Raw genomic sequence first — 142,983 nt, 5'->3', positions numbered from 1 at the left:
ACATACATAGTGTGTAAACTTGTATTACTATAGTTTCAGAAAGATGTTATCATGTTATGTTACAGGAACCATGATAATACTATGGTACTTAGCAGTAAAAGCAACAGGTGGATGTTTTCTAGAAGATTTCCTATTTAAAGCAGGTTTGGTTCAGTAAAACAGCTCAGGTTGTGAAAATTTAACCCATTTTATTCAAGTAGCATGATGTTTTTATTAGAGGACTAGTGGTTTAACTGACTAAAAAGTATTATTTAAAGGGTTAGTTCACCCAAAAATGAGAATTTGTCATTTATTATTTCACCCTCATGCCGTTCCACACCCGTAAGACCTTCGTTAATCTTCAGAACACAAATTAAGATATTTTTGATGAAATCCGATGGCTCAGTGAGGCCTGAGCAATGACACTTCCTCTCTCAAGATCCATTAATGTACTAAAAACATATTTAAATCAGTTCATGTGAGTACAGTGGTTCAATATTAATATTATAAAGCCACAAGAATATTTTTGGTGCGCCAAAAAAACAAAATAACGACTTATTTAGTGATGGACGATTTCAAAACACTGCTTCAGGAAGCTTTGGAGCGTTATAAATCTTTTGTGTCGAATCATGATTCGGATCGCGTGTCAAACTACTGAAATCACGTGACTTTGGCGCTCCGAACCGCTGATTCAACACAGATTCATAACGCTCCGAAGCCTCCTGAAGCAGTATTTTGTAATCGCTATATCACTATATAAGTCACTATATTTTGTTTTTTTGGTGCACCAAAAATATTCTCATGGCTTTATAATATTAATATTGAACCACTGTACTCACATGAACTGATTTAAATATGTTTTTAGTACATTAATGGATCTTGAGAGAGGAAATGTCATTGCTCAGGCCTCACTGAGCCATCGGGTTTTAATCAAAAATATCTTAATTTGTGTTCTGAAGATGAATGAAGGTCGTAAAGGGTGTGGAAGACATGAGGGTGAGTAATTAATGACAGAATTTTCATTTTTGGGTGAACTAAACCTTTAAATGGTTGGATTTTCTCCTGAAGCGTTATCCAATAGGAACAAAGGGACTGATGATGTCAGCTGAAAAGGAAACTCATTGGCAGAAATGGTTTAAAAAATAACAACAAAACAGCATTTTTTTTTTTTTTTTTCTGATGATAATACACTGGTTTTCCTGGCGTATCAAGTGAATTCCTCAGTATATAGTAATCGTTCAGTACCATGGTATTACCAGAATGGGTTGTGGTTGTGTTAATGGTTTAGAGACGTTCAGCTGGTGACCTCTCACACACACACTCATCTGTTAAGTGTGTATCCTGTGTCACAATATCACATCACCTCCTTGTGTAACTATATACACTCTTCACACACGCACAGAAACGGACCTCAGAGGAGTGTGTGTGCTGAAATGAGTTCCTCCTGCTCTGATATATATTGGCGTGTGTGTGTGTGTGTGTGTGTGTGTGTGTGTGTGTGTGTATGTCTGTGTGGTTTGAGGATGTGGGCAGGAAACCATTCCCACACCTGTATGGAGAGCGTGTGGTTTGGTTCTCCTCACTTTCAGCCTCAGAATATCTCGTCTTTTATCACTTCACAGCATTATTCGGCCGGATCCGATCAGTGCTGAAGATCTGGATCATTTGTTTATGAAGGGGTGTTTTGTGTTATTAATGTGGTTGTGTTATGTTTAGCGCAGTGGTTTACCTCAGTTCACACCTACAGCTGGTTCACACGATGCTCAGTGTTTTCAGACTGAAGCAATAACGCTCGTGTTTCATTGTGAAGAGGGTCACGGATCAGGCTGTTGGTTTTTAGATGCAGCACATTATTAAGGGCACAAATGTTTATTAAAGTTATTAAGTCATAGTGAGTGCAGAAGTGTCAAGCTCTGCTCCTGAAACACCAAATATTGAGGCATCAAAACACAAAACAAGTGATTTGATTAGAATTTTTTTTTTTTTTTTTTTTTTTTTAAAGAAATAAACACAGACTAATAGATGATTTTATAGATTAAATAACCTTGTGTTTTTCTATATTGGGAAAATCCAGTAAATGAAACACTCCAAAAACAGCTTCACATTATGAAACACTTGAGTTCAAACAAAAGACTATATTATTAAAATAATGTTTATACTGATATATTGCATTATATAAGTGATAATTATATAATTATATTTATAAGTTATATAATGTATATTAACAATCATAATTAAATATTTAATAGTAAATATTTTTATTATTAAATAATAAACTATTAAAAAATATTGAATAATATTAAATATTATTGTGTAAAATGATTGAATTATCCTAATATTTTTTATTTTATTTTTTATTTATTAATTTATTGCTATGCTCATATAATATAATAATAATATGTATTATATAATGTGATAATTATATAATTATATTTGTCATAATTATTAAAATTATAATTATTATTAAATGTAATATGATTTAATAATAATATTATAATAATAACAAACCATGAAAAATAATTATTGAATATCATATTTAATATTAAATACTATTATATGTATAATAATTAATATATTTATGATAATTCTCCAATTATATTTGTTATATAATTTATATTAAAATCATACTAAACATAATATGATTTAATAATTAAATATTTAATATCAATAATAATAAAGTAATAAATATATATATTGAATAATATAATATTTAATATTAAATTATATTTATAATGATTAAAGTATCCTAATATTTAATATTATATTAGTATTGTTATGCTCAATAATAATTATAATAATAATATTCCTAAGGTATATAATTTATATTTTATAATTAAATATTTGATTAATAATAATATCAAACTATTAAAAATATATTGAATTATATTTAATATTAAATATTATATTCATAATATATCCTATTTTATTATTTTTAATATGTATTATATAATATATAATAATTATATTTGTTATATAATTTATAGTAAAATCATATTAAACGTAGTGTGATTTAATAATTAAATATTTATTTAATAATAATAACAACAACAAACTATTAAAATATATATTGAATAATATAATACTTAATATTAAATATTATATGCATAATGAATAAAGTGTCCTAAATCATATGATTAAAAATATATAATATTACATAATTATTATTTATAACCAGTAATCTGTGGTGTTGTGTGTAGGCGGAGGATGTGAACCGGACTCTGGAGGGAGGCAGGAAGCCGCTTCACTACGCTGCAGACTGCGGTCACGCCGACATGCTGGAGTTTCTGCTGTCTAAAGGAGCTGATGTGAACGTAACTGTCCTTCTGTCATTCTCCAGCACACACACACACACACACACACACACACACACACACACACACACACACACACACACACACACACACACACCTCAGCTCTGTGTGTTTAGATGAATATCTGCTCCACTATGTAAATGTTTAACGTGTGGAGTCACAGGGGCAGATATTAGTCTGATACCATCAAACACAGCCAGGATTAGCACGTTGACTTCTGCTAAATTACAGTATTCAAATAGAAATCCGTTATTGTAATTTGTAGTAAAATTTCAGAGTGTTCCTGTTTTTACTGTATTTTTGTTCAAATAAATGCAGCCTTAGTGAGCAGAAGAAACTAAATTAAATTAAAAAGCCCCCAGATTTTTATACGGTAGTTCATAAATTTGTATGTTATAAAATGTCACTATTGCTGCACCGTTTGATCACATTTCAATATCATAATACTTTGATTTTATTCTGTATATATCATTATTCTGCATGATTACCATATTGACTAATCATAACAATTGTGTTGCGTTGTAAATTACGCTCTGACAAACTTTTTGTACTTAGAAAGAACGTAGTAAGAGATTTGAGCCAGTTATTTTAATATTATAATTTTTATGATCATTTTGAATTAGATTTAGGATTATCATTTTAACTAAAACTATTAAAAACCTTTTAAATTGAAATAAAGCTGAAAAAAAAAAAAGTATTAAATATTAAATTTATAATATAATAATTTATAATAAAAATATTAGTTTATAAATGTAAACTAAATTAAAATCATTGGAAATAAACTGAAATAAGTTTAAGTTGAAGCACTAAAATTATTAATTGGAAATTAATAAAAACTGAAACTGAAATAAAAATAAATTAAAAGTAAATAGCAATATTTAAAAAATAATAATAATAATTATAATATTATAAATATAAATAATAATAATAAAATGAGTGTTTTCTATTTTATTTCAGTTAACATTTTAGTTGTAGCTCACTGTAATAGCCGTGATTTGAAGAAAAGCAGCACTGGCACCTCCTTCAGAAAGTGTCCAGATCTCTATCGATTCATCTCTGTCCCATCATGACCACTCATGCGTCTATCAGCGCTGCTCTCAGTACAGATAGAGACAGGTTTCCCTGCGAACAGGGGAAGATAAGAGACTTCTGAAGCCGGCTGATAACCCAGCATGCATCTCTCTCTCTCTCTGTCTAATTCATAGTGCACTTCAGAGATGGTGATTTTAACGATAATTACACCCATGTTGCTCTTCGGTCGCAGCATGTGTGAATTCTGGTGTTTTTTTTCCTGACAGGCTCCAGATAAACACGGCATCACCCCGCTGCTGTCCGCCACTTATGAGGGTCACATGAGCTGCGTCAAGATTCTTCTAGAAAAGGTACTTATGCGTTCGCACATCCTCCTGCTTTTGGTGTGTTTTAGCATGACCAAAATCTTATACCACAGCGTGATATAATATATAACAATAACACTGTATATCATAATGTCGTTTTTTTTTTTTTGCTCTTTTTTTCACTGGAAAATCATTATATCTATTTTGTTTGGAAGCTTGTTTCTGCCACTAAAAAAAGGTGATTGCAACTTTTTTTCTCGCAACTCTGAATTTGTTTCAATTGTGAGATATAAATTCGCAATTCTGAATTTTTCTCGCATTTCTGAATTTTTTTTGCAATTCTGACTTTTTCTCAAAAACTCGCAATTCTGACCTTTTTCCTCGCGATTCTGAGATATAAACTCGCAATGGCGAGTTACAAAGTCAAATTCTAAGGGGAAAAAAGTTGCAAGTTTATATCTCACAATTGTGAGAAAAAAGTCAGAATTGCAAGTTTATATCTCACAATTGTGAGAAAAAAGTCAGAATTGCACATTTATATCTCACAATTGTGAGAAAAAAGTCAGAATTGCACGTTTATATCTCACAATTGTGAGAAAAAAGTCAGAATTGCACGTTTATATCTCACAATTGTGAGAAAAAAGTCAGAATTGCAAGTTTATATCTCACAGTTGTGAGAAAAAAGTCCGAATTGCAAGTTTATATCTCACAATTATGAGAAAAAAGTCAGAATTGTGAAATAAAAAGTCGCAATTAGACAATTTTATTTATTTTAAATTTTTTCAGTGGCGGAGACAAGCTTCCATAATTTTGGGATAATCCAATGAACAAAAACAGCCTCGCATTATGAAACGCTTGAGTTCAAAACAAAAGACTCCTGAATTATATAATTAAAAGGATTAAAATCGAATAATATTATATAATATGGTAATTGTAAGATATAAACTTGCAATTCTGAATTTTTTTTGCAATTCTGATTTTGTCCCCCCTCACAATTCTGACTTTTTTCTTGCAATTGTGAGATATAAACTTGCAATTCTGACCAATTATAACTTAGTAATTAACATATAAAGAGGTAAGTCCAAACTCAAGTCTGATTGGATGAGAGATATTTGAAAAATAGCTGATCTAGAAACAAGTTGAAATTCATTTTAATGCAAAAATTTGTTTAATGTTGAGCATCTGTAATTTAACTAAATTGCAGTAATGGTATGTGCCGTATGATATATCATGATAATGAGAATGCATGCACTTCAAAATATCGTGAATAATTAAGTATACTTTTCCCATCAACCGGTTAAAAAGTACAAAACCGCTGCGTCAAAGAGGCATGCGCTCTCTGATGTAAACAAGCCCAATAAAGTCAACTTTTTAATTATATCTTACTTACTTGGAATTCTAATTGAATAATATAAAATAAAACAACAGCCGTTGACGCACATCTGTGTTATTGTGACAAGTTGTTTAATTGCTCAGCATCTCTAAACTCCTCGTCTTGACGTCTTCAGAACACGCTCTGCTCTGTATGTTCACTTTACACGTGTTTTCATGTGTCAAGCTGCTCATGATCTCTGCTGGCTGGCACATTTCTACTGTTGTGTCATGTATACTGTGGCAGCGTCCAGCTCTAGTCAGAGAAAGAGCTTTTTGTTTGTGGGTTTTAAAGCTGAAAGCGTCTGAACGGGGCTGTAAACAGTGACATCCGCAGGGTCAGACGGGGTTATATAATGCAGTTATGTCAGGCTGCACTGGCCCTCTGCACAGCACTGCACATTCTTTAGTGAGAGATCCCTTCTGAGATTACACAACACACACACACACACGTGCGCTGATGTCCCACAGGAGCCCGTCTGAGGGCCCTTCATCTCCTCACACTCGCTCTCGGTGCGTTTCCTTCGGGCCGCTCGGATGGCTGTTGCACAGGAACATTCCAGGTTGTTATTGACCTCGATTAAATCCCCATCGGATCACTTCCAAGAAGTTGGGGTGTAACAATGTTTGTCCTATTGTTTATAGAGGACCTGTTATGCCCTTTTACAAAGTCTTGATGTTGTTTTTGTGCTCTACTAGATTGAATGTTGATTATTTTCCTCATATTCAACATTGTTGCAGCTCCTCTCTTCGCAGTCTGTCAGTAACACTCTGTTTAGTTCCTGTCTCTGTGAAGCCCCTCCTTCTGAAAAGCACAATGTGCTCTGATTGGTCGGCTGGAGCAGTGTTGTGATTGGTCAAGCGCTTTGAGCGTGTTTGGAAATGTCCCACAAATGCTCATCTTGCACTGCTCTGTGATGCGCCACGCATTACAGAATCACGTTGGAAAGGCCACGCGTGACGTAGGCAGGAATAAATGTATTTTTTCAGAAAATGGCCGATTGTTTCTCTAGATAAGACTCTTATTCCTCGTCTGGGATCATGTAGAGCTCTTTGAAGCTGCACTGAAACTGACATTTGGACCTTCAAACCCCAAAGTTTTCTTTCATATTATTAATTTTTGAGACATATTTTAGTTATCATTAATGTTTTTGATTGTGACAGCAGCTTTCTGGATTGTCCATTTCTGTTTCCCTTTGAATTTTTCCTCTCAAAGGATTGTGGGTGTTTGGTTCACAGCACAGAATGATGCAATTCACACCCAAGACTACAGTATGAATCTGAATAACTTCTCAGTTGCTCTTGAATAAACGAATAACAAACACACACACTTTCCCTCAATAACACGTCTCTTATTTGTATTTGTATCTCAGTCCATCTCTGTATTCTGCCACTTTCCGTATACTGATGGATTGTGGATTAAATGTGTGTGAATGTTGGATTTGGCGGGATCGGTGCTAATGTGAGATCTGTAAAAAAATGTTCTGGATCTCGTCTCATATTTTATTAGATTGTGGTATTTCCTACTAAAGCAAGGCAGTATTTGACTCTGTAAGCGCATCCATAGCAGACTGGTAGCCGTGTCCTTGGACGGCAACATGCCCAGTGCATTATGGGTGTTGAAGTTTTCCTACTTGTTTGGCAAAACGGAAGACAACGTCTTCTCTAGTCAGGTAGTGCCGATTTCAAAAAGAAAAAAAAAAAGTTTTATTGAAAGCCAGTGGTGAAGTAACCCTTTAAATATCTTATTTAGTTTCTATTTTAATAATTCAAGTATGGTTTTCCAGAGAAGCTGGCAAATCTGCATTGAATCCAATGATGAATGTTTTTCTTGCTTATCTCTGTATTCACCTCCATTTCGTTCCCACACTGATGGTGATGAATATGGCAGACGAGAGGAAACGTCACACGGCTGAAGCAGAATGAGTGACAGAAGAGCACTTCCTCTTTTTCTGTCGTCAAATGCTCTAAATGGGAAGTAAAACTTCCATAATTACTGGTTAACTTCAGATATTTACATTTTAAACATTATTTTAAACCTTTTATCTAGCTCTCGTCTTTATCTAGATCACGTCTTCATTTTAATTCTAATATTCTTCACATTTCTTGCATTTTGTTTTATTTTCTCCACTTAAAACATCCATCAAGTCATAATCAGTGTTATTTTAGTTTTTATTTTAGTTTAATATTTTAAATTAGCTTTTATTTTTTGTACCTTTTAGTTTTCATGTTAATTTTAGTTTAATTTTTAGTAATTTCATTATGTGCTTTTGTCATTTTATTGTATAACTTTTTTTTTTGTGTAAATATTGCTATTTGGGTTTAACATTTTTATTTCAGTTTTAATTTATTTATTTATTTACAGTTTATTGTCAATGCAAAATTTTTATTTAGTTTAAGTTTTTCAGCTAATATTTACATTTGATTTTATTTCAGCTTTATTTCAGTTAACAGAAATGTTTTTAATAGTTGTAGTTTTAGTTAACGATAATAGCCCTGGTCATAATTTAATAGTAATAATTTAGTTTTTTTATGATCACCTCTAAAATTAAACTACCAGTAAATGAGCTCTGTGATTGGCTAACCTCTTTGCATGTGAAATGAGTAACAACCCACCAAGTTGCTGAACACCCATCAGGTGTCAGTATGTAAATTGTATGCTAATGAGCTCATGATTTTGATGTCTACATGCAACAACAAACTTAAATTATTATTAATGCTGAGGTATTAATTGTTGTAATTTCTTTTTATTCAGTTATTTGTACAACACAGGGTCAGTGTCTGGATTTGTGCGCTTTTCCCAACATGCAGCAGCGCTGACCACAGCACAAGGGAACAAACACTGAAATGAACAGGCATTTATTATGTGTAGAGAGATGTGAAACTGAAGAATGAACACGGGAGGTGTGTGTGTGTGTGTGTGTGTGTGTGTGTGTGTGTGTGTGTGTGTTTGAGAGGCCCACTGGTGTTTTTCTGCGTCTTTTGAGGGAGTGAATAAATAAATCAATCCTTCAGATGTTTGTTGGAGCGTTGATCCTCAGGCCGCTCTCAGGTGTTCGTGTGCAAACGGGTCACGAGAACGACCTTCAGTTTTCATACATTTGCCCTCTGAACTTCAGTGCAGAGTAAAGTCCACGCTCAGACTCTGACCTGTGAGTAAAGAGGAATAATTCTGTCCACATCCACAGTGACGATCAATAAACTGCATCGATCCATGTAGAGGATAATATTTCTGTAAAGGGCGGCGGGCCGCTCGATTACCCTCGTGTTAAAGGGCCCCGCGGGTCCGGCTCCCTGTAGATTATGCATGAGATTCTCTGTTACTCAATAACGCCGTAATCAGCTCTTATTGGTCAGGTGATGCACTGGAGGTGGAAGAGTAATCTAGTGTAAATTGCCCTTTTATTTCTTGAATAATGTTGGGTTGTGTGTAATCTAGGAGAACTTTGACTAGCGGTGTAAAGTCCGATTCACCCCGCGGCTTGTTCAGATTAGTGTTTCTGCGCTCCAGTGTGCCGCTCTGTTTATTTATCGAAGGGTGATCAAGCGCCAGAATATCAATATTGTAGCTCTCTTTGACTGTAAAACTTTGAAGGACTTTTAAACTAAATATTAACATTTTTTATTTTATTTCAGCTTTATTTTAATTAATTAACACACATGTTTTAAATAGTTTTAGTTAATGATAATAATCCTGCTGTAAGTGTCTCAATTTCATCTCTGACACACTAATGTGAATGTTTTATTGATCAGCAAAAATTGTTTGATCCTGTGTGTTCCTCCAGGGTGCTGATAAGGAACGAAAGGGTCCAGATGGTCTCAGTGCGTTCGAGGCGGCCGAGAGCGAGGCCATCAAAGCTCTACTGAAGTGAGTCGGACGCTGCCGGCAGCGGAGAGGTTCTGAACACAACCACTGGATCCCGCAAACACACACACACACACACACACACACACCTCTCTGTCTCTGCCCGCTGGCTGCATCAGCTCCTCTAGGTTTCCTTTTGTTTTGTTTTTCTTCATGACCTGTTTTATTTTATTTTAGGGGAGGTGCCTGATTTTCCCCTTTAGTTTATCAGCGTCAGCCATTGGCTGATGGACCTGTCACTCATGCCTATGGACCAATGGGAACGCCTGTCTAACACCACTAAACACGGACTTTAGAGTTCAGACTACAGCGCACAGACTCTGCGAGCGAGTGTATGATGATGATGATGATGTGTACATTAATTTTTCAGACTGTTGCGTTTTGCAATTAGAAACAAATGGTTTGTATAGTTAATAGGGCTCTGAAAACGCTGGAAAAATACTAGCTGATGAATTTACCTGCACTCCAGCCCCACGTTTCCCCTCCTTCAGCTCAACGACATTCCCGCGGCTGTCGCATTAGCTGTTTAAAGAACAAATATTACACTTCAGATGCTTGAATCGTTCTGCTGACGCACACATTTTGCTTTTGTGCCCCTTTGAATTTGTGTTGTTGTGGCAAAAATAAATGAATTCTCAGCTGCTGTGTGCTTGTAGTGTTAAACAGGATTGTTCAGACGAGGGACGCCTGTCTCTCTCTCTTTCTGTCTCCAGCAGGACGTGTCTCACTCCGCTCTCTTGCCGAGATGTCGCCCTCTCCAGATTATCTCACTCTTTTAGGCCGTCTCTCTCTCTCTCTCTCTCTCTCTCTCTCTCTCTCTGCATGATGGTGTTTTAGCTTTTGAAGACAGTCTTAAACAAAAATGCACATTGATAAGCAAATGAACACTTCAAAGATCCATATCTGGCATTGTTGTGAAAAAGTCCGTTTGAAAACAAAAAACAAATAAAACTATTTCAAATGATTAGTTTGATTTTTGTGACATTTGTAAGTATTGACTGATGGAGAATAATTATATATAATAAAAATGCTGGGTTAAAAACAACCCAAGTTGGGTTGAAAATGGACAAACCCAGCATTTGGGTTGAATGTTTGACCAACTCAACTATTGTTTAAAAATGACTATACGGCTGGATTAAAATGAACCCAAAATAGGTTGGAAGTTAAACATCACACACATAATTACTAGAGGCAACAATAATAATCAAAACATTTAATAAGCAGTTTAATAAATGTTTATTGTTTAATTGTTATTCATTAAACATATTAATAAATGTTCATTTCCAACATACTTCAGGTTCATTTCAAGCAAGCATTACAGTCATTTTTAAGCAATAGTTGGGTTAAATAAAACTACCCAGCTGGTTGGTCAAACAAATGGTTTGTCCATTTTCTACCCAACTTGGGTTGTTTTTAACCCAGCATTTGTTAGTGTACGTTAACATGAACTAACAATGAACAATAATTCTATTGCATCCCTTAGTTTGTTCATTTTAAAGTTTATTAAATTTTTTTTTACATTTAAACTGTTAACATTATATAATGCTCTGTAAATAAACAATTGTATTTAACTAAAGTTAACAAAGATTGATAAACGCTGTGGAAAATATATGGATTATATTGTTAGTTCATGTTAGCTAATAACTAATGCACTTCAAAAATGCCCTCATTAAAGGGTTTGTTCACCCAAAAATGAAAATAATGTCATTTATTACTCACCCTCATGTCGTTCCACACCTGTAAGACCTTCGTTCATCTTCTGAACACAAATGAAGATATTTTTGATGAAATCTGCATAGCCAGCAATGACATTTCCTCTCTCAAGATCCATTAATGTACTAAAAACATATTTAAATCAGTTCATGTGAGTACAGTGGCTCAATATTAATATTATAAAGCCACGAGAATATTTTTGGTGCGCCAAAAAAAACAAAATAACGACTTATTAAGTGATGGCCGATTTCAAAACACTGCTTCAGGAAGCTTCGGAGCGTTATGAATCTTTTGTGTCGAATCATGATCACTAAATAAGTCGTTTTTTTTTTTTTTTTTGGCGCACCAAAAATATTCTCGTGGCTTTATAATATTAATATTGAGCCACTGTACTCACATGAACTGATTTAAATATGTTTTTAGTACATTAATGGATCTTGAGAGAGGAAATGTCATTGCTCAGGCCTCACTGAGCCATCGGATGTCATCAAAAATATCTTAATTTTTGTTCTGAAGATTAGCGAAGGTCTTACGGGTGTGGAACGACATGAGGGTGAGTAATAAATGACAGAATTTTCATTTTTGGGTGAACTAACCCTATTAGTGAAACCTGTTGAAAACTGACTTGTTATTAATCTGTCAAATCATGATTAAATCTTATATTCTAATAATCTAATATATGTTTAGGGGTCAGTGTAAAAAAGGCTATAGAAAATATTATTAACCTGATAAAAACAATGGAAGTCTGTGAGAGAGCCTCACTATAGTGAAGCAAAGGTTTGTGTGTGTTGGCAGGGATTTTATCACGAACACACTCGTGGTCACAATGCTTTTTTCTTCTTTTCTTTTAATTAAGTGCTTTTGTTAATTACTGATCCACCCAGCGAGTCTCAGACCTTTGTCACTGTCACAACACAAAGAAATCAATTATTCAGGTGCTGCACAACTTACTGATAAAGTTTAATGGCGCCGTCCGCCGCGCGCTCACTCTCTGAGCTTTTCACTGACGTCCTGTGAATATAAAACAGCTCGTTTTGTTTTATCTTTGTTAAGACGGTGAGCGTGCTCGATATGACGGGAGGAACCCGGGACTGAAGAATCGCGATAAACAAGTCAACATGAAATCTGAAGTGTTTACTGTCTTAATACATGTTCACGATTGTGAGCGATTCACTCTAAAGTAACGTCTACATAATCTTTCATCAAAATGAAGGTTGTGTGTGGGCTGTATAACCAGATGTTTAGACGTCGTGCGTGATTCCTCGTCGAATATTTCACTTGAAAATGCCTCATATTTTGGCAGTAAAATGGGTTGCGGATCCCATTTTATGTTGATGCTTAAAGGGTTAGTTCACCCAAAAAATAAAATTTGTGTCATCATTTACCGGGTGTGCCTCTTATGTGCTGAAAAGTGAAGCTGTGGGCTTTTTGATCGCCCCCTGTTGGCTGGATGCAGTACAGGTCATAAACCTCGCCCTCTCCATTCAAACAAACGGGATTTGAGTCAAAACAAAAAAATAAATTATACTTCAAATAAAATTTTCCAAAAGATGGTTTTGGTCATTTAAGGTAGTTGTTATGACTCTGATATATATTCAATTGTTCGTTTTTGTGATAAGTTTGATTTTAGCTAGCAATTTGATGCTATAGAAACGGGGCGTGTCGTCATGATTGACAGTTGTGATTGACAGCTTCTCTGAGGACTGTCGGAGCTTCGAGGGGAGATTGAAGATATATAACTAACTATTAATTTTCAATTTCTGTGTTATTTTACACCGACCAAATGACTTGTTCAGCAATAAACTGTACTAACCAACCTACAGGATCTTTTTCGGTAACGTTAAATGTGGGCTTCATAAGCTAATTAATAAACGTTATTAGTTAAGATAACACGCCTACCATTAGCCATGACGGGAAAAAACAGGTGATCGTAATCTGGCAGTTACTAATTATTTTTATGGGTATAAAATTATAATTAGCAGGACAAAACTAATGATAGCCTACTCTAATTACAGCATTCGACCTCCTGTAACGTTAGTTTAACTTTATTTAAAATGGCAGGACCGTTTCTGATATTTTAGAGTTGTTTCTAGTGGCATATTATATTGAGTTTATCTACTGAATTTGCTGTTTCAAAAATATTATTGCTCTAGAAACAGAATAGCCTATTATTTTATAGGTAGAATTTTAAATTGTGTATAATTTATATAGTCTTTTTAAAGGTGCCCTAGAATTAAAAATTGATTTTATCTTGGCATAGTTGAATGACAAGAGTTCAGTACATGGAAATGACATACAGTGAGTCTCAAACTCCATTGTTTCCTCCTTCTTATATAAATCTCATTTGTTTAAAAGACCTCCAACGAACAGGCGAATCTCAACATAACACCGACTGTTACGTAACAGTCGGGATCATTAATATGTATGACCCCAATATTTGCATATGCCAGCCCATGTTCAAAGCATTACACAAGGGCAGCCAGTATTAACGTCTGGATCTGTGCACAGCTGAATCATCAGACTAGGTAAGCAAGCAAGAACAATAGTGAAAAATGGCAGATGGAGCAATAATAACTGACATGATCCATGATATCATGATATTTTTAGTGATATTTGTAAATTGTCTTTCTAAATGTTTCGTTAGCATGTTGCTAATGTACTGTTAAATGTGGTTAAAGTTACCATCGTTTCTTACTGTATTCACGGAGACAAGACTGTCGTTATTTTCATTTTTTAAACACTCGCAGTCTGTATAATTCATAAACACAACTTCATTCTTTATAAATCTCTCCAACAGTGTGTAATGTTAGCTTTAGCCACGGAGCACTAACAAACTCATTCAGAATCGAATGTAAACATCCAAATAAATACCATACTTACGCGATTAGACATGTTGCATGAAGAACACTTTGTGAAGATCCATTTTGAGGGTTATATTAGCTGTGTGAACTTTGTTTATGCTGTTTAAGGCAAGTGCGAGCTCCGGGGGCGGGGAGCACGAGATTTAAAGGGGCCGCAGCCTGAATTGGCGCATATTTAATGATGCCCCAAAATAGGCAGTTAAAAAAATGAATAAAAAAAAATCTATGGGCTATTTTGAGCTGAAACTTCACAGACACATTCAGGGGACACCTTAGACTTATATTACATCTTTTGAAAACATGTTCTACGGCACCTTTAAAATACATCAATGATGACGCAGTCGTCTGGGCGGAAGTTTGATACCGTGACTCCGCCTCCGGCTCCACTGATGATTCCTTCTGCGCATGCCCAGGCTCCAAACTGAGGTTTTTGCGTAACATGTCAATGCCCATCGTCGTACATTTTACATTCAGTTCATTACAGTGGAATGAAGCGTCGTCGTGTCGTCCATCCTTTTTTACCCACTATGCACTATGCACTTATGCACTATGTACTCATCCATGTAGTGTGTGAATTGTATAAGGTTATTTTGTCATTTAACATCACAGTCTGACAGCCCCTTCCCCTCCATTACGTAATTAAAGCTGCGACAGTCGAGTGCACGAAGTGTCCAACATTCCACACTTCGTTTTTTCCGTTAATTTATTGCATCATCCGGGTATTTAAAGTGTACTTTTTATTTTTGGAATTTTCAGTGTGAACAAACTATTTATACTTAAAAACATCAGAGAATAGTGAGTAAGTACACGATTTGGGACGCACCTTATGTCATTTACTCACCCTCAAGTTGTTCCAAACCTGTATGAATTTATTTCTTCTGCCGGACACAAAAGAAGATATTTTGGAGAATGTGGGTAACCAATCAGTTATAGGGCACCATTGACTTCCATGATTATTTTTAGGGCTGAACTATCCCTTGAAGTTTTCCATCAAACTCCCTAAATAAATCGAATATAGAATGAGTAGCCTTCTAGTGCCTGTCTGTCTGCTATATTTAGTGGACTTTTATATGAGGTTCATTGTGCACAGGTGGCCGTCTGAACTCTTCTTTCTTCGATCTCCTCCTACACCGTGATGTTATGTAACCGTCTCAGAGAGCATCTCTCTCTCTTTTGTCTGATTTATTAGTCAACTCTGCCTTTTCTTTCAAGAAGACTCTCAGAACTGGAGCCCTATATGTGTGATTTCAGACACAAATCTGCTGTGATCGTTGAGCTGCAGCGCCACCTGATGGCTGCTTCTGCTGTTGCGTTCATACTAATCATACTGTGTATATGTAAGGGGTTTATTTTTGTAATAACAACCGGCTGGATGTACATTATCCTGCTTGTTACACGGTTACAAGCCACGTAAGGAATTCCACAGCTGACAAATATATATTCTGAGAACGTTCCCCTTTGAAAGCGTTATTTCTGAACATTCACAACATCCAGTTTTTTTAAATGTTTAATGTTTTTGTGCTAACATTTGGAGAACCCTGATAACCCTGACCAAGCGTTCCATTAATGTTTGCTCGTAACTCTGAGGGAATGTTAGCCAAAGTTCTGAGAACGTTCCCTGGGTCCAGACCGATCATTCTTGTAAAACTCGATCAAAGTGTTTGATTAATGAGTCGTATGTGTTTCGCCACTGAGAGTCCATGTTACTGACTGAATCACCAGCTGTGTTAATTAGCACATGAACATATACTTCCTGTCTGTCTTACAGTTGCCACGGCGACTCCATGCAGAGCGACGGCTCATGATCAACAACCCCGAAATTGTGCTTAATGAAGTATCAAATCCAAATTACCTTGATAATTGTTATTTGTCTTTGTATTCACAGTTGTGACTAACAGGCCTTCCATCTTCATTCTGTACCGCGGTAGAGTGACGGTAATAACATGGTACTGAATGATCATGGTGTTTAGTATGATACCGTGGTATTTTTTTAGTAGTAAAAACAACAGGTAGACTTTATTTATCTGCTGTTATTCTGAGTGTGAAGCTCACAAAAAATACTGTGGTATTATTGTGGTGTTTGGTATTGGTACCATGTTTTTTGGACATATACTTCGGTAATACCATGTTATTATGTGAATATGAATATGGTAATCATTGAGTATCGCGGTATTACTAGCTGAAACTATACCAAGTTACAGTCAAAAATGGTGTTTTGAAGTTGTAAATAAAGGTTTTAGGAGTACGTCTGAACAAGAAAACTATTTCAGTCTTTATTATTCAAAAGTTCATGTTTAATTCAGTGTTTCTTTGAAATTATTTGTGAAATTTACTAGTAATTTCTGAGTGAAATCTCTGTTCTCAGCAACAGGTTTATTAGTTATAGGTAACTAAAACTAATTAAAACAAATATATAAAAAGCTTAAACTTATTTTATTTCAGAAACATTTCTTATTTTAATTTAACTTGAAAATAACTAAAACCAAAATAAAATTAATAAACAAACTATGGGCTAGAAAAAAACTAATAAAGATGACAAATGCACTACACAAATTACTAAAACTTTAAAAATGAAAGGGGAAAAAATAAAAATATATGTACTAATAAAAACTATAATAGTATCTTAATGATATAAAATAACTGGACAACCTCTCTTTCAAATCCTTCACCAACTTTTACATTGTATTAAAATTTTTGGAATTGAGAATTTTCTTGATGGGAAATAAACTTAATCTCTCTCTTTCTCTTTCTCTGTGTCTCTTTTTATGTGTGTGTGTTTGTTATTTTTGTGCCCTCTTTAACCAAGATTTATGAAAACAGTCAAGAAAACAGCCAAGCAAATATGAGATGTTTGTAGTGGTTTTAGTGTGTATGGCTTAAACACAGAGAACATCCAAAGCCGACTTTAATTATGCTTCAGTCCAGAGCGTGTGTGTGTGTGTGTGAGAGAGAGCGAGAGAGAGCGTATGTGTATGTGTGTGAGAGAGAGAGAGAGAGAGAGATAGTGAGTGAGTGTGTGTGTGTGTACATGTTTTTCTATCCCAGTGGGGTCTTGTGGAATTGATGAGGAAACCACGAAAAAACAAGTTTATAAATCATACAGAATGTGTTTTTTTGAAAATATAAAAATGCAGAAAGTTTTCTGTGAGGGTTAGGTTAGGGTTATTGGAGAGAATATACAGTTTGAACAGTATAAAAATCATTAGGTCTATGGAAAGTCCCCATAAAACATGAAAACCCAACATGTGGGAGTGTGTTAATGTGTTTCTGAAGTGGATCTGAAGGAAGCGTTCTGTGAAATTTCCCTGTTTCCTCCGTTCACAGAGTCCGGCGCTGCAGAAGGAGCGTTCGCTGGGAAATCAATGCTGCTCGACTGCTATTAGGAGGAGTTTAATTGCAAATAAAAGAGGATTTATCACTGCTGCTGCCGGTATGTAGACGAGCACTGGTGCATTCTGGGTAATGAGCTGAGGGGACGGCGCTCTCCGCTTCACACAGATCATCTTACCCACAAACACAGACGTGGCTCTGTTCCAAAACCTAGATAGCTGACTAGGTAGGCAGCATTTTAAGGGAACACAGATGCTGTTTTAAATAGTAGGGAGTTTAATACTCACTTATTTAGTGGCATAAAAATAATTAACCCTAGAAAGCCTGCTATATTATATTGATGCATGAATTCTTAAGGCCTCTAAATGATCAACATGATCAGTAGAGTACAAGACTTTTAGCTTCACGTGTGAAATGTAAGAATAACTTTGATATTGTTAGTAATATGTCAGGATGAACACTTACTCTCTTATTGGCTTCCATGTCAGTTAGTGTGCTGCCTTAGAAGTGTGCTACCTGTGTAAACTCATTAGGTTTTGGAGCAGAACTACAGATTGGGAAGACTTTTGGAGCTGTGATTGGAGCAAGAGGCCTTGAATAGGAACCGAAGTCTTGGATCTTTCTTTGTTTTCGCTAGAATCGAGAGCTTCACTAAATAGTTTGGCGGCAGTAGAGGAAGTGGGCCTGCTGAAGCATTTCTCATCTTTATTTTGTTCTCAGAGACGCCAAGTTCTGCTACATCTGCACATCTGAGATAGAAATAACAATCAGTCTGCTGTCAGAGCGATGAATGTTCAGGCAAACACAGAAGAAAGGGCATATATTGAGTTTGAGACAATTAATGTGAATGATCCATAGGTCCAGAGAGAAAAGGTCCCTCAGCTGTCAGATCCCGCGCTGGGATAGAGATACATGCAATATCCTGCCTTTATTTCAGTCTTATCAGACCTGTTAGATGCACCGTATCGAAGGAAGTGAGAACGATATTAGAAAAGTTAGCTTTCTTTTTGATGGAAGCTTGTTTCAGCCACGGAATTAAAAAATAAAAAAGACATTTGCAACTTTTTATCTTACAGTTCTGACTTTTTCAATTCTGATTTTTGAGTTTTCATCTCGCACTTCTGACTTTCTCCTTGGAATTCTGAGTTTACATTTCACAGTTCTGACTTTTTCCTTGGAATTCTGAGGTTACTTCTCGTACTTCTGACTGTTTTCCTCAGAATTCTTAGTTTATATTTTGCCGTTCTGACTTTTTCCTCGGAATTCTAAGTTTACATTTCACAGTTCTGACTTTTTCCTTGGAATTCTGAGGTTACTTCTCGTACTTCTGACTTTTTCCTCGGAATTCTAAGTTTACATTTCGCAGTTCTGACTTTTTCCTCGGAATTCTAAGTTTACATTTCGCAGTTCTGACTTTTTCCTTGGAATTCTGAGTTTACATCTCGTACTTCTGACTTTTTCCTCTGATTTTTGTTTACATCTCACAGTTCTGACTTTTTCCTCGGAATTCTGAGTTTACTTCTCGTACTTCTGACTTTTTCCTCATAATTCTAAGTTTACATTTCGCAGTTCTGACTTTTTCCTCGGAATTCTGAGTTTACATTTCGCAGTTCTGACTTTTTCCTTGGAATTCTGAGTTTACATCTCGTACTTCTGACTTTTTCCTCTGATTTTTGTTTACATCTCACAGTTCTGACTTTTTCCTCGGAATTCTGAGTTTACTTCTCGTACTTCTGACTTTTTCCTCATAATTCTAAGTTTACATTTCGCAGTTCTGACTTTTTCCTCGGAATTCTGAGTTTACTTCTCGTACTTCTGACTTTTTCCTCATAATTCTAAGTTTACATTTCGCAGTTCTGACTTTTTCCTCTGAATTCTGAGTTTACTTCTCGTACTTCTGACTTTTTCCTCATAATTCTAAGTTTACATTTCGCAGTTCTGACTTTTTCCTCGGAATTCTGAGTTTACTTCTCGTACTTCTAACTTTTTCCTCATAATTCTAAGTTTACATTTCGCAGTTCTGACTTTTTCCTCGGAATTCTAAGTTTACATTTCACAGTTCTGACTTTTTCCTCGGAATTCTGAGTTTACTTCTCGTACTTCTGACTTTTTCCTTATAATTCTAAGTTTACATTTCGCAGTTCTGACTTTTTCCTCGGAATTCTAAGTTTACATTTCGCAGTTCTGACTTTTTCCTCGGAATTCTAAGTTTACATTTCGCAGTTCTGACTTTTTCCTCGGAATTCTGAGTTTACTTCTCGTACTTCTGACTTTTTCCTTATAATTCTAAGTTTACATTTCGCAGTTCTGACTTTTTCCTCGGAATTCTAAGTTTACATTTCGCAGTTTTGACTTTTTCCTCGGAATTCTAAGTTTACATTTCACAGTTCTGACTTTTTCCTCGGAATTCTGGGTTTACTTCTCACAATTCTAACTTTTTTCTCGGAATTGTGAGTTCTGACTTTTTCCTTGGAATTCTGAGTTTACATCTCACAGTTCTCAGAGTTTTTCTTTCCACCACATAACAAAAAGATTTTAAAAAAGGTAATAGTGAAAATTAATCTTGAAATTTTGAGTTTATATCTTGTAATTCTGACTTTTTCTCAGAATTGCGAGGGGGGAAAAAAATTGTGAGATAAAAAGTTGCAACCTTTTTATTTATTTTTTTTATTTTGTGGAGAAAACAAGCCTCCATACATTTATCCAACTGTTTTAACCCAGAATATAATTACTTGAAGCTTTTCTCTAGCAGGCATTCTCCTCTGTAATCAAAGTATCACTGAGCTTCTGGGTCCATCTGAAGTTTGAGTGCTGAGAAGTGAAGTTAGTAATCAGAGAGCATCGCTCGGGCGTACGAGAGCTGCTGCTTTAAAAGCCTTCTGGGTAAAACGTATCTGACAGCCATGAGCCACGTCACCCTCACCGCCGGCCCAGGCAGAACATTACAGAGGGAATGATAAATTAACAGATTTCCAGTGCAGGAGTGAATATTACCCCCTCGCTTTCCAGCGGCGGGAAGGTAGCCGAGAATTGATTTTTGTTTGTACGTGCGACCGGGGTCGAGCGCATATAAAGGAGCTTCTGCATTGTGCTATTGATTCCTCCCTGCAGAGCCGCATTTTATTTGCCCGGACGTTTTTAATGCACTCGTCTTTGTTGTGTGCTGTTACGGCATCTTGTTTGTCGTTGTGATGAGGAGAAACCACTGAGTACTTCATCATTTCCCAATTGGCTTCCTTAAAATATAGCACAAGGCCATGCTGTCTGTTTGTTTGCTCCAGGTCGTGTTGATGTCCGGATCACTCTCGGCTAATGAGACCCTCCGGCTACAGGAACACAGCAAAAAAAGAGACACGAGGAACCTTTCTCCAAACCTAACCTTAGTGAGCTGTTTTGATACGACTGTCAAAAACCAAAACATATTTTAGGACGGCACTTGAATTAAAGATACAACATAGTGAGGTCATGTGAAAATATCACATGCTATTTGAATAATACTATTCCAATTTCCAAGGAAGTGATGATTTTGTTGTCTTGAACACATGGGATGGAAACCCTGCTTTATTCGCAAGATTATTTCATAAACCGACTTTAGCGAACTAGTCCTTATTTCATTTTTGGCTCAGATGGGGTCTGTTTGTTACGGGCGGCGCGAGTCGTGGAGAAATGACATCTCTGCAGCTCTCTGCGTTCTCTGGCTGCAGGATGAGTTTAGTGTTGCATGGCTGCCAGGTGCGTTTTCACTCTGATATCAGATACAGCGGCGCAAGGAGATCTCGGGAGCTCTGCTAATAAACCTGAGAAACACACACACACTCTCACACACACTCTCACACTCGGCTTATCTGAGCGGATATGACAGGAAAATACTCAAGAGTGGGACAGCAGTTTAATGGAAGAAGTAAAGTTTTGTTATTCGGGGCAAAGATAGGCTTTGTGATTAATTAAATCTCTCTCTATCTGAAGTGACTGTGACTAATATTGATGAGTCTCGGCCACATTTTTCATCTGTTAGAAGTCGTTCTGCGATATTTTCGGGTATTTTGGATTTTTTTGAAAAACCTACTTTTGCGAACTAGTCCTAAGTTTTTCACCTGATCGGAACCAATCCAGTGCTGCAAGATTCTCTAGAGGCTGATTGTCAATAATTATCAAAAAAAGGTTGTAATTTCGATTCACGGTCCCTAGGGGGTCACCAAAACGTTTGAAGTAGGCGGAGCCAATTTGACTAAAATGGCTGTAACTTGTGAACGGTATGAGATATTTTCACCAAACTTGGTGTACTTATGTAAGAGCTCATTCTGTGGGCGCTTGAAAAAGGACGCAGCAACTGGCCACTTGGTGGCGCTTTAACGCGGAAAAAAACATGAAAATGGCTATTTCACCATTAAATATTTCACCGGCTATTTTCTGATTGACTTGAAAATTGGCATAGGTGCCATAATTGATGCATCTCAAAAATTGACCGATATAATCGGCCAATGAAGTTTAAGCAGCTGTCAGACAAGAACTCGCGGTCCCAGAGGCCTGTTAGAAATTCAAAAGAAATTGGCTTTCGTGTTTTTCATGTGCGTAAAGGACGTGATTTTTCACACATGCCCACAACATTTGTACCACATGGCAGAACTCCTCATTCTGAGCAACTTTGCCTCTAGGACCGCTGCTGTCCATCCAATTGTTCATTAAATATTGGAGATTATTTCAAAATCCAACTTTAGCGAACTAGTCCTAGGTTTTTGGCTTGACCTCGGTAACTGTTGAAAAGCTTTTAAAACTATGTATTTCCTGTGTTAAATTGCCTGTATTGGCTGTAAATGGTCTTTTCCATCTATGATCGAGATGGTTACAGTCTTGCTAATTAAAAACATATTACCTTTTTAAAGTGCTTGAACCCCCATAATTGTTTCTCGCAGCTATATTTAGATATTTTGCACCAATTTCAAAGGAAGTGATGATTTTGTTTTCTTGAACACATGGGATGGAAACCCTGCTTTATTCGCAAATGTTTTATGTGGTTTCATAACTTTGAATGGAAGCAGCTGTTGACACAAATCTGACAGAGCCGGTCGTCTCATGAGCTGTGTGTTTTTAGGGCGTTCATTAGTAAGGATCTGCTTTACAGAAGGAATAACAGGTTATCATCTGCATATGAACACACTGTAAATGTCCCACCTGATTAAAATCCTTTTGATCCCAGAACGGGAGCCAAACGCTCCGTAAACACCGACGGAAAGAGAGACGACACGTTCTTGCTATGCTAATAATCTGGAAACTCTTTCCTCTGAACGGTAATATGAAGTTATAAAGCGTTGGTACATTCCTTCAGGCCCGATCTGTCACAAACTCCACAAATGCTCTGGGTTTTCACTATTGAATTAAGAGTCCTTGGGCTGCTTTCCTGGAAACGGTCTGATTCCAGATTAAATCAGTGTTTTTCCGTTCAAAATGCTTTGGAAGCCTGAAGCAAAACTCCATGTTCTTTTCATTTAGTTTAACCTCATGTATATTTTCATTTTCATGTGTCTGCTGATGCTTGAAAGTTGTATTAAAAGTTCAGTTGTATTATTACTATTGTGCTTTTCTAAGCGATTGGATTTTCACCAGATAGATGATAAAATGGGCCAAAAAAAATCTCATAAAACTCTGAAGGAGCCACAAAAACACAGGAGCTCGACGAAAGTCACTACAAGCGTTCTGTCTTCACTTCATAAACCTGTCTGGCCTTCAGATCCGTCATTTCAGCTCAATTTCTGTAAAGTCTGAGGGTCAGAGCTGCTCGTTTGCTTCTGTTATGCGAGACATTTTCATGCTTCACATGATTCCCTGAAGCTCCGACGAGAGAAGAAAAGAGCGATTATACGATATATATTAAATTTTCAAGATACATTGCACTTTTATTACAGATGAGTGCATTTAAAAGGGTCCTATGCTGTAGTGTTTTACTTTTTTCCTCTTATAATGTTTATACGAGTGAGTCTTAAAGAACCAGTTCATCCACAAAATGAGCACAGCGATGTCACTTTTAGAATGATGGAGCGAGTTGCTAAGTTACAGGCTGTCAATCATGAAGTCCCTCATTAAATATTCATGTCCTGTGTCGAGTCGTTGAGAATACAGTATGAAGACAGAGGACAGGAGTCGCGCCGCAGGTTTCTTTCACTTCTGCTGCTGTTTATCTGGGTTTGGAGCTCTTTGTCTGAATTAGTAATGAAACGCAGTTTAATGCTCCGCTGACTTTCTATTAGTTGTGCTGTTTTCCGCCTCTCCGCTAATAAAGCCTTGTGTTTGATCAGATAAACATCCTCTCCGAGTGCAGTCAATTCGTTTTCTGGGAACATCTTTATTCGCCGCTGTAGAGCATCTGTTACTGGAAGAACAGCGGGAGACTCTGAGTGTCGAATCAACTTTAATCTGATCTGTAACTCAAGGAAAGAGGATAAACAGCAGCAGTCCAAGAACTCTACCGGCTTAACTTTAGACCTTTACAACTTTACACACTGACTTACTGTTGATGTACTGTAGTATGCTGTATGTACTGTGCACAGAATGTTAATTTAATGTATGCACTACCTGCTATATTTGCATACATGATGCATACAAATGTCCAGAGGACACCGTGAATGTCCAAAATTGAAATAAAACCCACAAAATTCAACATGCATAGGCTAACTCAATGAAGAAATATATATTTATAAATGTTTTTTTTAATATAAACTATACATGTATAGTTTGTGCAGTATATGCAATATGCTTTGATTTTGTTCTGTACATGGAAGTGAATTTCATGAAGTCAATTTCATTTCATAATTACACATATTTCCACCACTAAATAAAAAATAAAAAAGGTATTTTTATCTCACAATTCTTCTTTTCTCAGAACTGCAAGAAATAAAGTCAGAATTTCAAGATATAAACTCACAATTACAAGTCACAAAAGTCACAATTTTGTGTTAAAAAGTCAGAATTACAAGATATAAACTCACAATTCTGAGAAAAAAGTCAGAATTGTGAATTACAAACATTTTGTTAAAATGTCAGAATTGCGATTTATAAACTTGCAATTTTGAGAAAAGTCACAATTTTGTGTTAAAAAGTCAGAATTACAAGATATAAACTCACAATTCTGAGAAAAAAGTCAGAATTATGAATTATAAACTCGAAATTTTGAGAAAAGTCACAATTTTGAGAAAAAAGCTGCAATTTTGTGTTAAAAAGTCAGAATTACAATATATAAATTCACAATTACGAGAAAAATGTTGAAATTACGTGTTAAAAACAATTGCGAATTATAAACTTGCAATTTTGAGAAGTCACAATTTTGTGTTAAAAAGTCAGAATTACAAGATATAAACTCACAATTCTGAGAAAAAAGTCAGAATTGCGAATTATAAACTCAAAATTTTAAGAAAAAAGTCACAATTTTGAGAAAAAAAGTCACAATTTTGTGTTAAAAAGTCAGAATTACAAGATGTAAACTTACAATTCTGAGAAAAAAGTCAGTTGTGAATTATAAACTCGTAATTTTGAGAAAAAAAAGTCACAATTTTGAGAAAAAAGTTGCAATTTTGTGTTAAAAAGTCAGAATTACAAGATATAAACTCACAATTCTGAGAAAAAAAGTCAGAGTTGTGAATTATAAACAATTTTATAAGCAATTATAAGCAATTTTGAGACAAAAGTCACAATTTTGTGTTAAAAAGTCAGAATTGCAAGTTTATATCTCGCAATTCTGATTTTTTTAACACGCAATTGCGAGTTTATATAGGCTATCACACAATTGACTATAACTCACAAGTTTATTTCACACAGTTCTAAGTTTATAACTCCTAATTGTGAGTTTATATCACGCAATTATGAGAAGAAAAAAAGTCAGAATTGCTGATATGTTTTCATGAGGTTCTTCCACTCGCTCTCTTTCTCTCTGACTGTGTTTTTCTTGAAGCCTTCAGGTCTGTGACTGTGTGGGTGATCATCTGAATCTGTGTTTTTTCTCGGGTCTATGTTGGGTGACTAGTTTAGACAGGTCTGAACCGCCCCGTCTGAGAGCTGCGCACGCTTGATTAAACGCCACCAGCGGGAGTTTGAGCGACGCGCCGCCGCCACCGCGCGCGCATCCGACGGCCAATCACTCCGACGAGCTGCGTTTTATCAGAGAGACTGCCGACAGCAGGAATAATCAGCATTCAGCTCGTGTTTGCCTTAATGTTTCAGGGAATTTGATGATGTTTCGTCAGCAGTGCTGAATTGAGTCTTAACCACGACCGCGTCCCATTTCGCGCGCTTTCTGTCTGTTTCTCTCAGAGTTTAATTGCCTTTGAGCGCGCGTACCTGCAATTATGCTGTCAGACGCTCGCGGCCCCCACGGACTGTCTCTCTCTCTCTCTCTCTTTCGACGATTGTCACCTCACTGAAATCACACTGAATGCACTTATTTTAAGCGTGGCTGTCCAAAACATTTTGCCATTAGTGCGATTATCTCAAGAAGCGTCCGTCTAGATGCAGGTAATTCCTGTAACGTAAATGTGCTGTCAGTCAGTTCAGCGTTTACTGTATTAGCACACATCAGCGTTTTGATGACAGATAGAGTCAGTTATGTACAGTTAAAGGGCTCATATCATACAGCTTTCTATCATTATTTTCCTGAGGTTCACTCGTCAAGGTTTCTTATTATGAGCAAGAAACATCAGTTTTTTTTGCTCGGTGTTTAAGACTTTCTGTGTGAATTCCAACGCTATCTCACAACCAATTTTAGGGGGTGGCAAAATTAAAATTCGTACGAATTCATACGATTTGTCTAAACCCCAGTGACGGGTAGGTTTAGGGGCGGGGTTAAGGGTAGGTCATTGATATGAATTTCATTTATATGAATTTGGCAACTTGTGGAATACGTACAATTTAGCAAAAAATGTATGGATACATACGAGTGAAGTCCTATGAATTCGTACGAATTAGCCACCTACATACGGATTGCTGTGAGATTGGGTTCCAACGCTATCTCACGACCAATTCGTACATATTTTATGAGGTGGCTAATTTGTACGACGTCACTCATACGAATTCATACGATTTGTCTAAACCCCAGTGAGGGGTAGGTTTAGGGGCGGGGTTAGGGGTAGGTCATTCGAATTAATTCATATGAATTTGGCAACTCGTGAAATATGTACATTTTAGCAAAAAATATATGGATTCATACAAATTATCGGGTTCCAGCGCTATCTCACGACCAATTCGTACGTATTTTACAAGGTGGCTAATTCATAAAAATTCATATGATTTGTCTAAACGCCAGTGACGGGTAGGTTAAGGGGTGGGGTCAATTTTAATTGTTGAATTGTCGAATTTGGCAACTCTTAAAATACGTACAATTTAGCAAAAAACGTACAAATTTGTATGAGTGAGGTTGTGCAAATACATACGAATTAGCCACCTTATGTGAAATACGTACGAATTGCTGTGAAATCGGGTTGGTAAATTCCCAGCTAACAAAAAATGTGTTCCGAGAAAGTTTTGCTAACATTCCTGTTAAGTTATCAAAACATTCAAAAGTTTTTAAAGAATTTAAAAATGTTTTTTCTTGTTTATGCGTACGTTAAGGGAACATTAAATTTTATAATTTTACAAACATTATGGGAACGTTACTTTTGAGTGTTCTCTAAACGTTCTGAAACAAGTAGGCCTAAAAACATTAGACGAACGTCCAACTAATTTTTTTCAGAAAAAATGTTCCATAAATAATGTATAAATAACTTTTTGAGAACATTATTAAAGACCAGATAACTTTGAATGAACATTCTAACTGAAGAACGTTTGTTCACAACTTTGAGAGAACCTTGCAAGAACTTTCTGAGAACCAGAGAGGACGATTTGAGTTCTGAAAGTTACAGTGCAATTAATTATTTAATTTCCAAAAACTTCTCATCAGATTACTATTACTTCACTTTGTGAAGGGGTTCTTCTCTTGACGAGGAGCACAGAGGAGAGAGACGCTTGGGTTTTCATTAGAGCAGCTCTGTTTCGACACACACTCATTGTTATATCTCAGTGTTTTCATTGCTGTGATTCAGGGCCGTTCAGTCTCTGGGAAAAACCAGAGTACAGAACATCAGAAAGCCTTCATCACCATCATCATCACGTATCTGTGACCCCAAGTGATCCAGTCTCTCTGCTCCCGCTGTTGAGTTTGTGTTAATCGACTCATCTGGGTCCTCGCTGGTGTGTGTGTGTGTGTGTGTGTGTGTGTGTGTGTGTGTGTGTGCTGATCTTTGACTCTACTCCACTGAGAAACACCATTCACAAGCCTCATAGCTGCTGCTGTTTCTCAGTCTGTGTCCCAGATCGCATGCTTAAACTTCACTGCTTGCTTATTTTTGAGTATATACCTCTATGGCATATGCTATTGGTACATACTAGTTCACATTTCAGAAAGCAGAAAATAAGGGAAAAATAACAATGGTAATAAAAATACAAACTGAGTAAAAATGGAATAAAATAAAAACAACAAGTCATAAATTTGCATCTGAATACCATACCATACCGTGTTTGACATTTGCATCAACTAAATTCCCAATTCGTTACCTTAAAACTATTATTTATTTATTGTACTCCAGTTTTAGGTTTATATGTTTAAAAACAGTTTTTTTGTGCTATTTATTAAAATATTTTCCTCACATGCCTCACCTTTTTTAACTGAGGAAATCTATAGAGAAAAAAAACAAACTTCTGTAGCTAAAAAGACATCACACTCTAAGAAAAGTTTGTGAAAATATGGCGCAATGTGCCATGTTATTATGAAGAAATTTTCTCTTTGTGTTTTAGGGATGAACTGAAAAGGTACTTGTCATTTTTAAATGCTTTAAAAACGTTTTTTTCCTTGGTTATGCGAACGTTAAGGGAACATTCCATATGATCGTTCTTCAAACATTATGGGAACGTTACTTTTGAATGTTCTCTGAACGTTCTGAAACTAGTAGTAACATTTAAAAACATCCAACTAAAATGTTTTAGAAAAAAATGTTCCGTAAACGATGTACAGTACAGTCCAAAAGTTTGGAACCACTAAGATTTTTAATGTTTTTAAAAGAAGTTTCGTCTGCTCACCAAGGCTACATTTATTTAATTAAAAATACAGTAAAAACAGTAATATTGTGAAATATTATTACAATTTAAAATAACTGTTTTCTATTTGAATATATTTCACAAAGTAATTTATTCCTGTGATGCAAAGCTGAATTTTCAGCATCATTACTCCAGTCTTCAGTGTCACATGATCCTTCAGAAATCATTCTAATATGCTGATCTGCTGCTCAAGAAACATTTAATGTGTACAATTGTACAAAATATTTGTGTACAATATTTTTTTCAGGATTATTTGATGAATAGAAAGTTCAAAAGAACAGTGTTTATCTGAAATCGAATCTTTTGTAACATTATAAATGTCTTTACTGCCACTTTTGATTGATTTAATGCATCCTTGCTGAATAAAAGTATTCATTTCTTTCATTTCTTTTCAAAAAAATAAAAATAAAAATTCTTACTGACCGCAAACTTTTGAACGGTAGTGTATAATGCTACAGAAGCTTTGTATTTCAGATAAATGCTGTTCTTTTGAACTTTCTATTCATCAAGGAATCCTGAAAAAAAAAAGTACACAACTGTTTTCAACATTGAAAATAATCATAAATGTTTATTGAGCAGCAAATCAGCATATTAGAATGATTTCTGAAGGATCATGTGACACTGAAGACTGGAGTAACGATGCTGAAAATTCAGCTTTGCATCACAGGAATAAATTACTTTGTCAAATATATTTAAATAGTACACAGTTATTTTAAATTGTAATAATATTTCACAATATTACTGTTTTTTACTGTATTTTTAATTAAATAAATGTAGCCTTGGTGAGCAGACGAAACTTCTTTTAAAAACATTAAAAATCTTAGTGGTTCCAAACTTTTGGACTGTACTGTATATAAATAGTCTGGAAGCTTGTTTCTGCCATAAAAAAATAATAATAAAAAAGGTAATTGCGATATTTTTTCTCGTTTTTGATATAAAGTCAGAACTGCGCGATATAAATCGTGAGAATAAAAGTCAGAAATTAAGTTTATATTTTGCAATTCTGACTTTTTTTTATAGATTAGATATCAGATTATTTAGTGGCGGAAACAAGCTTTTATAAAACAGCGTTTTTGTGCTGAAGTTTTGAGAACATTATTACAGACCAGATAACTTTGAACGAATGTTCTATTAACGTTACTGGAAGAACGTTTGTTCATAACTTTGAGAGAAAAAGGTTCTGAGAACATTCCTGTTAGCTGCATTGACTCTTTTTAGTGTACGATGATTTGGGACGCACTAATCTTGCGTGCTAATAAAGATCAGATAGTTGCAGATTGTATTAATGTTGTCGCTCTTCATCTGTCCAGACATCCAGCATGAGAAACACCATCGCTGCATCCGAAATCAAATAGCTACTTCCTTACTATCTGGTAGGTGAAAAGTCCCCGGATGACCTTCTACTTCTGGTGAGATTCTGACGTGTACATTTGACGGACACTTTAATATCCTATGAGGCCACAGGAGAGGATTTGCAACGCAACTGACGCTGGTAGGTCACATGACAATGACAACATGGGGAATGTATATTGCATTCATACTATATAAAACATACTTTTTTTAATGGCTGTGAATTAAGTTCAAATTCAAATGTAGCACCTACTCAGACAGGACGTGATTTCGGACGCACCGCATGTGTCTGTAGGTCAGATTATATGTCACGCAGGCGTCTTCACACGGTGACTCGAGGGTGATTTACCGTATGCAGGGCTGGTGTCTTAGATGTTGTTCTCCATCGCACTCTTTCATTCGGTTTAAAAGCAGATAAACCGGTGCTTTTATACGCGACATCACGGTGCAGCAATTACAGCTATTCAGAGACACAAAGCCAACAATCGCAGGACATTTACATATCTGAGGTTCACAGCGGCAATTACTTCAAGGGGCTCACAAGGGCGCCCACCTGGATTCAATCCCAAACAACACCTTAAAGTGTTCTCCAAAGAAGAGAGACAGAAACATGCTCCCGTAGCGCCACCAACGGGTGAGAGGAGCGTCTCAAAACACACGTCAGGCACTTGAGAAGAGATGAGAACAATTGCTGAAAAGCCTCCTGTTTCTCAGCCCAGAAATCTCACACGTGTCTCCTCTGCAATCAAAAGTCAGAACTCAAACGTTTCTCATCAAATGATGATTCATTTTATAGCTCTGCTCTTACTGTATGACAACTATTTGTTTCATAATTGATGAACTTCAGAACATTGACACCGTTATTGATCTGAATAATGACACTATTGCTGCTTATTGCTGAAATTGAAATTGTGTCATAATTGATGAATTTTGAAACATTAACATGTTATTCTGTATTGTATAACCCAGTTAACAGGAAACGTTCTGGCAAGGTTCTCTCAAAGTTATGAACAAACATTCTTTCAGTAACATTATTGGATTGTTCATTCAAAGTTATAATAATGTTCTCAAAATGTTAGCACAAAAACATTACTTAGACATAATACCTGAAACATTCAAAAGTAACGTTCCCATAATGTTTTCAAAATTATAAAATGAAATATTCCCTTAACGTTCATGTAACCCCTCCTGTTCGAACCGCCCACTCCAAGAGGGACTCGCACCCGGGTCCGCCGGCATGGGAGTCGGGCTCTCTAACAAGGAGGCTAAAGACGTTACATAACCAAGAAAAAGTTTTAAAACATTTTGAATGTTTGGCAAACGTTTAGAAATAACATTTTCAGAACATTAGCAAAACACTCTTAGAACGTATTTTTGTTAGCTGGGAAAGCACTAGCTATATAAATACATTTCATTTTGGCAACACTTTACTTAAAGCTTTTATGTATAATGTACATCTTTTTATAAATAATTGTAACCAAAGTCAAAGTGCATTACAATATTTGCAGATTCCTTGTTGCGTCTGAAATTTTTAGTTATAATGCATTATACCTTATTCAAAAGTGTGTTAATAATATTACATTATGTATTATAACTGTGGTTACAATTATTCATGAGATCATACAGTGCATTACAAGTCATAATTAATGCACTAAAATATGATAATAATGCATTATATATAAAGACTTTAAGTATAGTGTAATTTTTAGCAGAAATGTCTTTGATAGCTGAGGAGAGCGATAATAATATCTTGCTGTCGTGTTTGTATTCTGTAGCGATAGTACGCATGGCTGTTCTGGGATCAGCGCTCACGGGCAGGTTCTTCTGTGTTTCCCTCGAAGCGACCCATCGCTCAACTGATCTCAGAGCAGCTGGGAAGCGTCTTCAGCGGCTCTCATCCTCCCGGGGTGTCCGTGTGAGATCTGAGCCATCTGTGTGCCGCAGGACATCTCTCAGCATCTGCCGGCTCTCAGTACAAACACCGGCGTGTGATGTGTTTTAATAAGCCGGCGATGTGGGCCAGCGCTCGGTTAAAATCACACCAGCTGCTCTGGTTCTGCTGCTGTTCAGATTCACCTGCTGCAGCGGCCCAGAGCTAACGTGACTTTTCTTCTTCATCTCAGCTAACAGGGAACGTTCTCAGAACAGTCTCTCAAAGTTATGAACAGTAACATTAATAGAACGTTTGTATAGTTATCTGGTCTTTAATAATGTTCTCAAAACGTTAGCCCAAAAACATTATTTATACATCGTTCATGGAACGTTTTTTTCATGAAACTGTTTAGTTTGTCTAATGTTTTTAAATGTTACTTGTTTCTGAATGTCCAGAGAACATAGTGACAAAGTAACATTCCCATATTCTAAATTCTAAAATGTCTGCAGACATTATGTGAACGTTACTTTTGAATGTTCTCCGAACATTCTGAAACAAGTGGCAACATTTAAAACATTCCATGAGTGATGTATAAATAATGTTTTTTGTGCTAATGTTCTGAGAACATTATTAAAGGCCAGACAACTACACTTGAATTTGACCTTTTTTTAGGTGAACCCAAAAAGCATTCTGAGGTCCTTTTGCTGGACTGTTGTTTTAACTGTAGCACTGAACTTCACATTCTCCTGCCGTCTGACGCCAACGAAAACAGCGCGATTGCTGGAACGACAGTCTCTGAATTCCTGAGACTGTTTTCATGCTGCACTAATCTTAAAAACAGCACGGATCTCATCTAAATTCACTCATATGAGTCACACTGTCTGAGTGTATTCAATTTTAGTTAATGATAATAACCATGATGTAGGGCTGAGCCGGACGAAAAAGCTGGTGCTGATGAACTTGTGAGAATGAAACCAAACAGATGAAGTAGACAGACACACAGATTGTCTTTGAGTTTTAATGACTTCCAGATGAAACACACACAGTCCGGCCTCAAAGAGGGAGGAGAAATAGGTAGTATGTTGAAGGAAGAGGGACAATAGGATGGGGTCCGTCTCTCTCTCTCTCTCTCTGTGAGCTTGTGTGTATTTACTGTTTATCGCAGCGGTCAGAAGAGGAGAAACAGAATGACGGTCCTCCGGATTCTGTCCGTGTCTGCGCTGATGTGTCAGATGTCCATCACTGCATCCCTGCACTGGAGGAAAGGTACGAAACGCGTCCGTCAGACACTTACACCACATGAGCGCACTTGTTATCTACACTAGATCACGTCACTCACTGTTCAGTGAGAGCATGAGCACAAAAACTTCTGCTTAAATGCTTGAATTAGATTTGTGGACACATATGTTGTGAAAGTTGAGAAACATCTGAGTTAAATAAAAAAAGAGCTGTGAAAGATCAACACGTAGAGCTGAATATGTGCTGCGACTACATTTCTCTCCGATATGGTAGGGAATTAAAATTAAATTGAATGTGGAGGATTTTAACTGTGACAAGATTGACAGGGCAGTTAAGCTAACTAAGCGACAGAATGATCCGTTTAAGACACATTTATGACGTAGTATGTCACAAAGCTTGCCTACTGTTCTGCTACACACTCAAAAGTATGTCCTTTTTCTTCACAAAAACTACATATTTTTAGGGCGTAGGACGCAGCAAGTGTGTTGAAACCGGCGGTTATGGTAAGGGGCGGGACATTTCCCAACAATCACAACACACTGCTCCAGCCGACCAATCGGAGCACATTGTGGTTTTCAGAAGGAGGGGCTGATTCATAATAATAATAATAATAATAATAAGTTTTATTTATATAGCGCCTTTCCAGAGCTCAAGGACGCTTTACAGTGAACAATATTCAAGATATTAAAGTCCCCCTGTGGTGTTTTTAATATGCTTTAAGACAAGCCAACAACACCATTGCTGAGGATTTTCTCTTTAAAACTGCAGTGAACCAAAGACAGTCTAAAAAACACGGTTTGAAATCGCTGGTGTTTCTGATGTCACAAACTAATCAATCACGTCAGCGAGTGGATCTCTGAACTGGTGTGAGTGAGTGGAGGCGGGGCTAATTTGCATATTCATAGAACTGCGTATAGTAAATGAGGCAAGGGTGTCGAGTTACATTCAAGCAATTTTTAAGGCATGAAGACATTTTTTCAAGGAAAAAACATTTAAATATGTAATTTTGGTGGTCAAATATGAGTTTTAAGGGATGAAATGATTGACTACAGGGGGACGTGAATGATTGTGTCTGTTGTTTGTGGGATGTGAAGTGCTAATCAAGTGAGATTGGCGACCTTGCGCTTTTTCAGTTAGATCTGTGGAAACGAGCACTCGGCGTCCTCCGCAGGCCCAGATGACGGGAGCCGATAACGTCGCGCCGGTGGCTCCGTGTCTCCATATATCTGCTCTGACATTTCATTAGATTCCTCCGAACGCTGCTGAGATCCGTCCAAGGGCACCGAGCCGAGCCTCCGGTGTTTGTGTTTGGACTGAAAGTCAAGCGTTTAGAGAAGCGCTGGAGGTTTTGGTGGGATTATATGAGCCGTAACGGCCTGTAAGAACTAACAGAGATGTTCAATTACTCCAACGCTTGTTCGTTCTCCTCCGAGGGGAATTTGGCCAATGAGTTTCCACCTCACGAGTCCTTTAATCAAAACTTTACTGGGTGTTACTGTGATAAACATTCAAATAAAGGATGTTCATTGGCTCTTTGCAGTTTCACAGCTAACAAAAATATGTTCTAAGAACGTTTTGCTAACATTCTGGTTAAGTTGTGAAAACGTTATTTTTGGAATGTTCTGTGAACATTTAAAACAGTTTTTCTTGGTTATGCAAACCTTAAAGGAACATTACATTGTATCATTCTTCAGACATTATGTGAATGTTACTTTTGAATGTTCTCTGAACAGTAACATTTAAAAAATGTTAGACGAAAGTCCAACTGAAACGTTTCAGAATGTTCCATGAACAGTGTATAAAAACGTTTTTGTGCTAACGTTTTGAGAACATTACGACTGAACGACCGTTCTAATAATGTTACCGTAAGAACGTTTGTTCATAACTTTAAAAGAACCTTGCCAGAACATTTTCTGTTTGCTGGGTTAGGTTCACGTTGCTTGAAGTTCTTTCTAGGTTTTTAAAGGAATAATTCACCCAAAAATTAAAATCATTTGAATGAAAAATCAGATGACTTGAATGAGTGATATTAATGACTTTTATAATAATTTTATGGTTCCCTTTATATATAAAATGACACCAATAAGTATTTTAAAGTCACACTTTAACATGCCTTTAAAATATCAAACCCAGATGATGCTCCATAATACTTTGTGTATTAGTATCTTTGAAGATGCTACTTTGCCTTTAATTTCTGAATAACTAACAGAGGCACATATAAAGTCCTCATCAGAAAAACGGCGAGATGTATATTTTTATGGAGTGACATCATCACACACGTCTGCATCTCATTTCCATGGTAATGCAGCGGAGAAGGTTGGCGACGGCTGCAGGCTTCGAACACACAGTGTGTTGATGAGGCTTTAAAGGGCAGTTTAGATCAGGAGGATCAAGTTTGAGAAGGTGAAAGTCTGAGAATGACCGACACACATCTGCAGCTGATCGGTCCAAACAGATGTGGAATGCCTGTGATGTTGGCGACATCCTGAGCGAATCAAACACATGAACCTTCAGCTTCCAACTTGTTTTTGGTCTAAGTTGTTTCTGTTCCCTTGCCTAGATTTAACTTCAATAATTGGTTGTTGAATATCTAATAACACATCCCTACTTCACATAGGCTATATCATCATGCTGCATTACTCGTCCGTGACTCGTGTCCTGCAGCAGTGCGTCACACATGCGGCTCCATCAGATCCGTGTCTTTCGGCTGCAGGCCTGTAGTGCAGATGTTAAACACAGCCGTCATGTTGGAACGAGACCAATATTTTCCAGCAACAGGCTCTTTGCTGTCAGTCATCAGCTGACATGCAACAGCCAATCAGGCGCAGACGTGCAGCTGCTGAACACATGTGCTGCCAAAACATGACAGTGCCATAGACTATAAAAAAAGATGGATGACACACCTCCACTCTCTTATATTGTAGAAAAATGAAGCCGCCAATGTCTCAAAAAGTAGTGAGCATGAAGTGGAGCCGCGTAATATCAAGGCCCCGCCCACACTCCCGCAGAATCAGTTAATACTGCAGAACAACTCATTATGTCAGTGTGAAATAAACTTTTATGGAAATGTATAAGTTAATGTTAAAGCTCCAATCTCCTCCCCAAAATCCTAACTACTTCGCTCAGAGAAGCTGTTGATCACAGCTGTCAATCATGATGTCACACCCCCATTTTTATAGCATCAAATAACTAAAACCAAACTTATTTAAAGAACGAACAGTGTGATTAAAAACTACATAAAATCACTGAAACCGTCTTTAGAAAAACAAATTTGAAGTGTAATTTAATTGTTTAGTTTGTCTCACGTCTATAAGATTACATGGAGAGGGCGGGGTTTATGACCTATACTGGGACCAGCCACCTGGGGCAGTGCTGTCAATTTAGCAATTTTGTCGCTGGATTTAGCGAATTCCCCGCCCCTTTTCAGACTTTTTTCGAAAGCCTATTGACAAATCTAGCAACTTCTTGGACAAACCTTATCTAGATTCTGTGACTCTCCCACTGATTTATATTTATATTAATATAGATCAGTGGACTCGCCAGTATGACGTCATCTAGCGACCAGTTTTAGCTACTTTCAGCTGAGAGCAATTGGCAACACTGACCTGGGGGCGATCGAGACGCTTTGGCTTCACTTTTCAGGACTTTGCGCCACGCTTGGTCAGTGCGCGTTCACAGGCTGCCCGTTTTTGGATATTAAACAACACTGTAAAATCAACATAATTTTTAACGGTAAAAGACTGTAAAAATCCTACGGTAAAAACCTGTTAATTGGTCGCCGCCAATAGCCTAGTGGGCAGCACGCCGACAGAGCAGTTGCACTTCGGGCGTCCCGAGTTCAAGTCCCGGCTCATGGACCTTTCCCGATCCCGTCCCCCCTCTCCCTTCAACTTACTGTGCTATCATAATAAAGGCAAAAATGGCAAAAAAAAAACACAACTGTTAATTGACTAACGGTAAGTTCCTTAACTATATTCGGTGGGAAACTGTAATAGACATAATTTTACAATAAAATACGGTTAAATTTAGCCTACAGTTTTTGGAAGTGAAAATCTGGCAGTGAAAGTTCTTAGAACTTTGGCAAACATTCTTCAAGTGACGTTAATAGAACGTTTGTTCAAAGTTATCTGGTCTTTAATAATGTTGTCAAAACGTTAGCACAAAAACATAATATATATAGGCCTACAACATCGTTCATGGAGTATTTCTTCCTAAAACATTTGGTCTAATGTGTTTTTTTTTATGTTACTACTTGTTTCAGAATGATCAGATAACAAATGTAACGTTACCATAATGTTCCCGTAACATTCGCACAACCAAGAATTTTGTATTTATTTATGTATAACCTAATGGGAATGTCAGCAAAACATTTTTAGATCAAATTTTTGTTTGCTGATAAAGACGATATTCCCAGAATCACGTTTCTTCCTAGTTTTTTCCTAGTTTTTTCTTATGTACATTAGAGTTTTATGTTGTTAAATGTTTATAGCGTTATTTAGTGTTATCATGATGGTGTTTTGTATTGGTGTATGACTCTATGCACCTTCTCTGTATTAGTATTTACCTCAACTTGTGGAAAAGCTACTTGTGATGAACTTTGTAAAGGTTACCCATGATTCTCTGTCTCTCAGCTTTGTACCCATCAGCCTTCAGAGTGAAGCGAGGGACGCCAGCCCTGCTCAACCCCTCCTTTCAGAAATCTGTGGAAGACGCCAACCTTCTCTATGAGGTGTCGTGAGATTCACCCATATGAAAGAAAAATCACACATTTGATATCTATACAATTCAAGTTTATTTGTATAGTGTTTTTCACAATACATGTTGTTTCAAAGCAGCTTTCGCAACCCAGTGAAAGAGAATCCCAGCTAACAAAAATATAATAAGTTATGAAAACTGTTCCCTGTTAAGGGAACATTCTATTTCGGCAACATTATGGGAACGTTACTTTTGAATGTTCTCTGAACGTTCTGAAACAAGTAGTAACATTTAAAAAATGTTAGACGAACATTAAACAAATGAAACTTTTTAAATTAACCACATCTCACATGCATCTTCTAAAGATCTCAACAATGTTTCAAACTATTTCCAGATACCAATATGTGCAATCCAAAGCTCATCATATTCAAAACAGCTCTGTGTTTACTCAATCGAGACAAGAAATTTTAGGAGAATGTAAAGTTCTGAGCAATGAAACTTTCCTCTGTGTTGTTTATCTGCAGTGTTTAATGTGGTTTTCGGCATCGTCCACTGAATGAAGGAAGCGATCAATAGCTCTTATTATCTCTTCATATACTTGAGTTTATTCAGTTATTGAGTTGTGCTGAGCTCTGCAATCTCTCCAGCTGTCAGATCCATCAGCCGCTCCATACCGAGATAAACAAGATCTCCATTTAGATTCAATCCAAAAAACAAAAAGACATGTTAATATTCCAGCGGTGTGGCGCTGAATGAGTCTGCATGACTCCAGCTGAAATCAGACGCCAGACTAAAGACTGATGATCGCCTCGTCACACGCTAAAGACAGATTGAACAAGACATCAGACTGAACTCTCATCAGATAGCAGGTATTCATCATCCATAACAGCTGTTTTATTGAGCACTTAGTCTGTTGAACGTCACTGAATCAATGTGAATGCGAATCAGGAGTTATTTTGTATTCATCATGTGCTTCTGTTCAGTTTGACTGCACTGACGATATCAGATGAGTACAAAACTTGATCTGACTTGATCTCAATAATGACAGAGCTGCTTTATAACTGAATCAGATTTGCTTCATAATTGATGAACTTTGACAGTTTTGAACTGAACTGAATCAACATTGAAATGAATTGAGCTGAAGAATGACGCTTTTGTCTTCTGTAGAGCTGCCTTATAGCCAACAGGGAACGTTATCAGAACTTTAGTTACTGTTGTGGCAAGGTTCTCTCTAAGTTATGAACAAACGTTCTTCCAGTAACGTTAATAGAACGTTCGTTCAAAGCTATCTGGTCTTTAATAATGTTCTCAAAACATTATTTTGTTTATACATCGTTCATGGAACGTTTTAGATGGACTTTTTTAGATGGACAAAAATATGTTCTAAGAACGTTTTACTAACATTACCATTAAGTTCCATTCCGTTAAGTTATAAAAATGTTATTTCCGACATTCTCTGAATATTTTTCTTGGTTATGCGAACATTAAGTGAACATTTCATTTTATCATTATTCAAACATTATGTGAACGTTACTTTAATGTTCTCTGAACGTTCTGAAACAAGTAGAAACATTTAAAAAACGTTACTGAATCTAAAACATTTCTGAAAAACTTTCAATGCATGATGTGTAAATAACATTTTTATGTGAACATTAATAAAGACCAGATAACTTTGAACAAACGTTCTATTAACATTACTGGGATTATGGTTATTTACTTCTGAACTGTTTCTTTCTGAAATGTTCCCATAATATTTGCAAAATGATAAGATGGAATGTTTCCTTAAAGGTGCAATATGTAATATTTTTGCAGTAAAATCCATAAATATGATTTCTTCCCGAGTCTTATCCCTATTCTATTCCACCGTCCGTTGAGATGAAGACCACATGTCCCAAGATTCTGCCCTAAAACTTAGTGTCATCAAGCTACGCCTTTGTTTTGAATAGGCCTCTAGTGACCTCTAGCGGACAAAATTATTACATATTGTACCTTTAACATTTGAATAACCACGTTTTTAAAACATTAAAAAAATGTTTGTTAAGAGAACATTCAAAAGTAACTTTTTTTATAACTTAATGGAAATGCAACCAAAACATTCTTAGAAATGAAGCTGCTTTGAAACTTCTGTTTATTTCTTCAGTGTTTTCCACTGTCTTGTTTTGCAGGTGTTGTTGTCGGGCGCATACATGGACGCGGCACGCGGGACGCTCCACATATCCGATCAGGAGCTTGCATCCATGCGGAAGCTGGAGGTTCTGGAGGTCCTGTGTGAGGACGTGCTTCCCAGAAGCCTCTCTGAGATCCAGCGGCTCGGTGCCCAGCTGGCGCTCCGCCGTGGCTCTCTGCGGATGGAGGACTTTGAGCGCACCGTCCTCACTATGGTGTTTACGGCACAACAACTCCAACATACCAACCCCGGCCACCAGAGGGAGCTGTGGGCAAACTCACTCGTACCACTATATAAAGCCATTAAAGAAGACCTGCGGCCGGTGTCATGACAAATCAGGTCCTCCCAGGTCTCCCTATACTGTCAGTTAATGATTATCCTAAGTATATACAAATGATATTCATTTAAAATACCCATAGCTTAATGCGTAAGAAAAAAAATGAGTGCATAATAAAACCAACTGAATGTAATTTCCTACACTTTATTACCTGTTAATTAATAAATAATGATTATAACAATAATTACATTAAAGCTGATTGTGAATACATGTAGGGTAAGTGCAAATGCGTGTATAAACTAAGCTATCACGCTATACAGACATAAATGGTCATTATAACGAGGTTTAAACAGCATTTCTCATAACATGATTTTGTAGGAATTGTGTACAGGCACTACAAGTACCTATGGGATCTCGTGGGATGTCCCGATTTCTGGGGGGACCCAATTTGTCACTACACAGAGTGAGAATAAAACTACAAATGAAATCACAGATATCAGGGTTAAAACAATGCTAAATGTGAATAATAAAATGCATATAATAACAAAGCCCCTTTAAATCAAGTCATTTCACTCGGCGGCCATCTTTGAAACGTCTATCTCTTTGAACATCAAATTCTCCAAAGCTGTTCACCAAGCTTTCGATTCAATTTCATCTGTCTCATAAATTTTGTTTCTAAACGCTCGAATCATGACAAAAAAGGCATTTTTCAGGCTGGATCAAGCTGTTCAGTGCGCGCGTCTGACTGTTTCTATAGGAACCGGAGCTTCTAACGGTAGCTGCAGTGACGCAATGACTACCAATCGGCAATTGGCTCTAATTTAGAAGGCGGGACTTATTCCATAGACTATAAAAAGACTATAGAATGACACAAGACATGTCACTCGTATTGTTTTGAACATAGACTGTAAAAAAAGATGGACGATGTGACGCTGCTTCCTTCCATTGTAATGAACTGAACGTAAAACATTCGACGATGGGTGTTGACGTTACGCAAAAACGTCAGTTTGGATCCTGGGCATGCGCAGAAGAAATCGTCAGTGGAGCCGGAGGTGGCGTCGCGGTATCAAACTTATCTTTAATCTCCCCTCGAAGCTCCGACAGTCCTCAGAGAAGCTGTCAATCACGACTGTCAATCATGACGACACGCCCCGTTTCTATAGCATCAAATTGCTAGCTAAAATTAGACTTATCACAAAAACGAACAATTGAATATATATCAGCGTCATAACAACTACCTTAAATGACCAAAACCATCTTTTGGAAAATTTTATTTGAAGCGTAATTTATTTTTTTGTTTTGTACGGAGAAGGCGAGGTTTATGACCTGTACTGCATCCAGCCAACAGGGGGCGATCAAAGAGCCCACAGCTTCACTTTTCAGGACGTATGAGGCACACCCGGTTTTGAATGGGAGAAAGTGCAATGCGCAATATGGCCTTCTAAATAAGAGCCAATCGCCGATTGATAAAGTCATCGCGTCACTGCAGCGGCCGTGAGAAGCTCCGGTTTCTATAGAAACAATCAGACGCGCGCCTCCGAAATGAGGCACAAGAGACGCGCATTTAGGACTGCGCATGCGCATAAGCTTGATCCAGCCTGAAGAATACCGTTTTTTTGGTCATGATTCAAGCGTTTAGAAACAAATATGAAATTTAATCGAAAGCTTGGCTAACAGCTTTAGAGAATTTGATGTTTCCCCATTCAAAGAGATAGGAGCTGCACTTGGATGCCCGAGAGGCGTTTCAAAGATGGCCACCGAGTGAAATGACTTGTCTTAAAGGGACTTTGCGGGTATGCAAATGCCATCTCTTTGAAATGGAAAACATCAAATTCTCCAAAGCTGTTTGCCAAGCTTTCGATTAAATTTCATATTTGAAATCACCAATGAAATCTGACAACAACTGATTCATAAATTTTGTTTCTAAACGCTCGAATCATGACAAAAAATTTTCACAGATAAAAACCTTGTATCTTTAAGAGAATAATTAAGGTTTTGATTTTGATCCAGTGCAATTAAGCAAACCCGGTTGAGAACCATTGACTCTACTGGGCGTCTCCAATTACAGTCTGCTTCCCTGTGGTCAGATGAATATGACATGCATCTTAAGGACTGTGTTTGCATAAGTTCACCTTCACAATGACAGATCATATTCTTTGCATAAATGTTTTGTTGGTCTAGCTCACAGTTAAATTTGATGGCAGAATGAGCTGTGGTGTCCTTGCGAGGCTTGTCGTTATTTCTGAGATAATGCATCATGTCCTGATACAATCATTATCACGTCCTTGACCGTGTTTCCCTGGCATTTTCACCTGGAAATATTCCCAGCGGCGCATCAAAACCTGCTCCTCTGAAAAGTTTGACTTTACGACGCTGTTCAAGAGGAAATATTGCTTTGAATGACTGATATTAAAGTTTCACAGCTTCTTGACTGCATTAAAAGAACCCCCTACATGTGACAAAATAAAGGGACTGGGGTTTTCATTTCACCTGTGTTTTATTGAACACCTCAGGCAGTATTTCAGCATCTGCCGCCTGAGAAACAGCATTAAGACTGAATGAGTCACTGATGAGATGATGATGAACAAATGATCAAAACCCACTGTGAGTGTGTGTGTGTGTGTGTGTGTGTGAGAAAGAGAGATGCGCCAATAGCTCCATCTACAGGCCACAGATATAACAACAGCTACAGATAAGTTTTGTGGCAGTAAAATAGGTACACATATGTTTTAATATTTTTTGTAAGCTTAATATCAGTTTTATTTTACGTCTTCATACGAGATGTTTCTCAGGTTTATGACACTTTATGTTTTTTTTTTGTTTTTTTTTGTTTAAAATACAAATAAAAGTTTTTGAATAAAGCGTATGCACAACTATTTTTTTTATAGTTTATTTGTACCTTTTCTACAAAATAAATAAAATATACGTATATCGTTCTGGTGATTAATGACATAGATAGATAGATAGATAGATAGATAGATAGATAGATAGATAGATAGATAGATAGATAGAGGGCTAGAGTAACACTATGAAATAAACTTGGCATCCATTTGACATTAATAACATGAGTTTAAGTTAAACACTGGAATTTATATGGTTTCGTAATTTTTATTTTACCACATTTATTTTTCTTTGGGGATGAATATTTTTTTTTTTTGATCAGGCACGTTTGGAGCGCCACATTCAGGGGTCCTAATATTGAAAACTATCGAGCGCCGTGTCATTTACAGACAAACTTATGAATATTAACACAAGCACATGAGGTAAGACTGACATTTCATTCTAAATACAGTTGTGTTTACGTCAGTGATAGAAAATCTCTTTGTTTCTGTCATTTCCGTCTGTCTGCGGAATAAACGTGTAATGTTTGACATACGAGCGGCCTCACGGAAGCTAACGGCTAATGCTAATTCATAAACACGCAGTCAAACATTCAATCGCTTCATTAAAATGATTCAGTTTTTGTTATAAACGAACTGCGTATGAAAAAGCGACAATATATTGGGATGACCGTGACGCATATCATTTATTGGGTTTATTTAGTCGGATTTTTATAATTGCAGCTGTTGTTTGTGGATTTGTTTGTTTTTTAGTTGTTTTTCTTTGTTTGTTTGTTATTGAGAGACTTTATTAGGTCATTAAACGACAGTCAGCTGCTGAACTTATGATGTGTGTGTGAATTAGTTTTGGGTGTTTGTGTGTGTTTCCGGGTGAGTATCGGTTCTGCTGAATACGAACCACACGTGCATCTGAACAACAGTAACCCGATCAACTTTAGATCAGACATGTTCAGTTCTGCTTCTGAACAAAACTGCAGAGTTTAGAGTTAATTAATCACTACCTAATCAAACACACCTGTACCAGCTGATCACCTGAGCATGACCGACAGGTGTGTTTGAGGAGGCGTGGCACTGAACCTGACCATGGCTGCGTCAGTATTTCTGCATTATATGCAGATTTTCTGTGTATGAAATACCTGCATAGCCATGGCACTGGACAGCACGTGCAGTATGCAACCAGAGCAGACTGGGTTAACATATCCCATAATGCAGTAGTAACCATACAGGTTATTCAGAGTGACTGACATTCTCAATGACTCCTAATGAATTGGATTAAAATATATAAATAAACAGTATGCTATATATTGTATTTTTCAATGCAACTATTGGATTAAAAGTGCAAAATATTTTTTTCAAAAACAGTATGCCATATACAATATACATTTCAATGCAAAAAAAAAAAAAAGATTAAAAGTGCAATGTATTTTCTTAAAAAAACAGTATACTCTATGCATAATTTGATTTCAAGTTTTATAATTAGATTAAAAGTGCAAAATATTTTTCTTTAAAGAAAACAGTATGCCATATACATATTTTTCAATGCAAAAATTGGATTAAATGCGCAAAATATATATATATAAAATAGTATGCAATATACAGTATAAGTGCAAAATAATTTTAAAAAAAAACAACAGAGAAAAATTTTTAAGCGTGCAAAAAAAAACAACAAATGCACAAAGTTTTTGCTGTATGCAACATTTGATTAAATGTGCAAAATATTTTTAAAAACAGTATGCTGTATGCAAAATCGTTTTTTAAAAATATATATATTTTGCACTTTTAATTTAACTATAAAACTTTTTTAAAAAATGTGTCATACAGCATATTTTTTAATGCAAAATTTGTTTAAAAGTGCAAAATACTTTTTAAAACATTATGCAATTTAAAGTGCAGTATCCTAGTGCTTGAATTTTTACTTTTACAATTATTATCAGATATTGTTTAATTTGAAGTATTGTCATGTTTTGCAGTAGCAGCATGCCTGCTGAACGCAAGAAGTCCGTCAACATGGAGGAGAGAGAGACGGGCTCCTTCAGCAACAAGGACAGAGACGCCGACAGACCGGCCGCCGCGTCCCGCGAGAAGAGCAAAGACGAGAGCAAGATGAGCGGGAAGAAGGACGGAGGCAAGACGGCCGATGATAAGAAGAGACGGGCTGAGGAGGAGAAGAGGAAGAAGGAGGAGAAGGAGCGAAAGAAGAAGGAGGAGGAGAAGCAGAAAGCGGAGGAGGAGCAGAGGAAGAAAGAGGAGGAGGAGAAGAGACAGCAGGAGGAGCAGGAGAAGAAGCTGCTGGAGGAGGAAGCCAAACGACAGAAAGAGGAAGAGGCTGCGCAGCTGAAGTAAGAGCGCTTGCATCTTCATTGTCAAATTCTTACATTTATTCATTAAACTCACTGAGACTAATAAGACACTAAAGGCTGTTATCAATCAAGTGAAATCAGTGTCAGTAAAATCCATTTGTGCACTGCAGAAGTGACAGAAGCTGCTCTTACACTGCATTTACAATTGCGTAAATGATGCTCTAAGATAATATTTTGAATATTGAAATTGAAAAAAATTAATTGGTACTTTAATTTTGCAACTAAATCGCCAAGTAGGTAGCAGAAAATCACTGTCTTAACGAGTGAGTCATTGAATTGTTCATTCAACCGATTCATTCAGGAACTATTACCATTACTAAAAAGATATGGTAAACGTAGTACGAATACTAGTATAATAGTATGTGGTTCTGAATTCAGCAAGTCTTTATGAACGGATCATTGAATCACTGATTCGTTCAAAAGCGCTGATTCATTCAGGAATGAAAACCACTGTGTGTTGCTTGGAGACGCACAACCGTGGCTTTGTTTGGAACTATTTTTTGTTGATTAAAAAAAACAAAAACAGACAATGTGTAAAATGAAATCAATCAATATCATGTTTGCAATTGTGCCGATATTTGGGAAAAAGACCACACTTGCTTTTATAGAAATATAAGACAAAAACACATTTTTGCACCGGATATTGAATTTCAGGGTCATTCTAGCTGCATTCTGCTAGAATACATCATGCCGTGAAAGCATGACATTAACACTTGTCCGGGACAGTTGTTTTTTTTTTGAATGAGCTAGTTAAGTTAAAGACAGTTTTACTTGCCCAACCAGATAATTAGACTGCTTAAAACATCAATGACAAAAAAATAATTAGGGAATCACCAAAACACAAGAATGACTTTTATTTCATTAGTGTAAGTGGTGATCGATAGTGGATGATAATATATAATGTATAATGTACTAACGTAACAAGGTTGCATTGTTGAAGCTTGCGCAGCCTCAACTCATCTTCCTGAATACCATCACGATTGAAAATGACTTCATATGACAGTTCAATAAAGAAATAATTAATATTAAGTCACTTACATTTTAGGTGCAATATTGACTTTTTGTTGTATTTCAGCAGTGGAAATAATACCAAACAGAGATCACAGCAGAATCATAGCGCATCTCACAGCAACACTTTCATTACTCAATGATTCAGCGTTTTGAATGAATCGGTTGAGTCAAAGATTCAATGACCCATTCATAAACAACTGCATCCCAATGTGCATACTATCCACCCTAAATAGTATTGAATATTACTAGTCACATAATATTTAGGATGGATAGTATGCACATTGAGACGCAGGCCCTCATACTTGAATGAATCAGCCTTTTGAACGAATCATTTGAATGAATGACTCAATGACTCACTCATTAAGATGATCACTTGCTGCCACCTACTGGCGGTTTAGTTTCATGTTTAAAAGTATAACCCCCCCCCCCCCCCAACATTTCTTATTTGTATTTTCAAAAAATATTTAAAAGTTTTAAATTTTGATTTAATTTGATGGGTAACAGCCCTATAGTGTCTTATTATTATAATTGAATTTATTGATCAAATTTAATTTAAACTGAAAGATCAAGCATACATTTAATAAGATTATGGGGAAAAAGCCCTTTATAAAGGTAAAAAAAAATGCCCTCAGGGTAAATATCACCTATTGGAGATATGATTGCTTCAGAATAAATTCTATTTGCACCACAAAGAAATGCTATTTTTTCCAGACAAGCAACTTTTTTACAAGGCTTAATGTCGAGCCCTGCATGTGCTTTTTTCAGCTTCCAACATCGTTAAAACATCTCAATGATAGTAAAATAAGATACTTTGTAATTACAGTTTGTTCTTTGTGTCTTATCAGGGAAAAGGAGGAGGCGGATCAGCTCCAGCAGGAGGCGTGGGAGCGACACCACGGCAGGAAGGAGCTGCGAGCGAAAAACCAGCATGTGCAGGAGACGCGTCCGGAGGAGGCCTTCTTCAGCCGCCTGGACTCCAGCCTGAAGAAGAACACGGCCTTCGTCAAGAAGCTCCGCACTCTCACGGAGCAGCAGCGCAGCTCGCTGTCGCAAGACTTCGACTCGCTCAACCTCAGCAAGTACATCGGCGAGGCCGTGAGCTCCATGGTGGAGGCCAAGCTGAAGATCTCAGACGTGGGCTGTGCCGTGCATCTCTGCTCCCTGTTCCACCAGCGCTACGCCGAATTCGCACCGCTGCTGCTGGCCGCGTGGAAGAGACACTTCGAGGCCAGGAAGGAGGAGAAGGCGCCCAACGTGAGCAAGCTGCGGACCGACCTGCGCTTCATCGCCGAGCTCACCATCGTGGGCCTGTTCACCGATAAGGAGGGGCTGTCGCTCATCTACGAGCAGCTGAAGAACATCATCGGCGCCGACCGAGAGACGCACACGCACGTTTCCGTCATCATCAGCTTCTGCAAGCACTGCGGTGATGATATCGCCGGGCTGGTGCCGCGGAAGGTCAAGAACGCGGCGGAGAAGTTCGGCTTGTCGTTCCCTCCCAGCCAGATCATCAATGCAGAGAAACAGCAGCCGTTCCAGAATCTGCTGAGAGAATATTTCACCTCCCTCACCAAACACCTGAAGAAAGACCACCGAGAGCTGCAGAACATCGAGAGACAGAACAGGTGGGTTTGTCTGTGGACGCTCATCACATTTCCGGGTTTCTCAGAAGTCGTCATAGTCATAACTCCTGTTTTGTGTCTCTCTGTAGGCGTATCCTTCACTCTAAAGGAGAGCTCAGCGAGGACAGACATAAGCAGTACGAGGAGTTCGCCACCTCTTATCAGAAGCTGCTGGCAAACACTCAAACTCTGGCCGATCTGCTGGACGAGAACATGCCCGAACTTCCTCAGGACAAAACCGTCCAGGAAGGTATGACTTCTGGCACAACTTCTTCTGTGCAGAGATGTTGTCTTGGCATGCACATGATTTGTTGTTTTGTGTGGCAGAACACGGTCCGGGCATCGATATCTTCACACCGGGAAAACCAGGAGAGTATGATCTGGAAGGTGGCATCTGGGAGGACGAGGACGCTCGTAACTTCTACGAGAACATGGTGGATCTGAAGGCATTTGTACCTGCCATTCTCTTCAAGGACAATGAGAAGAGCAGCCAGAGCAGCAAAGGTATGGAATGGTTTAGAAAAGTCAGTGTGATACTTGATTGAGTTAGTTACTGGTGAGGGGCGGGGCATTTCCAAAACACACTCAAAGTGCTTGACCAATTTCAACACACTGCTCCAGCCGACCAATCAGAGCACTTTTCAGAAGGAGGGGCTTCATAGAGACAGGAACTAAACAGAGCGTTACTGACAGACTGGAAAGAGAGGAGCTGCAACAATGGAGAATATGAGGAAAATAATCAACATTCAATCTAGTAGAGCACAAAAACAACATCAAGACTTTGTAAAAGAGTCCTCTTTAAAGTAGCATGTGAAACAGTATGTAATAGTGTATGTTGTGTGTGTGTAGAGGGGCGAGAGGGAAACAGCACTGAGGAGTTGGAGATGGAGCTGGAAGCGCTGGACATCACGGACGACCCGATAGATCTGGATGCAACCGACGAGACCGAAAATGAAGAACTGGCCAAAAAGTTACTGGATGAGCAAGGTACTCGCACACATACTACGGAGCCCCTAAAGGGACATGGTGATGGAAAGGGACAAAAATATTGCATTCTCTTGCAAAAGTTTTGCTTTCCTCCGAGAAACGAACAAGAAAGGTTTGCAAACAAACGCAAAGAAAGCAAACATTTTGCGAGAGAATTTTTCCTCTCATCTCATATTTTTTTCCATAAACATTCACTTGCTCTCTCAATAAAACACACTGCATAATGCACCTCCAAAACCTCCAGAGGGCAGTAAAGGGAACGTTTCAGTATTAGTCCAACTTTATCTGTGTTGAATATTTGTCTATTGCATTATTTTGAAATTATTTATCTGTGCAGCTCATTGTCACTCACGTCTCCCAGTGAAATGTCTTTGAATCGTCATGCCATTTCTGTCTAGAGCATGGCGCTTGCAACGCCAAGGTCATGGGTTTGATTCCCAGTAAATGCATGTATACCTTGAATGCAATGCGATTCGATGTGCGTAAAAGCCTCGGCCAAATAAATAATGTGATGTCATGTGATCATGTTGATGTTTGTGTGTGCGTACAGAGCAGGAGGATGAGGAGGCCAGCACCGGCTCTCATCTCAAGCTCATCGTGGACGCTTTTATCCAGCAGCTGCCAAACTGCATCAACAGAGACCTGATTGACAAGGTAAAGAGTACAAACACACACAGAATAGACCTGATGGAGGACACACACACACACACACACACACAATCGTCACTGGTCTCATGATTCAATTCGAGTGTGATCATCATGTTAATGATTCGATTAAATTCCACAATGCGTTGCATCCTCAATTTTCAACATTACTGCACATGGCTACAATTTATCAATGAATACAAGCAGAAATATGAAATCTCTTTTTATTTTATCTGCTCCAAGAAAGTACACTTCCTGAATGTAGCAAACATCAAACAAAACTGAAGTCTGAACAACACAGGAGCATTTAGAACTAATAAACACTAGTAAATACTAAATCGCATGAAACTGTCAAGTTACAATAATACTCACTCAAACACACATTCTCGCACACACACTCGCAAAAAATAAATTAAAATCTCGTTCTCGCCATTAATATAGTTGAGGTAGCTCGCATGGCATTAAATCATAAACAAACACACACACTTGCCTGCACGCTCTCACACACATGCACTCGTACGCACACTCTCGCTCGCACACACACACGCGTGCATGTGCTCTCACACGTGTTCCTGCACGCACTTGCGCACACACAGGCTCACACGTACGCGCTCGCTTGCACAAACTTGCATACGCGCGCACATACACACACTCACGCACACATTTTAACATTTTTTATTACTCGTTTTGTTTCACCTCCCTCAGCCATTTTAGTGTGAGAGAAGCGATTCATTTCAACACCCCTAACACACACACACACACACATGTCTAAACAGCTCAGTACACACACATATACAGTGCTTGATCATAGCCAGTATTATTTTGCTTTCATTTGTTTTAAAGGTCCCGTTCTTCGTGATCCCATGTTTCAAACTTTAGTTAGTGTGTAATGTTGTTGTTAGAGTATAAATAAAATCTGTAAAATTTTAAAGCTCAAAGTTCAATGCCAAGCGCGATATTTTATTTAACAGAAGTCGCCTACATCGAACAGCCAGTTTGGACTACATCCCTCTACTTCCTTCTTTAATGACGTCACTAAAACAGTTTTTTGACTAACCTCCGCCCACAGGAATACACAAGAGTTGCGTTTGTAGAGTGTGTTTGTCGCCATGTCGTCGAAACGCTGTTATTTTCATCCCGCGGTCCAATCAACTTTGTTTGGCCTTCCCAGGGACGCTGTACTTAGAGATCAATGGTTACAATTTATGTTTAACTCGGTTCCCGAAAATTATAATTGTGGTATCCTTACTGCAATAGTTAATGTTGGACTGCAGTGCACATAATGGCCACAAGAGGGGACTATGTTTATGTATATGGCTGTTTTCCGTATGAGGTACTCTTCTGAGTGAGTGCTAACGTTGTACATTTTCTGTTGCTGCTTGCGGAGATTAAAGAGTTCAGTCTCTCGGGAATTATTGTCTTTTGTGTTCATTCGGCACGACACCACAATAATCCACATGTAAAACTATGTGCAGCACACGTTATGGTAAGAGGCGTGACCTTTCCGGGCAAGGTGCGCTCTCTATGGCTCTGGGTGCGCTCAGCTGCTGTCGAATCACAACACAGGAACCGCTGGCACAATCAGAACTCGTTACGTATTTCTGAAGGAGGGACTTCATAGAACAAGGAAGTCATCAGCCCGTTTTTATGACAGTGGAAACAGCGGTATACAGATAAGTAAATTATGTGAAAAATACTGTTTTTTTTACACGCGAAACATGAACACATGTTATATTGCACACTATAAACACAATCAAAGCTTCAAAAGACCATGAAAAACAGGACCTTTAAAGTTTCAGTAATTTTATTACGGTTTAGTTCTAATTTTCATTTAAGTTTTTTATGTAATACTTTTATTTCAGCTTTATTTCAATTGCCAAAATGATTTGTAGTAGTGTTTGTTAACAATAACAGCGCTTGATCAGGGCTGATGGGTTGTTTCTCTCATTGCTGTGCCTGTTCTGTGTTCAAACATGTTTTCAGGCTGCTATGGACTTCTGTATGAACATGAACACCAAGTCCAATCGCAGGAAGCTGGTTCGCGCTCTCTTCACAGTGCCCAGACAGAGGTGTGTTTCTCTGCTCATCTGTAGCTGTGGACACTAGATGGAGCTGAAGCGTTCAGTGACGTGATCTTATCAAGTGTTTTTATGTCTCTGTGACTCAGGCTGGATCTGTTGCCGTTCTACGCCCGTCTAGTGGCCACGCTGCACCCGTGCATGTCTGACGTGGCGGAGGACCTCTGCTCAATGCTCAAAGGAGATTTCAGATTTCATGTGAGTGTGTTTCTCAGAAGCTCCTCGCTCACTATAGCCTACATAGGCAGCATGCTGAAATAGACCTTGTCACAATGCATCACGTGATTGCCTTCTCCACTAGCAGTGCGCACTCGAATTCTTCTATTTTAGAAGCAGGATGCGTTAAAATGCATCAAAGTGAGTGTTTGTGTGTGTCTTATAGATCAGAAAGAAGGACCAAATCAACATCGAGACCAAGAATAAGACGGTGAGGTTCATCGGGGAGTTGGCCAAGTTCAAGATGTTTTCTAAAACGGACACGCTGCACTGTCTCAAGGTGAGCGCGATGATCTGATGACGCCTACGGTGTGTACTCACTAGGTAGTGCTTCACTACTAAGATGAACAATGTAATGGCGAAATTTATTTGATTGGTTTTCATTTAATGTTTACTTTGTGTTTAATACAGTGTTATTGTTAACTGAAACTACTTCTAAAATGTTTTGAATTTGTTTTCATTTTTATATATTCCTTTTTAATTTTAAAGTTTTAGTAATTTTTTGTGTTTTTGAAAAAAATATGTCTATATAATTTTTATTAATTTTTATTTCAGTTTTAGTTATTTTAGTACATCAAGTTAAACTAAATGAAAATGAGAAATGTCGCTCGGAAACTAGCTGAAATAAAATAAGTTTTTGTATATTTTATTTTATTCAGTTAATGTTTTAACTATAATAACCCTGCTTAGAAATGTGCAAAATTAGAAATGTTAATTAAATAAATAAGAAAACTGAAGTAATTAAGTTTAAGCTGATGTATTAAAATGACTAAAACTGGAATTTAAATAAATTAAAGCTATATAGAAATAAAAATAAAAAAAAACTAATAAAAATGACAAAAACACAACAAAATTACTAAAATTAAAATGAACTGAAAATAAAAATATTAATGAATAAAATAGTATATAAATAATACTAAAATAGCATCGGTTCAAAATCATTTTACTTGGTTTTGATACTGAAGTTCATGCGATGAAAATGGCACTGACAGATGATTTTTATTTTTTATTTTTTGTATCATTCTGTGTGTGTGTGTGTGTGCAGATGCTGCTGTCTGATTTCTCTCATCATCATATCGAGATGGCCTGCACACTGCTGGAGACCTGTGGACGCTTCCTCTTCCGTTCACCGGACTCTCACCTGCGCACAAGCGTCTTACTGGTCCGTCCTCACGTCTTTTCAAACACACAGTATCGTTGTTTCTGTCTTACAATAGTTCAGATGAACACAGAAGTACTGGGATAAAAGTTTATAGTTCAGATATAAACACTGATGTCTACAGTAGCAATCAAAATAGAGCAAATCACGTTTTGAAAGACGCTTGATGTATCAATTACATCGTTACGCCAGTAGGTGGAGACAAGTTACTGTTAAAAAATGTGTTTGCCAATGAGTCAATCAGAGATTTGTTCAAAAAAGCTGATTTATCCAGTAATGAAGTCTTTACGAGTGAGTCATTGAATCATTCATTCACACCAATTTATTATTTTTTTAAATAATTCATTCAAATGAATTGAATAATTTAAATATAACTTCTAGTAAATTACATGTTATTCTGTTTAGACTCTTGATCTCTATTTTAAACCACAAAATTGTGATTCTCAATTTATCAGTGCAGCTCTAACTGACACTGTTGCACATGTCTGTGTTTTCAGGAGCAAATGATGCGCAAGAAACAGGCTCAGCATCTGGATGTGCGTTACGTGACCATGGTGGAGAACGCCTATTACTACTGTAACCCTCCGCCGATGGAGAAGACGGTGCGCAGGAAGAGACCCCCGCTGCAGGAGTACATCCGCAAACTCCTCTACAAAGACCTGTCCAAGGTCACCACTGAGAAGGTGCGTCACGTATGTGGTGGATTGCACTATGGGTATCACATCCGTGGTGTGTGTGTATTCTAGATGCTTCTTGACTTATGAAGTTTGGTAACTCTGCATTACACAAAATAGGCCTTTACATGTTACAGAATAAAGTCACGTGTGTTGTCATACGATCAGCTCCCGGTGGGTCACGCTCTCATATCTGTGTGTCTGTAGGTGTTGAGGCAGATGAGAAAGTTGCCCTGGCATGATGCTGATGTTAAGAGTTACCTGATCTGCTGTATGGTCAACATCTGGAACGTCAAGTACAACAGCATCCACTGCGTGGCCAACCTGCTGGCCGGACTGGTGGCGTATCAGGAGGACGTGGGCATTCATGTGGTGGACGGAGTGCTGGAAGACATCCGTCTAGGCATGGAGGTGTGTGTGTGTGTGTGTGTGTGAGAGAGATATTAACAGATACAACTTTTGATTTTAAAGGGATAATTCACCCAAAAATGACAATTATTCCCATTCACTACCATTATAAAGCTGATTATTTATGTCTAAAAAAACACTAGAGTTTGTAAGCCACTTTACATAGAACTATACAAGTAAGTTTTCTTTTTTTCCCCACCAGATGGCACTAATCTACCTTCAAAAAATGTGATTTTAAATGCCTCATCTCTATTTTAACATTGAATACTGCTTTAATTGAACAATAATTAAAAAATGTATTAGAAAAAAAAATGTGTATCATTTTCAATGGGGAAAAATAGCTAATAAAAAGTGTATAAATATTGCATAGTTTCATAAAATACTCTCAAAATTTAAAATAATAATCAAAAAATATCATTGAATGAAAATGAAAAATTTTCTCAAAAAAAAAAAGAAGAAAAAAAAAAAAGAAGTCGCATATCAAGGCTTCGGTCACTTTTGACCATGAAGAAGCCAAGTGTGACCCCTAAATGAAGAGGACCAGAGGGTTTTAAAGGGGTACGTCACCACTGGCTTTCAATAAAACTCGGCTGCCTATACAATAGAAAGGCAAATTTCATTTTATTGATTTTAAATTGGTGCTACCTGCCTAGAGAAAACTGAGAATAAAGTGTGTTAGTTAATGTTAGTGAATGCATGAACTAATGGGAGCTTATGGTAAAGTGTTACCCGCACTCATGATGTCACTGCTGACTCTGCTCAGATGAGACACGCTCTGCTTCAGATGTGTGTGTTGATGTGTTTCGCTGTCAGGTGAACCAGCCCAAGTTTAACCAGCGGCGGATCAGCAGCGCTAAGTTTCTGGGTGAGCTGTATAACTACCGTATGGTGGAGTCCGCCGTCATCTTCCGCACTCTCTTCTCCTTCATCTCGTTCGGCGTGAACACGGACGGTTCTCCGAGCCCGCTGGACCCGCCCGAGCACCTGTTCCGCATCCGTATGGTCTGCACCCTGCTGGACACCTGCGGGCAGTACTTCGACCGCGGCTCCAGCAAGAAGAAACTCGACTGCTTCCTCATTTACTTCCAGGTTAGCTTTTCTCTCTCAGCCAGCCAATCACAGCCTCAGAAGAGACGTCTTTCAGAAATATTAAAAAATTGTTATTCAGTGCAGTGAATCATGTTCTTGTGTGTTTCAGAGGTACATCTGGTGGAAGAAGAGTGTTGATGTGTGGACTAAAGATCAGCCGTTCCCCATCGATATCGAGTACATGATCACAGACACGCTGGAGCTGCTGCGGCCCAAGATGAAGCTGTGCTCGTCTCTGGAGGACGCCTGTGCGCACGTCACGCAGCTGGAGAGAGAGTTCCTCGTCAAACTGGGTAAAACACTCATCTGAGACTGAGCGTGAGTGTGTGTGCGCGCGTGATTGTGTGTCTGTTTGTGTTTCCATCTGTGAGTGTGTGTGTGTGTGTGTGTGTCTGTGTATGTGTGTGTGTGTGTGTGTGCGTGCTTGAGTGTGTGTCTGTGTGCGTTTCCATCTGTGTGTGTGAGTCTGTGTGTGCGTGAGTGAGTGTGAGTGCGTGATTGTGTGTCTGTGTGTGTTTCCATCTGTGAGTGTGTGTGTCTGTGTGTGTGAGTGTGTGTGTGTGTGTGTGTGCGTGCTTGAGTGTGTGTCTGTGTGTGTTTCCATCTGTGAGTGTGTGTGTCTGTGTGTGTGTGTGAGTGTGCGTGCTTGAGTGTGTGTCTGTGTGTGTTTCCATCTGTGAGTGTGTGTGTGTGTGTCTGTGTCTGTGTGTGTGTGTGTGTGTGCGTGCTTGAGTGTGTGTCTGTGTGCGTTTCCATCTGTGTGTGTGAGTCTGTGTGTGCGTGAGTGAGTGTGAGTGCGTGATTGTGTGTCTGTGTGTGTTTCCATCTGTGAGTGTGTGTGCGTGAGTGTGTGTGTGTGCGTGAGTGTGTGTGTGCGCATGAGTTTGTGTGTGTGTGTGCGTGCGTGCTTGAGTGTGTCTGTGTGTTTCCATCTGTGAGTGTGTGTGTCTGTGTGTGTGAGTGTGTGTGTGTGTGTGTGTGTGTGCGTGCTTGAGTGTGTGTCTGTGTGTGTTTCCATCTGTGAGTGTGTGTGTCTGTGTGTGTGTGTGAGTGTGTGTGTGTGTGTGTGTGTGTGCGTGCTTGAGTGTGTGTCTGTGTGTGTTTCCATCTGTGAGTGTGTGTGTGTGTGTCTGTGTCTGTGTGTGTGTGTGTGTGTGCGTGCTTGAGTGTGTGTCTGTGTGCGTTTCCATCTGTGTGTGTGAGTCTGTGTGTGCGTGAGTGAGTGTGAGTGCGTGATTGTGTGTCTGTGTGTGTTTCCATCTGTGAGTGTGTGTGTCTGTGTGTGTGTGTGAGTGTGTGTGTGTGTGTGTGTGTGCGTGCTTGAGTGTGTGTCTGTGTGTGTTTCCATCTGTGAGTGTGTGTGTCTGTGTGTGTGTCTGTGTGTGTGAGTTTGTGTGTGAGTGTGTGTGTGTGTGTGTGCTTGAGTGTGTGTCTGTGTGTGTTTCCATCTGTGAGTGTGTGTGTCTGTGTGTGTGTGAGTGTGTGTGTCTGTGTGTGTTTCCATCTGTGAGTGTGTGTGCGTGAGTTTGTGTGTGTGAGTGTGAATGAGTGTGTGTCTGTGTGCTTGAGTGTGTGTTTTCATGTGTGAGTGTGTGTGTGTGTGCTTGAGTGTGTGTTTTCATGTGTGAGTGTGTGTCTGTGTGCTTGAGTGTGTGTTTTCATGTGTGAGTGTGTGTGTGTGTGCTTGAGTGTGTGTTTTCATGTGTGAGTGTGTGTGTGTTTCCATCTGTGAGTGTGTGTGTGTGTGTGTGCTTGAGTGTGTGTTTCCATCTGTGAGTGTGTGTGCGTGAGTTTGTGTGTGTGAGTGTGAATGAGTGTGTGTCTGTGTGCTTGAGTGTGTGTTTCCATCTGTGAGTGTGTGTGCGTCTGTGTATGTGTGTGTATTAGTGTGTGTGTTAACACATTTTAGTTAACGATATTAACCCTGATGTGATGTGTGCAAAAACAGACAGTAGATTGTGATCAGATGACACACATTAGAAGACACGATGAAATTAGTGTTAGCCAGAAAATCTGCCCTTTTATTCACATTGGTGAACTGCAGGAGACCAATGAAATATCCAGTGATAGTGTGTGTTTTATGGAGGGTATTTCCTGAAGTCTCCAAGGCCAAAAGTGCCCGTAGTTGAAGAAACACCCACACATGGTCAGACCGCCCAGCCCTGGTGTGTGTGTGTGTGTGTGTGTGTGTGTGCAGTAGTTTTTCTAGTTGTTCCGCTCACGTTTCCGCTCTCCTCGTCGAGCAGCATTCCTCTCACTGACACACTGGTTTGTTTCATTCCTTCATGCCTGACGTGTGCCGAGAGAAAAACACACACATTCCTGCAGCGAGTGTAAGAGTATCAGTGTTAAAGCAGCAGACCCGGAATAGCTCTTCAGGAATGCTGTCGTGTGTGTGTGTTGTCCGTCTGGTTTTAATCCAGAGCTTCTGTAGTGCCGGTTTATTTTTATCTCTTGGCCGAGCCGGATGCTGCTGTTTTGGTCTGGTTTGGTCAGTAGCAACATTCCTGTGTGTGCAGGCCTGGAGAAAGACGGCCGCTCCTCCAGCGCCATGGATGAGAACGAGCCTCTGGATGAGGAAGACGATGATGATGAAGACGAGGGCGGAGCTGAGACCGAGGAGCAGTCTGGAAACGAGAGCGAGATGAATGAACCCGAGGAGGAGGTGACTGTTCTCACATGTGTGATTGACAGCTGTAAACTCCGCCTCCTCTGTTATTTGATCATTCATAAAAAAAAAAAGAAACAAAAGAGAAAAGATATATATATATATATGTAAACAATATATATAATGTATAATACATATATATAATGTGTGTGTATATTATTTATATTTTTTATACATATTAATATTAATTCTTGGTAATGAGGTTTTGTTTATATATACACTTCATCCTGTTGCAGTGTTTGGAGACAAATGAAAATGCATATTAAACAGCAGGACGTTGCGTGTGTGTGTTGTGCAGGAGGGCTCAGAGAATGAGGAAGAGGAGCGTGAGGAGGAAGAGGAGAACACAGACTATCTGACCGACTCCAACAAAGAGAACGAAACGGACGAAGAGAACAATGTGAGTGCGCTGGAGCCGCAGTGTGTTTCTGGAGGTTTGGGTTCGATCTAACGCTGCTGTTCTCGTCGTTCAGGAGGTCACGATCCGCGGCGGAGGACTCAAACACGTGGCGTGTGCGGAGGACGAGGACTTCATCCAGGCGCTGGACAAAATGATGCTGGAGAACCTGCAGGTGCACAAACGCTCTCTGAACCATCAGGGTTCTGCTCCTGTACTTCCTGCTGAGAGCAAAACTGACCCTCTTTACTTTCCTGAATTGTCTTTTAAGTCTATAGTCTCGCTTCTGCTTGAATATCTTCATTTGTGAGTTGCATCTGTGAAGTCCAAACACAGAAGTGGAATGCAGAAAATGAAGTATACCCAGCCTTTAAGTGAATGAATGTGTGTGTGTGTGTGTGTGTGTGTGTGTGAGCAGCAGCGCAGTGGAGAGGCGGTGAAGGTCCACCAGCTGGACGTGGCCATTCCTCTGCAGTTAAAGAGCCAGCTGAAGAAGAGCCCCGCCCCCTCCTGCACCGCAGACGCAGACATCAGCGACACCATGCAGTTTGTCATGCTCACACGGAAGGGCAACAAGCAGCAGGTACCAGTGTGTGTGTGTGTGTGTGTGTGTGTGTTGGAATGGTTTGGGTCTGCAGGGTGTGTTCAGGATGTGGCTTTGGGAGTGTAAACTACAGCACACAAACGCACACTGTTAGATCAACACACACACACACACACACACACACACACACAGCATCTTTGTTTTCATTCTGCCGGTGTCTCAGTGACCCACTTTACCCATCACTGTCTTTCAGAAGTACAATTAATAAGTCAAATAAACAATTAATGAATCAAATAAAGAATTAATAAATCAAATAAGTCAAATAAACAACCAATAAATCAAATTAATTAGTCAAATAAACAATTTCAAATAAATGTAATTAATTCTGTACTAATTAAATTTACAGTTAAATAGTTTGACTTTAGTTTTTCGACTTATTTGACTTAGGCAGTACTAATTAAATTTATAATTAAATTACATTTACTTGACTTGTTTATTCACCTTAAGTTGACATCATTTCTGTACTAAGTTTACAATTAAATAATGTCAAGTTAATAAGTTGAATAAAGTCAAATAAATGTAATTATTTAATTATAAATTTAATTAGTACTGAGTAAGTCAAACAATTAATAAGTAAAATAATGTATTTAATTATAAATTTAATTAATAATTAGTACATTTTTTCTACTTCAAAATACCACGTTTAATTCAGTGTTATACCTGCCATTTCTTTGTAATTATGAAATTTACTAGTAATTTCTAAGTTTTTTCAGTGTAGTAATATCAACAGTAAGTCAAATAAAATATAGAATTATAAACCTAATAGCATTTTAAATAAATGAGTGCAAAATAGAATTAAAGTAGCATAATATATTGTTTAAACAGAATAAATGTGATATTTGTCATTAATTTACGTTTAAACTCTTTCTCATGTGTATCTCAGTTCATCCACAGAAACGATATCATTGATATTTGACGTTTTTCCGTCTCTGTCAGTTTAAGATCCTGAACGTGCCGCTGTCGTCTCATCTGGCGGCGAATCACTTCAACCAGCAGCAGGCGGAGCAGGAGGAGCGCATGCGCATGAAGAAGCTGACGCTGGACATCAACGAGCGACAGGAACAGGAAGACTATCAGGGTGAGCGGGCCGCTGGAGCTCACGCTGCTCTGTGTGTTTGTGTATCTGCTGGTGTTGACCGATCCTTGTTGTCGTTTCAGAGATGATGCAATCTCTCGCTCAGAGACCTGCACCCGCCAACACCAACCGAGAGCGCCGCCCGCGCTACCAGCACCCCAAAGGAGCCCCGAACGCTGACCTCATATTCAAGACCGGCGGCAGGTCAGACTCACACACTCGTGATGTAAAAACACTCCAATATTCACTGATTAAGTAGTAGATTGAACTTTTTACAGAACAGATAGTTCCAACTTGACATTCAAAATCGATTTGACTTAAAATATTTCAGTTGCAAAGCATTCTGGGATAATAACCATAATGCCCTAGCAACAACTCTGCACGATTAATGAAAATAAACTGAAATCGCGATATGGCTCAGTGCGATTAATTGGCTGCATTTTATTTTACAGTGAAACATTGCAGTAGTAATTTCTTATTTTGTTTCATATTTTTATTTAGTAATAATAATATTTAATAAATTAAATGTAAATAAAAATTTTATTAAATTTAATTACTATATTTATTACTACATACTGGATTTATTATTATCTTTTATATATAACAGTAATATTACAGTAATATTATATTTTTTAGAAATAACATTTAATAATTAAATGTAAATAAAAATTGTATTTAATTAACTACTATATTACTACATACTGTATTATTATCATTTATGAATATTATAGTAGTAATATTTCTTTGTTTCATATTTTTTGTAATAATATTTAATAAATGTAAATAAAAATTTATTAAATGTATTATTATATTATATTAATGTATATTAACTTTTATATTGTGCTATTTTTATTATTATAAAATTATAATTACTATAGTTGTTATTTATTACATGCTTGTTTTATTATAATTTAAATTATTATTTGTTACTGTATTATTTTATATTGTTATATTATATTATTATTATTAAAATAAATAGTAATAACTTATTATTTAAATAAAATTTAAATATTTTAATACAATTTAATAAATTATGATTATACTTTACCATTGCTAGAATTATTATTATTATTATTATTATTATTATTATATTTATTACTATATATTGTATTTTTACTATTATTATATTTGATATAGTTATATAGTATTTTTTAAAAATAAATAATAATATTGTATATTAATAATATTATTTCATAGTCATTGATATATCACATTTCTGGGGCAAAATTGTTCAACCAATCACAGCAAACCTTCAAATAAAAAATGTTTTAAAGTAAGTAAAAGGATTTTGCATAGTAACAAGTTCTCCTGAAACAGTCGTCACACTCACATCCTGCTCACTCACTGACCCTTGACCCTGTGCACGCAGGAGACGCTGATGATGTCAGACTGAGCAAATGACGAGTCAAAGACGGACAGAGATGGACAGCGGTGCTTTGGACTCACCTGCTCTGAGACGGAGACACACCTGACTGCAGCCTCACCACGGCAACCAGAGAGGAGCTCCATCAGCACACACACACACACACACACACACACACACGTACACACACGGAGACGCCGGACTGAAGTGTCACACACACACACACACACACACACACACACACACAGATCGGAGGTGATTTTACTTTGGCTGATAGAGTTTGATGGTTCGATAGCGTCCAGTGACGAAGAGACTCTAACAGAGGAAAACTCAGTGTTTTGTTCTTCAGACAAACGTTCCGCTCTGTTCTTTCTCCTGATGTTTATTCTCTCCAGCCTCAGCGATCGTACCTGAGCGAGACGTGCATGGGCTGAACGCAGCTGTTAACATGTTGCAGTAAAGTGACTTCCTGTGACCGTGAGAATGTCTCTTTTTGTCTCAAACACTCTCATCAGCTTGTTTTCTGCCCATCACAGTCGTCGTGAGTCAGTGAACTAGTGAATGCAGTCGAACCAGACGCAAACACTCGCCTGCGGGCGGAACAGGTAAGATCTGACCGAGAGACAAGGCCTTAAGCGGCAAAACTTCATTTCTGGGTCATAATTCGCCCCCAAATCAACACGAAAACAGCCTTCCAGACATATTAAGATTCATAAAACATGATTAAATTCAAAACAAGTACCTACAATTGTTTTCAAATGTACTTTAATATTTAAATGTTTTTCTTCATTACTTCAATGAGATATTAGGGGTTTAATTGTCATTAAAAATAATTTCTCAATGCAAAAATGTCCATTTTTTCAGGGTTTGATTCTGCGGTTTTTGATTTGTTTGTATTGTGCTTTGAATTTGTGGTTTAAAACAACTTTTTCTAGTCTTTGCATTGACTTAACTGATTTAACGTCTCTGTCAACGGTGTTTCAGTGAGTTATTCAACTTGGTGCACGTTTGTGAATCCCTATTCTGCATTTAATATGATCCCATAATGCAGTGGTTGTCGCTCAGTCATTGCTGGTTCACTAACCTCACACACCTGAAGCTGATGAGTTCATCAGGACCAGCTAAAGATAATGATCATCGACACAAAATCAACTGTAACTGATGGGTTTCACTGTATTTATTCAGAAACAATCCTACAGAGATCCTGAAAATTAAAGATCTTAATAACCAATGCAAGAAAATATACATTTTTACTTCCAGCAATGTTCTCATTTATACAAAGAGGTGGTAATAAACAATGTTGTTTTGTGTGTGTGTAGTGGTGTCACATGTTCACAATCATGCATTCAATGTCCTTCAAAAACTGCTTCGTTGGAAGCAAAAAACCGGAGTCGAAATAAAAACAAACAAGTCAAAAACACACATCCTACATGCATTATTATTACATAAACTAACACTCTCACTCATTCATGCCGACATTCACATCGCACACTATACAGGTAAAAACAACAACGTGATTAATGGTTGGTGGTGATTTTAGTCTCATGTGACTCTTAACATCAGGCTCTTGATTTGGATGTTTGTGGTTTAGCGTGGGAGGAACTAAACTTGCATTTACGAGAGCTTCTGTAGAGGCACGCTGGGAGAGAAATAAGGGAAGAGAGAAGGTCATATACAACAGAGGTTCCCAACCACAATCTTAAACCCTGCGTCTCAATCAGCTCCCTAAGTCGTCAATCAGTATATCGTGAAAATGAATGTGGCCGATCAGCACTGATCAGTGCCCCAAATACTGAACTAGGGAGCTGATTGAGACGCACCCAAACTCTGCAGGACATTGGTCCTCCAGGATCAACATTCCCCAGCAGTGCTCCAAGACCTGAAATGGGTGTGTCAGACAAAGGAGACACGCAAAATGTGCGGTGTTGGGGACCACTGATCTAGAAAACCCCACCTAACAGCCAACGTCCAACCCACAAGTCAACATCAAGAGAATATAAAACACAACATTATAACAGAAACTACCTGCTGAACATCGTAAAATGAGCCTGGAAAGAGCTGTAATAAAGAAAAGAATTTCTTGCATAAAGGTCTGGGTTCTTTCCATCAGTTGATCCTTGTACACAGACATAATTATAAACTAGACATGCAAATTTTATAAAGCGGACTTCTATTTACCAGTTTAAAAACTCTACTAACAGCATCATGTCTACTAAACATGACTAAAGGAGCCGCATCTGCTCAGCAGGTAGAGTTTTTGGTGCCAGATCATGAACTAACTTACATAAGATGAAAACTACATAGTTTTGTGTAAATAGGTTTAGTTTTAACTAGTTAGTACTACTAAATTGCGAATAAACATTTATCTAGTTAAATAGTGTGAGTTAAGTCATTTTTAATTAGTTAAAAAGAAAATTGAATACCTAATAAACATTTATTAGTTAACTAACTTAACTAGTGTGAGTTAACCTGACTAGTGACTATTTTAACTTAACTAGGTTAGGTTAACTACTTATATCAAATAAACGAATGTATCTAATTTTACTGAACTAGTTAACTAGACTAGTTGACTATTTTAAATAGTTACTAGTTCTTTTTAACTAGTTAAAAAAATTGAAGTGAAATAAGAAAAAAATGAAAAAAGTTGATGTAAATGAACTAGAAAATGTAAATGTAATATAAAAATGTGATTTTGATTGAAAAAAAAAAGTAGAAAAAATTAAAGTGAAAGTAAAAAAAGTAAAGGTGAAACTAAAATAGCTAGAAAGTAAAAAAGGCAAGTAAAAAAAAGCAAAAAAAAGCAAAAAAAAAAAAAAGCAAGAAATCGAAAGTAAAATGAAAGCAAAAGTAAAAAAAAAAATTGAAAAAGTAAATAAAGAATATGATATCTTTCGAAATTGAGATTGAAATCATAGCGTATAAAACCGCAATAACAAAACTGGACTAGAACCAGGAACCTTTCGTTTCAGTGACTTTTCCGCCATCACTGAGCCAATGAAGATGGCGCACGAAAGCCGGTTCTCCTGGCACACTTATTTTTTTTCTTGGCACACTGAGCCATTTCATGAAATAACAATTGATGTCAATTAATAAACATAGTTATAACAGTTCAGTGGCTGCTTGGGCAGATGTTTTCTCAAGCAGAACAGAGGGATGGCTGTCTAGTTATATGATGGAAGTTGGTCTAGTGGGAGATCTCAAACTAATTATCATGTGGGAAAAAACATGTTTCTCCATTCAAGGCCAATTAAGCGTAGCTAAGCACTCTTTTTTTTTTGCAAGCCTCATATGATCAACTAAAATTTCATGACATTATAGTAATGTTTTACAAGCAATTTTGGAGTGTTTTAGGAGTACAAATATGGAGTGATTAGTCACATGATAATTAGGACTCAGGCGATTGGCTCAAACAATGTTCTGGAACCATGTGACCATGAAGCAAAGATGGCCGAAACCAGGTCAAGCACTTCCAAGGCAGCGTGTAGAACTTGAGATGAATGTGAATGCTGAAAAGATCTCAGAACTGACTGGATGATTTTTGCTCAGAAAGAAAGATGAGCTTGATCTGCAACTCCAGAGCAGACAAAACAAGTGGTAGTTGTGCCTTTCAAAAAGTCTTGCTGTTGTCCAACAGATGGTCATAAATCTTGACCTTCTGAACATCTTGCAAACAAGGTAATGCTAATATTGTTTGTTTGTGTGTATATAATAATATATATGATTAGTTGAATTCAGTGCTGGGAAGTAACTAATTACATGTAATCTAAAATGACCTAAAAATACGAGTTTTGAGAAATTATGAGTTTTAAAATACTCCTAATCAGAGTACAGTTACTTTTTTAATTCTCAGAATTTGATTTACAGAAAAAAATTCACTTTTGAGGAGTATTTTCTCAACATTGCATCAACTAACATTTTTATTTTTAGTCTTTGACGTAATATATTTACTTGAAGTTTATAAGTAGTTAATAATTAGGTAAATTTACCATGTTTGCATGTTCATGGTTCTCTGTTGTCGTTTAATGGTCACATGACATGCAAGTAAAGAAAGTATTTTAAGTTTGATTGTATGTGTTTTAAAATGTAACTATTTTTCATGAGCTTAAACTCCCTGAAACTCCTTCACGAACCCTGGTTTGGGAAACCCTAACATAATTTCCTTTCTCTTCGTTTTTATACATCAAAATTTAAGTGTTTAATGAGTTAGGTCAACAGTAATCTGAAAAATATTCAAAAAGCAGTCATATTATATGACCTAAAATGTGTAATAGGTTATGTTACCAACTACAATTTCGTCATGTGACATGTATTCAGTATTCGATTAGTAAGTGATCTACCCAGCACTGGCTGAATTGTTGCTAATCAAATGTTTTTGTACTGGACTCTACAGCAGAGCCACAACATTATTATTATTAGCATGTGAGCGTTTAAGACGTGTCCCTCAGCAGTCCTAGTTTGCGTAGTGCATCACGTCTGGCCTCATCTGTGGCTCCTTTCCCAGAAAACTGGACGGTTATTCCCTGAGTACGGAAGGATGGCTTTGGCTGAGACTTGCGTCGTATCTCCAGGGACCGCGGCTCGGTGGGACTCAGTGGACTCGGGTGACGCAGCGGTCTCGGAGCCGGAGTGGGCGGCTGAGCGTTGGACCTGCTTGCAAGTGCTTCAGAGTGTGGCGCTTTCCTCTTGGGTAAGTCTTGATTTGCAGTCCTGTTCGAACTCGAGTTGTCCGGGAAGTTTTTGGATCGGGCTCCGTACGTTGGCTCAGGCGTAGTCATGGATCTTGATCTGCCGCCATAGTTGTTGAGATGTGCATCCGAAGCCTCTGTTTTGGGTAATGAAGCTGGGACGTACTCAGCCCTAAAGGACAGTGTGGGGTTCAACGTTATGCTCTTACCGCCATAGCTGTTAAAATCACTATGTGTGATTTCAGCACTCGTCAAAATTGGTGCAGGGCTAGATTTAGCTTGGTAGTGATCCGTGGTGTCCGTAGTGCGGACGTCAGCACTCGCTTTTGCTGGTAAGGTAGATTTGAAAGTGGTGGTTTTAGTGATTTCGGCGTCCCTCGGAGAAGCGTGCGTGACGGGTTGCGATCGCCTGGTTTGGCAGTGGTCCGTGGTGTCCGTAGCGCGGATGTCGGCACTCGCGTTTGCTGGTAAGGCAGATTTAAAAGTGGTGTTTTTAACATTTCCCACGTCTTTCGGAGAAGTGTGCATGACGGGTTGCGATCGCCTGGTTTGGCAGTGGTCCGTAGTGTCTGTAGCGCGCACGTCAGCACTAGCTTTTGCTGGCAAGTTAGATTTGAATATGGTGGTTTTAGCACTTTCGGCGTCACTTGAAGCGCGCATGACGGATTGGCATCGCTTCTGAGCAAGTCCAAGTTTGGAAAGCGCCTCCATCCTAGATTTGTCCGGCGTCGGATCTCGAAACGATATGCTTCGCATGGGAAGATTGCGAACGCACGACGGCTCTCCGCCATCCAGAGGGTGCGCCGAGCCGGAGAGGTTGGAGAGCATTTTCGCCCGGCGCTCCTGCACGCTCACGGCTTCTGTGGCGATCGAATGGGGAATGTGTTCGCGGCTTCCCAGCAAAAAGCTGATGCTGTCGGGAAGACGCGTGGGCTTGGCGTGGATGGGAGGGCCGTGTTTGACCGAGGGGTTTTGTGGCAACTCCAGACTGCATCTGCGCTGGAGCAGCTGCGATGGAGGCGTGACGCTCTCACGCTCGGCGATCTTATTGGCACTTGTTGCGGTAGCGGGAACTGAACTTGTGGGCGGATGGCGTCCAAACTCCTCTGGTGGCGTGTGTGAGACATGCAGCATCGCCGGCGGTTCATGTTTGGCCTTCACCTCATAATGTGTCTCCGGGGCTGCGATCAGCTCTTGGAAATCTGATGAAGCAAACACATTCACAGTTGAGTTATGGATCTCCAATAGTACAAGAACAAATGAGTTTATTCAGACAATATATTTAATTTAAGAGCCAATTGCTTAATTACTGGCAAAGACAGTGGGTTTCTTTCACTAACTGTGCATAAATGTTTCCATTAACAAATCATGATTCATCAATAACTTTAGTATTAAAATTTATTCTAAATTTACAAAAAGAGGGAACAACCAAAAAAACACACACAGAAATCACATACTCTGGGTTGCCTTATGACTGTGTTAAGATCACATTGTATACATAGATGTTTCATCTTATATATTACAGTCAAACCAAAAATTATTCAGACATTTTTGATGTATTTTTACTAGTGGGTGCAGGACACTATAGTTCATTTATGTAAGTGAGGATAGCAAAATAAAGCAAACTGTGACATATTATACCCAAATATTCTTCATACAGTGGACTAGCAGCCAAACTGATAAAAATTTGGAACCAAAAATTATTCAGACACTTTGGCCTGACCATGTTATGCTTAAGTGTTATCTGACATAATTAAGATTATTTTTTTCTGACACAGTTTAACTCTGAGATCTTGTCATATTTTATTACCAATTTTTTGGTAACTATAGTGAATAAACTATATTAATGAATTAAAGGTGTCTGAATAAATTTTGGTTTGACTGTATATATAATTTGAATTATTATTCTCACAATATTACTGTTTTTAAATGCAGTCAAAGAGACTCATTTAGAAAAAGTTAAGAACCAATTTGTGTATGTATATGTTGTGCATATAAATATGAAATAATCTATGCAATTATTAGTGAATGAGACCCATTGTCTGGTGTTTTTGCTGTAGAACGTGCATGAACATTAGCTTGTACGCTATATAACAAAGTTTCATGTATGTCGGACAATTTTGAAGATGAAAGAGAAAATGAGATGGAGTTTTTCGCCCTTCTGCGGTACTTCCGTCTACGTCACGCGTGGCCTTTCCAACATGATTACATAATGCACGGTGCATCACAGAGCAGTGTAAGACGAGCATTTGTGGTTAAAAAGTATATAATTTTTATTTTTTTTTAGAAAATGGCTGATGGTTTCTCTAGATAAGACTCTTATTCCTCGGCTGGGATCATGTAGAGCTCTTTGAAGCTGCACTGAAACTGACATTTGGACCTTCAACCCGTTGAACCCCAGTGAAGTCCACTATATGGAGAAAAATCCTGGAATGTTTTCCTCAAAAACCTTCATTTCTTTTCCATTGAAGACATGAACATCTTGGATGACATGGGGGTGAGTAAATGATCAGGAAACTTTAATTCTGAAATGAACTAATCCTTTAACCATTGAAAGAATGCTATGACAAAGATATCGCTTTCCTCATTCAATATCATTTTTTCCCTCCATGAATATATGATTAACTTGAATGAAAGCTGTATCACATACTTGGAAATAGACATGCAAAGTGGCTCAATATCTATATCAGACGGACTGCAGTGATAATATTGTGTGAAAAGGTTGTTGAAAACATTAAACGCTAATGTTTTTCAATAATTCAAGCACTTTTCAATTCAATTTCAATAATATGGCTGTTTTCCAGAACTTAAATTTCAAGTCACCTTGAAATCATCGTGTACAAACCCTGTATTTAGGTTTAATTGATTTTTATTTGATCTATTTCCAGTTAACAACTTAAACTTATTTCAGTTTATTGCAAAGGCAACACTTCTAAACTTTGTTAGTTTTCAACTAATAGTTATATTTTATTTTAGCTTTGTATCAATTATCAAGTGTTTTTAATAGTTTAACAATAATAACTGTGATTTAAAATGAAGAAAATGTCACTGATTAACACCAGAATTTAAATGTTTTCTGTGGTTCACATCGAGTTACTGTTTCATTTCTAAGCAAGTTTGTAAGTTGTTTCTTCAGTAAGACGGGGGACTTGTTGTTTTCGGGTACCTGGCGTGATGATGGGCGGCGTGATGATGGGCGGCGTGATGATGGGCGACGTGATGATGGGCGGCGTGTCTTTTAGTCTGTTGGGATCAGGTGTAGGGTGGACCAGGTCAATGATGTCATGATCGACAGGGCTGTGATGTCGTGCTGTTTGTGTGTGTGAGGCTGGACGCTCCACCGCAAGCCTGTGGCCGCCCGCGGACATTCCCGTCCTCTCATCGTCCTCCTCCAGGGAGCCGATGGTCTCCTCAAAGAACAAAATACACTCCCTTTCCTCAAGACTGAGGAACTCCAGATCATCTTCCTAGAGAGAGAGACAGAGAGAGAAAGTTAAAACTCTTCCGAGCAATTACTCTAATGAGTGCTAGTTGACATATAGTTACTTATTTCTAAAGGTGACCAACGAAAGAAAGCGTAACCAAAGGCTTTATGACCTCCAGAGATCAATCCAGTGTCAGTGTGAGCAGTTTTGAGGTGGAGGAGCCTCTCCCTGCTCAAACAGCAGAACACAGACTCTACTCATGTAGAAAACAGCTCCTCTCACAGGTGTGTGTGTGTGTGAACAGTGGGCTACTTGTTCACCGGCCGGCGTACACACCCTTCACCCTGAACAGCCCCACTGTAAGCGATGTCCAGGCAGCTCACACACATATTGCATCACCTCTGTGGGCTGGCTTCAGTTTATTTTTTTTAGAAAACAACAAGCAGACAGAAGCAGGACCGGCTTTTCTACTCTACTTCTACAGCTGATGGTTTGAGTGTGTCAATCCTTTATCTCAAACAGACGGGTTTGGATCACATTACAGACAGCACATTAATGTCATGAGGAAATGATTGTGTGTGTGTGAGAGAGGAGAAAGAGTGCGTCAGCCTTATGAACTGTTTATGGCGCATAAATATAGGATGTTATGATTTTAAATATCTGAGTTGAAATAAAACAGCCTACTAGCATTCTAATGTTACACTAGTGTAAACTGATTTTTTGATGTTTTTGTCTCTTCTGCTCACCAAGATGGCATTATTTTAATCAAAAATATAGTAAAAATAGTGAAATATTTTTACAATTTAAAATAGCTGTTTTCTATAGTAAAGTGTAATTTATTCCAGTGATCAAAGCTGAATTTTCAGCATCATTACTCCAGTCTTCAGTGTCACATGATCCTTCAGAAATCATTCTGATATTATGATTTGCTACTCAAAAAACATTTATGATTATTATCAATGTCATATTTTTGTGTAAACTGTGACGCATCATATTTTTAATGATTCTTTGATGAATAGAAAGTTCAAAAGGACGGCATTTACTTACATTTTAAACATTTTAAATGTCTTTACTATCACTTTTGATCAAATTAGTGCATCCTTACAAAATAAAAATTCATTTCTAAAAAAAAAAACATACACTACGATTGGATAAAAATACTGTACGATGAAAAAACACAAAAGATTCATAACGCTCCGAAGCTTCCTGAAGCAGTGTTTTGAAATCGGCCATCACTAAACAAGTCGTTATTTTGTTTTTTTGGCGCTCCAAAAATATTCTCGTGGCTTTATAATATTAATATTGAACCACTGTACTCACATGAACTGATTTAAATATGTTTTTAGTACATTAATGGATCTTGAGAGAGGAAATGTCATTGCTCAGGCCTCACTGAGCCATCGGATTTCATCAAAAATATCTTAATTTGTGTTCTGAAGATGAATGAAGGTCTTACGGGTGTGGAACGACACGAGGGTGAGTAATTAATGACAGAATTTTAATTTTTGGGTGAACTAACCCTTTAAATAATAGTGATACTTATCCGAAAAGCTTCTGAATGACTGTGTTGAAGTGTCATCCAGAACCTGCTGGTTTTGTACAGATCGTGTCGTGTTAATGTTTCACATGCTGCTCGACTACATTCTTGTCTTTACTACAGAATCGCATTCCTCTGTGGGATTCGGCGCAGTCTCTCTCTAACACACACCACACCTGAGGAGTCTGAGGAGCGCAACACAATGACTGTCCTGTCATGCTCTGAGCCGAAGGAACTGGTTTCTCTGCATAAATCGGTGTGTGGGTTTATTTCCTTTTGCGGACAAAAAAAAATGCATCATAAATAAGGTTGGGTTTGGCTTGGCTGTAATCATCATAATTGGCCTTACACAAAACAATACAAGTTTATGTATGAAGAGCGTGTTTTCATACTCACAGAGAAGCGGTTCGCACCGTTGTTCAGCCCGTAGTGATGCGTCCGACTGTTGTGCATGTGAACATCCATGCTTACAGCATCCAGGGCACGGCGTATTGCCAAAAGGTCGAGCGGAAAAGGTCGAGGGTCGTGTGAAATGATCTGAACATTTCCACGGACCCAAATTACCTGTTTCACATGATACACGTGCACCTGAAACACACAATATATGTCAACAAATTAAAGATCTGCTGGTCTCAGATCACTGAGGAATATTGTGTTTGCTCACACTGATCTCCTGAGGTCTGATACAGCACTTCTGATCCGCAATTAGACCGCTTTACTAGTGTTATGTGTGAATATTTAACATTCACTGCTAAATAATAATATACTCTGGATATATTTACTTATACATGCTAAAAGGATTAGTTCACTTCAGAATTTAAATTTCCTGATAATTTACTCTCCCCCATGTCATCCAAGATGTTCATGTCTTTCTCTATTCAGTCGAAAAGAAATTAAGTTTTTTGATGAAAACATTCCTGGATTTTTCTCCATATAGTGGACTTCAATGGAGCCCAAACGGATGAAGGTCAAAATTACAGCTTCAGTGCAGCTTCAAAACGTTCTACATGATCCCAGACGAGGAATAAGAGTCTTTACTAGAGAAACCATCACTCATTTTCTAAAAAAATAAATAAATAAATACAAATTATATACGTTTTAACCATAAATGCTCATCTTGAACTGCCGGAATTCTAATAGAGAAGAAGAAGAGAGCTAGTTCAAGATGAGCATTTATGGTTAAAACGTATATAATTAAAAAAAATTTTTTTAGAAACTAACTGATGGTTTCTCTAGATCAGACTCTTATTCCTCGTTTAAAGCTCTTTGAAGCTGCACTGAAACTGTAATTTTGACCTTCAACCATTTGGAGTCCATTGAAGTCCACTATAAGGAGAATAATCCGGGAATGTTTTCCTTCATTTGTTTTCGACTGAAGAAAGAAAGACATGAACATCTTGGATGACATGGAGGAGAGTAAATTATCAGGAAATTTTAATTTGAAAGTGAACTAATCCTTTAACAATAGTGATGCAAACAAATAAACAAACCCAGTTCTATCAAAGTTATGAACAAACGTAACGTTAACAAAACATTTATCTGGTCTGTAATTATTTGTTTCAGAACCTTCAAAAGCAACAATTTTTGTAAAGTAATAACTTTAAACAACTGGATAAATAACGTTTTCATAGCTTAATGGGAATGTTAGCAAAACATTTTGTTGTTAAACTACTTACTTGAGATAATAATAGCTTATAAATAAATAGAAACGAATAAATAACAACATATTTGTGAATCTCATGAAGTAAAAACATTGAAATCAACAAAAAATAAGGAATTCTGTTACATAAATGAATTAACAATAATTAATAAACATTTCTATGTCGTTCTCATTACACTAATCAATATCTCAAGTTAAACGGTACAATAGATACTACTGTGAGACACATAGTTTTTCAAATTTACTTCACTGTCATGAAAATTAATGACGAAATCATATTTATATATTAAAATATATTTCTTCGCGGGGAAATAATGACCTGACTACGTTACCTATTGAATGAGATTCGCTCAAACACTCAAGAGTTTGAAACGAATTTTTGAGTGGGAAAAAACGTTTATCTTACCCAAACATCCTGAAACGGCTGAGCAGAGCAAGTTAAAGGAATAAACCGAGTGTCACTCCAGTTCTGTGTGTGTCGGAGTGAGTGAATGTGTTTAAATCTGACTCCGTGTTGAGGAGGCTGCGCGCGTGAACTGGCTCTTCAGGTTCCACGGGAGCGCGTAAGCGCGCGGATCCGCCTACAGCGCGCTCGTAATGACGAACACTCGGGGTTCCTCCTAATTTAAGCAAACGTGTCCGAGTCTTTCATATTTAATAAACACTGACAGGCGGGGTTTGGGCAGAGGAATGCAGGAAGGCGTTTGTGTTTTTATAAGAGTAAATCTCTGTGCTATCAGTCAGTAATGTTTGTATTCTCTGATGTGAATGTGGCGCCCTCTTGTGGCAGGAGCCTTAAAATAACATTTTGAGTGTACAAATCAAGTATACTACAAATAATAATAATAATTAATGTTGATATGATGGCTAATATAAATGTGAATCTCATATCGAGGTCATTTTACACCAGAATAATAAATTGAGCTGTATTTTGCACTATGCCAAATTAAAAATTAAACCAGTGTTACTGATAACGGTTTATTATTTTTATCCATTTATTTTGATGATGATACCTCCCTGAAATGACTTTTTGCAGGTTGGGATGTCTGCTTGTAGGATGAATGTGGACACATGTTCAAACATCACCTGTCCATCATTGAAGCCAGTGTCAGTCCATGTGACCCAGAACACTTCCTCTGTTGCTCCAAAGAAGCCCAGATCTACAAAACAACAGAATCAAACCAGTCAATCCCAGCGTCCATCACTGCCTGCTGTGGTTCAGGCCAGAAATCTACTGATTTTTATGAAGCATAATAACTTTCATATCGTCAGTAATGTTTCCAGACGAACAAGCAACTCTGGTTTACATGATTATACACATGCATCATTTTTTCCCCATACATTCCTGTCCAGGATCAGGTATGAATCCATCATGATTGTGTCAATATACAGTGATTAAAAAAATATAAAATTAAAAATGTTATTTTTGATATTGACAGCTGTTTGGGGGATTATTTTATGGCACCAAAATATACATATATTTTTACTGTATTGAAATAGCCTAATGTCTACTTTACTTTATTACTTTAACAGTTGAACTGATCAAGAGTGTGTGTATATATTACATGATACAAATGTTGTATTTTCTGACCAGTTTTACAGTTTTATTACGTTTTTGTTGTTCCTGAAGTCCACCCTTCTGCTGATTTTTATATGCATTTTATGTATTTAATGTGCATTTTAAGTATACTGTTATAAAGATCTCCTCGATTTACGTTACAAGCATCAGAATTATATCTTATTTATTTTAACATAATATTATAAACAATATTTTGCACTAAATTGCTAAGTTTTGGTCAAAGTTGAGCTGTTTTCCCCTCCATATTCTCACTATATTATACAATATGAGCCATAATGTGTCAAATATGATACTAAACATAAACACATATGCAGATTTTCTTCTATATTTGGTCTAAATGTTCGATAAACTGCTCCATGTAAAAAAAAAAAAAGAAAAGAAAAAAGGGTTTACAGAGTTAATTGAATCATTGCATGAATCTGAATGAACTGACAGAAGTTACTTACATGTGAGTCGCGTGACACTCGATTCTGTGTCGGTTTTATGTGCTGTAATATGACTGTAAGGCTGTAATATGACTGTAAATAAAACAATCTGCACGTGTTTGTGGCGACTGTCCTCATCAAGCGTCCGCAGGTTAAACCCGGTAATGCCGCCTAGTGGAGCGGATGAAAAATTGCAGTTTATTTTCGATGGTATTATAAAGCAAATATCAGATTTCTGACTCAGATACTTCATACATGCACATGAGAGATGCCGTGGTGTCGATATTCACGTACCTTTTTTCACCACAAAGATTTTTAAAACTTCTTGTCTTGGGATTCGATATGTGATTTTCCTGACAGGGAGCTCGTGCTCCGAGTCCCTCGGAGTTTTATGGGGTTTTTTTTAGTTTAAAACCAATAAATATATAGTATCACGGTCTGTATTTGTCCTCATGAAGAAGCGACGCTCTTAATAATTCAAAATAAATAAAATATAAGTATTCTTCCACCGCTGAAGTGAGACTCGATCCCATGATTGTCTGTTTGACATTTAACGTTAGTCGAACTGACCGTTGGACACACGTGACTTCACACTAAAAGCCTAGCATTAATTTATTATGCATTGTTTACTACCGTGTGAAACAGCAAAATAAAAAAATAAATAAAAATAAATACATAATTATCAAACGATCAATTTTAAGTTTATCAGAACTTTCCTTTGGGCGCCATCTTGTGGTGTACTGTGTGAGTTACGCTGCTGTCATTTTACATCTTTTTAACGACAACTTATTTACAGCTGTTACTGCAGTCAGAAGAAAACCTTGAATTAAAATATTCTGTAATATTTAATAAATTGTTAATTACCGTGTGAAGCAGTAAAACATCTGGCAATATATTACTCGCCCTCCTGTGGTTAATTGTGTGAATTAGACCGCTGCAACTTATTCAGAGCCAGTTTTTGCACTAAATTACTTTTCTTTACCTTTTATTTTAATTAATTTTGATTTCATATTATTGAATAAATTATTGATTACCATGTGAGGCAATAAAACATCTGATAAAGTTCGTTTTTGTTCATTAGAAATATATTCTTATATCTGTAACAGTCAAATATCCGAGTCTGAACGCCCTCCTGTGGTGAATTGTGTGAATTACACTGCTGTTAATTATTTCTACCATTTACCTGTGATTTCTATTCTGTTCGGTACCATATAAAACAGTTTACCCCCTTTATTTTAGTAGAAATGTAATTTTACATCTGTAATATTCGTTTAAATTTCGAATGTAAATGCCCTCCTGTGGTGAATTGTGTGAATTACACTGCTGTAATTATTTCTACAGCTGTAACTGCAGTCAGAGGAAAACCTTGAATTAAATGATCTGAATTAAAAAATTAAATTATTGATGTAATATTTAATAAATTGTTCGTTATCATGTGAGGCAGTAAACATCTGGCAAAATATATTTTACATCCGCAATATAGGCCTACTTTTAGAATTCAAGCTTAATCGCCCTCCTGTGGTGCATTATGTGAATTACACCACTGCAACTTATTCAGAGCCAGTTTGCACTAAATTACTTTTCTTTACCTTTTAATTTAATTACTTTTGATTTCATATTATTTAATAAATTATTGATTACAATGTGAGACAATAAATCATCAGATAAAGTTCGTTTTTGTTTAGTAGATATATATTCTTACATCTGTACTCGACAAATATTCGAGTCTGAACGCCCTCCTGTGGTGAATTGTGTGAATTACACCGCTGTTAATTATTTCGACCATTTACCTGTGATTTCTGTTCTAGTTATAACTCAAGTCAGAGGAAAACCTTGCATTAAATTATTTTGCATTGATTTCATATTAAATAATGTATGCGTTACCATATGAAACACATTACCCTTTTACTGAGTAGTATAAATGTATTTTTACGCCTGTAATATACGTTTATATTTCGAAGTTTAATCGCCCTCCTGTGGTGAATTGTGTGAATTACACCACTGCATCTTGTTCAGAGCCAGTTTTTGCACTAAATTACTTTTCTTTACCTTTTATTTTAATTACTTTTGATTTCATGTTATTTAATAAATTATTGATTACCTTGTGAGGCAATAAAACATATGATAAAGTTCGTTTTTGTTGAGTAGAAATATATTCTTACATCTGTAATAGTCAAATATTCGAGTCTGAACGCCCTCCTGTGGTGAATTCTGTGAATTACACTTTGAATTAAAATATCTCAATTAAATTTATGTAATATTTAATAAATTGTTCGTTACCATGTTAAGCAATAAATATCTGTCAGAATATATTAGAATTCAAATTTAATCGCCCTCCTGTGGTAAATTGTATGAATTACACCACTGCAACTTATCCAGAGCCACTTTGCACTAAATTAGTTTGCATTGATTTCATATTATTTAGTAAATTATTGATTACGCTGTGAGACAATAAAACATATGAAAAGGTCGCTTTTGCTTAGTAGAAATGTATTTTTTCATGTGTATATGCGTTTAAATTTCGAATTTAAGCGCCCTCCTGTGGTGAATTGTGTGAATTATATTGCTGTACCCTATTTCTACATCTGTAACTCCTCCAGAGGAAAACCTTGAATTAAATTATTTTTAATTGATTCATTATTATTTTTATAAATTATTTAATAATTTAATAACAGGATAAAGATAATAAGCTCAGTGATGGGGGAAAAAAGCGAGCAAAACACCGAACATTGTCGACACCTGCTGGTCACAATAGTATAAATTATACAACAAAACATTTTGTATAAACAACAAAACATTTTTTGCAGCTCTTTTGTGTTAAACATATCATATGCACTTTAATTCACGATGTATTTGTCTGTAAACGTTTACTGTTTTGAAATAATAAAAAAAAGACCTTTATTTTGGAGAGCAGGTGAAACGCACTTCCGGTGTTGTCGCTGTCCTCACTGTCCCGTGCTCGTTCAGTTTCTCTGCTGAAACAAAATATGATTTTAAGCGGATTTTACAGCGCATCGAACCTTCTGAAGTCCAGCGGGGCGTTCTGGAGGATCTGGACGAGGAAGATGAGCGCTGATTCTTCATCTCTGACCCTGAGACAGCAGCAGGACGGAATCAGGTGCGAACTTTCGTGACCTCTGACCCGAATCAAGCACACTGGAAACTCATCAGCATCGATATTAAGTTTTTAATTAATGAAAAAACAATAAAGAGTTGGCATGTTTATAATAATTTGTGCGTACACAAAAGTGAAGAACATCAATACACATATTGTCAACAGAAGAGAAAAAATAATCAAGTTAATCAAAGTCGTTCTACTTGCTTTCTTATATACAAAAAAATAATAATAATAATTTAGTGGAGTCAGATTCATAATAAGATAATATAATAATAAAATAATAAGAGTTATGGTTTTGGCAGGATATTATTATTAATAAGGCCCAAAATAAATGCCCGACACTGACTGATATTAATGCAGAAAGCAAAATTGCATTAAAAAAGTAACATTAAAAGTATTTGGTCTGAATGTCATTGTATTAAATGACCAAAAGTCAAATCGAATGCCTTTTATTGAAAGTAAAGTAGCACAAGCAAAACATTTGACAGCTTTATTAGGCTTGAATTTATAAAACAAATATTGTGATTTTATGTTTGTTTGTCATTGAGGTGAATATGCATTATTGTGCACTGTATATTATATTTAATCAGGTAAATATCTTGTATAGATGCTCATGAGAAACTGATCTGTCAATCATTCTTTAGTGTTTAAAAGAATCATTTCAAATGATTCACGAATCATTCGATCGGAATGAACCTGATCTGATTTCAGGAGGATCATTCTGAACGACCCCAGGAAGAGGAACGCTCTGTCTCTGTCCATGCTGGAGTCGCTGAGAGAAGACCTCGTGACGGACGCGCACACGCCAGAGCTGCGCGTCATCATCATATCAGGCAAACGTTCAGAATGAATCTAGAGAAGATCCGTTCAAACACGGCCGTCCGCAGTAACTCTGCGTCTCTCTCTGCAGCGCGGGGGCCCGTGTTTTCCTCGGGTCACGACCTCAAGGAGCTGACCTCCGCCCGGGGCCGCGAGTATCACAGCAAGGTGTTCCAGACCTGCTCAGAGGTCAGAGGTCATTTGCTGTACAGAACGGTGTGTGCCAGCGCAGTCAAATAACTGTACCTTTCTCAAAGGTCATGACCCTGATTCAGGATCTCCCGGTGCCGGTCATCGCGATGGTGAACGGTGTGGCCACGGCGGCGGGTTGCCAGTTAGTCGCCAGCTGTGATATTGCTGTTGCAACAGAGAAATCGACTTTCGCCACTCCTGGCATCAACGTCGGGCTGTTCTGCTCCACCCCGGGAGTGGCGATCGGACGGGCGCTGCCCAGAAAGGTGAAGTTCTTCTCTAGGGTGACGGACGGCATGATTTGGCCGGATTAATAATATGAGAGAAAGAGAGAGAGAGATGGTCATCAGAAAGCCTTCGCTAACATTTTAAATGGGCCTAAAGATGATAATAATAATAATTTAAAGACATAATAATTTAATGACACATTAATAATAATGCTGTAAAATCAATTAATCACATCTAACATAAATGTTCGTAAACATGTGTGTGTGTGTGTGTGTGTGTGTGTGTATATATATATATATATATATATATATATATATATATATATATATACCCAAACTTTTATGTTAGATGCGATTAATCACAATCAATTGATTTGAGAGGACTAATTAATATTAATAATAACAAAATAACAAAAAAGGCATAATAATAATGATTTACTATTTTAACTAATTATAAAAAAGACTTAAATATATTGTTGTAAATTACAATTGTACTGTAAAATAAAAAGTTTATTTGATAATTAATATTTATTTGATAATTAATAATCAAATATAATTAAACCATATAATTATTTATTATTATTTAAACTCTACTTATAAAAAGGCTTAATATATATATTGTTGTAAATTACAATTGTACTGTAAAAAATGAATATTTGATAATTATAATAATTGTTATAATTCCAATTATAAAAATAAATATTTGATAATAATTATTATTAAAGACTGACACTGCACTTCTGTTGTAAATTAAAATTGTATTGTAAAAATAAATAAATAATATTTTATAATTTTAATATGATCAAACCATATAAAAACGTATTATTATTATTATTATTATTATTATTTTAACTCTAATTATAAACAAGAAGATTGAAATATTATGGTTGTGAATTAGTTGTACTGTAAAAAATAATATTTGATCATTACAATATCTAATATTGTTGTCAAACCATATATTAGCAATTAATATAATTATTTTAACCAATTATAAATAAAAACGACTAAAATATATTTCTGTTGTAAATTGCAATTTCACTGTAAAAATAATATTTGATAATTGTTTTTTTGTTTTTTTTGCTTCTAGAAACAGTCTCTGAAACAGAAAATCTAAATGAAGTTTGATTTCACATGTGATTATGTGAAGTGTGAGATTGTGTACCTCTATCTGTCATTTATCTTAATATATATACAGTATATATAAGGCAAAAAATCTGAGAATGAAGGAGGGAGAAAAAGAATAAAAAAGTAAGAAATAAAAAAGAATAAACCAAAAAAAAGAGAAAAAAGTAAATTAATAACTGAAATGACAATAATTAAATAAATGATACCACAAGTTGCAATACTAATATTTTTGGTGATGGAATTATAATTTTTTTTTTATTATTGTTTTGGATTAAGTCCCCTTCATAGCAGTCTTTACCTCGTCTCCAGGTTGCCATGGAGATGTTGTTGACGGGCCGCCCCATCTCCGCTCAGGACGCGCTGCTGCACGGGCTGGTCAGTAAGGTGGTGAGCGAGCAGCAGTTAGAGGACGAGACGCTGGCCATCGCCAGACGCGTGTGTGAGTCCAGTCGCCCCGTGGTGGCTCTCGGGAAGGCCGTGTTTCACAGGCAGATGGCCGAGGGCCGAGACGCGGCGTACGCTTGTGCCTCCGCTGCCATGGTGGAGAACCTGGCGCTGCGGGACGGGCAGGAGGGCGTCAGGGCGTTCCTGGAGAAACGCAAGCCCGTGTGGAGCAACAGTGACGAGGAAGCCCACATGTGACTCTACAAACAAACACACCGAATCAGTCAAGACTGTCTAACTGTGCAAATCTTTATGTAAATATGAGCACTTCCTGAGGTTGTGAGGTACCACCTGATCTCTCCTTTCAAAAGCGTCATTCAGAGTTCATGTTTATTTCTTTATCTCTGTGGAATCATGTGTTAAACAGGAGAAAGTTCTGGAGAAATCAGTGAGTCACCTGTATGTGTTCACAAATTATCACTAATATTTGTGCTCTGTCCATCAAAACAGTGTTATATCGGTCACCTCACTGTTCATCGTGTTTATTTTACAGGATTTGTCTTGCATATCAGTTCTTAATTTTTACATTCTCATTGTTTTTTTTACTAAATTAGCTGCCTGATGATCCATGCCAAATACAGCACTATCACATTTGTCATATCTACACTGATTTGTTGTACTTGTACAGACTGCACTGTAAGTGAATGAGGCAAATTGATGAAAGAGTCTTTATTAAATTATATTAATGCTGTGATACACTTGTTGACCACAAGAGGGAGCCGGTCATCACCTGTTTTTCATCTGCCTTACATTTAATCTAATAAATTGTGATTTTTATTGAAACGAACGAATTTATGAAAAGAACTGAGTCAGTAATGCAACTTGAAGTCATTTTCAGTGTGTTGGCGGTGAAACAACTCGTCTGGTAGAAACTGTGCAGTTTGTCATCCGCTCCTCTAGGGGCGCAAGCGGCTTCACGTTCATGACATCTTTGGATCCTTGACAACAACATGAGGATGACACCAGTTTTTTCATACATCAGAATATGTGAGGAACCAGTCAAATTCAAATACAGGTTTCAAACACAATCGCTCATAATTCTTACATTATCTTCTTTCATAACTAACTTAAAATCATCTCCCAACAGACATGACCAAGAAACACCATGAATGCAACTACAGCACTTAACCTCAGGTGACTCCAGCCTTCTGATGAGCACTTTTCTTCCAGCTAAATGTCACATCATTGTTGTATTTTCTACACAGTGTTATTTTGGTTTTGTCTAAAAGGTCCAGCCTTTCTCTGTTGGTCACACTGTGGTGGCATTTTCTTGAAAACTAACACTCACTTCCTGTTTTGGCAACGCCACCTCACACTTAACCCACATATGGTCTGTTCGTCAAGATCTAAATTTGGCATACATCACACAGCCTAGAGAACAGGAAGAGGACTTTAAAAAATGAACACTTTAAACAACTTTAAACAACAAATTCATATACAGCCGAACCGTTCATTGTTAGTTCATGTAATCTCAAGCCCGTTAAATATGAACAGATACCATAATTTGATTAATTAACATTAACTAAGATTAATAAATGCTGTAGAAGTATTGTTCATTATTAGTTCGTTAACAATTATAGTTAACTAATATTAACAAATAAACCATATTGTAAAGTCTTTTTATTCCATCAGTATTTCAGGATTTGTACTGTAGTTTAACAACATCAGCTGACAAACATCTTTTCAAAAACCTCCAGTAGACAAAAACTTTTTTGCTTTGTTCCAAAACGGACTTAATTTGTTACAATGTTGCATTTTCTTCTTGGTTCGGAGATAACTGACTGATTTTGCACATGATCACAGTCACTGCACAACAGCTCACAATCACAATCACCAACACGATCAGACATAATAATGGACGTCTGTCACTGGAGCTGCAAGAGATGAATCAGTGAGAAATTCATACAAATGTGGGTTTATATTTTTCATGCATTTGTTACTTCTGGTTAATTTGGTAACATATCGGTAACAATTATACTTAATTATTGTACAGTACTGTATTTTATTAGTTTTGTTGATAACTACACAGCAGATTATAATATTTATATTTGTAACATTTTATATTTCTCTGATTCTCTTTAAAGTCACTTTTTTCTGAATCAGGGTTTTATAGTTATTTAAAACTTGGGCTTTTACTAAATAGACAAAATATAGAAATGACAAAAACAACACAATTACTAAAAGCTTCAAATTTCAGTAATTCAAAATATTAAAACTAAAATAATAGTATCTCAATGATACTAAAATAACATGTCATGAGATGAAATAAAAGCTTAAAAGCTATATACTGAAGGTTATTGTATTGTATTAATGTAGCCTAAAACTCTAGAGCAATTTGCAGTAAATTTGGTCCTGATTTAGTGATTTTGAAATAACACTAACCAAAGTTTATTCAACATCTTGAGCATTTTCAGATGTTGGTTGATGGTTGGAAACCACTTTAATGGTCAATCTAATCATAGTAATTTATTAAAAACACATTCCTGACTCAAAACACAAACAAACACAATCTTACCGTGGAGTCTGAGCAGATGTGAAGGTTCCTGTGGATTTCACAGAGCGGGTCGACCTGAGGGATGATTCAGAGTTGAGACGAGGCGAACAGCAGCGAAAACCTTAAGTGTAAATGTGAAGTTACTCACACGGGCTGGTTCGAGGTCGTCTCGAGTGTAGTGGTGGTTTCTATTCTCGCAGATACAGCGATGTGAACAGGCATTTGTAGTTCCTTCACTGAGCACCAGTACCATCCTGTGTTCTCCATCTTCAGTCCGCTCATGCTCACAATCACTACCCCATGATCATTGCTGATCTCCACAGACGCCCCGTCCAAAGTCCCACGTGCTTCTTCCACACACTTTCCTCCAAGCTTACACCATTTTATGCCAAATTTTTTTGGCAAATGATAATGGCAGGAGATGGTAACACTACCGGCTTCAAAACCAGTCAACATCTGATCTTCAACGTACAGACCAGAAATACCTAAAATGACAAGAGCAAGCAGATATGACTTTTACATTGATGTTGAAAAGAATAAGTCATTAATTTAAAATGAAGTTTTAGTTGATTTCACCTGCTGTGACCTTTAAGTTGAAGCTCTTTCTAGGAGATTTAGGTACATCAATCGCACACCAGTACGTGCCGCTCTGTCTCCGCTGAATATCCCTCATGTTAATAGTCAGAACATTAGAGGTTTTGTTATCTGATATGGAGACTGTCTTGTGTTTGTTTCTCCCATCTGAGAACTCAACGTGCGTATTTAAAGCCCAGTTATCTCCAACACTCAGATATTTAACATTATTTGCATAAATATGATTATACCAACAAGGGATGATGATAGATTTTCCTTCTTGGACAGACACGTCACTGACGGTACGAATGTCTTGTGCACCTAAAGTGATGAAGAGAGTCCATTCAAGCAAAAGCTGTCTAAATCTTAAAATTAGCAGACAAAGTTGCATTTTAGTCATTCAGGTTCAGACACTAACTAAAACTCAGTTAGATGCAAGAAAAATGACTTTGACTCACCTGAGATGTTGAAGAGCATGCAGATCAGAACAAACAGGATCATTGCTGTTGATGTGCGAGTATACTGAGATCACCGGCAGAAATGATTTTTACCACACGCGTTTCCTTCATCACACAAATGAAAGTTACACCTCCGCTGTCTGGTTAACATTACATTGACATTGACATCTGATGTGACAAAAATGTATCAGTAAATGTTGAGATTATGAAATGCTGTAGAAGTGTTGTTCATTGTTACTTCATGTTGACAAATGTAGTTAACTAATGTTAACAAATTAACCATTATTGCAAGTGGTACCTTAGAACCTTTTATTTACATTTACATTCATTTTTGAAATTTTTTTGCCAATCTTTATGTAAATTTGAGCACTCCATGAGGTTGTGAGGTACCACCTGATCTCTCCTTTCAAAAGCGTCATTCAGAGTTCATGTTTATTTCTTTATCTCTGTGGAATCATGTGTTAAACAGGAGAAAGTTCTGGAGAAATCAGTGAGTCACCTGTATGTGTTCACAAATTATCACTAATATTTGTGCTCTCTCCATCATAACAGTGTTATATACGTCACCTCACTGTTCATTGTGTTTATTTTACAGGTTTTGTCTTGCATATCAGTTCTTAATTTTTACATTCTCATTGTTTTTTTTACTAAATTAGCTGCCTGATGATCCATGCCAAAGACAGCACTATCACATTTGTCATATCTACACTGATTTGTTGTACTTGTACAGACTGCACTGTAAGTGAATGAGGCAAATTGATGAAAGAGTCTTTATTAAATTATATTAATGCTGTGATACACTTGTTGACCACAAGAGGGAGCCGGTCATCACCTGTCTTTCATCTGCCTTACATTTAATCTAATAAATTGTGATTTTTTTTATTGAAACGAACGAATTTATGAAAAGAACTGAGTCAGTAACACAACATGAAGTCATTTTCAGTGTGTTGATGGTGAAACAACTTGTCTGGTAGAAACTGCGCAGTTTGTCATCCGCTCCTCTAGGGGCGCAAGCGGCTTCACGTTCATGACATCTTTGGATCCTTGACAACAACAACAACACCTGATGTCAACTTGACTTGACGTTTTGATCACTTTATAGACATGAAAGTACAGATCCTGCTCAGTGACAGACTCATAAAGTCACTCAACAGCACATATTCCAGCAAAATCAACTGACACACATTGAGAAACTTTAAGAATCGACCATGTCACGCGACTCACTGATGGCTTTTCTGAGGTAAATGTTACATTATATGACATTGTTTACAACTGGTTTTGTCTTGCCGAAGTTGAAACACTGACCAATTACATGCAGCGTTGCCAAGTCTGTGGTTTTCCTGTGGAATCGGGCTACTTTAACACTGTTGCTGTGGGTTGTTTATGTCCGCGGGTTAAAGCGACCCCAAATAACATGATATTTAGCCTCTGAAATGTTAATTTTACCAGGGAACCCCCGCCAAAAATGCAGATTTTACCCCCGGAACGCAATAGGGCTAGTTTTGGACTAGTTTTGAGTAGCAATTGGGCGGGTTTTGTGGTGAAAACCTGGCAACCCTGATTACAAGTTACATGATATGGATTTTGGTAAATACTGTATCTTTCACCATACCTTCTGTTGTTCATTTATGTTTATTTTGTTCTATAAATTATCTAGAGTGTGCAGCTTTATCTACATCTTTATCTACAGCTACAGCGATCTGCCACGCCACATTAAGCACCAAAAAGAGATGGCAACAGCTTGTGTCTATGGTCTCACTTCAGTCTACGTGATTACGTAATGTGTGGAGCATCACAGAGAAGTGCAAGACGAGCATTTGTGGTTAAAAAGTGTTATCATTTTTATTTTTATTTTTTAGAAAATGACCAATGGTTTCTCTAGATAAGACTTTTATTCCTCGTCTGGGATCATGTAGAAGCTGCACTGAAACTGACATTTGGACCTTCATGGGGGTGAGTAAATTATCAGGAAACAGAAAGTGTGAAACTAATATCCATGGAAACTAATAAGCAAAGTAAACAATGAACACAGGCAAACCAGAACTGGAAATAATGAAAACTAAAACAGAACATACATGTTACAGGCGTTTAAAGTCATGAAAGGGAAGATGTGCTTGTCTTTTGTTCTCTGTTGTGACGTATATCCGAGTGAAACGGCTACTGGAATAAGAACAAATGTAGGGCGGGGCTTGATTTCGTCTGTGGGGAATTGATTGGATGGTTGTGGTTTGCTATTGGTGGATCTCATGTGAGTGACAGGTTGCCCCGCCCTCATCATCGGAGAAGAGGGAGGGGAAGTTATTCTGATTCAAGATCACGAGGAACATGAATTCAACACAATAATGATGATGTGCACTGATACATCATTAAGAAAAAACACTGCAATGTTCCATAATTGATTTCATGGTGACTTTAATGGAATAATCTTCATATATCAGAATATGTGAGGAACCAGTCAAATTCAAATACAGGTTTCACACACAATCATTCATAATTCTTACATTATCTTCTTTCATAACTAACTCTAATCTTCTCCAAACAGACATGACCAAGAAACACCATTGTGCATGAATGCAACTACAGCACTTAACCTCAGGTGACTCAAGCCTGTGATTTAGCTGCTTTAAATTGCTTCTGATGAGTATTTTACTTCCAACTAACATCATTGTTGTATTTTCTACACAGTGTTATTTTGGTTTTGTCTAAAAGGTCCAGCCTTTCTCTGTTGGTCACACTGTGGTGGCATTTTCTTGAAAACTAACACTCACTTCCTGTTTTGGCAACATCACCTCACACTAAACCCACATATGGTCTGTTCGTCAAGATCTAAATCTGGCATACATCACACAGCCAAGAGAACAGGAAGAGAACTTTAAAAAACAAACACTTTAAACAACTTTAAACAATTTTAAACAACAAATTCACATGATATACAAGCTGTTCATGTAAGCCCAAGTCCGTTAAATATGAACAAATACCATTTTTGATTGTAATAATGTATTAAATGTTGAAATTAACATTAACTAAGATTAATAAATGCTGTAGTATTGTACAAAAGTATTGTTCATTGTTAGTTCATGTAAATAAATGTAGTTATAATATTAAATAAACCATATTGTAAAGTCTCTAAAGTCCACCAGTATTTCAGGATTTGTACTGAAGTTTAACAACAAACATCTTTTTAAAAACTTCCAGTAGACAAAAACTGTTTACTAAATTATAAATCTATACCTTTATACAGTATCTATCATTATAAAGACTATATGTCTGTCCCTGACAGACTCGTTTTCATCCACATATAATTCGGTACAGCGTCTGATCTATTGACTGAAGAGTCGTCTGCGAGAGCTAATCGTGTGTTCATCTGCTAAAGGTGTCTCGGTGAGACTGTGCTGTAGATCACTTCATCATCTCTGGGAGTCGCCTGTACCAGAATTCAAACACAACCCTGGTCAGATACACCGAACATTCACGTTTCATAATAGAGATGCATATTTCTGGACTATATATTTATTGTATTTTTGAATCTTTGGGCATTTTCAGACCTGATGGATTGACATTTTCACATTGTTTTGGTGCAGATCCAAACACAATTGCTGTGTTCATATATGCCTGAACGAACCAAATTAAATGCACCAGAAACAAACACTCCAAACGAACCAGATGTGAAAATGCCCTAAAACACACTTTTCTTTGTTTAAAAGAGTTTATAAAGTACCTGTGCCTGGTGTCTTTCATATATGTCAACGTCTGTCCTCTCAGTGTCCGACGCCTTTGGAAAAAAACATACTCATCTAAAGCACATAAACATCCCTGGCTGCAAGGTTTCACTCTTTAAGGTGCAGTGTGTAAATTTTAGTTGCATGGTGAAGTTGCAAATTGCAATATATAGAGTAGCTACGGTGGCCAACACAGGACAAAGATGTCATCGTCTGAGACAGAAGAGAGTAGCCAGTCAAGCAAACGCGCTCTGTAGAGCACTAGAGACATTTACTGTAGAAACATGCCGGCGCAAAATGGCGACTTAACATGTAAGGGAAACCGCGGTGTATGTAGATGGCTCATAACATAACGGTTCATTATGTAAGGTCTTTATACACCACTGAAAACATAGTTATGTTGCATTTTATTGCATTTATGTCAATAGATCCTCCTAAAATGTTCACATTGCACCTTTAACACAAATAAATTAAGGCAATAAGTAATTCAAATAACACGCTGTGGTGAAAGATAGTGAAAACTCATTTACTCTGAGCTTCTTTACGCTGGTATTTCCTGGCTGCATTTGCTCTGTTGAACAAAAAAGGCAAGAATGTGAATTGATAATTTCACATTAATTGTATTAAATAAGTACATATGACTGAGATAACTGACTGATTTTGCACAGCAGGATCACAGTCACTGCACAACAGCTCACAATCACAATCGCCAACACGATCAGCCATGATAATGGACGTCCGTCACTGGAGCTGCAAGAGATGAATCAGTGAGAAATTCATACAAATGTGGGTTTAATTTATATTTTTCATACATTTGTTACTTCTGGTTAACATATCAATAACAATTACACTTTTTTTATTGTACAATACTGTATTTTATTAGTTTTGTTAATGATGCAATTATGATTAAATTGATTTTATTGCTTAATAAGACATAATCCGAAAATAAATCATAAACATATTAAATTTGAATGATTAAAATGTAAATTTAATAAATTACAAATATCATAACTGATAATAGAAACAGTTGTCAATCAACTTCCAATATCTCTGAAACATTGGAGTTCAAAATACAAGTATTACCAAAGACAAATGTTAATAATAATCTTCTTCTAATAATCAAAGTTTAGTAAAATCTTAACCCAATCCAAATATAATGTTAATCAAAAGTTTAAGTATAAATCTATAAATCTAAGTCTATAAGTCTGAGTCAAAGGTTCTTGCCTAAGAAGAACAAAGTTTGACAAGATCTCGTTGATGCAAAGAGCAGAAGTGAGTCACTCAGTTGATTAGAAGGGTCTTTTTTATACCCAAAACCAGACATCATTAAACCACAATAGCTATTAAAGCGAATAAAAAATAATACAATTGTTTTGCAGTTTGCAGGTTCAAAGTACAGTCTAACAGTGGACTAGATGGACAAACGAGGTATCCGTTCCTCTTTTCGTGGAAATCAGACACATCTGTGAAGACAAAGACCTATTATAATGTACTTTGGCCTTTGTTCCCGATTATGCACAAGTCTACTTTTGCAGACCCAGTCTATTAAAAATATGTCTACTTTAACACCCTAGCATTTACATATGCCAAAGGAAGCTTTCAGAAAGTGTGTACGTGCGCAGCAGATTTTAGGAAAACATACCAGTCAGGAATGAAGCCCTTAAAAGGCTTTTTCATAAGAAAAACTGTGTACATTTGCCATAAAATCATAAAAACATAAAACAATAAATGATTACAACATAATTTATTAATTATGGGCAAGAAAACCATCTTCATTTCTAATCTTCACTCAAAAATATATTATTTCTATAAAAATATAATTAAGATGTTAAAACATAAACATTAATCTTCTCTTCACCCATCGGTTAATAATAGATAACCACAGCAGATTATAATATTTATATTTGTACAATTTTTTTATTTCTCTGATTCTCTTTAAAGGTGCCCTAGATTGTTTTTTTACAAGATGTAATATAAGTCCTAGGTGTCTCCTGAATGTGTCTGTGAAGTTTCAGCTCAAAATACCCCCACGGCTCCTTTAAGAGATGCGCTCCCTCTGCCCCACGAGCTCTCGACTATATATACATCACATAAACAAAGTTCACACAGCTAATATAACCCTCAAATGGATCTTTACAAGATGTTCGTCATGCATGCTGTATGCATGCTTCGAATTATGTGAGTAAAGTATTTATTTAGATGGTTACGTTTGATTCTGTGTAAGTTTGAGGCTGTGCTCCGTGGCTAAAGCTAACATTACACACTGTTGGAGAGATTTATAAAGAATGAAGTTGTTTATGAATTATACAGACTGCAAGTGTTTAAAAATGAAAATAGCAACGACTCTCGTCTCCGTGAATACAGTAAGAAACGATGGTAACTTTAACCACATTTAACAGTATATTAGCAACATGCTAATGAAACATTTAGAAAGACAATTTACAAATATCACTAAAAATATCATGATATCATGGATCATGTCAGTTATTATTGCTCCATCTGACATTTTTTGCTGTTGTTCTTGCTTGCTTACCTTGTCTGTGCACAGATCCAGCCGTTAATACTGCCTTTCCTTGTCTAATGCATCGAATGGGCTGGCATTATGCAAATATTGGGGTCATACATATTAATGATCCCGACTGTTACGTAACAGTCGGTGTTATGTTAAGATCCAAGTGTTTTCCGGAAGTCTTTTAAACAAATGAGATTTACATAAGAAGGAGGAAACAATGGGGTTTGAAACTCAATGGATGTCTTTTCCATGTACTGAACTCTTGTTATTCAACTATTCAAATAAATAATTACACAAAATAAATAAATTCAAATTCTGATTCTAGGGCACCTTTAATGGTCAGTCTAATCATAGTAATTATTAAAAACACATTCCTGACTCAAAACACAAACAAACACAATCTTACCGTGGAGTCTGAGCAGATGTGAAGGTTCCTGTGGATTTCACAGAGCGGGTCGACCTGAGGGATGATTCAGAATTGAGACGAGGCGAACAGTAGCGAAAACCTTAAGTGTAAATGTGAAGTTACTCACACGGGCTGGTTCGAGGTCGTCTCGAGTGTAGTGGTGGTTTCTATTCTCGCAGATACAGCGATGTGAACAGGCATTTGTAGTTCCTTCACTGAGCACCAGTACCATCCTGTGTTCTCCATCTTCAGTCCGCTCATGCTCACAATCACTACCCCATGATCATTGCTGATCTCCACAGACGCCCCGTCCAAAGTCCCACGTGCTTCTTCCACACACTTTCCTCCAAGCTTACACCATTTTATGCCAAATTTTCTCGGCAAATGATAATGGCAGGAGATGGTAACACTACCGGCTTCAAAACCAGTCAACATCTGATCTTCAACGTACAGACCAGAAATACCTAAAATGACAAGAGCAAGCAGATATGACTTTTACATTGATGTTGAAAAGAATAAGTCATTAATTTAAAATGAAGTTTTAGTTGATTTCACCTGCTGTGACCTTTAAGTTGAAGCTCTTTCTAAGAGATTTAGGTGCATCAATCGCACACCAGTACGTGCCGCTCTGTCTCCGCTGAATATCCCTCATGTTAATAATCAGAACATTAGAGGTTTTGTTATCTGATATGGAGACTGTCTTGTGTTTGTTTCTCCCATCTGAGAACTCAACATACTTACTTAAAGCCCAGTGATCTCCAGTACTCAGATATTTAACATTATTTACATGCATATGATTATACCAACAAGGGATGATGATAGATTTTCCTTCTTGGACAGACACGTCACTGACGGTACGAATGTCTTGTGCACCTAAAGTGATGAAGAGAGTCCATTCAAGCAAAAGCTGTCTAAATCTTAAAATTAGCAGACAAAGTTGCATTTTAGTCATTCAGGTTCAGACACTAACTAAAACTCAGTTAGATGCAAGAAAAATGACTTTGACTCACCTGAGATGTTGAAGAGCATGCAGATCAGAACAAACAGGATCATTGCTGTTGATGTGCGAGTATACTGAGATCACCGGCAGAAATGAGAGATATTTACCACACGCGTTTCCTTCATCACACAAATGAAAGTTACACCTCCGCTGTCTGGTTAACATTACATTTACATTGTCATCTGTTCTGAAAAAATGTATCAGTAAATGTTGAAATTAACATTAAAAACTGAACAGAAAATTCTCAGTTTTTAGATGGGAAAATTAAGAGGTTTGAAATTAGGGTAATTTTAACAATAACACTTGCTAAAGGCTGAGTTTTGGTGTGAAGTAAACTAGTTTAGGTTAGGTGGGAAATCACTACTACTTGTGTTGTGTTCTACTTGTTCTACTTTGTTCTTGCTTGTGTTCACCACAGTTTGCCACTTAATGTTTGAGGTCACTGAAAGCTTCCTTGCACAATGTGTTTTAAACAAATGTATTGTTCCTGCTCATGTTTCACATTTAAGCTTTTTATAATGGACATTTCATTGTGATAATGCTGTTCACTCCTCAATAAACCATTAAAAAATAATATAATAAAAATACTGACAGTGTATGATTAAGTTAGAACCTAGAGAAATGTGAGTTTAAATTATACCCAATATAAAGTTGATTATTATGTCAGCAGAACTCATCAAAATAATGTTTGCATGGTTGTTTAAATAAATCAATTAATTAGAATTTTTAACTTGCAACCATGAAATTTTTCGCTTAAAGTTGTGGTGCCCTGGATTTCTTTTTAAAGTCCACACCAAAAAATACATGATTGGGATTTCAGCATCTGTGCATGTTCCCAAGTGATAGCTGAGGGCGGATGATGAGATGTTCGTGCAATGGATGTAAATTAAAGGTGACAAATGACTGCAGACTTAATGAGATCTTTCAAACTTGTGTCCTGAAGCGCTCAGCCTTGTGTTTAGAGCACTGTGATGGCTTTGAGCAGTCGTCATCTGATGATGTCAGTCACCACTGGGAAACTGGCTTTCACTTCTTGTTTTGGTCAAAGTGGTTTAAACTAACCCACTTTAATATGCTGTATCACGAATCACACTTAGTGTTGCTATAGAAGAAAATGTTAAAAATTGTTGAAGCTATTAAGGTGTGCTGACCCAAAAATCTTTTACAAACCTGGGCCAAGTTTAAACCAGTAACCAGGCATCACAGCTGGCAAAGGGGCATGTCTGACTTTGACATGTAGATATTGCCATTATTATGTAATCAAAATGAAAATTATTATTGCTGGTCTTCAATGATAATGTCAAGTTACTGTAATGTATTTGCACCAAAAAATGATAAGGATTTATGCTGATATCATCCAAAACCACACTTTTCACCAAATTTTTGGACCAAACTATATATATATATATATATATATATATATATATATATATATATATATTTTTTTTTTTTTTTTTTTTTTTTTTTTTTTGCCAAGACATACACACACACACACACACACACAAATTTGTGTACCAGTTTGGTGTTTCTTGCATTAATGCTGCTTATATACTTTTTGACCACAAGAGGGAGCGTATGTCTTATCTTTATAATAAATTATGATTTTTGTTAAAAAGAACGAATGTATGAAAAGAACTGAGTCAGGAACACAACTTGAAGTCATTTTCAGTGTCTTGGTGGTGAAACACTCTCGTCTGGTAGAAACTGTGCAGTTTGTCATCCGCTCCTCTAGGGGCGCAAGCGGCTTCGCGTTCTTGACATCATTGGATTCCTGACAACAACATGATGATGACATCAATTTGACAGTTGCTACACCGAGTTTTGTTCGTTTTACAGTCATAAAGTACAGATTCTGTTCAGTGACAGACTCATAAAGTCACTCAACAGCACATATTCCAGCAAAATCAACTGACACACACTGAGATAAACTGCAAGAATCGACCATGTCACGTGACTCACTGTAAGTAACTTTACGCATAGTCCCGTTTGTGGTAAAAATGAGTCGACTACTTTGTGCTTTGTACTATAAATGTGTCCTTGTCTACAGTCATTGCCTACTTGTTCAGATAAATTAGTACATGTTGATGTGTGTGTTCTCTGTCAGGTGATTTAGGCTTTGTTTACACGCTGAACTCCCTCAAACCTTCAGAAGATCAAATGAATCGCTAGTTGTTGCGTTATTTATAATCTTTGAATGAATCACCATCTTATATTCATTTTATTAAGTAGAATAATTGTGATTTTTGTGTCTGTTGGTGCTGTGGTGTTACTGTGTAGGTAATATACTGGATTGATGTTGGGAGAAAGTGCAATGCGGAATAAGTCCCGCCTTCTAAATAAGAGCCAATCGCTGATGGGTAAAGTAATCGCGTCACTGCAGCTGCCTAGACGAGCGCTTAGGACTGCGCATGCGCACTAGCTTGATCCAGTTAGATTTTACCTATAAATGTATAGTATTTTTCTATACTACTGTAAAGTTTATATGAGTTAGATTTGGTACATTATTATAGTCAAAATTATATTGTACTTTAAAGCTACTATTATCAGTCCATTCAAATGTTTCAAATACACACAATAAACAATATGGTGCAATAAACCATAAATAAATAAACTAACTTAAAACAAAAAGTGCAGCTTGCACAATCTACTCATCATTCAGAGCATGTTTTTTGGGGGGTTAACCAGCGTACAAAATGTGCGACGAAGGCGCCTCCTTGATTGTCTCATTAAGATGACGCAGAAGTGCGCTCCAAAAGAAGAGTTTTTTGACCCCTACATCCTTCATCCCTTCAAAGCTCTTTGAAGGGAACGCAGGGAGGAGCTGCACTAGCATGCCCGAGAGGCGTTTCTAAGATGGCCGCCGAGTGAAATGACTTGTCTTAAAGGGACTTTGTTAAGATGGACAGTGCGTTCCAAACGGGATATATCGCCCTCCGAAGGGCACTTCAGAGTGAAAATAATCATGGCCGTCATGTTGAAGGATCGTTCCAAACTGAAGTGCTCAAAACTGGCCACTTTTAAGGGCCCTTCGGAATGAAGGATTTCGAAGGGTACAACTGATGGACACTTCGGGCCCCCATGATCCTTTGCACAGGGAAGTTCTTTGACATCACAGAATGGGTACAGGAGGTTATAGGAGTTCGATTTTACCTATAAATGTATATATAGTATTTTTCTATACTACTGTAATATTTATACGAGTTAGATTTGGTACATTATTATGGTCAAAACGACATTTTACTTCAACAAAAATACTTTACAGCTCCCTTTATCAGTCCATTCAAATGTTTAAAATACATAGACACAATACATGCGATAAACCTAAAATAAATAAATAAACTAACGCTAAACAAATGGCGCAGCTTGCACAATTTACTCATCTTTGATTGTCTCGTTAAGATGACGCAGTAGTGCGTTCCAAAAGACCCTTCATCCCTTCAAAGCGCTCACTCCGAAGGGTAAACCCTTTGAAGGGATTAGGGCATAAGGATGAGCCCTTCCGAATGGAACGCAGGAGGAGTGTGAAGCTCTGATGTTCCTGCTGCTTCATGCTTTTGTAGAGCTGCAGTGCTTTTAGTGTGGAGGAAAGAGTTTTGCCCTCCTGTGGTGATTTTCGTGAATTACACCGCTGCAAATCGAGTCTAATGAATTTAAAATAGCTTTGCCCTCCTGTGGTGATTTTCGTGAATTACACCGCTGCAAATCGAGTCTAATAAATATAAGTGTTTTGCCCTCCTGTGGTGATTTTCGTGAATTACACCGCTGCAAATCGAGTCTAATAAATATAAGTGTTTTGCCCTCCTGTGGTGATTTTAGTGAATTACACCGCTGCAAATCGAGTCTAATGAATTTAAAATAGCTTTGCCCTCCTGTGGTGATTTTCGTGAATTACACCGCTGCAAATCGAGTCTAATAAATATAAGTGTTTTGCCCTCCTGTGGTGATTTTCGTGAATTACACCGCTGCAAATCGAGTCTAATAAATATAAGTGTTTTGCCCTCCTGTGGTGATTTTAGTGAATTACACCGCTGCAAATCAAGTCTAATGATCTTAAAATAGTCTCGCCCTCCTGTGGTGATTTTAGTGAATTACACCGCTGCAAATCGAGTCTAATAAATATAAGTGTTTTGCCCTCCTGTGGTGATTTTAGTGAATTACACCGCTGCAAATCAAGTCTAATGATCTTAAAATAGTCTCGCCCTCCTGTGGTGATTTTAGTGAATTACACCGCTGCAAATCGAGCCTAATGAATTTAAAATAGCTTTGCCCTCCTGTGGTGATTTTCGTGAATTACACCGCTGCAAATCGAGTCTAATAAATATAAGTGTTTTGCCCTCCTGTGGTGATTTTAGTGAATTACACCGCTGCAAATCGAGTCTAATAAATATAAGTGTTTTGCCCTCCTGTGGTGATTTTAGTGAATTACACCGCTGCAAATCGAGTCTAATGAATTTAAAATAGTCTCGCCCTCCTGTGGTGATTTTCATGAATTACATTGTTGCTGTTTTCTCCTGTCCTCTCTTTTCTTCTGTTAAAATACAATTATATACAAAAGACCAGACTTTCACGTTCAAAGGCATACAATTCTCTTCTGCGCCTGAAATCTACTTAAAATTTCATACATTATCATCATTAAGAAGTGAGCAATTCGTGGAATATTGTCCCAAATTTGATGGGTGAAAATATCAAGAAGCCACAATTTCAGTCATGTGTTTAAGTCATACATTTTATTAATTCTTGACATGTTACAACCTCAATTGCTCTTCATTTATCAGCCTAGACTGTAGCTGATTTAAGCTGGTTTTCCAAGCTGTTTTTAGCTTGTCTCCCAGCTTGACCATGATAAAACAAGTGAGACATTTTGATACAGGTCCATTGTTTTTAACTGTGAACAGAAAGAAATAAAGTAATTTTAAAAAATCTTTACACTTGAACAAACCACCAGAAGGGGGTGTTTTAGAAGATTTTTTTTATCTAATATCGTGTTTGAGTGTCGTCAGATCAACACATCGGCCTTTTTAATGACTCTTACCCCAGTTCAGTTGAGAGCTGGATTGAATCAATTAGGCCTACATGTAGATTCGCTTATCTCCATTTATCTTTGTTTTAAAATATATAAAATACACATTTGTAAACTAGATGTTTAAGAACTGAGTCAGTAAAGCAACTCGAAGTCATTTTCAGTGTGTTGGGGGTGAAACAACTCGTCTGGTAGAAACAGGTGCAGTTTGTCATCCACTCCTCTAGGGGCGCAAGCGGCTTCACGTTCATAACATCATTGGATCCTTGACAACAACACCTGATGTCAACTTGACTTGATGTTCTGATCGTTTTCAAAGCTTGTATCACAAAACGAAACATCTCATAGTGAAGCACTGTACCGGAGCATATTATATATTGTTGTTTGCTTCCTGTGAATAGATTCATGACAGATTACGATTTTAATTTGCTTAATTTCAGATTGTTCTGTCAGCAGTGGGCGGGGCTTACAAGCTGTAATCCAATTGGCTGAAAATGTGATTAATATGCGACACCCTGTTGCCAATTTGCAATCCACCTGAGGACCAGCGTGAGCACAAGGAGAAGTCTTCTTTGAATATCGTAAGTTATTATTTTAAATCTTAAAGATCAGTTGTTATGCTTTTGAATTGAATCCCATTTTATAGTATATCCATTTGATATGTATTATACCTTACAGCTCCTTCTGTCACCTGAAATGTTTAAATTGCAGCATGACTGGTCATTTAATTTCTCCTGATATTAATTAACTTGAAAAGGAGGGTGTCTAGATCACAGATGTGTACTTGCGATAACTTGCCCCATAGACATCCACTGGAATGCAAATGTTAACTTATTGTTTTGGATTTTTCATATAAAGGTGTGACTTTATGATATTGTGGAACTTGACTGATGTCTTACAGATGCTACTGCATTTAACCTGGAATATTCAATTAGTTTGATTGCTCAAATTAGGAAAGCATGAATTTGTTTCCTGTCACAGTATAAAACTCTAACATTTAATCATGCATGTTCATTTCTGTCTGAGACTTCCTACAGGAAGAAGTTATTAGTGAAATGAAGTGTTTCTGACGGTCTCTGTGTGTTTGTAGAGGATCTCTGGGTCAGAACTGCTGGAGGTCATGAGGAGGTGGCAGGAGAAGCAGCCGCAGCTTTCTCTGGGATAAAGGTTACGACGGGCCATTTCTGTTTGAATGCATGTGTTATTTACAAACTGATCAGTTTGTGCACAATAAAAGGCTAAATGTGACATTTGTTTGCTGTTCATGATTTCCAGCTGATCTCAGCTCTCCAAACATCAACACATGCTTTACATACAATCAGTAGTTGAAATGAGGTGTGGGCTCATCTGTCATTCACTGGCCCACATCTTTAGTAGTTTTTGTTTTTTTGGGGGAAGCTGACTAATTTGTAAGTTGATGATTGCCAAGCTAAAATCAATTAAGCATTATAAATCCAGCTTATTAGCAGAGTTCACAGATGAATGTCTGTAATGTGATGCAGCTGTAGTCTGAATTTTTCTGATTTGAGGGTGTTTCTCCCAGAGGAAGGCTGGCAGCATCTGAGATTTCCATTGGCTGATATCAGGGGGTGTGGCAATGCTTGATTGAATCCTGGTGCAGCGCTGGTCACGATTAAGGGGAGTGGCCAAAAAGGCCACACCCAAACTATCGACTTAGCCTCTGTCTGGAATTTTTATAAGTATAAAAGGAAAAATTGAACTTGTGCTCCATAACCACTGCTGGATATTGTCTGAGAAGCCCCAGGGGGAGCGGTCTGGATCTTTACTCCCCCTTCACGTCTAGCCTTCTCTCGTCCTTCCGGTCATGATCTGATCCGCTCTGATCAGCTTGTCACAGCTCACGACCGGACGACCGTCACGCAACCGTGCTTCAGTGACCAGGTGGGGGCTCGAACCCAGGTCCTTCCGTTCAGGGAGGACATGCTCAGACCTCTGAGCTACTGGCACTTCCACTCTAACTACTCTTTTTTTTGGATTCTTGTCTTTTTTTTCATTGAAAAACCAGTGAAACTAAACAAATTTTTACCTCCAGAGAGGGATTCGAACCAGGGTTTCCCACGTCAAAGGCTGACGTGCAGACCGCTGCACCACTGGTCCGTTCTTGTTTGCTATTGTTTTTTTGGGATTTTTGTTCTTTTTTTCATTGGAAATCCAGTGAAGCTAAATAGTTTTTCCAAATCAAGAGCAGGATTCGAACCAGGATCTCCCACGTCAAGGGCTGACATTCAGACCGCTGCACCACTGATCCGTCTTTTCTCTCCCTGTCGCTGTTTTTTTGGATTCTTGTCCTTTTTTTTCAGGGTAAATCCAGTGAAATTAAAGAATTTTTCCATCTCCAGAGAGGGATTCGAACCCGGACTTCAAACCAGGACTTCCCACGTCAAGGGCTGACGTTCAGACCGCTGCACCGCTGGTCTGTTCTCTCTCGCTGTTCTTTTGTTTGGATTTTTGTTCGTTTTTTCTTTGGAAAACCAGTGAAATCTAAAGAATTTTTCCAAATCCAAGAGCGGGATTCGAACCCGGACTCTTCCAACATCAAGGGCTGACGTTCAGACCGCTGCACCACTGGTCTGTTCTTTCTCGCTGTTCTTTTGTTTGGATTTTTGTTCTTTTTTTCTTTGGAAAGTCCAGTGAAGCTAAATCATTTTTCCAAATCAGAGCGGGATTCAAACCCAGGATCTCCCACATCAAGGGCTGAGGATCAGACCGCTGCACCACTGATCCATTCTCGCTCTCTGCATGTTCTTTTGTTTGGATTTTTGTTCCTTTTTTTCTTTGGAAAACCAGTGAAAGAAAATTTTTTCCATCTCCAGAGAGGGATTCGAACCCGGACTTCCCACGTCAAGGGCTGAGGATTCAGACCGCTGCACCGCTGGTCCGTTCTCTCTCGCTGTTCTTTTGTTTGGATTTTTGTTCTTTTTTTCTTTGGAAAACCAGTGAAGCTAAACAATTTTTCCAAATCAAGAGCGGGATTCGAACCCAGGAGCTTCCAACATCAAAAGGGCTGACGTTCAGACCGCTGCACCTTTTGTTTGGATTTTTGCTGGAAACTAAACCTCTTTTCCCACTAGCTGCTTGCTCACTTTCTTTTTTTTTGGATTTTTTATTCTTTTTTTCATTGGAAAACCAGTGAAACTAAACAAACTTGGTATCTCCAGAGAGGGATTCGAAACCAGGATTTCCAATTGTCAATGGCTGACATTCAGACCGCTGCACCACTGGTCTGTTTTTGCTCCCTGAACTGTTTTTTTGGATTCTTTTGTTTGGATTTTTGTCCTGATTTTTTTCAGTGTAAAACCAGTGAAATTAAAGAATTTTATCCATCTCCAGAGAGGGATTCGAACCAGGATTTCCCATATCAAGAGCTGATGTTCAGACCGCTGCACCGCTGATCTGTTCTCATTCTTTACTCTTATTTTAATTGAAAAACACCTCAGAAAATCAAGCCTAATGAACATTAAAGAGTTTAGCCCTCCTGTGGTGATTTTTTATGAATTACAACCATTGCAAATTGAGTCTAACGAATTTAAAGAGTTTCACCCTCCTGTGATAATTTATGTGAATTACAACATTGCAAATTGAGCCTAATGAGCTTAAATGCACTACACTTCTGTAAGAGGGTGAGGGCAGAAAAACATATTTCGCACTGCAACATGAACAGCCAATAAGATGTATTTACACTATCTATGTTCCATCTTGTTTTCTGGAAAAATATATTTGCACATAAATCAAAAGTGCTAAACGGATTACACACTCCTGCAATGATTTTTGTGAATTTCACCAAAACAAGTCAAGCGTAATGAACTTAAATGTTTTGCACCCTCCTGTGGTTGTTTTTGTGAATTACACCAATACAAATCGAGCCTAACGAACATAAAAGTGTTTGGCCCTCCTGTGGTGATTTTCATGAATTACATTGTTGCAAGTCGATTCTAATGAACTTAGTTTCGCCCTCCAGTGGTTATCGAGTCTTAATGAACTTACAAGAGTTTCGCCCTCCAGTGGTGATTTTTGTGAAATACTGAAAATAAACAAGAATCGGCACACTGCCACTGCTGCTCCCAAAGATCAATTTATTAATGAACAACATTTCAACCCAAAGGTCTTTGTCAGTCAAACAACAAGCAGAAAAAGATATGATTTATATCACACCTGATTAACTAATTACCCAATCATCCAATTAAAGGAGGGAAGAAAAAAACAATAATAATTTTAAACTACAAAATAATCAAATGTATATAGAAAAATATATTGAAAATATCAATTAACAAGAAAGTAACCAATATATATTTTTCGATATATAGTTTTCTATGCATTTCTAATGAGTCTAATGAACCTAAAAGAGTTTCGCCCTCCTGTGGTGATTTTCATGAATTACGCCATTGCAAATCGAATCTTATAAACTTAAAATCGTTTCGCCCTCCTGTGGAGATTTTAGTGAATTACACCGTTGCAAATCGAGTCTAATTCATTTAAAATAGTTTCGCCCTCCTGTGGAGATTTTAGTGAATTACACTTCTGCAAATCGAGTCTAATTAATTTAAAGTAGTTTCGCCCTCCTGTGGTGATTTTGTGAATTACAACATTGCAAATTGAGCCTAATGTGCTTAAATGCACTACACTTCTGTAAGAGGGTGAGGGCAGAAAACATATTTCGCATTGCAACATGAACAGCCAATAAGATGTATTTACACTATCTATGTTCCATCTTGTTTTCTGGAAAAATATATTTGCACATAAATCAAAAGTGCTAAACAGGTTATACAATCATGCAATAATTTATGTAAATTTCTCCAAAACAAGTCAAGCGTAATGAACATAAATGTTTTCTACAAAAAAAAATTCTACAAATCAAGTCTAATGAACTTAAAATCATTTATGGTTTCGCCCTCCTGTGGTGATTTGTGTGAATTACACCTCTGCAAATCGAGTCTAATGAACATAAAATTGTTTCGCCCTCCTGTGGTGATTTGAGTGAATTACACCTCTGCAAATCGAGTCTAATGAACATAAAATCGTTTCGCCCTCCTGTGGTGATTTGGGTGAATTACACCTCTGCAAATCGAGTCTAATGAACGTAAAATAGTTTCGCCCTCCTGTGGTGATTTGGGTGAATTATACCGTTGCAAATCAAGTCTAATGAATTTAAAATAGTTTCGCCCTCCTGTGGTGATTTGTGTGAATTACACCTCTGCAAATCGAGTCTAATGAACATAAAATCGTTTCGCCCTCCTGTGGTGATTTGTGTGAATTACACCTCTGCAAATCGAGTCTAATGAACATAAAATCGTTTCGCCCTCCTGTGGTGATTTGAGTGAATTATACCGTTGCAAATCAAGTCTAATGAATTTAAAATAGTTTTGCCCTCCTGTGGTGATTTGAGTGAATTACACCTCTGCAAATCGAGTCTAATGAACATAAAATCGTTTCGCCCTCCTGTGGTGATTTGATTGAATTATACCGTTGCAAATCAAGTCTAATGAATTTAAAATAGTTTCGCCCTCCTGTGGTGATTTGTGTGAATTACACCTCTGCAAATTGAGTCTAATGAACATAAAATCGTTTCGCCCTCCTGTGGTGATTTGTGTGAATTACACCTCTGCAAATCGAGTCTAATGAACATAAAATCGTTTCGCCCTCCTGTGGTGATTTGTGTGAATTACACCTCTGCAAATCGAGTCTAATGAACTTAAATAGTTTCGCCCTCCTGTGGTGATTTGTGTGAATTACACCGTTGCAAATCGAGTCTAATGAACTTAAATAGTTTCGCCCTCCTGTGGTGATTTGTGTGAATTACACCTCTGCAAATCAAGTCTAATGATCTTAAAATAGTTTCGCCCTCCTATGGTGATATGTGTGAATTACACCTCTGCAAATCAAGTCTAATTAATTTAAAGAGTTTTGCTCTCCTGTGGTGGTTTTGTGAATTACAACATTGCAAATTGAGCCTAATGTGCTTAAATGCACTACACTTCTGTAAGAGGGTGAGGGCAGAAAACATATTTCGCATTGCAACATGAACAGCCAATAAGATGTATTTACACTATCTATGTTCCATCTTGTTTTCTGGAAAAATATATTTGCACATAAATCAAAAGTGCTAAACAGGTTATACAATCATGCAATAATTTATGTAAATTTCTCCAAAACAAGTCAAGCGTAATGAACATAAATGTTTTCTACAAAAAAAAATTCTACAAATCAAGTCTAATGAACATAAAATCATTTATGGTTTCGCCCTCCTGTGGTGATTTGTGTGAATTACACCTCTGCAAATCGAGTCTAATGAACATAAAATTGTTTCGCCCTCCTGTGGTGATTTGAGTGAATTACACCTCTGCAAATCGAGTCTAATGAACATAAAATCGTTTCGCCCTCCTGTGGTGATTTGGGTGAATTATACCGTTGCAAATCAAGTCTAATGAATTTAAAATAGTTTCGCCCTCCTGTGGTGATTTGTGTGAATTACACCTCTGCAAATCGAGTCTAATGAACATAAAATCGTTTCGCCCTCCTGTGGTGATTTGTGTGAATTACACCTCTGCAAATCGAGTCTAATGAACATAAAATCGTTTCGCCCTCCTGTGGTGATTTGAGTGAATTATACCGTTGCAAATCAAGTCTAATGAATTTAAAATAGTTTTGCCCTCCTGTGGTGATTTGAGTGAATTACACCTCTGCAAATCGAGTCTAATGAACATAAAATCGTTTCGCCCTCCTGTGGTGATTTGATTGAATTATACCGTTGCAAATCAAGTCTAATGAATTTAAAATAGTTTCGCCCTCCTGTGGTGATTTGTGTGAATTACACCTCTGCAAATTGAGTCTAATGAACATAAAATCGTTTCGCCCTCCTGTGGTGATTTGTGTGAATTACACCTCTGCAAATCGAGTCTAATGAACATAAATCGTTTCGCCCTCCTGTGGTGATTTGTGTGAATTACACCTCTGCAAATCGAGTCTAATGAACTTAAATAGTTTCGCCCTCCTGTGGTGATTTGTGTGAATTACACCGTTGCAAATCGAGTCTAATGAACTTAAATAGTTTCGCCCTCCTGTGGTGATTTGTGTGAATTACACCGTTGCAAATCGAGTCTAATGAACTTAAATAGTTTCGCCCTCCTGTGGTGATTTGTGTGAATTACACCTCTGCAAATCAAGTCTAATGATCTTAAAATAGTTTCGCCCTCCTATGGTGATATGTGTGAATTACACCTCTGCAAATCAAGTCTAATTAATTTAAAGAGTTTTGCTCTCCTGTGGTGGTTTTGTGAATTACAACATTGCAAATTGAGCCTAATGTGCTTAAATGCACTACACTTCTGTAAGAGGGTGAGGGCAGAAAACATATTTCGCATTGCAACATGAACAGCCAATAAGATGTATTTACACTATCTATGTTCCATCTTGTTTTCTGGAAAAATATATTTGCACATAAATCAAAAGTGCTAAACAGGTTATACAATCATGCAATAATTTATGTAAATTTCTCCAAAACAAGTCAAGCGTAATGAACATAAATGTTTTCTACAAAAAAAAATTCTACAAATCAAGTCTAATGAACATAAAATCATTTATGGTTTCGCCCTCCTGTGGTGATTTGTGTGAATTACACCTCTGCAAATCGAGTCTAATGAACATAAAATTGTTTCGCCCTCCTGTGGTGATTTGAGTGAATTACACCTCTGCAAATCGAGTCTAATGAACATAAAATCGTTTCGCCCTCCTGTGGTGATTTGGGTGAATTATACCGTTGCAAATCAAGTCTAATGAATTTAAAATAGTTTCGCCCTCCTGTGGTGATTTGTGTGAATTACACCTCTGCAAATCGAGTCTAATGAACGTAAAATAGTTTCGCCCTCCTGTGGTGATTTGGGTGAATTATACCGTTGCAAATCAAGTCTAATGAATTTAAAATAGTTTCGCCCTCCTGTGGTGATTTGTGTGAATTACACCTCTGCAAATCGAGTCTAATGAACATAAAATCGTTTCGCCCTCCTGTGGTGATTTGTGTGAATTACACCTCTGCAAATCGAGTCTAATGAACATAAAATCGTTTCGCCCTCCTGTGGTGATTTGAGTGAATTATACCGTTGCAAATCAAGTCTAATGAATTTAAAATAGTTTTGCCCTCCTGTGGTGATTTGAGTGAATTACACCTCTGCAAATCGAGTCTAATGAACATAAAATCGTTTCGCCCTCCTGTGGTGATTTGATTGAATTATACCGTTGCAAATCAAGTCTAATGAATTTAAAATAGTTTCGCCCTCCTGTGGTGATTTGTGTGAATTACACCTCTGCAAATTGAGTCTAATGAACATAAAATCGTTTCGCCCTCCTGTGGTGATTTGTGTGAATTACACCTCTGCAAATCGAGTCTAATGAACATAAAATCGTTTCGCCCTCCTGTGGTGATTTGTGTGAATTACACCTCTGCAAATCGAGTCTAATGAACTTAAAATCGTTTCGCCCTCCTGTGGTGATTTGTGTGAATTACACCTCTGCAAATCGAGTCTAATGAACATAAAATTGTTTCGCCCTCCTGTGGTGATTTGTGTGAATTACACCTCTGCAAATCGAGTCTAATGAACATAAAATCGTTTCGCCCTCCTGTGGTGATTTGAGTGAATTACACCGTTGCAAATCAAGTCTAATGAATTTAAAATAGTTTCGCCCTCCTGTGGTGATTTGTGTGAATTACACCTCTGCAAATCGAGTCTAATGAACATAAAATCGTTTCGCCCTCCTGTGGTGATTTGTGTGAATTACACCTCTGCAAATCGAGTCTAATGAACATAAAATCGTTTCGCCCTCCTGTGGTGATTTGTGTGAATTACACCTCTGCAAATCGAGTCTAATGAACATAAAATCGTTTCGCCCTCCTGTGGTGATTTGTGTGAATTACACCTCTGCAAATCGAGTCTAATGAACATAAAATCGTTTCGCCCTCCTGTGGTGATTTGTGTGAATTACACCTCTGCAAATCGAATCTAATGAACATAAAATCGTTTCGCCCTCCTGTGGTGATTTGTGTGAATTACACCTCTGCAAATCGAATCTAATGAACATAAAATAGTTTCGCCCTCCTGTGGTGATTTGTGTGAATTACACCACTGCAAATCGAGTCTAATGAACATAAAATAGTTTCGCCCTCCTGTGGTGATTTGTGTGAATTATACCGTTGCAAATCAAGTCTAATGAACTTAAAATCGTTTCGCCCTCCTGTGGTGATTTGAGTGAATTACACCTCTGCAAATCGAGTCTAATGAACATAAAATAGTTTCGCCCTCCTGTGGTGATTTGTGTGAATTATACCGTTGCAAATCAAGTCTAATGAACTTAAAATCGTTTCGCCCTCCTGTGGTGATTTGAGTGAATTACACCTCTGCAAATCGAGTCTAATGAACATAAAATAGTTTCGCCCTCCTGTGGTGATTTGTGTGAATTATACCGTTGCAAATCAAGTCTAATGAACTTAAAATCGTTTCGCCCTCCTGTGGTGATTTGAGTGAATTACACCTCTGCAAATCGAATCTAATGAACATAAAATCGTTTCGCCCTCCTGTGGTGATTTGTGTGAATTACACCTCTGCAAATCGAATCTAATGAACATAAAATGGTTTCGCCCTCCTGTGGTGATTTGTGTGAATTACACCTCTGCAAATCGAGTCTAATGAACATAAAATCGTTTCGCCCTCCTGTGGTGATTTGTGTGAATTACACCTCTGCAAATCGAGTCTAATGAACATAAAATCGTTTCGCCCTCCTGTGGTGATTTGAGTGAATTATACCGTTGCAAATCAAGTCTAATGAATTTAAAATAGTTTTGCCCTCCTGTGGTGATTTGAGTGAATTACACCTCTGCAAATCGAGTCTAATGAACATAAAATCGTTTCGCCCTCCTGTGGTGATTTGATTGAATTATACCGTTGCAAATCAAGTCTAATGAATTTAAAATAGTTTCGCCCTCCTGTGGTGATTTGTGTGAATTACACCTCTGCAAATTGAGTCTAATGAACATAAAATCGTTTCGCCCTCCTGTGGTGATTTGTGTGAATTACACCTCTGCAAATCGAGTCTAATGAACATAAAATCGTTTCGCCCTCCTGTGGTGATTTGTGTGAATTACACCTCTGCAAATCGAGTCTAATGAACTTAAAATCGTTTCGCCCTCCTGTGGTGATTTGTGTGAATTACACCTCTGCAAATCGAGTCTAATGAACATAAAATTGTTTCGCCCTCCTGTGGTGATTTGTGTGAATTACACCTCTGCAAATCGAGTCTAATGAACATAAAATCGTTTCGCCCTCCTGTGGTGATTTGAGTGAATTACACCGTTGCAAATCAAGTCTAATGAATTTAAAATAGTTTCGCCCTCCTGTGGTGATTTGTGTGAATTACACCTCTGCAAATCGAGTCTAATGAACATAAAATCGTTTCGCCCTCCTGTGGTGATTTGTGTGAATTACACCTCTGCAAATCGAGTCTAATGAACATAAAATCGTTTCGCCCTCCTGTGGTGATTTGTGTGAATTACACCTCTGCAAATCGAGTCTAATGAACATAAAATCGTTTCGCCCTCCTGTGGTGATTTGTGTGAATTACACCTCTGCAAATCGAGTCTAATGAACATAAAATCGTTTCGCCCTCCTGTGGTGATTTGTGTGAATTACACCTCTGCAAATCGAATCTAATGAACATAAAATCGTTTCGCCCTCCTGTGGTGATTTGTGTGAATTACACCTCTGCAAATCGAATCTAATGAACATAAAATAGTTTCGCCTCCTGTGGTGATTTGTGTGAATTACACCACTGCAAATCGAGTCTAATGAACATAAAATAGTTTCGCCCTCCTGTGGTGATTTGTGTGAATTATACCGTTGCAAATCAAGTCTAATGAACTTAAAATCGTTTCGCCCTCCTGTGGTGATTTGAGTGAATTACACCTCTGCAAATCGAGTCTAATGAACATAAAATAGTTTCGCCCTCCTGTGGTGATTTGTGTGAATTATACCGTTGCAAATCAAGTCTAATGAACTTAAAATCGTTTCGCCCTCCTGTGGTGATTTGAGTGAATTACACCTCTGCAAATCGAGTCTAATGAACATAAAATAGTTTCGCCCTCCTGTGGTGATTTGTGTGAATTATACCGTTGCAAATCAAGTCTAATGAACTTAAAATCGTTTCGCCCTCCTGTGGTGATTTGAGTGAATTACACCTCTGCAAATCGAATCTAATGAACATAAAATCGTTTCGCCCTCCTGTGGTGATTTGTGTGAATTACACCTCTGCAAATCGAATCTAATGAACATAAAATGGTTTCGCCCTCCTGTGGTGATTTGTGTGAATTACACCTCTGCAAATCGAGTCTAATGAACATAAAATCGTTTCGCCCTCCTGTGGTGATTTGAGTGAATTATACCGTTGCAAATCAAGTCTAATGAACATAAAATAGTTTCGCCCTCCTGTGGTGATTTGAGTGAATTACACCTCTGCAAATCGAGTCTAATGAACATAAAATAGTTTCGCCCTCCTGTGGTGATTTGTGTGAATTATACCGTTGCAAATCAAGTCTAATGAACTTAAAATCATTTCGCCCTCCTGTGGTGATTTGTGTGAATTAACACCTCTGCAAATCGAGTCTAATGAACTTAAAATAGTTTCGCCCTCCTGTGGTGATTTGTGTGAATTAACACCTCTGCAAATCGAGTCTAATGAACTTAAAATAGTTTCGCCCTCCTGTGGTGATTTAAGTGAATTACACCATTGTAAATCGAGTCTAATGAATTTAAAATAGTTAGTTGGTGACAGCCATTATAAACTTTTAGATGGAAATAAGATCAAATTCCAGTTGACCAACAATTGTGGGAATTGAACCCTACCTTTTATGTACAAATGTTAAAACAACCAACTTTTTAGATAAGCCAACAGTGGGAATGAACTCACTGACTGAAACACATTATATCCTGAGCCACTGAGTTTGTGGTGTAAAGGAGTGTTTTTCCTATGTGTTTTGTTGGATATGATGAAAACACTCATAATTGGATTTGAACTCCACATGTGATACGACTTGTATTCATTTTATATATTGAACCTCTGAGCTTGACACTGCAAGGTTACTTTTATACATAGACACTTCAGAAATCATGGTATTTGAATCGAGACTCTGAGCCTTTAGTGAATCAGGCCTTTGTCAAATCATCATACTTTTAGTACCTGTATTAAATTTCTTTTATTTCACTTTGTCGAAATACCATGAATCACCTAATAATGTTAGAAAGGACTTGCTGCCTTTATTCTGTCTTTATTACTCATCTACTGGAAAGTAGTGCAGAGATCCACAGCATGGCTTGATTATGGCGTGTGCCGATGGCTTCTGTGCATAAGACACCATGCCACATAATGTTAATACCACCTCTTCGTATGTGTTTGAATAAGTTGTAAGTATGACTTTACACCCTGTTCTCTTACAGATCTCACTGTTGCCCTGTGAGGAAACAGAAAAACCAGTGTGACCGCCATCCATAACTTCATGCCTCTTCCCGAGTTTCAGACGGATCCAAGTGAGCCAGGCGAGTCCAGACATGTGTAATGACACCTTTCACAAACCAATCATGACACACATCATTATTCAGTGATCCAATTAGAAACAGTTAACTATACTTCCCCCTTTTTTATGAACACGTGTATATTAAAAACTTAACTTATATTATAAAACTTAACCGAGCAGTTAAAACCATATATTAGGCCCTGGTTCAAAGGTTCACCAGAACAGCTCCTTCTAGTGGCGAACCACTGGATGCTCACTCAGGGCGGTAGATCGTCACTAGTCATGGGCGGGGCTTGCGTAAGAGTAGGGGAAAATGTGAAACCGCTTGTTTGGAGAAACTGTTTGTGATTTATGGAGATTATAAAAAAAGGAGTGGTGGATTTTTACCATTATAGGCTGGTTGTTTACACACATTTGTGATCAAACACCTTATAAAAGTGAATTTTGCATAATAGGTCCCCTTTAAAGAGGAAACTGAAGTACATAATATAGCCTACGTTTAACCTGGCCATCGCCAGACGCGTATGTGAGTCCAGTCGCCCCGTGGTGGCTCTTGGGAAGGCCGTGTTTCACAGGGGGCCGGGACGTGGTGTACGCTTGTGCCTCCGCTGCCATGGTGGAGAACCTGGCGCTGCGGGACGGGCAGGGCGTTCCTGGAGAAACGCAAGCCTGTGTGGAGCAACAGTGACGAGGAAGTCCACATGTGACTCTACAAACACAGCGAAGCAGTCAAGACTTTTTATTGAACATTTTCTGCGACTCAAACACATCCTGCTTCTTCAATGTTAATGTCTTAATAAAGGAATAGTTAATTTTTGGGTGAATTATTCCTTTAATGAATCTATTTCAAAAGCGTCCCAGGAATGCCTTAATTAATGAAGAACAACAACAACAACAACAAAAAAACAACGCCATCAAAATAATTTTATCCTCTACTTGTTTGGAAAAAATAAGTCTGTGGGTTGAAGCTCAAATGAAACCCCTCCTGATGTCTGCTGGTCGATTCCCTCCCGGCCTCAGACTCCGTCGGCCAATGGGAACGTCCGCTCCTGGGAGATGACCCGGGAGTGGGCCAATGGGGTCGAAGCGTGGGCGGGGCAGGATAACGGGCGATTGGTCGTAGTCTCCACCGATGATGCCGGGAGGGTAGAGGGGGAGGGGGAGGGGGAGGGGGGCCGGGGCGGACGGGAAGGGGGAAAGTGGGAAAATCGGAGGCATGTGTTGAGGATAAAAACGTCTTCTGTGTAAATTCTCCTTCTTCTGTTTGTGCTTCTTTTTGTAAAGCTGAGGGCAAAAAGAAATGTCAGATTTATTTATTCTTTATACAATACCGTTTCACTGCAGCTTCAGGGAAATAACAGAATCAATGACGCAAACTTCATCAGATATGAGACAAATTCTCTAAAGTTCATCAATTATTAAACAAGTTCAATTCAGCACTATAAGAACAGCGTTATTCAGCTCAAGACAAGTCAATACTGACTGAATTCAGTTCAATTAGGACAGAGTTAAGAGTTTAAAATAGCAACTTAAAAAAAAGTAATTAAATAAAAAATATAATATTCAATTTAAATCGTTTGGTGACTCGCGGGTCAGTGAGAAATCAATTATATTTCAATAGTTAACAGATTAATTGAAAATACATTCATTAAATTATTTTAGAATTGTATATCAAAAAAAATATTATTTCTGTATTATCTGTTTCAATATGGTTTTTATTGTTAATTTTTTTACAGTATAAAATCACAGTGTAATCTGTGTGTCATTATGCTTATTTATTTTTAAATTAAAAAAAATAATAATTCAGATTGTGTGCACCAACCCAAAAAGCAATAGATATTAAAAACATAATTAATCTTTTCATAATCATATTAAAAATAAATAAATTGCTAAATTGAATTTCTGTATATTCAGTTTCAATTTGGTTTTTATTAATTGTTCAATTTTTACATTATAAAAAAGTCTTATTTGTGTATCAATATTATTTATTTTTAAATTAATAAAAAAATATAATAATAACAATAATTCAGACTGTGTGCCAACTCAAAAAGCAATAAATATTAAAAATGCAATTAATAACTTCATAAGCATATTAAAAATAAATAAACAACTAAAAATGTAATATTGTATTGAATATTGAATGTTTTTTAATTATAATAATGCAAATTCTTAACATGATTTTGTTATTTTTTTTAATGTTTTAAAAATTATTGAGTGCCAATACTATAAGAGATGGTTTCTAAATATGATTGACAGATGTGTTTCGCTCACCTCTCTCCAGTCAGTGTCTCTGTGTTGATTTCCTGCAGGGAAACGCACTGCAAAACCACACAACATTTGCACAGTTACATTTCATCTGTCTGATGTGTGTTTATGTGACTGTGAGTGTGTGTCTTGTTACCCCTAAAGTCTCTGTGCAGCAGGTGTCTCCAGAGTGAGGGATCATGGGTAGCGACGTTCAGGTCTCGGCACACGGCCGACAGCGAGACGAGAGAGACGACATCCAGCAGCCGCAACACACGCAGCAGCAGCTCAGGAGGAAGGACAGCCAGGCCAAACAGAGCCGGCAGACCCAGCGCTGCACACACAAACAGCCGTCAAACACTCTGAACGGACACGCCTTACTAGTGTGAACACACTGCGAGAGGAATAATCACCCTGTCTGGCAGCGGCCATGAGCGGATACACCAGCTGATCTTTAAAGAGACGAGACAGTTTGCTTAAGTCTCTGTAGACGACGCCTGCGCTGCCACCTGAGGAACGAGACAACTCGGGTAAATCTTCAGGTTAAATATGAAAGCATCCTTGAGCATTAAGTTACAGTGAAAGTCAGGAAAAGCAAATGCATGTTTCATTTTTTTAAATTTATGACTTTGTAATTTTTAATCAAAATGTCTTTGTCCTATTTTGACAAAATATTAGGGATGCACAATATATCGGCCACCATATACTGGCCAATATATGTTCACTTTTAATGTTATCATTATCTGCCGATATATTAAAACCGATAAATAGCTGAGATGCTTCAGATGCGTGCTGTTCACCATGATGTGTTTATCGGTTATCGGTATCGGCTAAAAGTTTCAAATATCGGTTATCAGCTTTCAAATATAAAGAATTATTGGTTATCGGTATCGGCCAAAAGTTTCAAATATTGGTTATCGGCTTTCAAATATAAAGAATTATTGGTTATCGGTATCGGCCAAAAGTTTCAAATATCGGTTATCGGCTTTCAAATATAAAGAATGATTGGTTATCGGTATCGGCCAAAAGTTTTAAATATCGATTATCGGCTTTCAAATATAAAGAATGATTGGTTATCGGTATCGGCCAAAAGTTACAAATATCGATTATCGGCTTTCAAATATAAAGAATGATTGGTTATCGGTAACGGCCAAAAGTTACAAATATCGATTATCGGCTTTCAAATATAAAGAATTATTGGTTATCGGTAACGGCTAAAAGTTTTAAATATTGATTATCGGCTTTCAAATATAAAGAATTATTGGTTATCGGTAACGGCCAAAAGTTTTAAATATTGATTATCGGCTTTCAAATATAAAGAATTATTGGTTATCGGTAACGGCTAAAAGTTTTAAATATTGATTATCGGCTTTCAAATATAAAGAATTATTGGTTATCGGTAACGGCCAAAAGTTTTAAATATTGATTATCGGCTTTCAAATATAAAGAATTATTGGTTATCGGCATCACCCAAAAGTTTTAAATATCGATTATCGGCTTTCAAATATAAAGAATTATTGGTTATCGGCATCACCCAAAAGTTTTAAATATCAATTATCGGCTTTCAAATATAAAGAATTATTGGTTATCGGCATCACCCAAAAGTTTTAAATATCGATTATCGGCTTTCAAATATAAAGAATTATTGGTTATCGGTATCACCCAAAAGTTTTAAATATTGATTATCGGCTTTCAAATATAAAGAATTATTGGTTATCGGCATCACCCAAAAGTTTTAAATATTGATTATCGGCTTTCAAATATAAAGAATTATTGGTTATCGGCATCACCCAAAAGTTTTAAATATCGATTATCGGCTTTCAAATATAAAGAATTATTGGTTATCGATAACGGCTAAAAGTTTCAAATATCGATTATCGGCTTTCAAATATAAATAATTATTGGTTATCGGTATTGGACAAAAGTTTTAAATATTAATTATCGGCTTTCAAATATAAAGAATTATTGGTTATCGGTACCGGCCAAAAGTTTCAAATATCGATTATCGGCTTTCAAATATAAAGAATTATTGGTTATCGGCATTACCCAAAAGTTTCAAATATCGATTATCGGCTTTCAAATATAAAGAATTATTGGTTATCGGCATCACCCAAAAGTTTCAAATATCGATTATCGGCTTTCAAATATAAAGAATTATTGGTTATCGGCATCACCCAAAAGTTTCAAATATCGATTATCGGCTTTCAAATATAAAGAATTATCCGTTATTGGTATCGGCCAAAAGTTTCAAATATTGATTATTGGCTTTCAAATATAAAAAATTATCGGTTATCGGTATCAGCCAAAAGTTTCATATCGGTGCATCCCTACAAAATATAATCAAAAACAACTGGACCATCTCTAGTTATTTGGAGAAACTCCGCCCCTGCCAGCTCACGCTCATCTGCATACACCCACATCTCAACATCCAATCAGCAAGCAAGCCCCAAACCACATTTTTAATCAGTTACACTTTAATGTACGTACCACAATATGGAAGTTTCAGCACAACTTTAAGGGTCAGCTTAATATTAAATAATATTAAATGCAATATAAAAATTACCTGCCCAATCAGCCGTCACATAATCATCTGGTTTGAGCACCAGCTTGCGAGAATTCTCCATAGCCTTGTCCATCTTAAGAACAGCTGTTTCACAACAAATAAACAATTACTCAACTGAAGGAAGACAGTGCTGACTAATAACAGCTGCTGTATGCAGATTAACGCACCATTAATGACGAGCGTTTGGCCCATTGGCACGGCGACCACCGACACCAGGCTGTTCTCCAGAAGTGGGTGGGCGTACTGAAGCCTGTACACGCCCCCTGCCGCCCGCCAGCCAATCGGCATCTCGCCTGAGTTCACATTAGAACCCTGAAAGGGAGAATAACCAATTATGTTCAAAATGTGGCGGTAATAAACAGATCGTTTGCACTTCAAAATAATCTAAGTACCTTATTATCCACAGCGTGTTAAGGAAATGTCCCTCCCCTTACAATAACCGTGAGTTTAAACACAATACTAACTAACTCAAGCAGGCCCCGCCCATGTATGAGTTATTTAAATGAGAAATGATGTAAAATGATGTAGGAATATTGTGAAAACTCAAGACTACAATGGAGGCGTTTCAGGGAGTTCAGAAACAGTGACACTGATATAGAGAAGAACTCCTGCTGGAGGGACTTTGGAAACCAGAGTGAGTCTGAGGGGTCATCAGGTGAACTCTGACCTGCGGCAGGAAGCCGGTCTCCAGCAGCAGCAGATGCGTCGCCAGCATCAGACAGTCTGATGGTTTCTGACAGCTCGCCGAGTCCAGCAGCCTCTCCAGCGCGTGTGGAATCACACCGTCCTCCTCCGTCTCACAGCACAGCAGCGGTGGAGGAGCGAAGAGCCCGGCCCCCACACCCTCCTCTTCCTCCATCCACTCCTCCATCCCAGAATCCCTCACACTGCTGCTCTCTGTGCCACCGGCCTGAGTCGACACAAACACAAACATGCTGACTCACGGCATCAGGGTGTTTGTCATTTCATTTTCTTTTTTTTCAGTTCTTGTTTAAAAAATAATTCCAGCAATGCAGTTTTAGAGCCCTGTGAAATCCGTCTGTGCTTTCTGTGATTGGATGTCCAATCAACTGAATTCATAAAACAATTTAATATTTTTTAAATTTAACCATAACAAATCCTTACAAAATTTTCCAGAAATTTGATGTTGTCTGTTTTAATTTTTTAATCAATGATGATTTTTTTTAATCATCAAAAATGAAGTCTAATCAATTTAATTGATAAAACTTTAACAATTTAATACTTTACAAAGATTTTAACAAATAATAGTGCACTATAAAATGTTTATAAAATTTTCTGGTTTTATGATATAATACAATTGTATTGTCAAAAAATTACATCTAATCTATTGAATTAATAAAACTTTAATAATTTAATTAAAATATATATATTTTTCTTTAGAAATTATCTTGTCTGTTTTAATTTTTCTAGAGTCTGTGTTGTATTTAATGCAAATTTATTATCAAAAAGTATGTCTATTCAATTGAATTCATAAAACTTCAATAATAATTTATTAAAATTGTAACAATAATAGTGCTCTATGAAATGTTTTATTTTTCAGAAATTCTGATGTCTGTTTTAATTTAGATTCTATGATTTAATAAAATTTTATTATATTAAAAAAACAGGTAACCAAATAAATGCATAAAACTTTAATAATTTAAATCATTTTCCTATCATTTTGTATATATTTTTACATCATCATTCACTGCCAAGTACTGTCTATACTGTTATTACCTCTAAATCAAAAGGATATGTTTCATTATATTACTTTAATATCAACCAGACTTGTATATTTTTATACATGTTCATGTTTGTATGGTGCTGAGAGGCTGTGTTATTTTAATTAGTACATGCAGTGCTGTATTTCAGGTTGGGATCTGACCTCCTGACTGGAGCCGGGTGTGCTTCCTGAACTGCTGGGGGTTTCTGGGGCAGTTTGTGTTTGCTGAGAACAGCCCTGGGGCAAAATCACACTGATCATATCTCCAGAAACAACCCCACAGGAGGAGAGAGTCTGTCCCGTGTCCAACAGCACCTCCGTCCCGTTCAGAGACAGACTGAACTCCACATCAGATCTACACAGATGAGAAAGAGATGCTTCAGATGAAGAAATAACAGTGTGAGCATTCCTACGACTTAGATTTGGGTTTGATTCTAATAAATGTATATTTTGTGATGATATTGAAACCATGGATCATCTATTTTTTCATTGCATGTATGTGGAGGCTTTATGGTCTGATATTCATGACTGATTCATATTCATGACCCTTTCTCAGATTTTATTTAATTATTATTATTTTGCTTTTATGTTATATTGTATTCTCTCATGCACCTGTTCTGTAATTTGTAATGCAACAATGTGTTAATAATGCCATGTTGTTTGTACATTACTAATTGGTTAATAAAAAAAAAGAAAGTGTGAGCATCACATGTTTAGGTTTCATCGTTATAAAAAACAAAAAAATATCAACATATTTTTTATAAAATATCAACATATTTTTTTTGTTCATTAAAATAAATCTAAATTATTTTAAAATATTTTTTAATAATTTTAAAAATTATTTCCCACTGGAAATAAATAAACTAAAGCTGAAATTGAACCTAAACATCTCAAACTCACCCCAGTCCGCTCTGAGGCAGCAGCTCCTCTCGGACCCGGACTCTGAGCTCGGAGAGAGTCGGTTCTGGTCCGTCCAGCTCCAGTCGGCGGGTCTGTTTGTTGATTCTCACCCTGAGCTTCATTCTGCCCTGAAGGGAAGCAGATCTGTCGCTTTCATTTCACCCAAACTCTCCACAACCGCTTTTACTTTCACTAACTATAGTATAGTTACTATATCAAACTATACAGCGATATTACATGCTGAATGTAGTTCAGTGTTCGGTGCCACCGCAAATCCAAAAGGAAAAGCCTCGACTAAATGTGTTTATTTATATATTATCTAACTGAACTGAATGTAAACATCACTTACCTTTCAGATCCGCAGAAACTCTGCAGCCGAACAAAACTGCTGAGCGACAGAGTATCAAAATAAAAGTCCTGCTACTAGCAATTTCTTTTATAAATCTGCCAACTCACTGTGAAGTTTTATAACATTATTTGTCAATTAAATAATAAATATGTATTTTAAAAAAATAAAAATTGCAGTTTATGAATGTGTATTTATAAATATCTAATGAATAAGCAACAAGTCGGTACTACGCAATTTATTTACAGAGCAACTGTATTAATTACCAAAATGCATTTGATGTACTTCTTACAAACAACATTTTAATTTTTTATTCAACATCAGGAATTTAGGTTAAAATAATTTAAAATGTACGTTACATTTATCAGTTTAAATAATATAATTATTATTTTATTAATATACTCGGTTTTTTAGTGCTTTGTCAGCTTTATCTCATTTTAACTGCATACTTTTGTATTTTTTTTCTTTATATTTACAACGCTTGCGTATACTTCTGTTAATTTTCTCTATTTAATTACATAAATTATGGAATCGTGGAGAATTTAATGCTTTTAAGATTGCTATAAACGTTAATAAAATAGCTAATGTGCTAATGTTATTCATGCTCGTTTGTTTTCGAGCAGCAGGTGGCGCTGAACGCCCTGAACAACCCCGCGAAAGTCCATATAAACTCCAAGAGAAGAAGAGGAAGAGCCGAAGAAGCGTGTGGAGATATTTTGCTGTCAAAAGTGCGTTTATTATTTGATTTTTAAAATGAGTCGCACTTATAACGATGAGCTTCAGTATCTGGATAAAATCCACAAAAACTGCTGGCGGATCAAGAAAGGTTTCGTGCCTAACATGCAGGTAAAACACTGTCAGAAACGCAAACGTGTACACTTTTGATTCAGTGACGCACATACAGAAGAATTCAATCACTATTAATAACAAAATCAGCAGTGTTCAGTTAATTAGTAGTGCTTTGTGTCTTATTAATAGTTGTTTTAGTCAGTTGACGTGTTTGTTAACAGATTCTGCCTCATTTTATTGTGTTTTTATGATTGAATGTTTGGTCCTCAGGTGGAGGGTATTTTCTATGTCAACGATCCTCTGGAGAAACTGATGTTTGAGGAGCTGAGAAACGCCTGTCGTGGTGGAGGTGACGTCACAATGTTATACTGAGCAATTTGTACAAATAATAATAATATGCTTTTGCATTAGAACAGTAGGATTAGATCAAAACTGATTTAATGATTCACCTTTCAAGACATTTCTTGGGTTATTATAGTAGTCAGGTGTAAAGAAGTTAATTTACATAATCCTTTTTGCCCTAAAGTTCATAACATGGTGATTTAATCCCAAAGCTGGTTGGTTTGGTTCATGGTTTAGAAATGCTCTCTAATCAAACATGCATGTCATAAAACACACCTTATGCACTGACTCAAGGTTCAGTTTTCTGAGCTCATTGACAGTATATGGGGTAAAAATCTTCCAGAAATAGTTAATTATGATGCACAAAATTCATTAAAATGTAAAATGTGACAAACACATTGTTTTAGCCAGCAGAAATTGTCATTGTTCAATTGAATAGAACACATAAAATGTGAGTCAGTATGACTGAAAAACACTCTTGACTTGTTTTCACAGGGTTTGGTGGTTTCTTACCTGCTATGAAGCAAATTGGAAACGTCGCCGCCCTGCCGGGAATCGTGCATGTGAGTTAAAGCAGCAGGATTTATCATCACATTGCTGCTTATGATTTGAGCGAGAGAGAAAAAAAAAAAAAAAAAAAAAAATATATATATATATATATATATATAAACATCTCTTTCCTTTCAGATACGTCAAAGTATCGCAGAAACTCAAATAAATCAGAATAAAAGTCTGATGCCTTTAGCAAAACAAATGTCATTAATCTGACAGTTACTCATATTGAAGTTTCTAAGTTGGGGGCGCTGACAGACAACATGGATATATATATATTTTTTTTATTCAATATGTTAAATTTTAAGTGCATAATTGAAAATGTACATTTGTTTTTTTTTCCTGTCAGTTTAAAGGTGCAATATGTAATATTTTTGCAGTAAAATATCCAAAAACCACTAGGCCAGTGTTATATATTTTGTTCACTTGAGTACTTACAATATCCCAAATGTTTCCAACTATTTGTAAATCGTGAGAAAATTGCAATTTTAACGTGTGAGGAGTCGCCTGTCAATTGCGTCATACCCGCGTTACCCTCGGTTTCCTGTTTTATTTTGTAGAAACCATGGAAACACCAAAGACGCTTTAATATTTACATGTTTTCATAGACAAGGGAACATCTGTTTTGATATATTTATAGACAGAAATCTAATTATTGTTATATAGCTCCACACGTTTAGTCTTATTGTTTAAATCTAATTTTCTTGATGTTTTGCGATGCTTTACCATGCCTCAGAGAAAAACACTGTTTTGTGAAGTAGCTAACATAGCATAATCAGATGCAGCTTTATTTTTAGTAACAGTAATACAGAATTTTCTCCATCATACAATACGTTTTAAAATGAATTGCATGCCATTTATCAACACAATCACCAGCATTTAATATGATATTGTAAAATCGATCTATCTTACTGCAGTGTGTAACAGTGTCTCACAGCAGCCGCCGAGCGAACGCACAGAGTAACGTTATAACATCATTTTCAACACTCTCAAATGTATCTAATATGATAAACAGAGCTGCGTTACCTCATACTCATGACCGGAAAAGCGGAAGCGGCGCCGGTGACTGTGTCATAATAAAAGTCCCGCTGCTCGTGAGGCGTGTGTTGATCAATCGCTCCAGCTCCTCGTTCAGCTCCACAACACTCGCTCCTGCTCTGCTTCACACTACAGCAACGTTAATAATCACATCCATGCACATGATTTCTTCTCGAGTCCTATCCCACTTCTTTTCCACCGGCCGTTGAGGTGGAGATCACATGTCCCAAGATTCCACGCTCAAACTTGGAGTCATCAAGCTACGCCTTTGTTTTGAATAGGCCTCTAGCGGACAGAAAATATTACATATTGCACCTTTAAATAAAGATTCACTCATTTTGCAGTGTTTTGTCAGCTCAATCTCATGTTCACTGCTCCATTTGTATGTTTGCTTATTTAACTCTGTTCTGCAGAGGTCTATTGGCTTACCCGACGTCCACTCTGGATATGGTTTTGCCATCGGAAACATGGCTGCATTTGACATGGAAAACCCGGATGCCGTGGTCTCTCCCGGTAGGTAATGGAGCCGTGTTCAGATTCACGATCGATCACGGCGTGACGGCTCATGGTGCGTCTGATCTGTGCAGGTGGTGTCGGGTTTGACATCAACTGTGGCGTGAGACTGCTGCGGACGAACCTGGATGAGGGCGACGTGCAGCCGGTGAAGGAGCAGCTGGCGCAGTCCATGTTTGACCACATTCCCGTCGGAGTCGGATCCAAGGGCGTCATTCCGATGGGAGCAAAGTAAACACTATCATTCCAACTGCACTTATTTGAATTATACTAGTAGCGTTATTTTTTAGTCTTTATCTCATCGTATGTTTGTTCTAAACATACTTGGCAACAACCAGCTATTATAACCATGTATATTAACTGGAAATGTATGGGTATGTTTTCACGACAATGATGTACTAAAAGTAAAATTTCGCCTTTGCGTTTTTCACGTACAGACAACAACACTGTCAAAATGATCCCCGTTCACGCGAATCTGCAAAAATGACCAAAAATGCTGTATTCTGCTGCCAGGCCAGTAGATGGCGATGTCACTTTGTAAAGAAACTATTCGCATATAGACTAAACATGTAATATTCATATGCATGATGTCACTATTTTCACAAATTGGTTGTTTACATGGAAACGGTACCAGTATCACTTTTAAAACTTTGAAGCTTTGAAGTTTGCATTTTCAGGCCCTCAAAACACCGTCGTCGTGTAAATGAGCGTCCAAAACATGCACAAATTTTCCCTTTTTATTTGAAAATGGAATAAACGGATTTTATTACTACAGTGTCTCACAATAAGGACATGTAAAATTAGTCTTAATGACACAACCTGTAGAGTTTAACAGCAGGTGTTTGTGTGTCTAGAGATCTGGAGGAAGCTCTGGAGATGGGTGTGGATTGGTCTCTGAGGGAAGGATACGCCTGGGCCGAGGATAAGGAACACTGTGAGGAATACGGCCGAATGCTGCAGGCCGATCCCAACAAAGTCTCGTCCAAAGCCAAGAAGAGAGGACTGCCACAGGTACAACCGCATTTACAAAAGTGCAATTTCACGGCCAGCAAATTCTCTTAATTTCTCTGTCCTTTGACATGTGCAGCAAAACGTTAATATTGGACTGTTTGTGTGAAATTTCAACAACCCAAAACCAGTTTTGGAGGGCTGAAATCATTGACAGAAACATCATGTAATCGCTCAATCAGTGTTTCAGCTGCGGAGAGATGTCAATATCACAGCCACCATTTAAATGTTTATATTTCAACAACGAATTGAAGAGTTTGATTCCAAAACGCGATAAACGCCATTTTCAAAAAATTGAGTTTCCGCCAAAATCAGTATTGTATCTGGTTGGTATTGAAAAGTCATTTATTAATTTTGCGCAAAATGCGATATCCGTTGTGTTATTCTGTCATGTTTTCTCCATTTCTTCCCAAAACGCGACAAACGCCAGTCTCCTTTTTCTGCAGAACGTGATATATCCTCTCTCAACCAATCACAGCGCACCATTCCACGCACTGTAAACATTAAAGGCTTTTTTAAAAGCCGTTTTTAATACCAATGTACACGGAAAAAAAGTGTGTTTATTTAACCGTGCGGTGGCGCCAGATACTCTTTAATCGGTAATGACAAATAATTCATAACATTAACAAGATGACCATTGGAGCAACGGTTGAATGTATTTTTAGTAAAATGGCTGAATATAAGATAAATATTGGCAAAGTTTTGACTCTGTCATATATGTGAATCAACTTACTTTGTTGTGTATTTTCAATTTGAAAAATAACTTTTATATTGACGAATTAATTGCATTTTGAAAAAAAAAGGTGTCATGGATTTATTGCATTTTGGGAAAAAAAATAATACGTTTTTATAATAAACTTTTTAAAATCAAAATGTAGATTTGAATTTTTAATGTTTTTATATCCAAAAGATGCTATGTGAAAGTTTGAAACAGAAAATAGGGGTTTTCATCTTGCCACTTACTTGGTAAAGAAAACACCTTTTTACTCAAAATAATCAAAATGGAGTTATTGCGTTTTGGAACCAAACTCTTCAATTGGAGTTGAAACATTATTATATCATAAAGTTTTACATTTAAATGTTTATATATTATGTGTGTTGATTATTAAATAAAATGTATACTCCCGTTTCGGTTTTGTCTAAATGAAAACCGTCGGTGCATCGCTAGTATAAAGTCTCTGTTCTCTTGCTGTTATGTAGTTGGGAACGTTGGGTGCAGGAAACCACTACGCCGAGATTCAGGTGGTGGATGAGATCTTCAATGATTACGCCGCAAAGAAGATGGGCATCGACCACAAGGGCCAGGTGTGTGTGATGATCCACAGCGGCAGTCGAGGCCTCGGCCACCAGGTGGCGACAGGTGGGCATCAACTGATCTGTGACTGAATTTAAAGAGGGAGGCATGACAAAAAATGTGCATGGAAATCATTTCGAATACTGCAATATTCCATATATAAAAGACAATTTTGATTTCATGGTGACTTTAAAGCGAGCGTCAACTCTCTCATTGTTTTGTAGATGCTTTGGTTGCAATGGAGAAGGCGATGAAGCGAGACAAGATCACTGTGAATGACCGTCAGCTGGCCTGCGCTCGCATCACATCTCCTGAGGGTCAGGACTATCTGAAGGGCATGGCGGCCGCCGGAAACTACGCCTGGGTCAACCGCTCCTCCATGACCTTCCTCACTCGCCAGGTATAAAAATCAGCCTGCGTCTCAATGTGCATACTATCCATCATAAATAGTATGTCACACTAGTCATATTCAATACTATTTAGGGTGGATAGTATGCACATTGGGATGCAGGGTCAGACCTCATTAAAGTCTTAAAGGGATAGTTCACACAAAAATGAAAATTGTCACTTACTCCCCCTTGAATGCTGTGAAAATCAATGTTTTTTATATGGTTATTTTATAATATAATCACATTGTAATTCTCCTTATTTGGGTTAGGGTCAAAACCAGATCAAATAATTGCGATTAGATTGATTTAATTTGTATATTTGTACCTGAAAAACCAGCATAACGAACTGTGTGTCGTGAGTTTTGCTGCTGAACATGTCCGCACTGACCTTCACCTTCACTGCAGGCGTTCTCTAAAGTCTTCAACACGACCCCAGACGACCTGGACATGCATGTCATCTACGACGTCTCTCACAACATCGCCAAGGTGGAGGAGCACATGGTGGACGGCAAACAGAAGACGCTTCTCGTGCACAGGAAGGGCTCGACGCGGGCGTTTCCTCCACACCATCCGCTCATACCTGTCGACTATCAGGTGATTGGGCATGTACACAAGTTTGAAAATGACTTTCCTTTTTGGTTGATGTCACACTATAAACCATTTCAATGTTTTTTCCTCTCCTTCAGCTAACGGGTCAACCGGTTCTGATCGGAGGAACCATGGGCACCTGCAGTTACGTGCTGACGGGCACAGAGCAGGGCATGACGGAGACGTTTGGCACCACGTGTCATGGAGCGGTGAGTGATGCGAGGGATTGTGGAGCAGCGACTGTAACTGTATCTTACCTGTCTGACGTGTGTTTGTGAACGCTGTAGGGTCGAGCTCTATCCAGAGCCAAATCCAGACGCAACTTGGACTTCCAGGATGTTCTGGATAAACTGGCAGACATGGGCATCGCCATTAGAGTGGCGTCACCAAAGCTGGTGATGGAGGAGGTGAGACTTTCATTCTGTCACAAGAAGCTCCAACTCATTGCAAATTTTAGTTTTTTTTTTTTTTTTTTTAAACAATCAATTCTAAATTTAATAAACACAGAAACAAATTGTTTTTGTTTTCCAAAAAAACTATTCTACATTAAAAAAATTTTTTTTTATTAATTTATATTATATTACCACTATTTGGTCACAAATTATTCTTTCATTTTGTTTAACTGTTAACTTTAAATATCCTAAAGAGCACAAACTTGTTTTATATTTTAACAATTAAAAGTTTATATTTTTAATAAGTCACAATGAAATGCATTAAATTTTATATATGCAACTGTTTAAAGTTGAATAGAGTTAAATCAGTAATTTGACCTGTTTGCAAATTTTGCCTTTTTTTTACCAATTCCAATTTCTTATATACAATTTTTTTTTTTTTTTTTTAAATCACCCTAGAATAAGATGCATGTAATAAATGTATTTATTATAATAAATATTTAACTTTTGTGACCCAAATAGCACAAATTTATCTCCATTTTGGTTAACTGTTAAGCTTTAAGTTGAATTTTCTAAAGATGACATTTGCAATAAATTTTTTTTTTTTTTTTAAACAATCAATTCTAAATTTAATAAACACAGAAACAAATTGTTTTTGTTTTCCAAAAAAAACTATTCTACATTAAAAAAATTTTTATTAATTTATATTATATTACCACTATATGGTCACAAATTATTCTTTCATTTTGTTTAACTGTTAACTTTAAATATACTAAAGAGCACAAACTTGTTTTATAATTTATTACATGTTTTAACAATTAAGTTTATATTTTTAATAATCACAATGAAATGCATTGAATTTTATATATGCAATTGTTTAAAGTTGCTAGTAGAATAGAGTTAAATCAGTAATTTGACCTGTTTGCAAATTGCCTTTTACCAATTCCACTTAAAAAAAAAAAATTGTATATATTTTGTTTTAAATAATCACCCTAGAATAAGATGCATTGAATAAATGTATTTATTATAATAAATATTTAACTTTTGTGACCTAAATAGCACAAATTTATCTCCATTTTGGTTAACTGTTAAGCTTTAAGTTGAATTTTTTAAAAGATGACATTTGTAATAAAACAAATATTTTTGTTTTTTTGTGCAAAAAAACTTTAACATCATAAGTGAACCAAGGAAAACATTTAAATAAATTAAAATAAAATCCATGCAATGACCCCTTTAAACAACCAATTTGCAAGTATCCAAAAAAACAATATAATGCAATATTATATATTTATGTACTGTGGCATGTCACGCTTTTAACACGTTGTCTTACACATCAGGCTCCTGAATCCTACAAGAACGTCACAGATGTGGTAAACACGTGTCATGACGCCGGCATCAGTAAGAAGGCCATCAAGCTCCGACCCATCGCTGTGATTAAAGGGTAAAACATCACGACGGAGGCGGAGCAAGGCCCTAAATACTCCGACCGGCTGACCGCAGTCCGTTTCCTACGGCGCTGAAGGACTGCATCTCAAATATTTCTGCACTTATGAAGGTGGAGTGGCTCAAGTCAGCGTTATTTTTGGTTTGTTTAGGGTTAAAGGTGAAATGTTTACACTAATAAAAATGTTCACTCAGCACATTGTCTGAATTGATTACAGCTGGAAATCAAACTGAGATTAGTAAATACTTTATTGGTCATGACAAAAGATCCACAAAAGGGAGTGAGAGGGGCGTGTCCCAGCATATCAAAAATAAATCAAGTTTACACAAAGATATTTCAGTCTACCTTTCATGTCTTTCTCTCCTCTTATTTGGCATAAACACAGTGGGTTTGACAAGCAGGACTGGAGCACTGCTGAGTAACAGCAAGTCTGAAGCAAAGACTCATGGGTTATGACAGAGAAACTATCTTTAACAGTCATTCAGTTTATGGCAAAGTGCTTCATCCATTTATATTGGGATACTTTTTTTTTCTTTTCCCCTAACATGATTTGCAACCATTAAACCCATTGTGATTTAACCTTCCCATGTGCGTTTCTGTCTGAAGTGGGATCCAGGGCTGAAAGGGTTAACAACGTGTGCAGTGTCTCTAAAAATCCAACACAGATTGTCAAAAATGTCATTCCAACAAAAGAGTCTGAAATAAAAGCACGTCAGGCAGACGGATCTGAGACGATCGTCTCTATGATGAAAGTAAATTTCCGAACGAAATGATTCCTAGCAGCGTAACCTAACCGAAACATTCACACTGCAGATCCAAGGATCAAACCACCTCGTAATATTTTCACAGTCAGTAACATTTTACACATATTGCATATTTCAAATGGGCTTTAAAGGCATTAAACGACAGCGAATCGAAAGACTGTGATGGAAGCGGCTTAACGTTTAGTGTTCGGTTCGTTCTGAAACGATATGCAGTTACAGTACAGCTTTGATGGGAATGCCGTAGTACACGTTATATATGGAAAACCTGCTGCTAATTTATCAGTTTATAAGAATTAAAGAATAAAAAAAAAGACCAAAATGATTTGCCAGGTCGAGCCCACATCAAGAGCACTTCCATTTGTTAACCTCATCACGTAAAACTAAAACCTACGCTTCATTTCTGAAAGTAAAAAACGCAATTAAATTAAACCGGCCCTTCTTAAGCTGAAATTTGAGAAAAATCCAGATTTCAAGCACACACACAAAAATAAACATTTCATTAAATTCATTCTAGAAACCAATCTGTAACATTTAAGTCATATTTCCAAACAATTAGCATATTTTCTGCGCATTTTTTTTTTTTTTCAACGGGAAAGCGTTAAACGTGACTTTTCCTTGAAAAATTCTGTCCAGGACTGAAGCCCCGCCCACCCTCACAAACCCCACCTACTCTCCGTCTCGTCCAATCGCAGACGTCCCCTCCAGTCCAGGTGGCTGAACCTCCAATGGAGAGCACAACTCTGATTGGGCCAAGGTCACTGTCACATGACAGCCAATCCCTACGTGACTCCTGTTGGGGGTCCGTGTCCCGCAGACAGGATGGGTGTGGTTAAGCTTCTTTGAGTGCAAAAGTAGCTCTATGCTAAGCTCTGTCATTATGGTGGTCTGTAAGTGGCGTTGACTGCCGAGCTCCTGAAACGCTCCGCTTGACGATTCCAGTTTTAAAGTTTGGCCTGCTGGAAGAAAACCTGCACACACACACAGGAAACAGCATGTTAAAACAAAATCTAACACTCAATGATATCTGAAGACAACATGAATTAGTGTTTCAACCATAAATCCCGTGAAATACCTTCATGTAGTTCTTCAGAACCTTAACGTCCGGCTGCTGAAGCACTTGACACAGTTCCTAAGAAGAAGAAAAGTTGGTATAAATCAGATATTCACCAAAATCATACTGCAGTTTTCTTTTAGAAGACTTGATATGTAGGACTAACACTATCAAATGGATATTGTTGCTATAACTTAAGTAACAATTTTAATTTTGCTCTCCCCTGATTTTATTTATTCTTATTTCAATCTTAATCAAAATGCATGTCTAATCAATTGAATTCATAAAACTTAATTTCAAAAATTATTCAAATGAAAACATTAATTGCTTTTTAAATTAAAACAGATGAAAAAAATGTGATATTCCTTAAAGATTTAAATTTAAATAAATAATTTATTATTAATAATTATATTACTCAGAGCTGTACAATCATAATATATTTCTGTAACCGTTTCTTCAAGTTAAACCAGACTCTTATTTTGGCGGGTTGTCGTGAAGAGCTTCGAGTTTGTGTGTGTATCTGATGATGGTTCTGCCGAGTGACTCTCAGAGCAGCTCTAAAGATAAGGCGTAAAGAGATACTGGAAGTGACAGAAGCAGGTGAGTCTCGGGTACCTGTGTGATTTCAGGCGAGACCTGCAGCGACGGCAGATACTCCTGAAGAAACTGCACACACTCCGGCCCCTGTGCAAACACAACACATCAAGCATTAGAGTAAGTAACTACAGTCATTGTTGTTATTACTCAGCGTCACGCTGTACTGAAAAAACACTCACTCTTTTGAGATGAATCATATGCAGAGTCAGTGTGCACTCCGACAGCGTCTGATACAGAAGAGCAAATCATTACAAATCACCATCTGCACTTAATACAAGCGGGTTATAAAAGCCTTGACTGACTTACCAGAACCGTCTGGGCATCTGAAAGGTCAAAGGTTGGTTTAAGAGGGGCCATGAAGCATGCTGGAACGATATGTTTATAGATGAAATCTGGAAATCCCACCAATCCATCTTTTCCACCTGAAAAAGAGAAAAGCAGTGTTATTTTAGCATTATTTCTATACTATTCAAGGTGTTTTTTGAATAAGCTTTTATATTACAGTTTATTATTTTGTAATGTGCTTTTGTCAGTTCTATTAGTTTATTATTATTTAGATTTAATTTATTTTAATTACATTTAATTTTAGATGAATAAACTCTGATCTAAAAATGAAATTAAATAATTATGAAAACTAAATAATTGATAAAATATTTTATTATATTACTTGTATATTATTAAAATAATGTTTATATATTTCCAATTAGTAATTGTACTGCAACTTAATTTCTAATTTTTGTTTAGTTTTTTTTTCCATTTAATATTTATATTTTATTTCAGCTTCATATCAATTAACAAAACTATTTTTAATTATTTTAGTTATCGATAACAACACTGGTTAAAAGTCTAGTTTTATTTTAGTTTTATTATATTTTTATTTAATACTTTAAATCAGCATGTTCATATTTTTCATGTTAATTTTAGTTTGTGCATTTTTTTTTTAAATACTGTTATTTAGGTTGAATTTATTTTATTTTCAGTTTTAGTTTTTATTTATTTCCAGTTAATAATTTTTGTGCTTCAGTTTATTGCCAAGGCAACATTTTGAATGTTTTAGTTTAATTTTTTCAACTAATTTTCTCAGCTAACAGTTTTTAATAGTTTTAGTTAACGATAATAACCGTGGCCTGAACTCACTGTTCAGATGCACATGAATCTGCTGTGCTTAAAGTCTCAGTGTTTTTCGTACCCCAGAGTTCCACCAGTCGGGACAGAATAATGAAGCATGTTTTCTGGGCGACAGGGTCTGGGAAGTCCACGGCTCCCTGGATGATGGTGAAGAGCACACGCTCGATATTTTCAGCTCCTGCCAAACACAGTAAGTCAGTTCCTGTATTCAGGCACACAGGCTTGTTTGGCTTGTGTTCTGAACAGGACAGCAGTGACGTCTCACCCTGGCTGGCCATGACCTCGTTCATGCCGCTGCTGGCGATGGTCTGAATGAAGCTGAAGTAGCTTCTTCTCAACATCTGTTTCTCTAGCGCCGCCGTCTGATCGTTCTCCTCCGCTGGACGAGACAGCACCTCAAATATGGCCATCACCAGAGGCATGAAGATCTCCTGGAGGAAAGGAGACACCTGGTTCTGGGAGAAAGAGTGTCCATTTGAGTTATATTATTAAAAAAAATAAGTCATTTAATCATTTGTAAATTTTTCCTTCTGCTGCAAGACACTGTTAAATGTATGATGCAAACTACAGCTGGTGAGTCAAAAACCCACATGATCCCTAATGTCAATGATTCAGCTCTGCCCAGAGGCGTCAGTACCTTAAACTTGGCTGTGATCTGACTGATGAGTGGGATGAACTCCTGCAGGTCTTTCGCCTCACAGTCCTTCAGCATGTGCTGAGACGCCGCTGGAATGAAGGGCAGCACCTCTTCCTCCAGACAGATGATCATGCGGTGGAGGAAGGAGCGTACGGCGCTGCGTAGCGGCCCTCGCTGGACGGGACAGCTGAGCGCAGGCAGGAAGGTCTGCAGGCAGTCCAGATAAACCTCCGAGCAGCTGCACTGCTTCACCGTCTGCTTATTACTGAACGCCTTACTGGTGCGACTGAGGAAGAGGAACAAATTACTGGACAGTAGGGATGTGTTTGCAATGATTTTAGGTTTGGACGAGCCTTTTTAAAGTTGCGCCAACTCAAACACACTTTAAAAGTTCGATTTGTTATTGCAAATGAGTTCAACGATGGCAGCTGTGTGTGTTTACCTGGCAAACCCCACTGCGTGACTCAGACAGTCCGCCAGCGCCGCCTGTCTCTCTTCATCGCCCTCCTGTGGCAGTTTTGCGAGCAGCATGCGAAACGCCTCCATCAGCGGCGTGAGGAGGCTGCGCATCAGAGCCTGCTTGCGCTCGGCCGGACTCTCTCCGTTCACGATCAGCACGCCGGCCGTCTCAAACATAAACAGCTGGTCATCATTGCTCAGCAGTGCTGGAAACCCATTCTCCTGGAGAGACAAAGACAGACGGCTGATGAAGCAGACGTTTAGAGCATATTTAAATGCAGCTTCATATGATCTTTAGAAGCCGTTACCGGAGGAGCGAGTTCTAACAGGTCCTGTATTCTGCTGAGTATGTCCTCGATAAATGCATTCATGTGTTTACTGCACAAATAAACAAGAAAGAGTATTATTAACATTGCATGAATTAATGTACTGTAAAATCATCTGTGAAATCTAACATTTACTAGTGATGCACAGACATAGACATTTCATAATTATACATTTGTGCATTTAGCAGATGCTAAAATTGTGTCAGTATGAATTTGAGCTCTCTTTTGTGTCTTATCATACTTGAATGAATGATAGCATGATCATTTAATGTAATGCCAGAAAAAAAAGCATGCTGTGTAATTGCATTGAATATTATTGTTTGCATGTACATGGTTGCAGAATGACTCACTGCAGGGTTTTGATGAACCGTGAGAACAGGTAAGCCACTCGACTGCGCACCTTCGGACTGCTGTGCCTCAGACCACGGTGATCTAAAAACGCCATCTAAACGAAACACACAAAAACCTCTGAAAACTCCAAATACAGCCGTTACAGGTCAAACTAAATCTTTGTCACTCTCACATCTCTAAATACGTTTAAATTATGGGTGTAATTAATCAGCGTAACGGGCTTCAAACACTCACCAAGACACTGGGAATGTGCTGCGGCTCAACGAGGAAGAATTTATCATAGCGAACGACGGTCTCGAAGAACTCCAGAGTAACAGAGGAATGCTGATACTCGCTCACGCCACAGGAGATGAGCTACACACACACACACACACACACACACACACACCACATCAGACAGCTGTCATCATGATGTAGAAGTTACTTTGTGCCTGATTTATTCACTCGTTCTTTCATTGAGAATGTTTACATGCACACCAATACGTCAAAATGTAATTATTTTATGCTTCCCACAGGTTTGAAACAAACTTGTGGTGGTAGCCAGGCGAAAAATCCTCCTATTACCCACGGCACAAAATGGTCTACTACATGTGACAAACAAATAATGTGCGATTTTTATCAGTATTTTTATTTATTGAAATTAATTTTAATTACAAAGCATATTACATTTAATAACATACTAATATTATGCATTATAAATTATGCAAAATTTCAGCATTTAAATGGTTCTCCTTTTCCTATGTTCTCCTTGCTGTCATATAGTGTCTCTCTCAGTGAATGGGACACAGATTTTACTAGTAAAATTTATAAAATGAATAATATATGTGTCAAATAATGTTCTTAGTCTTTTCTTCCTGTGGGGGAGACTACAATAATTTACTATGAATTAAATGGAAATCAAATTAAATACAATTTATTGTGTAACCAAAATACCAAAAATGCCCAAAAGAAAAAGAAAAAAAATTTAGCGTGTGACTTTTAATTATAAACAAGCCCGAAATACACCGGGACTCTTATTTTGAAATGTCTGTACTATTGCAGGCTGATCCTTCAGATTCTTACAATCTTCTAAAATATTTTATATAAAGGCCATGAAGTAGACTTTGTAATAATTCATCAACTTGAGTTCATTAGCAATCGCTTGGCATAAATCTGCGCTTTTCATTGATTGAGAATCACTTTGAAGCAGTCTGAAGCGCTGTTGCGCGAGCTTGTAGAACGCGCAACAGCACCCCCTTGTGACTTTGCAAAATGCAGCACCCGTGGGAATGTTAGCGGGAGTAAACAGTTCTGACGCACACATAACGAGCAGGTATGAAACGACTAGTTAATCGATGGCGGATGGTTTCATTATCTTGCGCGGATATAAAAGTATAAGAGGATAAAAATAATAAAAGCAAAAATGTGTCTCCAAATATACTTGGGCGGCCGTTATTATACGTGGGCGGCCCGCCCAAGTAAAGTCTATGTGTGGGAAGCACTGTAATCAGTCATATTGATATATAATCACAAACTTTTTGGCCAAATTATGCAACCCAGTTATTATCGTTAACTAAAACTATTAAAACATTTCTGTTAATTGAAATAAAGCTGAAATAAAATAACATATATAAATATTAGTTGAAAATTTAAATAAAGTAGAAATGAAATAAGTTTGAGTTGAAGCACTAAAATAATTAACTGGAAATAAAAACTAAAACTGAAATAAATTAGATATAAATAGCAATATAAAAAAAAAAAAAAGCTAATTTTTTTTTTTTTTTTTTTTTTTATAAAAGCACAATTAAATTTAAAAAATGAGACAAAAAATATAAAAATAAAAGCCAGTTCAAAATATTAATACAACTATAATTAAACTAAAATAAAAACAAAGATAACACTGCTACAAGCACAGCAAATCTGGAGAATTTTTATAACAATTTTATCAGAAAAATTGTAAACTTGACCCCCCCCCCAAAATCGTGCTGTCCTGTCAGATAAAGTGTGCATGTAAACGCACTCATTTTCTTTTCGCTCAGAGAAACACGTGATGCTAGTCTCACCGTTCTCATCATGGCCTGCAGCGTGCTGGTTTTAGCAGTGTCTCCAGAGAAATGCGCTCCATGAGATGCAGGAAGAGCTTCGCCCAGCATATACAGCAGCCTGATGGCCACCTCCACCTCCATGAACTGCACCGTCTGCCAGTTCCTGCACACACAAATCAATGAACCCAAGTCAGGTGGATGTCTTTAGATTGGCTTTTAAAGAGGAACTATGATGCTTTTAACCGTCTTTAGTGTGTAATGTTGCCATTTGAGCATGAAAAAGTCCCTCCAGCAGGAGTTATCCTCTATATCAGTGTCAATGTTTCTGAACTCCCTGAAACGCCTCCATAATCCTCATTTAAATAATTCAAACGCAGAATAAAGGGAGCCTGGTTGAATTAGTTACTTAGTAGTGTGTTGAAACTGCCTGGTTATGGTAAGGGGCGGGACGTTTCCCAAACACGTTCGAAGAGCTTGACCAATCACAACACACTGCTCCAGCTGACCAATCAAAGTGCGTTGTACTTTTCAGAAGGAGGGGCTTCATAGAACCAGGAACTAAACAGGGGTGCGTTTCCCAAAGCCAACTATCATCGCAAGTTCCGTCGTTACCAATAGAGTTCAATGGAACTTGCTACCATATCGGCTAACGATGCTTTTAGGAAACGCACCTCTGAGCGTTACTGACAGACTAGGAAGAGAGGAGCTGCAACAATGGAGAATATGAGGAAAATAATGAACATTCAAGCATGAAAACCTGTTCTTGTTCAAGACTTTCAAGGTCCTCTTTAAATTTAAAATGTATTAAATGCGTGTCATATAAGCCCAAGGTTGTGATTTCATAACCATGAAGACTTCCGAACAACCTGTTTTGCAGGTTCTTGGAGTCAAGAGGAAGCTGAGTGCATGTGTATATAGTACATCAAACAAGGAAAACGCTGTTTTCTGGGATTTTCCATCTCAGGGTGTTGTGCAGGTTCATGTCTTACTGCATGGTGGCGGTGAAGACTCTGTGCACAGACTCCAGCAGAAGCTCAGGAGAGACTTGAGCCAATCGGTCCAGCAACATCTTTAACTGCTTCCTATATTCGACAAACATGGCCTCATCCTCGCCCTGAGAGAAACAAACCTATATTTATATATAGACAACATTTTATATAACATGTTTCTAAATAAATCCGAAATCGCAGTATGGCTGCAAATTAATTAAATGCATAATGTGATTAGAGAACGCAACACTTGCCACAGTAAACACTTTGTCGTCACGACAAACACCGTACATGTATGTTGCCAAAGCATGCTAAGAACAGATCAGACTTTCCACACTGACCTCATTCTCAAAGTTATACTCGTCATCGTACTTGAGTTTGTTCATCACAGCCAGCATGATCGCCTGTTACCAAGACAACAACAATCATTAACGCCAGCACTGATTAACGCTAATGCAGCTGTGATATGAGCCTGTGGTGCTGCCGTACCTCCACGTTGCTCTTCTGCTGCTCATTGAGAGCTGGAAGCTGAAAGACACAAACACACAAGGTTGAAGATGAGGTTTATGTGTAGATCATCTCTCAGTCTCATAATTAGGTGTGCGTACAGTACCTGTTTGAGCACATGCAGGTAGTCGTAACAGAAGCCCACGATGTTGGCTGAAATATCGTCATCTTCATGAATTAGCAGCTGTAGCATCAGGGGAACCTTCGCCTCCACGGCACGCAGCGATTCCGCAGAAACCTTCAAATCCGCCGTCTTACTGAGTTTAGTCCAGCTTAGCACCAGAGACTGACCCATCCCGTTCACCAACCGAGAGAACTTGGCCAGAAAATCCACATCCTCCTCCTAACGGACATGACGTACACATGAGAAAACAAAGACAAGAGATTAAAGCAATTCTTGAATCAGAATCATATGCAACATTAGATAAAACATAATGATCAGTGCGATTGTTAAATCATGCAGATATGTAACGTTTTTAAGACTTAAATCAGTTCCTCATGACAACATGGCATGTTACTTGTCAGAATACTGTATTGACACACCTGCTCGACATTGAAGAAGCCTGCGGACTGCAGCACCTGACACAGAGACTCCACCAGTTTGGTTTTGTCGACAGGATCCATTCCCTTATTGACGATCTCAAACAGACAATCACACGCCTCCTCCCGCAGCTCCTCCATGGACATGTGGCTGAGCAACAGATTCACAAACCTACACAAACACACACACAGCTGTCAAGAAGCTTGATTTCAACAAAAAGAAGGTCATTAGAGCCAGTCTGACAATATATATTTGAGTCACATTTTTAAAATTTCAGTACCGACGTGGTACCAAAGTTGGTACGGTCGATCACATTCATCAGAGCTGCTCTGACCTGTCATTGGCGATGAGATTGAGGTCGATCCAGGACACATATGCGCCCACCACCTCCAGACACTGGCAGGTCAGCTCGCTGTGGGTGTGTTGGTACGTCTGAAGGATCTGGAACCAGGACTCGACCAGCGCCGGGATGCACTGCTCGCGCATGCCGTCTTTAATCAGAGTATTTCTGCGCGTCTCCTGATGGAGGATAGAGTTTTAATGACATGACGAGAGCCAGATGCAGAGTTCTCCTCATGTTTGGACCGGTTTTACCTCCGGGCTGTGCAGGATGTCCCGATCGACCACCTCAGCATCAATGGCCATCAGCATCCGCAGGTAAATGTCCACACCGTTCGGATTCAGACCCACCAGAGCGAGGATGTCAAAGAAGAACTTGGGCCACAAAGTCAGATACTCCATCACAAACGTCAGGGCCAAAACCTGCGCCGCCTTATTCCTGATGAAGGGCTTCTCTGGATGCACATTCATCAACTGGATGAACACATCAACATGCAGACATGCAATCATATTTCAAATGCACATGTAGTTTGATTACTCATTCATACACACGTGAATATCAATCAAAATGCAAACAGCACTAACCTGACCCTGCAACCACTTCATCAGCGTCTCTCGGATCAGCTGCTGTTGAGCGGCAGAGAGCGACCCATGTCTGCAAAACACACAGCGTTTTTATTCACCTTCAAAAACTGTATGAAACTCCATACACTGACATTTTGTGTACATTTTAATGATAGAAGCTATCATAAACTGACTTGAGTTGAAACACTAAAATGATCACATTGTCATTTTTAGTTATCATTTAGTCCACTTAAACTCAATACAGAAGAAAAGACCTGTCGCTACTCACTTTCATTGTGACTTTAATGCACCACCATACCATGAATACAATTCAAATTTTTCTCCAACTCAAAAATATTTAATTTTCCGAGTTTAAATGCATGCAAAGATTCAATGATACCTGAATTTTATCTGGTGCTCCAAGACTTGAAAGCAGAAGAACTTCACATGATCATCACTGACAAAAGAACACACTCATGTTAAATTACTCAATATTATTAAGTGATGTGAATGATTTACATTATGGCATATTATAGCAGGCTTTGCTGCTACATCTAAAACATTACATACATATGAAGAGTTGACGGCATTTAAAAAAATTGAGTTTCCGCCAAAATCAGTATTGCATCTGGTCGGTATTGAAAAGTCATTTATTAATTTTGCGCAAAATGCGATATCCGCCGTGTTATTCTGTCATGCCTTCTTCCTTTCTTTCCAAAACGCGACAAACGCCAGTCTCCTTTCTCTGCAGAACGCAATATATCCGCTCAACCAATCACAGCGCACCATTCCACGCACTGTAAACAGTAATGGCGGCGCTCTGAATACACCTAGTTTTCCTTACTTTGTACTTTGTGATCAACAAAAACAGAAAAATGAATAATTCTGATGGCATTGATGAACCTGTGGTAGTTTCTGCGGTGGGGAAGAAACGTAAGTCATCGAAATGTAATAATTTACATGAGGAGATTAAGAAGATGAGGCACTCGAGTAATTTTAGGCTGTCGTATATGTGAATCAACTTACTTTGTTGTGTATTTTCAATATGAAAAATAACTTTTATATTGATGGAATAATTGCATTTAAAAAAAAAAAAACATGTCATGGATTTATTGCATTTTGGTGAAAAAATAATACGTTTTTATAATAAACTTTTGAAAATCTAGCCACTTTCTTGGTAAAGAAAACACATCTTCACTCAAATTAATCAAAATGGATTTATAGCGTTTTGGAACCAAACTCTTCATATATTAGACTCACCTGTAAACCCCTTTAACCAGGGCTTCAGCGCACACCTCCCATCCATCCAGAGACTCTTTCAACTGCTCAAAATATGCCAGCGCCTGAAAGCACACAGAAAACATGAGTGAAGATTGTGTTTTACTTACTCAACGATGCACTCAGCTCTCCTCTTTAAGTGTATATATGTTTACTGAAAGGCCACAGGCTGGTCTGGTTTTGCTCTCACCCTCTGCCTGTAGCAGGCATCAGCGTTGGGGTTCAGTCCCATGAGGGCCTGCTCGTCCATGATGGCAGGTAACGCCGACTCGCAGGCCATATGTGGGTTAGCTGCTGTCCTTGATCAGTTTATTCCCAATCTCCGCACAGGACACACACATCTGCGTGAGAGAGACATTCACACAAACATGAGTCCGACGGAAATATCTTACAGTACACACAATACAAACATAATAATATACAGTCAATTCTTACATAAAGTAGTGGTCGACTCATGTTAACAAGTTAATTCTGTTAATCTAGCAGTGAGACACTGATTTTGATCTGCCAATATATCAGTCTATCGATAAAAAAATAACTGTACAATTTACAATTGTACAAAATACTATACAAAATACAATTTACAATAATACAATGGAGTTTGAATAGTATATTGATGCCTGATGAAGATCATACGATTGAAACGTTGCCAATAAAGAACTTTTTTATGGTTTTGCAAGTTGACAGTGTGCGGGATTTTCCTTGTTTTTCCGTATTTTGACTACACTAGTCTTCTTTTCTAAGCACCTATCTACGACCTACAGGTGTGCGACGCTAACTGATCGCAGTTTACTTAATTAAAATGAGCTTTAGCTGAACATTTTAACTTAATTTTACTGAGTTCAGTGCACTTAAATTTGTAAATTTGACATTCACTTCTTTTATTCATTTGAGTTGGGACTACATGAATCATTGCATTTTCTGAAAAGGCATGGGTGGATTTTTGATGATAAATTAATATGTAAATCAAATGAATGAAGTACGTACTTATTCACTTTGTTTTATTGGTTTTTACTCAATTCCATGGTTGAAATTTACTTAGATTTACTAAATCAGTGTGCAAATACATGCTAAATAAAATCTGTATAAATGTTCATTTTCAATGTGATATTATACCATAGTAGTTACAAGGTACTTTGAAAGAATAATAGTACTTTCATGAAATGGTCACATTCACGTGAATGTCACTTTGCCAAATTTAGATAATATTGAATTAAAATAAAGGGGCTTTAACTTGATTATGCAATTCAATGTCAATAGAATATTAAATGACCTCATCAGAGCAACAACAACAACAGACAAATGACCAAACACAAACACACACACACACACACACACACAAACACTGAATCAGCACTTTCTATTTCTCCCTTATCCCCTCTTTCACTGTGTGTACTTTAACAAAAGTAGCCAAACACAGTGTTATGGGTCTAGGACGTGGTACCAAGGTATTCTGACATATATACCTTGTTCTTGGAGTGTAAATTCTGTGGTAATCATTATCTGACAGCACCATTTCTGATGCAACACGGGCCCAATAGTGAGTTTAATCAAAGCCATATGATCCACTAACCCAAATCACTATTAGATTTTCACCATACAATTACATTTACGTCAGATATGACTATTTATTATCACTATTTTTTCTTGTATCATCAAAATAACAATACTAATTTCAGCGCGCTCGCGCAGCTAACCGACAATCGTGTCACGCGCGTGCCGAATCTCAGCGAACGTGGCGTGACAGACCGAGAAAACACGTCGAAATAACGACAAACCTCCGTTGTACATCAAAACTGACGCACGTGTGTGGTGTTATATCACACGAGAGTGTAGTTTAGTGAGTTATCGGCTTAATTGCTGGATGAGATTGTTGTGAATGTGATGATGACGGACGGCTCGCGCAGCAGCACCATCCGCGCGCGCTGTCAGACAAAAGACCCGCGCGTAACTTTCATCTAAATGAATAAAACATGCCGCGATAGTGTAAATGTGTGGATATGGTAAAGGTTACCGCGCCTTACCGTGAACTTTACCGCTCCATCATCATCCGCCCCGCTCAAGTGACTCAGTGCGCATGCAACAGATTCAACAGCGGCGTGTCTGTCGGGCCGAGCGGATGTGCCGGGCACGAGAACAGGAAGAACTTCAGCACGTAGACGCGAGCGCGCACGCACGCAAATGACATATTATTTTATATATATAATTAAAATAAGTAAAAAACATATATATTAAACCTTAATTATATTAATACCAACAAATAAATGAGTACGTTAATATAAATTAAATTAGTAAGTAATTAAAAATACATCTAAGAGTACATTACTATATTTAGTATTAATTAATATTATTTTTTACAGTATAAATGAGGTCTTTATAGAATAAACAATATACATGCCTTTTCAATTTTGGGATTGGGATAATTAACGTTCCTGCTCTAGATACTAAACCTGTTATGTTTATTTTTTCCACTAGAGGACACTGTTCACAAACTAACGGGAAGCGACCGTTACATTCACAGTAATGTACGTGACAGATCTGACGTGGAATACAACAAAGTTGTGCACATTTGTACCTTATTAACTCCCTAAAGGGTGTATATTATTACCTTAAAGTTACGTTTTTAGTAAGGGTACCGTCCCAGTGACAGCTTTTGTCCCTTTTTTCCTGGGAGTAAAGACTCACTGAAATCGTCTGCAGATGCGTCCAAACAGGAAGTAGAATGGAGCATCCTGGGTTTTTTTAATAATTTAATTTTTTTCGACTTTTTTTATTGGATATGTGGTGGGGAAATATGCTCCTAAAGAAATATAAGATTACCAGAAGAGAAAGACTTTTTTATCTGCTAAAGATTACTTTTTTGAAGTTGAAGGCATTTAATTGGGTCAATATCATTTTAATTATTCGCACCATTCACACAGCAGGCATTTTGATGTGAGCAGATTCGAGTTGGGAGGTATTTTTTAAATATTCAATTCTGAAAATCACACTCGGCTCTCTGTTATTAAAAGATTCGAGGCCGGGATTTAAAACACGGCCCTGAGAGCCAAGGCCCTTTTTTCCTCCTCTCTGTCGGCCCGTTAGTGTTTGTTTAAACGGAAAGCTTTTTCATCACAATCCGTGGACCCGTGTTGAAAAGCAATCCGCTCACTCACACTGCCTCATTTTTGTCCGAGGCACTAACTGCCTCACAGGGTGTTTAAGATCGTGGCGCGCAGGTACAGAGCCGCTGGCTTGGCAGGAAATCCTCTGAACCAATAATCCTGGGTAATTTTCATGGCTCGGCAGCAGCCGCCCATCTAAATTGTACAGATGTTTCCCACGCTTGCGGCCCGATTGATTTCCCTGCTGGAGGAGGTAATTGTCCGATCCAGTTCACTCGGACAGCGCGAAAACTCCCGGTACCGACTCGAGTCATGAGTTTCTTCCTCACGAGAACAAACCGCAGCCAGTGCGACCGATGAAATTACTCTGCTGAATGTGGAAATCAGCCTTTGGTTCGCGCAGTAATTAGGTCAATTAAATAACACACATCGCCCCCCGAAGACTCAAGAAAAGCACGTCCATTCTTTATACTCTGAAGTGTAGAGTTTAAGTGTGTTTGACGATATGCTTTCTTTCCCTGCAGAACATCAAAGAAACACTCAGACTTTCCACCATTACGGCTTCATTCTCTCCCCGTCTTGTTCCCACACGCTGATAGAGTTTTACAGGTGGGGTTTCATTCCCGTTTGATTATTTATCCTGCTTTTCCTCCCGGAGGATCGCGGCGGCTCCACAGAAGCCCTGCCAGCTCTGAAATAATGTCCGAGGCCTCTGTGTTGTCTCTGACCCGCCTGTCACAACAGGTGATTATTAGTCTGAAAAGCTTTGAAATCAGCTCACCTCCTTCACTGAGTTCTTGTACATTTAGTCATATACAAGATTTGTGTACTGGATTTTGTTTCTCAGTCGTTGGAAAATGCTCAGAAGACTATAGAAGACTTTTTCCTCGCAATTGTGAGTTTAAATCTTGCAATTCTGCCATTTTTTCTCAGAATTGCTAATATAAACTTACAATTATGAGTTTATATCACAATTCTGAGAAGTCAGAATTGTGAGGAAAAAAAGTCAGAATTGTGAGATATAAATTCGTAATTGCGAGTAAATGTCAGGAATGCAAGAAAAAAATAAAAATTGCAAGAGAAAAGTCAGAATTGCAAGAAAAAGTCAGAATTGCAAGAAAAAAGTCAGAATTCCGAGAAAAAAGTCAGAATTGCGAGAGAAAAAGTCAGAATTGCGAGGAAAAAAGTCAGAATTCCGAGGAAAAAAGTCAGAATTCCGAGGAAAAAAGTCAGAATTCTGAGAAAAAATAAGAATTACAAGAAAAAAATCTGAATTCCGAGGAAAAAAGTCAGAATTCTAAGGAAAAAGTCAGAATTGCGAGATATAAATTCGTAATTGCGAGTAAATGTCAAGAATGCAAGAAAAAAATTAAAATTGCAAGAGAAAAGTCAGAATTCCAAGAAGTCAGAATTGCGAGAAAAAAAGTCTGAATTCCGAGGAAAAAAGTCAAAATTCTGAGATATAATCTCGCAATTGCAAGTAAAAAAAGTCAGAATTGTGAGATAAAAAGACGCATTTACCATAATTGTGAATTTATATCTCATTGCGAGATATAAACTCGCACTTGAGAAAAAAGACAGAATTGAAGTCAGAATTTCGAGTTATAAATTCGGAATTGTGAAAAATAAAGTCAGAAGTGCGGAATATAAACTTATAATTCTGACTTTTTTTCTCAGAATTGTGAGATATAAACTCGGAATTGCAAGAACAAAAAGTCCTAAAATTGTCCTAACAGAAGTCCTAACCCTAACCCAGAGATAAAAAGTCAATTTTTATTTTTTATTCCACGGCGGAAACAACAACTTTGAGCATCTAAGCGTATGAGACCTTGGCAAAAGTCTCAATTTACTCTTTATTCTGCCGAATGCAACAGTGAATCAGCTGAAATGTGATAGTCTGATTGATTTTCTAGAGCAAATATATGATTTATTGTAAACCTCTTTGAGTCGAGTGTGTGTGGTCTGACTGTACCTCATTCCCGGCACGCTTACATCGTGTTAAACTCATCGGATCTGGTGGGGGTCACTTTACAGTATGTCGACTACATGCTGACTTGATCCTGATCCACGTGATGAGTGTGCGCGCAGCCTCCGAGGAGGAAAATCTGTTGGTATGTTATCCTGAAATGATCTCAAAGTGAGTAAATAGTTCTCGTAGCCTGTAAAAGTTGGCGGAAAGTGGGGAAAACGACTAAATCCCAGCAGCGCGAAGCTCCATCCGTACTGCTGATCTCAGCCTTCATTAACTGCTTGTGTGACTTTCATCAAAGGCAAACAAATAAATGTCAGAGAATTTGAATTAATTCCCAGCATGCCAAGTGCCAAGACCCCCCTCTGCCATGGAAAAGTTGAATGTTAATGCTCTGGGTTTTGGTGTCTTGGAGAGAGAGAGGGACATGGGAAACGTTCCTCTGAGTTTTGTACTTGCAAACCCATTTCTAATGCAAATAACTTGAATAAAGCTAGAGTTTTATTTTAGCTCATGAGAAAACAAGACCAGACCTTAAATGCATTGAAAGTCTTTGGGATGT

At 37.5% G+C, this 142,983-nt stretch overlaps 10 protein-coding genes and 1 long non-coding RNA gene across 20 annotated transcripts in view; 6 read left to right on the top strand and 5 right to left on the bottom strand.

The window, feature by feature from the left end:
• The window catches only part of mtpn (myotrophin), an 18,364-nt gene extending 518 nt beyond the window's left edge, over positions 1–17,846 (top strand). The window contains exons 3-6 of one of the 4 annotated variants that reach the window (XM_048154860.1): positions 3,177–3,290; positions 4,589–4,672; positions 9,784–9,866; positions 17,762–17,846. In XM_048154860.1, the coding sequence (XP_048010817.1) occupies positions 3,177–3,290; positions 4,589–4,672; positions 9,784–9,866; positions 17,762–17,831 (351 nt within the window). In that variant the 3' untranslated portion in view covers positions 17,832–17,846. Of the gene's footprint in view, positions 1–3,176; positions 3,291–4,588; positions 4,673–9,783; positions 10,828–16,205; positions 16,691–17,761 lie in introns of those variants that run through there. The other 3 variants (XM_048154861.1, XM_048154862.1, XM_048154863.1) reach the window with 3 other exon arrangements.
• Positions 17,847–25,634: 7,788 nt separating this feature from the next.
• LOC125244699 (protein FAM180A) lies at positions 25,635–40,727 on the top strand. Its single transcript, XM_048154859.1, has 5 exons — positions 25,635–26,269; positions 30,193–30,374; positions 33,271–33,371; positions 37,976–38,073; positions 40,205–40,727. The coding sequence occupies exons 3-5, from the start codon at positions 33,293–33,295 to the stop codon at positions 40,535–40,537; spliced, it is 510 nt and encodes a 169-aa protein (XP_048010816.1). The 5' UTR covers positions 25,635–26,269; positions 30,193–30,374; positions 33,271–33,292; the 3' UTR covers positions 40,538–40,727.
• A 2,895-nt stretch (positions 40,728–43,622) lies between these two features.
• upf2 (UPF2 regulator of nonsense mediated mRNA decay) lies at positions 43,623–63,081 on the top strand. Its single transcript, XM_048154857.1, has 22 exons — positions 43,623–43,746; positions 45,294–45,662; positions 47,540–48,319; positions 48,406–48,566; positions 48,644–48,820; positions 49,166–49,303; positions 49,854–49,957; positions 51,932–52,017; positions 52,116–52,224; positions 52,409–52,522; positions 53,288–53,404; positions 53,899–54,084; positions 54,283–54,486; positions 55,297–55,572; positions 55,682–55,865; positions 58,092–58,237; positions 58,539–58,640; positions 58,714–58,812; positions 59,056–59,220; positions 60,178–60,319; positions 60,400–60,520; positions 61,686–63,081. The coding sequence occupies exons 1-22, from the start codon at positions 43,742–43,744 to the stop codon at positions 61,693–61,695; spliced, it is 3,795 nt and encodes a 1,264-aa protein (XP_048010814.1). The 5' UTR covers positions 43,623–43,741; the 3' UTR covers positions 61,696–63,081.
• A 1,748-nt stretch (positions 63,082–64,829) lies between these two features.
• On the bottom strand, positions 64,830–75,600 carry LOC125245566 (serine/arginine repetitive matrix protein 2). 4 transcript variants are annotated; one of them, XM_048156223.1, is made up of 6 exons: positions 75,285–75,600; positions 75,012–75,161; positions 74,073–74,146; positions 71,723–71,914; positions 69,549–69,831; positions 64,830–67,569 (listed from the first exon to the last, which is right to left on the bottom strand). In XM_048156223.1, exons 4-6 carry the CDS (start codon positions 71,789–71,791, stop codon positions 66,107–66,109), a joined length of 1,815 nt encoding a protein of 604 aa, XP_048012180.1. In that variant the 5' UTR covers positions 71,792–71,914; positions 74,073–74,146; positions 75,012–75,161; positions 75,285–75,600; the 3' UTR covers positions 64,830–66,106. The 4 variants fall into 4 exon arrangements, with proteins under 4 accessions (XP_048012180.1, XP_048012177.1, XP_048012179.1 ...); XM_048156220.1 differs by having other exon boundaries at positions 64,830–67,566; positions 69,531–69,831; positions 75,285–75,598; XM_048156222.1 differs by lacking the exons at positions 75,012–75,161; positions 75,285–75,600 and having other exon boundaries at positions 64,830–67,566; positions 69,531–69,831; positions 74,073–74,162.
• LOC125245568 lies at positions 71,200–75,108 on the top strand. Its single transcript, XR_007179569.1, has 2 exons — positions 71,200–71,582; positions 74,023–75,108. It is a non-coding gene; the product is annotated as an uncharacterized LOC125245568 (long non-coding RNA).
• Positions 75,601–77,895: 2,295 nt separating the features above from the next.
• On the top strand, positions 77,896–98,345 carry echdc3 (enoyl CoA hydratase domain containing 3). Of its 2 annotated transcripts, XR_007179513.1 has the most exons (8): positions 77,896–78,108; positions 78,820–78,941; positions 79,019–79,116; positions 79,185–79,385; positions 80,781–81,191; positions 84,819–85,680; positions 97,538–97,678; positions 98,188–98,345. XR_007179513.1 is itself a non-coding variant. In XM_048155951.1 (5 exons), the coding sequence occupies exons 1-5, from the start codon at positions 77,978–77,980 to the stop codon at positions 81,111–81,113; spliced, it is 885 nt and encodes a 294-aa protein (XP_048011908.1). In that variant the 5' UTR covers positions 77,896–77,977; the 3' UTR covers positions 81,114–81,702. The 2 variants fall into 2 exon arrangements, 1 of the variants encoding a protein (XP_048011908.1); XM_048155951.1 differs by lacking the exons at positions 84,819–85,680; positions 97,538–97,678; positions 98,188–98,345 and having other exon boundaries at positions 80,781–81,702.
• Positions 82,521–84,560, bottom strand: LOC125245383 (polymeric immunoglobulin receptor-like). Of its 2 annotated transcripts, XM_048155950.1 has the most exons (5): positions 84,441–84,560; positions 83,986–84,303; positions 83,558–83,894; positions 83,431–83,484; positions 82,521–82,789 (listed from the first exon to the last, which is right to left on the bottom strand). In XM_048155950.1, exons 1-5 carry the CDS (start codon positions 84,481–84,483, stop codon positions 82,657–82,659), a joined length of 885 nt encoding a protein of 294 aa, XP_048011907.1. In that variant the 5' UTR covers positions 84,484–84,560; the 3' UTR covers positions 82,521–82,656. The 2 variants fall into 2 exon arrangements, with proteins under 2 accessions (XP_048011907.1, XP_048011906.1); XM_048155949.1 differs by lacking the exon at positions 84,441–84,560 and having other exon boundaries at positions 83,986–84,404.
• On the bottom strand, positions 86,739–92,215 carry LOC125245381 (polymeric immunoglobulin receptor-like). 2 transcript variants are annotated; one of them, XM_048155948.1, is made up of 8 exons: positions 92,088–92,215; positions 91,633–91,950; positions 91,205–91,541; positions 91,078–91,131; positions 88,815–88,909; positions 88,690–88,730; positions 88,159–88,212; positions 86,739–87,864 (listed from the first exon to the last, which is right to left on the bottom strand). In XM_048155948.1, the coding sequence occupies exons 1-8, from the start codon at positions 92,128–92,130 to the stop codon at positions 87,808–87,810; spliced, it is 999 nt and encodes a 332-aa protein (XP_048011905.1). In that variant the 5' UTR covers positions 92,131–92,215; the 3' UTR covers positions 86,739–87,807. The 2 variants fall into 2 exon arrangements, with proteins under 2 accessions (XP_048011905.1, XP_048011904.1); XM_048155947.1 differs by lacking the exon at positions 92,088–92,215 and having other exon boundaries at positions 91,633–92,051.
• Positions 98,346–110,392: 12,047 nt separating the features above from the next.
• On the bottom strand, positions 110,393–117,596 carry fbxo7 (F-box protein 7). The gene is made up of 10 exons (XM_048154438.1): positions 117,448–117,596; positions 117,099–117,226; positions 116,361–116,553; positions 115,143–115,385; positions 114,643–114,787; positions 114,476–114,559; positions 112,326–112,421; positions 112,070–112,246; positions 111,940–111,986; positions 110,393–110,952 (listed from the first exon to the last, which is right to left on the bottom strand). The coding sequence occupies exons 2-10, from the start codon at positions 117,218–117,220 to the stop codon at positions 110,638–110,640; spliced, it is 1,422 nt and encodes a 473-aa protein (XP_048010395.1). The 5' UTR covers positions 117,221–117,226; positions 117,448–117,596; the 3' UTR covers positions 110,393–110,637.
• Positions 117,597–118,100: 504 nt separating this feature from the next.
• rtcb (RNA 2',3'-cyclic phosphate and 5'-OH ligase) lies at positions 118,101–126,127 on the top strand. The gene is made up of 12 exons (XM_048154436.1): positions 118,101–118,290; positions 118,504–118,582; positions 119,071–119,138; positions 120,579–120,678; positions 120,753–120,909; positions 121,533–121,689; positions 122,887–123,046; positions 123,205–123,380; positions 123,775–123,963; positions 124,056–124,166; positions 124,245–124,364; positions 125,687–126,127. Exons 1-12 carry the CDS (start codon positions 118,198–118,200, stop codon positions 125,792–125,794), a joined length of 1,518 nt encoding a protein of 505 aa, XP_048010393.1. The 5' UTR covers positions 118,101–118,197; the 3' UTR covers positions 125,795–126,127.
• xpot (exportin, tRNA (nuclear export receptor for tRNAs)) lies at positions 126,024–139,510 on the bottom strand. Its single transcript, XM_048154435.1, has 25 exons — positions 139,373–139,510; positions 137,539–137,689; positions 137,331–137,413; positions 136,471–136,527; positions 136,092–136,161; positions 135,762–135,980; positions 135,502–135,686; positions 135,170–135,338; positions 134,733–134,969; positions 134,609–134,647; positions 134,461–134,523; positions 134,120–134,244; positions 133,149–133,293; positions 131,341–131,460; positions 131,106–131,200; positions 130,738–130,807; positions 130,413–130,651; positions 129,971–130,256; positions 129,599–129,788; positions 129,395–129,511; positions 128,512–128,627; positions 128,385–128,432; positions 128,224–128,292; positions 127,630–127,686; positions 126,024–127,525 (listed from the first exon to the last, which is right to left on the bottom strand). The coding sequence occupies exons 2-25, from the start codon at positions 137,626–137,628 to the stop codon at positions 127,499–127,501; spliced, it is 2,916 nt and encodes a 971-aa protein (XP_048010392.1). The 5' UTR covers positions 137,629–137,689; positions 139,373–139,510; the 3' UTR covers positions 126,024–127,498.
• Positions 139,511–142,983: the final 3,473 nt, after the last annotated feature.

This window comes from Megalobrama amblycephala, linkage group LG14 (assembly GCF_018812025.1).
Source record: "Megalobrama amblycephala isolate DHTTF-2021 linkage group LG14, ASM1881202v1, whole genome shotgun sequence".
Lineage (NCBI taxonomy): Eukaryota > Metazoa > Chordata > Actinopteri > Cypriniformes > Xenocyprididae > Megalobrama > Megalobrama amblycephala.
This window is presented reverse-complemented; position numbering and strand designations above follow the sequence as displayed.

Coding starts and splice junctions, on each gene's coding strand:
- LOC125244699 (XM_048154859.1), top strand. CDS start 33,293: ATGACGGTCCTCCGGATTCTGTCCGTGTCTGCGCTGATGTGTCAGATG. Junction 33,372..37,975: donor ATCCCTGCACTGGAGGAAAG/GTACGAAACGCG, acceptor TCTGTCTCTCAG/CTTTGTACCCATCAGCCTTC. Junction 38,074..40,204: donor ACGCCAACCTTCTCTATGAG/GTGTCGTGAGAT, acceptor CTTGTTTTGCAG/GTGTTGTTGTCGGGCGCATA.
- upf2 (XM_048154857.1), top strand. Junction 49,304..49,853: donor AAAGTTACTGGATGAGCAAG/GTACTCGCACAC, acceptor GTGTGCGTACAG/AGCAGGAGGATGAGGAGGCC. Junction 54,085..54,282: donor CCAAGGTCACCACTGAGAAG/GTGCGTCACGTA, acceptor GTGTGTCTGTAG/GTGTTGAGGCAGATGAGAAA.
- LOC125245566 (XM_048156220.1), bottom strand. CDS start 71,791: ATGGATGTTCACATGCACAACAGTCGGACGCATCACTACGGGCTGAAC. Junction 69,832..71,722: donor ACGGTGCGAACCGCTTCTCT/GTGAGTATGAAA, acceptor CTCTCTCTCTAG/GAAGATGATCTGGAGTTCCT. Junction 67,567..69,530: donor GCCGCCCATCATCACGCCAG/GTACCCGAAAAC, acceptor TTGCTTCATCAG/ATTTCCAAGAGCTGATCGCA.
- echdc3 (XM_048155951.1), top strand. CDS start 77,978: ATGATTTTAAGCGGATTTTACAGCGCATCGAACCTTCTGAAGTCCAGC. Junction 79,117..79,184: donor TGTTCCAGACCTGCTCAGAG/GTCAGAGGTCAT, acceptor CCTTTCTCAAAG/GTCATGACCCTGATTCAGGA. Junction 79,386..80,780: donor GACGGGCGCTGCCCAGAAAG/GTGAAGTTCTTC, acceptor CCTCGTCTCCAG/GTTGCCATGGAGATGTTGTT.
- LOC125245383 (XM_048155949.1), bottom strand. CDS start 84,382: ATGACTAAAATGCAACTTTGTCTGCTAATTTTAAGATTTAGACAGCTT. Junction 83,895..83,985: donor CAACTTAAAGGTCACAGCAG/GTGAAATCAACT, acceptor TTGTCATTTTAG/GTATTTCTGGTCTGTACGTT. Junction 83,485..83,557: donor ACGACCTCGAACCAGCCCGT/GTGAGTAACTTC, acceptor ATCATCCCTCAG/GTCGACCCGCTCTGTGAAAT.
- LOC125245381 (XM_048155947.1), bottom strand. CDS start 92,029: ATGACTAAAATGCAACTTTGTCTGCTAATTTTAAGATTTAGACAGCTT. Junction 91,542..91,632: donor CAACTTAAAGGTCACAGCAG/GTGAAATCAACT, acceptor TTGTCATTTTAG/GTATTTCTGGTCTGTACGTT. Junction 88,910..91,077: donor ACATCTGCTCAGACTCCACG/GTAAGATTGTGT, acceptor CATCTCTTGCAG/CTCCAGTGACGGACGTCCAT.
- fbxo7 (XM_048154438.1), bottom strand. CDS start 117,220: ATGAAGCTCAGGGTGAGAATCAACAAACAGACCCGCCGACTGGAGCTG. Junction 112,422..114,475: donor TGTGACGGCTGATTGGGCAG/GTAATTTTTATA, acceptor CTCGTTCCTCAG/GTGGCAGCGCAGGCGTCGTC. Junction 112,247..112,325: donor CATGGCCGCTGCCAGACAGG/GTGATTATTCCT, acceptor TTGTGTGTGCAG/CGCTGGGTCTGCCGGCTCTG.
- rtcb (XM_048154436.1), top strand. CDS start 118,198: ATGAGTCGCACTTATAACGATGAGCTTCAGTATCTGGATAAAATCCAC. Junction 119,139..120,578: donor CCCTGCCGGGAATCGTGCAT/GTGAGTTAAAGC, acceptor TCTGTTCTGCAG/AGGTCTATTGGCTTACCCGA. Junction 120,910..121,532: donor GTCATTCCGATGGGAGCAAA/GTAAACACTATC, acceptor TTGTGTGTCTAG/AGATCTGGAGGAAGCTCTGG.
- xpot (XM_048154435.1), bottom strand. CDS start 137,628: ATGGCCTGCGAGTCGGCGTTACCTGCCATCATGGACGAGCAGGCCCTC. Junction 136,528..137,330: donor CTGGTTAAAGGGGTTTACAG/GTGAGTCTAATA, acceptor TTCTTTTGTCAG/TGATGATCATGTGAAGTTCT. Junction 129,789..129,970: donor AGATCACAGCCAAGTTTAAG/GTACTGACGCCT, acceptor TCTTTCTCCCAG/AACCAGGTGTCTCCTTTCCT.